The sequence below is a fragment of the Lipophrys pholis genome (assembly GCF_963383615.2).
Source record: "Lipophrys pholis genome assembly, chromosome: 10".
In the NCBI taxonomy this organism is placed as follows: Eukaryota; Metazoa; Chordata; class Actinopteri; order Blenniiformes; family Blenniidae; genus Lipophrys; species Lipophrys pholis.
In genome coordinates this window covers 14,291,512-14,435,690 of record NC_137640.1, presented here as the reverse complement: position 1 = coordinate 14,435,690, position 144,179 = coordinate 14,291,512, and the positions used below count along the sequence as shown (strand labels likewise).

The 144,179-nt window shown below is 40.8% G+C and overlaps 2 protein-coding genes across 7 annotated transcripts in view; one reads left to right on the top strand and one right to left on the bottom strand.

Moving 5' to 3' along the window:
* Window positions 1–45,357: 45,357 nt before the first annotated feature.
* elavl4 (ELAV like neuron-specific RNA binding protein 4) lies at window positions 45,358–127,843 on the bottom strand (the record flags this gene model as incomplete). 5 transcript variants are annotated; one of them, XM_080473527.1, is made up of 9 exons in its annotated part: window positions 45,358–45,685; window positions 48,503–48,541; window positions 55,868–56,093; window positions 71,711–71,864; window positions 75,447–75,550; window positions 91,649–91,895; window positions 96,172–96,258; window positions 126,984–127,124; window positions 127,796–127,843. In XM_080473527.1, 9 exons carry the CDS (start codon window positions 127,841–127,843, stop codon window positions 45,358–45,360), a joined length of 1,374 nt encoding a protein of 457 aa, XP_080329653.1. The 5 variants fall into 5 exon arrangements, with proteins under 5 accessions (XP_080329653.1, XP_080329654.1, XP_080329657.1 ...); XM_080473528.1 differs by lacking the exon at window positions 126,984–127,124; XM_080473531.1 differs by lacking the exons at window positions 126,984–127,124; window positions 127,796–127,843 and adding an exon at window positions 111,592–111,636.
* Window positions 127,844–135,334: 7,491 nt separating this feature from the next.
* agbl4 (AGBL carboxypeptidase 4) overlaps window positions 135,335–144,179 on the top strand; it is a 303,990-nt gene continuing 295,145 nt past the window's right edge. For both annotated transcript variants that reach the window (XR_013935717.1, XM_080473410.1), the window contains exons 1-2: window positions 135,335–135,403; window positions 136,627–136,749. Coding sequence is in view for 1 of the 2 variants with exons in the window: in XM_080473410.1 (XP_080329536.1) it covers window positions 135,358–135,403; window positions 136,627–136,749 (169 nt within the window). In the remaining variant the exon portion in view is untranslated. The remainder of the gene's footprint in view (window positions 135,404–136,626; window positions 136,750–144,179) is intronic.

The following is a 144,179-nucleotide window of genomic DNA, read 5'->3' as shown; positions in this document are numbered from 1 at the left end:
CAGAGATAAATGAATTCATTGATAGATGGATAGGGGAGAAAAGGATAGAAAAGCACTGAAAAAGTACAGGCGTGTTCATGTGAATGTGAGAGGATGTATGGCACAAGACAGATATAGTACTCACAGTACTCTATTGTATGAAGAGAAACACAAAGCGACAGAAAAAGTAAATTAAAATGACAATACAACTTTGTAAATGAGGTTTGTACAGTAAGTAGGTCGACTAAAAAATGACAGCATGAAGCAACAAACTAAATAAACCAAATTAGTTTATGTAAGTGTATCGATATAACATAAATTAGTTTTCGGCTCAGTTCAGCATACAGAACAGATTAACTCCATGAGGCTTTGAGGAACATCTGAGTCAAGACCTTTCAATGAAACTAAAGGGAACTCAATCATTCAACAATTTCTTTTGAAGCCACAGGAGAGAGGCACAACTCCCTTTTTAACAGGAAAAAAATTCCGACCGAGCCACACTGTGAGGTGAGCGGCCATCTGCCTCGCAGGCTTTCCATTCAACGTTTTGCCTGTCTTAATATGTTGGTGCGAAAAGACTTATTGAAGTCCAGTTTGAGTTGTTAAAGATTAAAAAAACTGAATTAAAAATACACATCCATACTTTTTTCGCATTTTCACCTTTCCTTGCTCTTAACATAACATCCTGCTGTCCAACACATTCACATTCACGACACCCAAAAAACACAAAGGATCCATCATGTCGAAGTAAGGTAGTTAAGGAAATTAACAGAAAGTACTTCCTTCTCACCATTACGAGTGAGAACAGTTTAACAGCAGTTTAGCTTTTGCCACAGGCTGTATTTGTGATAAAAGCAGGATTTTGTGTTCAATGAGATAAAGTGAAAGAAAAGAGGAAGATAGATTGAGCTTCATTTTTTTAAAACCCTATGTCTGAAACCCCACAGTGAACCAGTGATTATCCCGCATTCAGCAAAAACCAAATAAGTCCTGTAATTCCTCCAAAGGGCCGATGTGCTAAAAGCGCTAATTTGACAGAATAAGTATGAGAGAGAAAAAGTATTTTCTGTAATAATCTGTGGATTTAGTGAGAGAAAGGGAGGATACCTGGGATAAAGCAAGACTTTGGCTGAATCCATTACACCAGTGCGATGGGATTATTAACAAAGCCAGGAGTCACTGAGGCTGATAAATACCTATATGAAGACATTGCAGGGGCAGTGAAATGTGTCATTTCCACTCCCGGCCGCATGTAAAGGAAGAAAAACCATTAAAATTGCATGCAGTTTTTTGTCAGCTTCGAGGAAGCAAGAAGGAAAAAAAGTCTGTATCTCGTAAAAGTCTTTTTTTTTTGTTTTTTTCAAAGCAGGGAGACCATTTTCCCCTTGAGCTGCTCAGAAAAGGAATACGCCTTATTAGCCTCTGTGACACACATAACGTTATTTGGTTATGCAGTGAAGCCTAAAACAGAGTCTGCGTTTAAAACCGCTCTGTCCCTCTATCTCACTGAGTGATTACTTCTGTCAGGCCGTCAACAGACCACACAGGGCCCGACACAAATGCATGCAAAGAGGCAGACGGGCATTAGCACCCTCCAACACCGAGTCCAACTTGTGCGCATGCACGTGTGCACACAGCACATAAAGCACCTGTCCCCTGAAATGCCGGAGAACTCTCACCCTGCTCCTCTGCCACACCTCAATGTGCAGTAATTCTGGAAAAGGGGTCTCTTTAAGATTCATGACCATAAAAGCCAGACACCACCTGAGCTGTTAAATGGCTTGTGTGGGTGCTGGGATGCAGCTGTAGCTCAGAGCAGGAAAACACCTCTAGACCATTAGTGTAAGGCTCAGGTCTATAGAGAACGGGAAAAGGATACGCCTATGAAAATGTGCTTCATGCTTTGTGATGCAAACACAGTAAATGAAAGGGTGTGGGTGAGAGAGACTCGACAAATATTATTCTCAGGAATGAATAGGAGGGAAACAATAAATGGCAAAACTGAAGTAACTAACACAGCATCATTATTGACCGTTGTTTAAAGGTAGGTAGCAGTTGGCTCACAGTGCCTCTCCATCCAATCTCCTCCTTCCTCTCTCCCTGAACATGACAAAACTCGGGAGGAGGATATGCAAGCCAGCACTGCAAACACTCATGTTCTGTTTAACCCAGTCTTAATTAAAAACATGAAAAGACGAGGGGGAACACAATGAAGGAAATTTGTGTGTGTGTTACTCTACTGTTCTTCCCGGAGCCCTTTCCAAGGACTCCCAGTAAATGTTTTAAATTAGCTCGAGACAGTGACATTTATCAGTGGGTTCCCAGTGGTAAAGCTCATAAAACACATGCTCCCTGGACAGAGGCATCCTGGCCTGAGGGGGGAGACGGACAGAAACAGAGATGAAGAGAGACGGAGCATCATGAATATCTGATTGAAAGAGACAGAAACAAAAAGACAGACAAGGAAAGAGGTGATTTAGTTAAACAGGATTTTCAATTTGGTGCAGATTATCGTCTCCCCATCAATCTATTCTCTGTTTACTGAGTTTAATGAGCAAGGGAGGCAGCAAGAGTCCACAACAGAGGGAGGGAAGGAGAGCTGTTACAGCCAGGTAGAGGCACTATGGACCACTCCAACGTGCCTGCTCCAAAATAACTGAAACTTTCAGGTCAAACGCTACACTGCAATTGCTGTATGCTCTGTGATAAAGAACATTAAATGAAATTCAGACTTGGCACTTGACAACTTGTTGCCAGCGAGATCCTTGTGCTTATTCCTTGCACTTTAAGCACGAGTCCCAGGAAGGGAGGTAAGATATATTGGCTCCAGCTGACAGGCTGCAAAGTTACAGATGATAAAATGATGATAATACAAAGCTGCAGCTGTATGCGAATAGGAGGAACAACCATATTATGATTCCACAATTGCTGGGATTTTCACTTATAATCCTCATTGCCTGCCTAAGATATATTTTCTCCTTTCATCACAAAACATATATTCTATCCAAAAAACATTACAATGTGGACTTTCAGAGCTCAAGTTGTTGAAATCTCTCCTGCTCTAAAAAGCAAACACACAATTAATCAATCAAAGCATCTCCATATCATTTGAAATGGCCTAAAAAAAGACTTTGACCTATGGACATGCTGTGCCCCGATATACATTTTCAATTGTCATGCCACAAGTTTGAAAAACATGTAATATTGTGCACATGTGAAACCTACGCTTGACTGTATTGTCCATCCATCCATCCATCTTCTTTCCCGCTTAGTCTGTTTGGGGTCACGGTGGCAGTATAGAGAGCAACTTCCTCCAGCTCTTCTGGGGGGATCCCGAGACGCTCCCAGGCCAAGCGAGAGATATAATCTCTCCAGCGAGTCCTGGGCCGACCTCGGGGCCTCCTCCCAGTTGCACGTGCCTGATAAACCTCTAAAGGGAGGCGACCTGGGCGCATTCTAATCAGATGGCCCGAACCACGTCAGATGTCTCCTCTCAATGTGGAGGAGTAGCGCCTCGACTTTGAGTCTCTCCTGTATAGCTGAGCTCCTCACTCCATCACGAAGAGTGACACCCACCACCCTGCGGAGAAAACTCATTTCGGCCACTTGAAACCGCAATCTCATTCTTTCGGTCATGACCCAAAGTTCATGACCATAGGTGAGGGTGGGGATGTAGACCGATGGGTTAACAGAGAGCTTTACTTTATAGCTCAGCTCCTCTTCACCACAACGGTCCGGTACAGTGGCTGTAAACCCCCCCCCCCCCCCCCCCACACACACACACACCTGGAGAGGGCTTGCCATCCTTTTCCGTGAGAGGACCATGGACTCAGATTCGGAGGTACTGATCCGCATCCCAACCACTTCACACTCAGCTGCAAACCATTCCATTGAACGCTAGAGGCCCTCATGTGAAGCCGCCAGAAGGACAACGTCTTTCGCAAAGAGCAGAGACGACCAGGTAGCCCACGTGTCCCGGTCGGGCACAACCCAAACAAGAAACGTAGGAAGGCTACGTGGGATTACCACCCGCGAAGTCCAACATGGGAGAGAGATGCATTGCTTACGCAGCGCAAGAGAGCAGGGAGCCACGTGGTGTCGTGGGCCCCTGCAACAGAAACTGACTCCTGGAATGTGACTGTTTGGTACTTTTTTCATTGGTCTAACCCGAGGTGAAGATTAAAAAAAACCATCTCCGGGAACATCAACTTTTTTCGAACTGAAGTTACCATGATTACTGAGTAATGCGGCTGAGCATAAAAGGCTATTTGACTAAAAACTTCATGAATAATTAGTTTTTAATCAGCTGCTTGTAATGATCACTATTTTCAGAGCATGCCCTGACAGCTCTTTGACATAAACAAAGGCTATTCAATAAAAAAAAATGCTGCTGCTGGTGGCATAAACTTAAGAACTAAAGAAATCTAGAAAGCTTGAGTAAATATTCTTCAACTCTGCTGTGACCTTGCTGTTTCTATAGTTTTCTATATCTAAACTATAGGCCCAGATCTGATGTGTCATCATAGAGCTTCGCTTGTTATGCTATTCTTTCAAGCTCATATTTCCTTCATTAAACATGTCCATGTAATACATCTAATCTGCAGCGTCTTGAACTGTTCTTCACTTCAGCCGGTTGTTTTGCCCTCTGAGTTTTGTTGGCATGATAACTCAACATACTATCGGTCCCATCACTATTGGATTTGTTTGAAGTGGAAAGTGGTGGTGTCCCAGATGAAAAGATTATTTACTTGTAAGGTGGGTGAGATTCTTTCTTTAAACATTACTCCTTAAGACTTATTCTTACTTGCACCTCAATGTCTCCTCAGTTTAGTTCCTCAAGGCAGGCATTTTGGTTTCTCTCTTCACATGTTGGTTCCTGCAACCATCTGCAACCTGCAGATTTAATCAGGAATGCAGAACGAAACCCTCTGGCATTGCTGAGTCGTATTAAACGCCTTGATAAAGAACGAGGCAAATGGCTTCCAGTGAAGAGATGCCAAGCCAAAGTCTGTTTACACACACTTTAGCTTCCCTTCTTCAGTTTTAACAGCAGTAGACCCATTAAAACAGCATTAGTCCCTTTATGTCTCTTACATTCCTCCTATTATGGATCACAATCACCCTCTGCACTTTTTCTCTCAGCAAACTTGGAGCAAGTTGAAGATTCGATGAACATTGAGACACTAAGATGAAATCCTGCAATTTTCTCTCATCATGAGGGACTTTACGTCAGGCTGAGTGTCCTTCAGAGTAGTCCCTCTGTAGTACTAGAGCCAAATTATGATCAAAGGCACAGTTGTCAGTTGAGCAGTGTGTGAGCAGCAGGATCTCTTTCCCTTGTTATTTACTATCATACCTTCATGGTTATTTATGAGTATTTATAATCGAAATAGCTATTAGTGCCAGTGTTTATGCTGTATGACTGACATCCTGTTAGACTCACCCCTTGGTGCATTTCTGAAACAGCTGACTGTGACTTTAAGCAGAGGTGTGTTAGTGAGACTGATGAATCAGCGTTGCATTCAGCAGCCAAACAGATGTTGTTCCCCTCCTGTTAGCAGAGAAATGCCTAGGGTGTCCTGCACGGGACATTTGGCACCGTGATGTCTGTCATTATTCATCATGAGAAGGTTTCCAATAACAAGGGCAGGCAGGGGGCATTTTTTGAGCACATTATCCAACCAGAAATGCGTGCAAAATTCATAGTACTGCCATAGGGCTGGCGAGGCACAAAGTGGCCCCTTCTTAGTGGTATCTCACCTGGGTAGCTGAACGAAGGCAAGAAAGAGTGAGGGGACGATGTGAGCTTGGATGCTAAGTTTGACAAAGACCTGTGGGTTGTAGGTGTCACATTGATATATGGAGTTCTCAGAGTTCAGAGACACTATATCAGGACTCTGTGAGGTCTTAAAGATGCATGCACAATAAACTGTATTGTGGGATAAAAACAAAACAAAACAAAGACAAAAGTGTTTCATACTGGTTACTAACAAAGTCCAAAATGTGTGTGGCTGTGAAGTCTCTACAGCTGTATTCTGCAGCAGAAGCAGCAAGCGTTCCCCACAAAGTCTGCATGAGTTATTAACTCAGTTCTTTTTCATGCGTTATCCAGGGGAGTCGTATCAATGTGGGGAAAAATGGAGCAATGGACAAAAAGAGAGATGGAGAGACTGTCTGAAAGTACTATCTCCTTAGCAGAGTTCCCCCTGGGAATATGTAAATAGTTTCACATAAGTGCTTTAACTTAAAGAGGCGGGAGCGAGTGAAGTGCTATTAGGAAGGAAAATCTACACGCTAGTAAAAATTGCACAGAAGAAAAAAAAAGAACCATTTCCAAACCATTTCCATCAACTTCACCCATTTTTTCAATGGATGAAAATTTAGCTGTTGCTAAAGTACCAAAACTACTTCCACCGAAAGAGTACAAGTACATGTTTGGGTACTTTTTTTCTTCCAAAATCCTTTAAAATATATTTTATTTGAATTGGATGCTATGCATTTTCTGACTTTAACAAATATTGATGACTGATTCTTGAACATTCAGTGTCGTTTTCAAACATGACATTCATATCGAGGCCACTAAAATAAAACAAATTTGTCAAACAAAAAGGGACAGCACTTGTTATCAGTGGTGTAAAATTGTACTTTAATTTGCTGCTGAGTTCAGCTGAAGAGGGATTAAGCGTTATGCAGTGAAAAAATTACTCAAAATGTTGCCTTACCTCTCACTTTCTGCTGTTTGTAACACATGCATCAGCTCTCTTCATATTGGGGCAAAGCAAACAACGTGAGTGCACTGAATGTTGGAATAACTTTATGTACAGAGCAACAAGAAGAGATGAGTCATCTCACTGCCTTCTCCTGTAGAAGCAACTATCCATTGGTTTTTTGACAAAAGCCACTTTCTCCCTTGTATATTTCACAGCCACAAAAGGCATTTGGTCATTAAATTAACCTCAAGAGATCTGAGATAGTAGTAGCTTAAAAGAATAGATTGGGACATAATAAATGCCAGAGGCATAATGTAGGTATATTCCAGAGGAAAATTTGTGTAGTTTTAAGGGGTTTGTGAAATAACTAAGGGGCTGGATTACAAATTAGATGTTTTCAGTAATAATATGTTCAGATGCTTTATTTGAAAACAAGAAACAGTTTGAATCACAGTTGGACCTAAAAACTATTATCTATCTTTGGACCTTGTCTGTATTATTATTAATTGTATTTATTGTTAATTTCCTCTTTTATTTTTTGGGCCCTCGTCTTCCCTCCTTGAGACGGTGACGAGGTTACGGTGGTTTCACATAGCATGTGAAGCCCTCCTGGTGCTGTTCATTAAAAATGTGGGAATAATTAAAACAGTTTCAGGCGATGCATTAGGAAGTGATTGAACACAAAAGTAAAACTGTGTCTCTGTGGCTTTTTAATGAGTCTTTCTCAATTCAATTCTATTCAATTCAATTAAACTTTATTTATATATTACCAACTACAACACAGTCATTTCTAGGTGCTTTTTACAGAGAGAAATCCAACAAGTCCAAATGTATCTGTCTACCAGTATTTGTACTTGGAAATGTCACATTTCCATTTGTTTGTCAAATCTGGACTTAAACTTTTGTTCTGTTGTGCCACTCTTTCTTTGTCTTCCACCTCAGTACTCACTCTGTATGCAGAGAGTTTATCTGGTCAGGTAGATAAATGAGTTCTGTGCTCACTGGCTTGGCTCAGCTTCCTGTCTCCTTGTGCCTTTTTGTTAACACAGTTGACCTGTTCAGAATCAGAATCAGAATCAGAATCACTCTATTAAACCCTGGAGAAAATGAATTAATTCTGTTCGAGGTTTGTCAGGCCACACAAGGCCTTTTGTATCAGTTATAGCCATAAGTACAGGAACGACTTCTAAAAGCTATCGCTTGACTCATCTGTATGGCTCTGGGCAACCTTGGTTCAGTTCTTATAGGCAACCAGTTCCCTCTGCTGAGCCTTTTGGGATATTTCCCTTGCACCCTATGGGACATATACAATTTTTCCAAGAGGATTGAGAGAGCTTTTATTTTTTTCATTTATTTTTTTCCCCCCAAACTTCTTCAAACATATTTTTACCTCTCTAACAGAAGAAGAGCCTTGAGAAGAAGGCTTGGAGAGGTAAACGTGTGTCCTATAATGGGTATTGTTTTACTGTAAACCTGATTAAAGTTTTTAAATGAAAAACTTAAAATCAGCTTATTTATTGTGTGCAATTAGTCCCATGAAATGTATGCTTGTACATGTGTACCTCATAGTGAACAAAGCTCTCAAATTCATTACTGGTAACAAATTATTTACTTACTCAGGTTAAAGTGTGAAAGTACAGGTTCTGAATTGCACTGAAGTACACAAATGGAACATAAAACTTCATTGATACACATTGCCACACATCAGTATAACTATTCGTTATACTACTACTACAAGTAGTACTACTACTACTCCTACGAGAGAGCACAGACTCAGAGAGAGGCAGATGTTAGAGACATGTAATAGACACATGGTGAGTGAAAAATGAAAGATACCTCGACAATCAAGCTCTGCATCAAATTACAAATGCTTCCCACCTCTAGTATACTTTTTTTTATTTGTCTCTTGGAGGAAATCATCAAGCACAAACTACCACAGCAATATCTGATACAGGCTAACAGTTTTCCAGTGGTCTGTGTTCGCCGCATCAACTCAAGCACATGTTCTCCAAAGTGTACTTTATCTATTATTGAAGTAATTATTGGGGCCCTACAAGGTCAACAATATAGCTTATTAGCTTTCACTTCAACTCCAATACTCTCTGTCCAGCTGACTGTAATGTTATGCATGCAAAGCTAAATGTAGCATTAGTGAAGCCCCGGAGAACAAGGTTTGACATTGATGACTTTGTTAAGGAGAACATATGTTTGAACAGATCGCCCCCTCTATAAATATAGGCTGTATCCAATCCCCACGGTCTGAGGGCTAGCGGCAATGTACTGTACGTCTGCTTGACATTATGCAGAAAGAGAGCAACGGAGGTGGAAAGCCTGAGTGTGCGATAGAAAAAGAAAATACAGAATGGGAATAGGAGGGCAAATATTGTCAGTGTCGCATAACCTTTCAGTGCAGGTAAAAAAACATGCACGCACGCACGCATCAGTGTCAGCTGGTGGTAAATTTCTTAGGTGAGGCTCTTCATTGTTCTTCAATTTCAGCCAGGTTGCCACCTGGTTTTAAATCCAGAGGGAGCTCATTGTCCTGATGGCTTAGAGGAAGAAGCTGCTGCAGAGTCTAAACAAACGTCCCTCATGACATACATGTCCTCTAAAGTGTCAATTAAAGCACTTTGTGATTCAACAAGTTTACACTGTATTATATTATATGAGGACAATACTGCCAGTTTGCTTGGTACCTTCTGCTTAAAGCCCTAAAAAAATGTTTTCAGTCCAGTAGGGATCATTCTACATTAGCTGCCCACCTCCAAAACATATACATGTGAAGCTGACCAGGTGATATTAACATAACTTTTACCCTCCACAGGACACTTGTGTTGATGAACCAGCTTCCAATCTATCCCCAAACCCTAACCACATGCTCCCACGAGGTTTGTGAGCATATTTGAGAGACTTTTGAGAGCTGGCGACTACATCATTGTTTCTTGTGCTTGTTGCAAGAGCAGGGTAACATTGAATGTCCTACAGGTTCCTCTGAATTTGATCAATTTCTAATTACCAACTTTGTATTGACATATGATCATTATTTGTTGTAAACACACAATTGACTATTGATTATAGCGAGAATAATGCGGGCAATTTTGCTGTTTGACTTAACCTGATAACCTTGGCTCATTCACACAGATGAGTCCTAACACTCAATGGTGATTAGTGAGTATGATTGAGAATCAATAAATTTGAGTGGACGAAAAGTTTGACAAAAACAACAATTCCTCTGCAACCTGGAACATCAAAAAGAGTTCACTCATGCCTGCTTTGGCGATCACATAAATAAGATTTGTAAAAAAATATATTTTTGATAATAAATGAAAATATATATTACTTTTAAAAAATGTGATGTTCAAAAGCTTTCCACTCCTTCCCCTGCTTTAGTTAACCTTTTTACAGGACTGCCTTTGTGACATTTTCTTTTCATTTACTAATTCATTCATTGTTTAAATCTAAAACCATGAGAACGCAGTGCCCGCCCCTTACTCTGATTCGTCCACGGAGGTGAACTTGAATCCACTAAATGTTGCCCAACAGCCACATTTTTACCCCTAAAGTCGTATGTGTGTGTGAGCACGCACGCACGCACGCACGCACGCACGCACGCACGCACGCACGCACGCACGCACGCACGCACGCACGCACGCACGCACGCACACGCACACAAATATGATGTTTATGGCCCAATATTTATCTTGAGCGTAGTGAGTATCGCCTGCCAGTTGTAACGTATTTGAATCAGCACTGCACTATCGCTCTGCTTTTCTTGTGAGTGTGTAGCTTTGGTCTGTGAGTGGTGGGTAAATGAAGACCACTTTACAGTTTGAGCAGATGGTGAGCATTGAAGTGCCTGTTGACAGGTAGCCTATAGCGTGTTGTCTGAGCTGGAGTTATCACACACACACACACACACACACACACACACACACACACACACACACACACACACACACACACACACACACACACACACACACACACACACACACACACACACACACACACACACACACACCTATCCACACTCACTGTAGCAGCTTTGAGCCCTAATTGGTACCCAGAAGGTTTTGATAGAGAGAGACAGATAGAGAGGCAGAGAAAGACTGATATGAAAGAGGAAATGCACATCAAAAGACGCAGACCAGCTGGTCAGCTATTTACCTCCAAAAATACGGAGGAAGAATTCACATTTTAATGTTGAATCTAAATCTAAATGGAAAATAGACTAAATTAATGAAGTAAGTAAACATGTGAGTTTCTGTGTGAAGTATGAGTGTGCCCCTGAGATATGAAGATGACACCAGCAACAGAAGCCTGGTTGTTAAAGACAGCTGTCATAAAATCATAGGTATCTATCTGTCTGTGGTCTTTCAAACATCTTTTCAAAAGTGTCTTCTCCAGTGTGACATCTCACAGATTCATTGTTAATTTAATTTCCGGACTACTCTAATAATAATGGCTGTGGAGTTTCTAGAACATGCTCCAGTGAAAGCACTTGTCAAACAGTGAGCACACAATTGTATTTAGGTCCGACGCCAAACAGAGCTGGGCGAGACCCTACTGGAAAACAAGGAATTATTTTTATTATTATTATTATTATTATTGTTATTATTATTGTTGTTTTACTTTGTACTACTGCGCAAACTGCTGCATTTTTTAACGGCCTAAACATGCTCAAACCTTCATGAAAATTTGCACCTATGTCAGAAGTGGTGAACCATTTTATATTTTATGGTCAGTGTGAATGTGTCTGGAAAAATGGTTTCATTGTGGCCCCCAACATTGATTTCACATTTGTAGCATCTACTACAAACAACACGTTTAACAAGTTTCACCTACGTCCAAGAAAATTGGTAGACATCAGCACATCAAGCCACACGAAAATGTCACTGACAGCCATACAGGACGTCTCCCATTTGGCGTTATGCATGAAATGTGTGAAACACAATCCCCCTAGGTATTAGGGGACCTGAAATTTGACCAGTATATACAACAGGACTTCCCGATGAAAATTATATCAAAATTCTTTGTAAAAGTCAAAAGCGTGGCTGTCAGACCAAATCTGATGGCTCATCACATTCATAGGCCAAAATATATCAGTCGCAGCGCCACCTGAAGGACATGCTTCCAATGGCAAATCAGCAAGGACCCATTTATCACTGCTTGCTGCTTAAATTATTTATTGTCTTTCAGTCCAGTTCCTTCTCTCTGTCTCGTCCCAAAGGCTTTTGCTAAGTAACCACCTCTCCTACAGCCAAAGATGACTCATAATCATTTCCTTACTAAACAACTGAGTAGTTGACTGCCCAATAACAATATGTTCAATAGTTTCAGAAGCTGCTTTGCTACCATAATGTTGTCGGAATCGTGAGCATAGTCTACCAAAGAAGAATGAGGGTTTTGTCTGGCCCAACTATGTAGACTATTATAGCAAAAAAGGTACATACAAATACAACTACATACACATACACATGCATATACACATACACTTAAATATACACATTCATATACAAATACACGTGTGTGTGTGTGTGTGTGTGTGTGTGTGTGTGTGTGTGTGTGTGTGTGTGTGTGTGTGTGTGTGTGTGTGTGTGTGTGTGTGTGTGTGTGTTTTGTGATTTCAAAGTGCATTGAATGATATTGCCGCTCTCCCTAATGAGCCATAGTTTATTTGCACATCCAGTTCTGCATGTGTAGCAGTACCGGGTATTAGGTTGAGCTCTTTCATGCAGAAGGCTGCACATGCATGACTACACAATAAAATACACTAGTTGCACTACACACAGTCATGCAACACAAAGTTTGGGGTGACTTTCATTTAGCCTGATCTGAGAAGGGTGAATATATTTCCTTAACTTTATCGCTTGTTTTTGGTTTATCAGAAGCAGCAGCATGGGGTATTAGAAGACAGGTCGACTTGCTTCTGTGTTTGCAGCTGAGAATGACTCATCTGACAAGAACCAGCATCTCCACAGCTGCCTGTGCCTGTTTTCTGCTGACCTCGCCACAGTTTTCTTTCTAGCATGCTGGTGATCTGTTTTACTGTGACCCCCAACTGTTTGACCTTTTGTCAGTGTTGGCAAATGTTTCTGTTTTTGTGCAGATATACCAAATAGGAGTACATTCACAAAACGACCAGCATGAAAATCTGAAGAACTGCTGCAAACATGCCAAATCCCAAATCCTGTGCGTGCGTGATTGCGTGCGTGTGTCCGTGCGCGCGTGCGTCCATCCGTGCATGGCGAGAACCTCTCAATCCAAGTGGTGATTGCAGGCCAAATGGCAAAGGGAAAAGCTTCATCTGTGTAAGTGGCCATTGGAGGCAGTGTTAAGTGCCCTAGACGGCCTCCAAGGTCATTTTGGGCAAACATGCATGTTCACATGCATGTACACACTTATACACCCACACACACTACGAAATGAGTGTGTGTCCTGGAGGGACTGTTACCGGTACCCTGCTAATGTGGCCATATGGTCACAAAACAAACAGAAACTGTTCCTCCTCCCTCCCTGTAATAAGGTCATGAAGATGCAGGTCTCATTCTGATGGCGAAAGCAGCTGAAGAAAATGTGCCAGAGGATGTGAACTGAACTCACATGGAGGAAAGTCAATAACCTGCCACACCAGCATGAGGATAGTGTTAATACTGCAGTCAGATGTAACCTCCAGTAATAATCAATACACCATCACTAGGTGGTTATAATGCGTGCCAAGCCATAAAGAATGCATTTTCAGGCATGTGTGCTTTATATAGTTTATTTAAATCACTGTAACCAAGTGCAGCTTAAATTGTTTTCAAACTTTTCTGATATTTATCTATGGTTTTCAGCTTAAAACCAGTAAGACATTATTATATACTTTCTTGTTAAATTCACTAATAAGATAATACATAACGTGCATGTACAATGAATTAAAATCAAAATTGTGATTTAAGCAGTATTGAATGGGTCGTCGCATACCCAAGCACGTGGGAACGTGGTGCATGCCAAGGTTTTATGTTCTGAGTGCAATGGAAATGTGGGCTAATTATTACATGTAAGTGTCAAAAATTGAAAATTCTGTGGCTCACACAGCACTCGACAGAAATCCCCCTCCCCACCCCCCAGCTAAGGTATGCAAATGACCCAGTGTGAGGTTTCTCAGCAAGTAGCCTGTCAGCCTGTCTGCTGCATACAGCACACTGTAGAACCTGTGCAATTCTCATGGTTTTCTTTATGTGGTTAGCTGCTTCAGCCTTCGGCACATTTCAAGCATAGTTGTCATAAGCAAAACAATGAGGCTGGTATCAAATTACGAGTCTCCCATGCTGCCTGTTGGCCTGCAACAGAGACTCTATGGAAACGGATCAATTATAAGAAAGCCGGTTTACTGGGAAGCAGCCGTTATAAAGAGAGATGCTAAAACAGTTCATGTCACACAGAGTAAAATAAAAGGCTCATTACCAGTCTATTTAACACAATTATATCTCTCTTCAATACCTGCTTTTTGCAGACCATGGTCACAGGTAGCTGGAGCCTATCATAGCCAACACATGGTGCAAGGTACACACACACACACACACACACACACACACACACACACACACACACACACACACACACACACACACACACACACACACACACACACACACACACACACACACACACACACACACACACACACACACACACACACACACACACAGGTATGTGCATGGAAAGCAGGCACAAGGGAAACAATGAAATATTCACAATGAAAGTCCCATCAAAGTCGAATCACTGAAAATATCTTACAGTTGAATCAAGTGTTGTGGTTAGCCAGTGAAAATGGGCAGTCGGAATGGCTGTCCTCACCTAACAGCAGCATCTCTGCAAAAGATATAGCCAGTTTTCACCACCCCATCAAACGTGCTAAACCAGACGCAATCGTAAACATTGCAAACCTTTTCATTTTGCCATCGTCAGTGTGTCCTTTTAGTAGATCAACTTCCACACATGTGAGCACAATATCACAAATATATCTGCTCTGATACATGAAAACATTTCGTAGATCCGGCCTTATATATGATATTATTCCTCCTTGAATAATATGAACATAGTAATAGTACTAGATAAAAATAATCACTTTAAAATTGTTCAAAAATTTTACAATCACTTTTTCTCACTGATGAACCAGAAAGTTTAAGAAGCCACTTTTCATCGTGTCCCAGGAGCATCTGGCACTGGTCCGATAAAGCTTTTTGGAGGGATGGTCTGATGATTCATCTTCTTCTCTTTATCAGTGGTCTTTTGCACACCTTTGTACTTTACAGTCAAAGTATATGAAGTGTGTATTGGGTTTTGCAGTATGTTGTTGTTTCTACGTTGTGTATTCAAATGGAGCTATGGGTTTATCCAACTACATGTGTCTGGTAAGACAGATACATTTTGAAGGCATAAAAGACATGTTTTAATACAAAGAGACAATAAAGAAGCTCCTGTAAGGGTGAAAGTTGTTCCAGCACTATAACTCTGTGTAGTGACATATGGTTTACTGATTGTGCGTTTGTTCATAATGGCAGTGTTTTGTTGTGTGGCCTCTTTGCACAGTAACTGATCCGCTGTTGTGGTTTTACTTCCTTGATGTGACACTCTTTCCATAAGCTGTAGTTTACATCGTCTTCACCATCATGTTGCATTTTGGCACTCAGTGGTTGGTATGATTGGTCTTTGACAGTCTGCTGTATGTGTCTGGAAGCTGAGTGGAACTGCGCTGTCCAAGGTGCTGAAGCAGGCAAGCGTTGCGGTGGAAAGGGGGAATTTATACTGTGCAGCAATTTCACTTGAGTTTGAACATTTACCTTGCTGTGGCTATTGTATCATCTGTCAAACAATATTTGTGTGGATGATAGTGGTTGAGGAAGATGACAGTGCACAGATGTGGGCTTGAATGTGAGATTTTCAGGTACACACAACATGTCGAGCATTAAAAGAGAACTGTTATGTTTTCTTTGCAAGGCAGAGTAAATGTGAGCACTATAGACAGATATATGGTACTGTTGACTGCAATAAGTGAAATGTAAATCCACTGTGTTTGCTGAGTAACAATAAAAGGACACTATGTGGTACTAAGGTAGATAATGTCTCTCAGTGTTGCTGGTTTAAAATGTTCAATGCACTTTATTAGAATTCAGTAAATGTCTCATAAATAATTTTTCAAAACACGTTAATCTTTTTAGGCAGTTAACATTCAATTAAATCAGAAAGAAATAAAAGCTCAACAATCAAATAAGCTAGCATAGGTGGTGATTGAGAAAAATAAATTCCTCTGTTACCAGAAGAAAACTCCTGCAAAGAACTCAAAAGTACCTTTGGTAGTTGATGTTAAGTAACAATATATATAGAGAAAAGAACAGGACAGTGAAAAGTAAACAGTAAAATGATAAACTTGATGGAAGGTGATATGACCACAGACCGTGGATGAGGGGCTTTTGGGTCTCTAATCTTTTGGTATAAAATTATGTAACCATATATGCTGTGTCCAGTCTGAAACCTGGCTTTAATAAGCACGGATGTGCTTTCCTCAAACAACTCCCATGTCTTGACATATGTGTGATATGACAATCGGATATGACAACAGAGGTCTGAGATGGTGTACATCAGAGAAAAAATATCGCATGATGAAGTCATTTTATTTAATGGGTTTTATTAATTTTATGGCTGGTATGTGATGCCCTCCAGGTACCTCCCCCACAGACCTTGTTGTGGCCTACAGGGGCTGCCATGAGGTGCTGGGTGGGTCACCTACCCTCATTAAACACATAAACACTGTGGTTTCCACAAGTATAGTACAGCCAGCCCTACCTCCCGTACGGGCAAACATGGGCAAACTGTCACATTTTTTTGACACGATTCACATTTAGCTTTGGCAGCAGGGCAATGAGGAATATTAAACATATGTTTGTCTGAACCGCATCTGAAACTAGTTTGAAATGATGCAGGAGTGGTTAGAGCAGGCCTACTTAGGCAAGCATGCTGCTTGAAGTTATTTATGGAAGCATGTGAGTGAGGCCGCACCGCTTCTACTGAAGCTGGGCCATTTGTAGAAATAGCCTGAGCTTGGTTAAAAGAAAAAAAGCACATTCCATTTGTGATGCAATAGTGATGGCTTTATCAAATATCAACTCTGGTTCGATTTGGATCCTCTCGCTGATGTTCAGGTTTTCCACGTCTTCAATTAGCCGGTCTCTTATCATCACATCTGTTTTCTCATCAGATCCACACTCCCTACTACTACACTGAGTAACAGTCTTATGATGTGCTTGAGCTCCATTTCTGAGTGAATGATGTTCCACCATAGCATTCAAGCTTGGTATGAAGTGTTTATATAAAGCAGTGCCTGCCTTAGGAAACCTATTACCTGTATCTGGCAGTGAATAAAAGCTTTGTAGTCCCCGTATTCGGACAGTGAAGTAAAGTTGTTCTCCTCCATGCTTTAGGCCAGGCATTTCCAGTTGCATTAATTACCAATATATAGTTCTGGCAATATCTGCATTCACATGTCAAATGACATCGGTGAGTTTCCAGGGCACAGGGGAAACACTGAGGGAGGAGGAGGCGGCACATTTGCAAGCCACGGTGAGCAAACTTCAGCCCCAAAATGTATGAAAAAATCAATCAAGTGCAGGATCCAATCCTTTTTGCCAAATGTGGCATTAGTTGAAAGGAACGGCAAGTCGTGTTAACGTCAAACTGTCGTACCAACTTCACATTTTGAAGGAGGTGTATAGCAAGATGCTGGAGGCCAATCTCCGGTTGTGTGTTGCTGTTTATTTCATGTCGAGGGTGGTTGTGGTGGTGGGTGAAGTATCAGTGCCATAAAAGACACCAGGATCAACAAAGCCATCCTGAAAGCTGGGGCTGTTTTGGGGCACGTTTGGGGATGTTTGAGTCAGTGAGTGACAGGAGGTCACTGAACAAACTGCTCTCCTTCATGGACAATCCATTAGACTCACTCCACAACAGGAGCAGCAGAGCTCGTTCTGCAGCAGACTCAAACCGCTCGGAGTCACAAAGATACCAAAGTTCATTCTAAACACCATAAAACTGCACACAAACTCACCTCATTGTGTGTTATAAATAGGATTTCACTGTCTCTACTGTCCTCCACCACACTGTATTGATATGTTCTTTTTTGGCTTTTTATTTACCGTATCTAATCATTGTAAATATATATGTCTCTATTTTTTATTATTTTTTTGCTTTACTGCTGTTTATATAGTCACTATTAATACAAAAATAAACATTATGCCATTACAGAACAATATTATCTTATTATCGAACATAGAATTAACATTTTCTATCACTTTATTTATTATGTACCAGTATAGTATTACCTTTTTCTGACAATCTGGTGATGTGAGATGGAGGAGCTGGAGTCTTCATAGTGCTGAGGATGATATCTCTCAGATTTGCAGCTCAGCCAGAGAGTTAGTCCAGCAGACCCCGCCTACAACACAGACAGGTTTAGATTTGAACCAGTAATATTCTTACTGTGAGGCAAGAACATGAATTACTACAACTTTTCAGATGTACATGCCATTATGTAGGTATTGGGGAACTTGGATAGTTCCAGATGATTTCAGCTTTGAATCTATTTTCAGTTTAATCAGGTCTGTGATTCAAATTCTGATAATGACCCGTGGCATAATTTTTACACAGTTTTTCCATATATGTGTACACATCCTGCTGAGTCTAATGTTCCTAAATATTCAGTGATGCAGGAAAACAAGTTGCTCAATGAATTAATTTTTTTGCTAAACGGATCCTTTGAATGTGTGACGGTAAATCACCTGCATGCCTTCAAAAGAGTAGTAGGCAGCGCTTCATTCTGCAGGGAGTGTGGATTCATTGCGAGACGAACCTCGAAAGTAAATGACAAAATATAAGTGAATAAGAGAATAACCACCAGAGTGAATAATTCATGAGATCACATCAGGCTCTATTATTCTTTTGTGAGAGAAGTTGTAGGAGATAAAACTGGGAATGTGATACTGGTGAAAATGTTCTTTCTCTCCCCGAGGATCAGAGATACGGTGTCTCTGTCATACATATTGTAGTTTTAATATTGTTAAGATACTTAAACTTTGTGTAAGATTGCTTATGTTTAAAGAAAGTTTAACTTTTAAGTTTAACTCAGTGTGTCATCCTAATATTTTGAGGCATAAAATGGATATGACTGTTGGAAGTTTAACAACAGCTCTGACTGTCAGTTTTAAAATCCCAAAACTTTGCATGGAGATTACAAAAAGAGGAACAAAATTTTTTTCTTAAATTTATGCACATCATGTATTGCTAATGATTAAGAGTTGCTGCTCTAATTGGTGTGTAAACAATAGATGGGGACTGTGGATGTACTCGATGATCCCAAGAACAACTAAATAGTGATGGTGTAAAACGTCACAAACATGACAGCCAAATGATCCACTCTGGTGACCCCTGAAGGTAGCTGAGAAAAGAAGAAACTTTATTTGAACAATAAATGAGGCAGGAGCAGCTGTTGCGGCACTGACAGCAGTCAGATATGACACACCTGGCCACTTGGTGGGGTTGTTCGTCCAGCTATCATGGAGCAGGTGAAAGGGCAGCGTGCACTTTGTGGACATGCCTGCCACATACCGGTACTTCAAATGTCGCCAAAAAATTTGTGTTTTTTTTTGTAGAATCCCAACTGTTATTATTAGACTCATGTACAATCTTAGTCAATTAATAAATTTGCCATTGTACAGTGGATGTGCTCCTATACGTGGAGTCTCCAGCTGCCAGCATCAGCCATGGAGAGGCGTCTTTTCTGGCTGAATTGTGTTGTCACAGCAAAATCCTGAGACACAGAAGCCACACTACAACAGCTCATGTATATTACAGCTTTTACATAAAAGAATCATCAGTGTCATCCTCTGTGGAATAATTATATAACAGCTTTTGATACCATCTGTTTCCCAAAATAAAGGTGAGAACATCCAAAAAGGACACATGAATATGTTATATATCAGTCATGGAGATTAGTACTGAATAATGTGTGCTGACAGTAGATAATCGTGTCAATATTTCTCTATTCATATTCAGATTTTGAACTCTTCCAGGCCGGGAAAAACAAAGTGACCAATCATAATAATGTCATAGTCAGACTTTAATAGATGTATTAGGATTGATACACCCCTGGGGTGAAAGGGTTATTGCTCATAAAACAGAATCATCTGCACTGGCAATTAAATCAGATAGCATTACAGGTTCATTTTAGAGACTTGTGGGATAATGCAGGCATAGAGAAAATGGTCAAATACATGGTAATTGCATCCAATTTAAGAGTTTGAGCAAGAATACGTTAAAGAGATTATAAAGCGGAGTCGCTGTCTGGAACAGAAGCAGCATAGAAGCGAGTAACTTCTTTGACATTTCATCCATTAGAATTAGATTCACGTTATTCACAGAAGAAACAGGAGGGACACATTTTTGAGGCAGTCAAAAGACAGGTTTGTATCGATACCTGTGTTTCCTAAGGACTTGGGGATGCCAGATTGGTCCTGATGGCAGTGTTCACACTTCAATGAATAGGCCATACTAATGTAGCAACTGTACCAGGGTTGTTTTCTTCAACTGGACCAAGTGTGAACACACTCTAGACACAAACTAAACTCACACATGAAATTTTCTCAAAAAACAAATTTTCAGGTTTACAGCTGCATGAACGCACAAGTAACTTTGACCTTTGACTTTACTCTTAATATACAATGTAATATGAAAATATTGGTCGTCATAAGTTTTTTACTGTGGCACTATAATGTCTTCATCATTTTGACAAATTTGAATGATTCTGTAATATATTGGATCTATACTGTATACATTCAAGCAAATACATACATGGAGAAATATGTACTATCACACACTATCAAAGATAAACTTGGTCCTTTTCCTCTAGAAACGTGATAAAACGGTATGTTATTGTCATCAGTTTGTTAGCACAGACCGGGATCCGAGCTGCCTGTGTATCTGTGTGTGTGAAGGAGAAATTGAAGCTGGTAAAAGACGACAGAACAGATGATAGTATGTATTAATATGTGTTTATCACTGGGAAGAGTAAATGAGGAAATACACTGCCGGCATGTGTGTGAGTGCGTGCTCCAGCTGCTGTTTCACAGCAGATTAAAACCTCCTGTGGTCAATTTGCTCTCCCTAATGTCAGGTCCCCTCCAAAGACTTGAATCACTCGTAGCCTAGCAACCGTAGCCACAGCTAAGGGAAGCGCAGCCATGCATGCCAAATCCCACCTGCCTGTGTGTGTGTGTGTGTGTGTGTGTGTGTGTGTGTGTGTGTGTGTGTGTGTGTGTGTGTGTGTGTGTGTGTGTGTGTGTGTGTGTGTGTGTGTGTGTGTGTGTGTGTGTGTGTGTGTGTGCGCGCATACCTATATACTCTATATGTTTTGTGTGAGCATGTGTCTGTATGACCTTATGGTTCCATTGTACGAACAAAGCAAAAATTCCTTTTTACTACCACCTGAGAGCTTCAGTTTCCCCTTTTCCAGAAAAACCTGAACCTGTATGTTTTCCCTCTTATCTCAGCTCTTCATCATTTCATCCACCAATATCCACATGTATCATGAGGATTTCACTGGGAAACCGGCCAGAACCGTTAAGAGGCTGGACTTGGTGCTGTCTGGCTGGGAAGCAGCAAATGTTCTTTGGCCTCCTCGGTTAGGATCTTTGATTTCTGGGATCTGGCCTCTCATAGATTGGACTGCTTGATAGCTTCAGGCAAAAATAGTGATACATATTCCCCACATAGCTCAGTGAATCAGGAAAGAGAGCGCAGGAGAGTGAGAGATTCAGCACCACAAACCAGCTGGTCACCCACTTAAAAATAAAACAGATGGGACATCTTATTTCAAGCAGGATTTACTCAAACACCAGAGACCTTGCTGTAAATCTTTTGTTTATAATTAAGAAACAACAAGGAAAGAAGAGAAACCCAAGCATGGAGAAAGCAACAAAAGCAGAGCATGTTAGTGTTTGTTTATGTAAATTGCATAGATCTTCTCAGTGTTGTTTCTGCTTAAGCTTGCAATGTAAACAGTTAAGACAAACATAACACAGAATCAAGGTTACACATGTCAGTGTGCTGAATGTAACATAAAAGTCAATGATGTCAACGTGACTGATGCCCTTAATTTACTGTATGTTAAGATCACCACTGAATTCAATTGGCTTTTGTGAAGTTTGGGTTTTTAATATATTTCTAAATCTTATTATTTATATTTTATAATTTATTTTCAAGCATTATATTCTTATATTATTATTATTTTGATCGGGACTGTTCTGAACTAGACCAAACAACAATTAACATTGTGTCATGTCTCCTTCTGTGTCCATATACCGTCTGCATCTCTCACCTGTTTTGTCTCTTCCTGTTTTATTTTGGTACGGTAACGAACAGACAGTTGGTTCCTCATTTAATCACTCACAGCACTTTAAATCCAACACTTTAAATGTTCACCAGCACTTTCAGCAGCACACAGCTCAAATATGACGCTATTTGCACATATAAATAAGATTTGCACACAATTGTTGTTTTTAACTTCTTTATTTTGAAACTTCTGTTGTCTGTTGATCCGGCCGTCTGTAGAGGCAACACAACAATTAACTGAGAAATTGAGCATTGTGCAGTATATGTGTATTTGATTGGCTGATTCTTTTAGATGTTGATGTGTGTGCTGTGAATGTTTTAAGATGTGGGTGAGAGTGTTGTGTGGTGGGTGAGAGGAGAGTTTTAACTTACCTTCTTCTCTTATGTTCGGGCCATTCCAGGGGGAACATAGCTTCCGTATAATTCCAATAATGCTGTGTGCTGCACTAAATGCAACGTAGTTCAAGTTGGACTGGCTCACCAAGAGTGGCAGAAATTCTTCTATTGTGCACATCAGTGATGTGTGTTTGGTGTGTTTAGTCAACATACAGCTCTTTGGTCTGTGCTCTGTTCCCATTCTCACTGTAATTCATTCAAACGGCACCAAGGTTTGCTTGCACGTATACTGAGACCTGCTATTCAGGATGATTGGTCCACTTGTTGGTTGCACACAAAGAGGTGAATGGCAGCATTCATGCTCAAACGGACAGACACAAAAATGGAGCAAATGTACCAGGATCTTGTTAACAAATGTGACAAGTGAACACACAATGGTTTGATACCCGAGACTGGATTTTTCAAATACTGATAAAATGTTTTGAACACAAATGTATTTCTTGGTATAAACACACCAAATGTTTTGGTTAAAATATCATTTTACAAATTGCACGATTTTCTGGAGTTAGCCTTGAGAGAGAGAGAGAGAGAGAGAGAGAGAGAGAGAGAGAGAGAGAGAGAGAGAGAGAGAGAGAGAATATGCATGATAAGAACAACAGGAAAAGGGGGAGACAATGCGAGTGGGTACAGCTGCGGGTGGAGAGACATGAGCCAGCAGCAGCAGTAGATTACATTAGCAAGGCATGAGGCAGCGAGAAGGTCAGTGAATCAGATACCGGTTCAATATAGCAGCACAGTTCTGAGAGCAGAAGCTGAGCTGGTCTGCCGTCCAGGCGGATTGCTGAGGAAGCCCTGTCTTGGCGAATGTGTTTAAGGAATTTGACCATGCTGAGAACAGACAGAAGAGCTGACTCCTGAAAATGGCAGCACGTCGATTTTATCTGTGAGGGAGGAGGAACTTTGTTGCTGAGTAGATATGTATTGACAATACAGAGGAAGTGGAGCTGTTCCTGTTTGCTGTTTTCACTCTGTTTTTACTTTACATAAAATAAATTGCACCTGCATACCATCTGTTTCTATACATCTACAATATGTGTGTATGTTTACAGTATTTTGCTGATCCTGTGAAATGCTTATAGACTTTGTGGAAAACCAATAAACAACTCAGATTTGATAGATTACAATATCATAGCAAAATGATAACCAAGGTAAATCCTGCACATTTTAAGCTGCACCGCATTTCATAAAAATCAATTACAACTACATCTATCCATGAGCCGTGCTGTGAACGAATCTAAATGTTGAGTGGTTATTAAGTCTCTCACAGATCATATTGACTTAGATATGGTCCCTCTAACTTTTAATGGTCGGCACTCATGGTAGATGAGGAGTTCAGCACTCTTAGCCCATTATACTGTTAGTGGCCACACAATGCAATCAGGAGGGTCAAAGATTTTAGTGTGCTCCATCAGTGAAGTGCACTACTCAGTTGGATTCTAATTGACCTGTCGTAAAAGGAGTGGACAAGCTTGACCTCGCCCTGTGAAAAGTAATAACCACTAATTTTTGGTGCTTGGTGGGAAAACTGGATTACACCTTTAAGTCATTTTTCCTCAGAGATGTCTCAATCATTCATGGGTAAATATGTTTACAGACAACAGCAAATGAATTGCATCAAAGAAAATGGAAAAACCTATAAACATGAATGTGAAATAGAGGGATTATGTTTCCAGGACACTGAGAGTCTGGAACTAATGACACTGATACTAAAACAGAATAAATTAAGCTAAAATGCGTTCCTACATGGAAACCATACTGCGTAATATTTAAAATGAGTGAATTCCGAGTTTAACTTCAACATTCTGAATTTATTTCAATATCTGAGTCTCAGAGAGGTCCGTATGCCCTCATTACCTTGATTGGTCTTCTATTGGTATTGTGGTCAGACTGTTGTCCAGGTGCATCAACAGTCATTGAAAAATGATTAAAAACATGATGACGTTCGGTCCACTTTTTTGTTGCACAAAGTTTATGTGTTCAAATGTACAAATAAATTGCATTTATAACCAATGTTAAGTTTTTTCAAACAAAACGTGCGTTCACAAAAAAGTCTTAAAGCATCCTTCAAGGCGAGATTTAAGGTCCTTATTTCTGAATCAATGTCACTTTGTGACGTAATCAAATCTAGTCTGCATATATCAAGGCTGCTTCGTGGTGGCCATTCTTTTTCTTTACACTTAAAAATCATACTGTGGGCAGTTTGTATGTTCTCCCTCTGCTTGTAGAGGTTCGTTCAGGGTCGTCCTTCCACAACTATGTGTGTTAGATTATTGTGTGACAGGGTCGACTCAGTCTGTCATACCGTTGGCTGGGCCTTTTATTTGAATGAAGTGGATGCAGGAAATGGATGAGAAAAAAACCCAGTTTCAAACAAAATGTTAAATACTCTGAATGTTTAATTCTGAATGTTTTAAATTTTGTTAAGATGGCTTTTAACAGTAAGCAAAAGAACGGACATAAAACATGTTTTATTCCAAAACATTTCACATGTTGTTATTCTCCACCCTGGACACTGTAAGTGTTACCAGCTGTACTCTGCCCAAGTTGTTGGTGTGGCTAAATTTAGATGGTGAATGGTGTTTACTCATGTAATGCTTTATCAACTGTATAAAATGGCCTTACGCCATCAGTTACAATGACAAATTCACTCACTCATATGACCAATCGCCATGAAGGTCCTATGGAGTGGGCTTGACTTCCATTGGGAACAACTTAGTCCTTTGTTTTGCGCAGAGACACTTCATCACATGAACAGACAGACAGCGGAGTCAACTGGCAACCTTTTGATAAGAGTATGACCTGCTTTCCCGGTGTTATTCACTCATCTTCAATACAGCTTCATCCAGCTTAGGCCTGTGACGCGCTGGAGCCGACACGAGCCGACTGTAGGCGAAGGCAGGGTTAATCCTAAACAGGTTGCCAGTCCTTCACAGGGCAAAGAGACGGTCACAAACACTGAAATTGACAGCTACAAGCTATTTAAACTCACCAATTAAACTTCAGTTGATGTTTTGGACCGTGGGAGGGAATCATCGTACCCTGACAAATATGTAAAACACTTATTCTGTCCAGAAAGCCCCCAATTGCCTGGATTTGAACCATAAAGACTACGAGCCACTACACCACCATGTCACTAAGCTGGAGCTAGATCATAATAATTTAGATGTTTTATATGCTACACTTCACTTGGACAGTGAGACTTTTTGGGGCTTTTTAATTAATTAAGAAACACTTGTCCCAAAAAATTTAAAATATCACACTTCCACAAAGGTTCTTTGTGAACATTTATGATGAGGTTTGAGGGTCCTGCCACAGTTCATTAGATCAGCTTCAATAGGCCTCTGTAAATTGTAAAATGTCTGGACTTTCAAATCTCTTGCGATAATAACGCCCATCAAACTGTTCAGTGAGCGCTCATGCCTTGCAGAATGAAGCACTGTGACCACAGTGACTGGTTTTGTATTTAGTCACATTTTTTGTCCTTTAAGCGGAGCAGTGAGCCCAAACCATGCAAGGAAAAGGCACCCTGATGCAATTTTCTGCCTGTTTAGAAGAGAGTGAAGGATGAGTGTAGGTCACAGCCCGCACTCTCGGACCACTTCACCTGCAAAAGAACATTGGAGTTTATGAAGGGAAGTTACTGCTTTTACAAGGTGTGTGCATTTGTAAATTGCTTCTTTCTGCTATGAAACCATTTCATCCAGGAAGTACATTCTTGTGACTAGCATCATATTAAATCGTCATTATGAAATCATGCAATCATGCTGTAAAGAAAGAATGGAGAAGATATTTTGTGGAAAACACATGAAAAAACTTGGAAATAGCTGTACATCAGAAGTACACATTACTGAGATGATCTTTTCAGTAATTTTTCTCTTATGTGAGGGGGAGTAATTTAATTAGTTGTTTTTAATTAATTAGTTATAGGGAGTGGCAAACAAAAATAAAGACTTCCATGAAGTTTAAGTTTATATTTATTTAGAAATACAAATACATCTCTGGTACTGTGGATGCATGTTACTTATGTTGACACATCTTTCAAGATTGTGAGAAGGTCAGGTATAATGAGACACTAGTCATCCACTACTTAAGCATTTTAGAAAGAGTAACCCACCAGACAGTAACTTGGGCTAATGCTAAAGTATTCAGGAGTCAGTGTTTGTGCAAAGGGTTGTACATTGAACAGTTTCCATCAACAATGACTGGGGTAGCATTGCAAATAGCAGAGCTCTTCTAATGTTTCATTTCTAAGGACGATATACAAGGACAAACCAGCCTCTGTACTGTAGGGATCACATTTGTGTTCGCTGAGAGTTGTTTGGGGTTCTGTTGTCATCTCTGCCCTGTTTTGTGACTCACGCTGAACTCCTCAGTTTCCTTTAAATGGAAATAATGACAGGAGAAACCTGCTTGCTCTCCTTTAAGAGGCACAAACACCTAGGAGAGAGTGGAGTGAACAGGAGGCTCTCCCTTTCAAAAGAAGTATTCAACAGGAAGATGATTAGTCTTGTGTGAAGAGGATTTTCTTTTCCCAAAAGTTTCTCAACTGTGGTGCAAAAGTGATTTGCTGAGGTAAACTGGGTGCTTTTCAGTTATTGGTGGATCTCTCCCCATCTGGTGTAATCAGCTGTGTCTGCTGGAGTCTTAAACATGATCCTTCTGTTCCTAGTTAACAATTTATTGACACAGATGTTGTCACCTCACTGAAGATACTCTAGCCAGCACACGTGTTTACAGTGTGACACAATTTTTTATTTATCACTAAACGAGGTAACAACAAAGGAAAGAGACAACATTTTGGGGGGATTTCATGGAAGAATTAAAAATTGATCACCAGTTGAAGTATCCAACAACACTGTATTCCTCCTTCAGTTTGACATTTATTCACTCGTGTGCATGTTTTTGTTTGTTCAACCCCTGAATGAAGATGTGTGTGAACCATTCTTTCTTTTCAGCATCAAATTATTGTATTCAGGACTTTAGAGACACTGTGTAGTATAGTCATTGCTTTGTGAGGCCATGTTTTCTAAACAATTTACCGCTCAGGAGAAAAAGATCTTTTACTCAATAGCATCCTGTGGTTGTGAAATAGGATGATGATGAAGAAACGTGAGTCAAAAATAAAATGACTGAACTTGTTGAAAGTTATGCATGGTTGGTGCAACACGACCGAAGGACGTCACTGAACATTTCATGGTATTTTAGGCCTTTGTGGCTTTAACACATTCATCCTAATTTGTGAATGAGTTCCTAATTTGAATTCTGAAAAGACTTGCGATATGTTAGATGATTGTAATAAAATTATTCTGATTATCAAGCTAATAAACTGTTAATTTATGTACTCAGTGGGTCTCTATGAGGATGTGCCTCAGAGTTGAGCTGAGTTTTATAGTATCAGATTGGTTAAATGACCAGCCCCCTGTCATCCCTGTCACACCAGCAAAGCACCAGGACCGGATGGAATACCAGGGAGGGTGCTGAAATGATGTGCCCAGCAGCTGGCTACAGTATTCACCAACATCTTTAACCATTCGCTGCAGCAAGCTGCAGTTCCCACCCACATGCCACCATAATCCCTATGCCCAAATCCTCTGCCATCACAGGGTTGAATGATTACTGGCCCGAGTCCATGAAATCAATGATCATGGAATGTTTGGAGAGACTGGTGCGACAACATGTCAAGGCCTATATCCCACTTGGCTTCGACCAACATCAGTTTGCCTACAGGTCCGACCGATCCACAGACAACGCCATCCTCATCGCCCTCCACACCACTGTCAGCCACATTGAAAGTCCCAACACCAGAGCTGTTTGTTGATTTCAGCTTAGCATTTAACTCCATCAATCTCCAACAAGCTGCAGGCACTGCAACTTGGTGCCTTCCTCGGTCTATGGATCAAGATGTTCCTGACTAACAGACCCCTTTATGTCCTCAATACCGGTGTTCCTAAGGGCTGTGATCTGAATCCAGTCTTGTACACACGGTACACCTACGACTGCATCGCCGCACTAAGTTCCAACATCTTCATCAAATTTGCGAATGATAGAACCATTGTGGGGCTGATCAACAACAATGACAAGGCACCACCCAGGAAGGAGGTCCAAGCACTGCCGCGGTCATCATTGACTTCCAGAAGTCGAGGGCCACGCTGCACTCAGGCCTGTACATCAATGGGGACGAAGTGGAATGTGTCACAAGCTTCAAAGTCATCAGACTTCACATGTCAGAGGACCGGAGCTGGACTGTGAACACCACCCATCATTAAAAAGGCCCAGCAGTGTCTTTTTCCTCTGAGAATGCTAGGGAGGAAAAAACTCTCTTCACCTCTGCTAAAAAACTTTTACCACTGCACAATAGAGAGTGTCCTGACCGATGGATGTACATTGTGCTATGTGAGCTGCACTGCATCCCAGAAAAAAACAATTGCAGTGGGACGGCTCAGTGAATCATTGACTCCCTATTCCCACGTCTAGAGGAGATCTATTCAGTCATGAGAGCCACACCACAAGAATGAAGATCAGCTTCTTTCCTATGGCTGTGAAAAGTCTGCTGCAGGAGTCATGATTCACTGGAACTGCACTTTAGTATATTTAAGCAAAAAATCACTCTTGAAGACAATTTGAGGTTAGGGCCAGTCACTTCCTTATTAAACATTTCCTAAATGAATTCAAACACAACACATAATTCTCTCCAAAAGAAGCTAAAGGTAGCATGTATCCAATGGTATTTTAATTTATGTTTGCTACCATTCAGGAAAAAAATTGTCAGCTGATGGCTCGTCTGTCACTCTGAACTAGCGAACAAGCAATTACTTGGACCAGAGATGAAAGCCAGATTTTCACCAATGAGGAAAATGTTTCTAACAGTTCTCAAGGCAAGCATCTCTGTAATTGGTGTGCGTGTGTGTGTGCGCGTGCGTGTGTGTGCGTGTGCGTGTGTGTGTGTGTGTGTGTGTGTCCGCGCGCCTGCTGATATGAGCATGTGGCAGACGTTGTCATTGTTTGTGTGTGAATGTGTATTTGGCGTGGTGGACCGTCATTGGAAAGCGGAGCGAGAATCCTAGAAGCTGTTGGAAGGAGATGATTGGCTTCAGAACATGGTGGCCCCTTTGTGACAGATGGTTGGGTGCTGGGCTTGCAGAGCCGAAATCACCCACTCACACATATGTGGACTCGCATGAGGCTGCACACGTACACTCACTCACATTCAAGACAGCATTTAAAATGCCCACATGTACAGAAATGTGCAAAAAATGGTCTCTAACTGTATACATAGTGTATCTGTGGTAATAACGGCTGTAAAGTCAACCATGAACACTGTATATTTACCAAAGCTTTTGAATGCATGAGCACAGCATAATGACACTCAAAAAGAGAGGCAAATAGAAAGACACGCAGCCTGACAGTAAGACAGATGCACAGACAAACATTCAGGCAGACGGGCCTGAATTTGGAAAATGGCATGAAAACAATATGTGCTGTAACCAGTGCCAGTGTTTTGGTTTTACTGGGGGTTTGCAGCTTTGAGTTGAACACAATAAAGCTTTGCTGTGTGTCCCTCTGAACAAACAGTAGGGGATCTGGTGCCTGCTGCTTCTGCTAGCCAATACTGCTCTCACTGTCACCACCACCATCATCACAGCCATCAGAGTCGTAGCAACAAATAACACCACTGTGCTTGCCATAGAGGCACTCACCGGTATGGATGCCAAAACCAAACATCCAAGCAGAGCCGACAACCCAGGGAGAGAATGAAAAACTATAGGTATGTTTGGTTATTAGGGGCTTATATGTTAACTGTATGCATATGATGTAAAGCAGGTCTTTCAGAAGATAAACAAAAAGCATGTCAATAAAAGCAGATGCCATGATGACGCTAAAACCAAAATCAACTGAGATCATACAAGCTTCAGCTCCTTCCAACTGAATCACCTAATCTGAACCACTAAGTTCTTCTTGAGTTGGACAGTGGCAAACAAGAGGAGAGAATAAAGTGTAGCCTCAGACCACTAACCCTCTCAAAGACCTCTATAATGACAACAAAATCGCTTCTCAATGGACCCATCTTGGATTCACCTGTTTCCCCTTACTGCCCTTCAAAAGAAGACAGTCAACAACACAGAAACACCAATTAAAAACAAAACTGCTTAATCCCTCGAGCAAGAAACCACCACCCATATCCACCCATTAAATGAAACATTTAACCATGATGATCTCAGCTTTTTGTGATAATCAATATGCTTTCAGTCTGTATAATCCCTATGTCTAGTTTTTGAAAATTACCTTTTATTTATTTTCTGTCCAAATGTGTTTGCTTTTGAACATTGGTTGTAACAGCAGTTACGTTAAAGACATACAGAGTGCAAGTACAGTGGATAGACAAACGTCTATATTCCTTGCAGTTTTCTCAGGAGAGATCAAACCATGTCAATACAATCACAATACCAATCTCCTTGAAACAGCCAGATGGCTGCATACTGGAGTTATCTGGCTTTCTTTTTAAATCGTTTCCTTAACTTTCATCTGTGAGTGTAATGACATCACTGTTTACCTTTGCAAAACAAAACTACAATAACTATATTTACATGGACTCTAATAGTTCAAGGCAATGACTTTGACAAAACAACCCAGTCTCACTCCAAATTGTGCAATACCTACGTTTGTCCACAGCTCAAAAACATAGTCATTTTGCAAAATTGCACAAAATGGCTCACAAATTGTAACATGTGCATTTCTTCTGCCTATTCTTTTCTGTGGGCAGACTTCAGGTCACATGACGCCCGAGTTACTCCCGAAATGAAGAAAAAACATGGCGGACATCACACACAGATACAGACACACACACATACATTCACGCACATGTAACAGTACAGTGAAAAATCAGTCCTTGTGAACTGAGTGTCTCTGCAAGAAATTAAAGCTGAAAGCAAAAAAACAATGACATAAAATGCTAAACAGTAGTTGAACACATTGCCACTATAAGTGAAAGAAAAGCAACATGCACATTTAGTCGGAATGTGTGGTAAATATTTCTGACCTAAATCAGTGAATCAATAAATCATGACATTAATAGTAGTCTTTAGTTTTTTCTTATTTTGCTCTCTATGATGGTCGATCTACTTTACGGCCAGAAACTCTGTGATCAAGTCTCATTTCAAGTCTCATTTCAGTCTGTCTGTTCAGCCAATCACCATCTCTGTGAAGGTCAATGTGACTCTTTTAGCTTTACAGAAGCAGCCAGAGTGTCATGATCTAATCCAAGCATCCACAGCCAGGCCCAGCATTATTATATCCTTCAAAGTAAACAACAAACAAACAAAATAAACCAATCTTGCATATGACGAAACAATCATTAAACTCCACACCAACACCACCTTTGTTTTTGCCAGTAAGTCATCACAGATTTAGATTTTCTTTCATTTTTTTTCAAATTTCTCACACCAGTTGCTCGTATCCAAGCAGAAGAAACTGCTTCTTATTGTCATTACGGAAGGTGCTGAAATGACGCTGGGATTCCCAGCTCCACAGTTCTCACACGAGCTTCTGTCAAGGCCAAAACTCACAATCAATCACAGCCCTTTTGCTGCAGCTATGGTCCGTATGAGCTGGTGGTGTCTAGTTACTGGGTATAAAGAGAGAGAGAAACGAGCAGGCAGGAGTCAAGGATGCCATTACTACTGCTGCTATCTGTCCTGGCAGTTTTCTTTATTGGGAAAGCACGCTGTGACTGGCGAATGCCCTCGTGATGACAAGAATCTACCCAGATGAAGTGCCCTTGAGAAAGACATTGAATCCTCGCCAGCTCGAGGCAGCAGAAGTGCTGTTCTGCAACTGTTAGTCTGTTCCTCAAGTTCCCCTTGGATCAGAGCAAGTGAGATAAGTGAGAGATTTTCTGTCAGGCCTTTGCATGTGGTAAAACAGTAAGTAAAACAACAAACCAATGAAAAACTCAAATATGATAAAAAAAAAAAAAACAAACCCAAACAAAACAAAAGTCCAAAGTTCAATAAAGTAAATAGAGGAATCTCTTTACTTTCTGGATGCAGACAGAATAAAATCTGAGATTAATTGTTCTGTATACTGAATGCATAATATTTAATAAATACTGCAATGTGTAAGTCGGCTTCAGTGCATCACATTTCTTTTTTTGACTTGGCTTGTTTATACTAAAACGAACATCATGCTGTAGTCTTCATCATTTCAAGGGTCACTTTGTATAGGGCAAATGGGCTGCACATCAAACCAAACTGAGACAGACTAAGTTGTTCCCTAGAGGCCACGTACATTATTTACACACCATCTGCTGGTCCAGTCATGGAGTGGATGAAGTCTTGTTTGTCACTCCTGCATAAGGTACAAAACAGCTTTGTTAATTTAACACTGCTTTTTACTCGTGCAAATAAATGCGATGGTCTGAAATACATTTGTTATATTCTAATTCAATTGTTCATTTATTCTCATTGAATCTTTAGGAAATCTGTCTATTACACTCTGGAGATGTGTGTCAATGAAATACTTATAATGCCTGACATTTTCAAAACTTTGAATAATTAATTTGTTACATTCTGTTATTACACCCAAAAGTGTTCAGATTATTAGTTTATCATAGTGCAGCTATAACCTCTGACACTCGCCTATCTTCAGAGGAAAGATCAGTGCAGCAGTAAGCGCATGCTTTGTGCTATACTATAATGCCACATCAATCATAGCATAGTCAGCATTTTCACTGTCTTATAACAGAGCTTGATTACAGAGCAACTGCAGGTTAATGATATGACTTCACAATTGAGTACATCAATGGTGAAAATCAAACTTATCTTTATACAAATCATATCTCAAGAATGCGGGGTTATATTATTACAAAGACACATTACATTTTATTAGTTAATGTGGAAAAAGTAATGATTAAGAAACACCTTTCACACAAGAAGGATTTTCATTATTATTTTAATGGCAGGTTCCTCATTTTTTGGAAAATCACAATTCACAATTATGTATACTATTGCACGTACGGAAATAATCTTTAATCAAACATGTGTTAAGAGGCTCTACTGAGACCCAGTTGCAGAGCAGTGAAACACAGCAAACAGATGGGTGAAAATACAAAATCAGGATGTATTTACAAAACGTAGACTCTTCCAAAAACGCAGGACTCTCAGGTAAAAGGGAACAGAAAGCAGTACTGATAAGGAATATCGACAAAGAATCAATACTACAAACTAGTGGGCAGGAGGTAAACGACAAACAGAAAAGTGACCATAACGAAACGAAAATTACTCCCAAAACGGAGATGCCAACCAGGATTCTCAGGATTACCAAAAATACGAAAACACAAGATGTCACTAAACTCAGGAATCTAGAAAATGAAAGAACATCAAGTTAAAGTCAAAGCATCAAGTCAACAGAGTATAACACAAAAATCGACCCACACTAAAAAAACAAATAAGCAAATATGCTGAAACAGTGAGAAGACGACTTAGATACTAACCTGGGAAGTGTAGAGCCAGAGAGCACCAAGGTGATAGTAGATCACGATCCAGCATCAGGTTGTGGCTCTGGCATGGCTGGCAGGATGAGTCTCTCCCTGTAGGTGAGTCCAATCCGCTGATTATCGAGAGCTTCACACACACTACTGCCAGGCTTACGCCCAACTGCAGCCATGCAGGGCTGGGCGTGCAGATCGTGACGAAACGTTTCCCAAGGTTTCCGGTCGAACGTACAATGGTGGAGACACTCAGACGCTCAGATTCCCAAATACAATAACTGCTGTCAGACCAATGAATAACTCTTTAATATCCCAATGTCAACGTTGTTAGAGGTGGTATTACGTTTTGGGTCTGCATTCTGAAAATAAATGTAGTGTGAAAGTCAGAATGTTAACAGGTAACACGGACTGATCCACCAGTAAAACCATGCAAGCAGAACTTCTCTCTCCCTCTGAGCTGAAGAGGGAAATAATGAGTTTTCAATATTAATCTTTTAAAGAAAGGGACACAAAGTGAAACCGCATCACCTTTTATTGGAAACTATGACAGCTGAAACTAACAGTGTTATGACTCAAGACAAGTTGCATACCAATTAAATGTTTGCTGCAGCAGGTAGAAAAAAAAAAAAAAAGGGGTCTCAATAGATTCAACATCATAGTTGATACATAAACAGTCATTTAAATATTATGAATCGTCTATTCTAGGGATGTTTTAAGTATGATGTTTTACAAGCTACTTTTATTTTCTTAAAGTGTCTTGTTTGTAGGTACTGCTCGTCAGTAAGTAATCAAGTGACAGGTTCTAAAAATAAAAGTAAAAAGTAATCTGGAAAAGTAACCAGTTCAGTAATGTTAGAATTTGCTGATAGTTAGGTTTTGTATGTACCACTGTGCTTTTGCTGGGTCACATTGGTTGAGCTGTCAGTGCTGTGTGGGTCAGTCCATTGAGTGATTAATCATGACGTTTGTCTGAAGTTACACCAGTTAGTTGTGAGACAGACAGAAGTGTGCACATTACTTTGGTCTGTTATTATTGAACCAGTGATTATTTAACTGCATGCGCTGCCGTCAAAAGGATGCACTTCTGGCAGGCGTGCAGAACTTGGCTGAAACTGCTTCTTGAAAGAAAAGTGTCATTTCACAAATGAGGAAGAAAAACAACTGATAAAAACTGCACATACCTCAGTAACTGCTGTAACCGCATTATTACTCTAGTTACTGTAACACATTGCTGTCTAAGACATTATCCCCCAATTGCTCGCAGGCTTTCTAGTCCCTCTTTGCTCCACTGATAAGACATCATTCTTGTACCTTTCATATCATTAGAAACGGAGCATTGTTTGGAAACTTTGATTCAAAACCTCAAATATGCTGTTGAATACATTGACATACATTGATGAAACGTGTGCCGCTATAATGCCTTGACATACGTCACAACTTGACGGCAGATTGTGTGTACCCAAAAAAATGCTGCCTCTAAACAAGAACACTGGGATCCCATGGTGCTGGAAATATAACAGTGAAATTAAGAGACTTCACAGGAGAGCAGATTGCAAGTAGAGCCCTCGGGGACCGTAAACTTCCCAAATGAAAACCGGTGCTTTATTAGACCCTGATGAGTGTCACTTGCTCTCCAAGGAAGTACCAGTGCTGACAGTGCTATCTCCGTTCACACGTTTTCAACTAACAATGAAAAAAAACAAAAAAAAAACTTGTTAAACTGAAAAAAAACAAAAAAAAAAGCTGCCTGTGTTTTCATTTAGGATCCAAACTCCAAGCATCAAGTGATCTGCTGAACAGAAACAGCTTAAGTGGCCAACAAAATATTTCATAGTTTGGAAGCAGAAAATTTATAATGGACTTCTAATTGAAATCAGTTATGTGGTGATTGTAACAATGAAGGTCGGATTTATTTGGAGGATTTGTTTCCCTAGGAGTTCGCTCACCTTGAGTTAAACAGCACCCTCTTGCCTGCTGTTATAACTTTTCTTTAAATATGTTTTTTTAATGGGCTGTGTGTGTTTTAATTAGTCTGATGTGTATTTTTATAACAAGACCGTCAGTCAGAAATGAGCTGAAAGGGAGGTAGCGAAGAGATGTCAAAGCTCATTCCAGATTGTGAGAATAGCTCATTTACACCAGTATATGAGATTTCTTTTTTTTTTTTCTTTTTTTTTTTTTGAAAAGGCATTCAGGGACATTATTGCTAAAGGTGGTATTGATCCAATTAATTTGACATGCTAGCTTATTGAGATGTTGACATTCAGATTCCCACCATGGGAGACCTTCCTGTGAAAGTCTGAATTAATTAAAGGGGGAAAAAAATCACATGTAGATTCCCAAAACTGCTGGTTTTTCAGAAAGTAGTTGCTGACTGCAAGAGGGCATTGCAACACTATCATAGCTACAAAAAGATTAATTGTGAGAAGAATAAGGCTTCTGATATCTTGTTGAACCCTCGTTTACATTCATATTCCATTGAATCCAGATATATATACATATATATATATATATATGTATATATATCTTTTTTATCTGTCGTTTTAGCTTATGCATCATCTAAGTATCTTAAAATGTCTTTCACTTTTATTTATTTAAGTATATTGTCACAATTTAAAATTCCTTCATGTGGTGACACAGTGGTGCAGTGGTTAGGACTCTTGCCTGACAGCAAAAATATCAATGGTTTGACTATGGGCTTGGGCTCTTTCTATGCAGGTTTTCACCTATTACTTTGTTTTCAGATGTGAACGTGAGTGTGTGCGACTGCCAGTCTCTCTGAGTTTGACTGATGACCTTTTAGCTTCTACTGGACTCAAGTTGGATAAATTGGTACAGAAAACAGATGGATGATATTTCACTTTCTTTATCTGCAAAGCATGATTACTACAAAAGATTTTATTCACTATTATGACTGTTTCTTATCACTAACTATGCATTCCTGAGAAAGTTTCGTTTATTTATTGTCAATAATTAGACATTTTAGAAACCTTCAGTTGCTTCCTTGACATTTTAACATTTTAACTTTTGACATTTTAGCGACAGTGATTGGTTTTTGTCAGAGTTCTGTGAGCGAACTGGAAGCTACCAAGCCTCCTATGGAATAAATAAAGTTGTCGGAACTGCACTGAAAATGTAAATTACATTTCCCCCCATACTCTCCAAATACACATGCACGCACACACGCACTCATCTCTAAAGTGCTAAAATCAGGAGAAAATGCACCAAATCGCCAATCAATTGTTAAATAAGGATTACATTTTAGTATTTGAATGTAAGCAGGTAACGCATTGAGAGCAAAATATGCAATATATGCAATTAAGTTTATAATTACAGAAAGTCTGACCAGTGTGATCAGTGTGGTAATGCTAAAACGTAGAATAAAATGAACAACGTGCAGAGGGTGTCTTGGTGAAACTGTGTGAAGGACAAAAAGGTGAGGAGAGTTATCCCATCAGTGTCAGAGTGTGTTTCAAGGAGAGCTAGAGGGCAAAAACAACTCCCCCACCGCACACATTTGACTACGGAAGATTTGTCAAAGACAAGTAGCTCCTCATGAAATAATATGCTTCCGACTGCGCGGCTCATGCTTGTCATTTGGCAGAACTGCCGTCGACATCACAGCGCGGCAGGATGCTGACATTCACACCATGGAGTGAGTGTGATCAGCTCTCACCCAGGCAGATGAAAAGTGGTTTATATAGAAACTGAGAGGCAGTATCATATGGTTGCACCTGGTGACAGAATATGGTGAGAACTGAGCCATATTAAACCTAACAACTCTCAGTAACGAGAGCTCTTTCGCTCCTTTTGCAATTTAAGCATCTTGTTTGCATCAGATATTTTCAGTCATGCTGAATTTTGTTTTATTCACGTCTGAGTAACAGAAAAGTGAAAACTGTTCACTCCATGTAGAAATCATTCACTGTTGTCGAGTGCAGTCGCAATACTTTTGAACCACCAAGATGGTCAGTTCAAAGGGACGTTAAGAGCACATTCAGACTGTCCTCCTCTACTTTGGCCTTGATGAGAGCAGAGGATCATTAATTTGCTAACAACAGGAGAGGGAAGTCAAGAGTGGCTCAACATATCACAGTCTTTCAACCATTCTAACTGCTGCGGCTGCTGTAATGCTCTTTAATGGGAAGTTGATTATAAACGTATCAAGCCCAGCTTGTGTTGCTGGACATCACTTTGACAACTGTGTTACTCATACTGCAGGAATACACATCCACTCATGGTTTGTGGTTATTACATCAGATGTGCGTTTCCCTGCTGGTCTCTATTTTTCTGAACATTTTTAATGGAAACTGATATTTTTCAATCTTGTTTCGAACAGCTGATGAGTCAAATCTGTGCTTTACTATTTATTTTGTCTTCTTCCTCTAAAGCCTGAATTCGAAGTGTTTGGAAATAACACATTACTGTAGATGTACTATGTCCAATACTTTTGGCTGGAAGTCACAAGGAACTGATCACTATAATACAAGTATTAACACAGCGGGTGGGTTTGTCTCTTCTTACTTTTGTTGTACATCAAAATAGCTGTGGAGCTGCTGTCTTTCTGTCCTGGTCCTCTCTATTAGAGTTACCATTCACCAGCATTGTCCTGCACCTAGGCCCCCGGATAGCTCAGTTGGTAGAGCATGAGACTCACAATCTCAAGGTAGTGCGTTCATGTCCCACGCCACCTTCCTGTGGGCTCACCACCCGCAGGAAAGGTTCTTAATCAGTGCAATGTCATCTGGGTGACAGCTCAGACTGCCACCCCTGCAACCCGGAAACGGATGGGCGGGAGAAAATGGATGGATGGATGGATGGATGGATGGATGTCCTGCATCTACCGTGCCTCGGGTGTGTTGGACATGAGACTTTGACTTAACGTTTGACTCACACCGTCACAACACACATGCCTGTAGTCACACCAAGCTGTGATCATTACTTGAATGCTGAAATTCCATTTTTACCTAAAAGGTGAGATTTCAACTATTTTGGGTAATCCTGAGGAAACAAGTTGACAGTTTAATATAAGGAAGACAGTCATCTGAAAATGATGTTTATTGAATACATAGTTCAATCAGCTGTTCGACCTCTCTTACCTGTGCATTATGTTTTGCCTTAGTTTGACACATTCACTTACAAAAACTATAATTATATTGGTACTGTATCAGTATCACTGATACTAGCTTTAGTTTTATTTTGTGTAATAATGAGGATGAGGGGTGTCAAACATCACACACCTGATGCCTGTTATGCACATTTGAGTTTTTTCTAACCACAAAGCCATGATTTCAAAATCTTCCTGTCAAGTTGTTCCATCCTTTATGTATATATATATATATATATATATATATATATATATATATATATATATATATATATATATATATACACGGTCTGAGAGGACTCTTGACCAACACCACAAATGCTTTTGGTTCGAGATGCTTGTTTTAGGACCCCCTCGCAAATGAGATGTTACATCTCAAGGGCTTATCCTGTTAATAAATTAATCAAATCTATCGATAAAATAATGTCACTCACCACAATAGTGATGTGGAGGAAGAGCAGCTCTAAAACTAAAAATGTTCCTTTTGAACACCCCACATTAAGCGTGCTTATTCCTCATCACTAGCCTCACCCCACCTCAGGTCAGGTCATCACCCGCTCTACAATTGTCAACAACAACGATGGTGTTAAACCAGACGTCATCTGAACAGTGATGGCTATATCAGACATCCGCCAGACTTTTTTCATCACCCAAAGAACAACGCTGGACTATTGGCACAATGTGATAAAGCTCTTGTTGCTACATAAACTCCTATTTAAAATGTATGTTAGTATAATAATAATAATAATAATAATAACAACAACAGTGTATCTGTGAAGTTTCACTTTACCTGCCTGCTTCCCTGTTGTTCAGATATCTTAAATCATATCAACTTCAATATTAGTTTACTGTTTGATGACCATTATGTCTTGTTTATTGTTGTTTTTCCTATCAAATTTAGTTACAGTACTAATTGAATTCATGTCTCCTCGCACTAAAGAAATTGTCATTTTGAGAAGCGCACGATCACTATGGATGCCATATTTTGTACCTGTAAGAAGGCGGTAGCTGGCATTGAAGTTAGCAGTGAAGATGCAGGGGGCAGTATTATCTCAGTGATGTGGCTCCACCTGATTCCTCCCTCTTGTCCTTTAGCTGCACCTCGGAGGGCTGCCTGAGACCAGTGCTCCGTTTTATGTCTGCGGCGTTACACCCTCACAGCTGCGACTGCCCCTCAGTAGCTGAAAGGTCACTGTGAACGCAGATTAAATCTGTGATTTATGACTTCAGTTCTGCTGTCTGGAAAAAACTAATTTTAGATTTTGCGTCGTGTCGAAAGACAAAGGATGAACAACGTATCACCCTGTGACGAATTAGTATTTCCTTTACTGTGTGAATGAATGTTTTTTTTTAATCATCTCAAAAAACTAAACATTGAAAAAGTATTCACATTTACTTTGAGACCCGAGGTGACTGTGAAACTCACATTTTACAGGCTTTTGGCTTTACAGACATTAATCTGATAAGAAATGGCAAGTAGGATTTCACATCGCATTTTTATTTTTTTCAATTCTCCCACATATCAGTTTGTAAAAAAGGACTGTAAATGTTATTTTTGCCATTCCATTAACTCCCCGAGTTCTGCACTCTACTCCCCCCCCCCCCCCCCCCCCCCCCCCCCATCTTTTGACATGTCCAGCACAACTGAAATCAAACTGAGCTGTGGTCTGGCCCCTGAACCAAAAAGAGTTTGACATTCCTATTTGTAAACAAAATATGTATGAAATGTATCATTGCTTCATTCTTCAGGACAAGAAACACCAGAGCTCTTAACACCTCATTTTATTGTCCCAACATTCAAAAGTACAAATAATTCAAACACAACAGTTTTATGAAAAAGAAAAAACAAACATTTACAGCAAGATTTTTATTTTGTTTCCAGTTTCAGAAATGACCTAAACTAGCAAGGATAACATGAAGTCATTCATCGCAGTAATTGGATTAATAATAAGAATAAGAATACTAAGAATAATAGCAATAATAATCATAATAATCATCATTGATAATTGTTAAGTAATAACATAAGCAAGAGAGAGTAGAGAGAGCCGCGGTCATGGGGCCCTGTGAACATTTTTTCGTATTTTTTGTCTTTAAAGATTTCATTTATAGATTTTTCAGATAGTAAACAAACACGTCTCAGGAGGAAAATGAAAACTGACAAGAAGAGCCTAGTTCCTCTGTTCACCTTCCCTCCTCCACTACTGGCTGCATTGTTCCTACTGGCAGGCTGCCACTATAAGGCGCTACTGGGGATGGTGTGAGCCATAGGGGTTGGGCATAGAGCAAGGTGACGCAGCCCCATGTTTCAAACGCCCTGACATGCACACACACACACACACACACACACACACACACACACACACACACACACACACACACACACACACACACACACACACACACACACACACACACACACACACACACACACACACACACACACACACACACACACAAACCTCAGCATTCGCACTTTGCCGTCTTGATCACACATGCGCGCACATGCATTCAGGGTGACACATATAATTGTGTATATATGCGAACTTAAAAAATACCCAATTGCACAAAGACATACAGACATGGATGTACTCAGCGCTGACATGGATTGATGTGTGGACAAATGCACAACAGACATACAGTTACAGAAAGGACCATGCCTACCAACATGCACACATGCGCGCACACACACAGGCACAGACAGACACACACAAACATACACACAACCAGACATACACATACACACAACCACACAAACATGTACACACAGGGTCTAGGCGGAACACAGGCACGCATCGTAAGAGTTCAAAAGTCGTACAGTGTAGGAAATTTGTTCACACATCAGAACATTCTACTGGGGTCGTTGCATAATTCAAGCCCCTGACGGCAGCAGGGAGCATGAGGGGGTCTGGTTAGTTGGTTGGTTGGTCGGTGAGGTAATGGGTTGGTTTGTTGCCGTTATGATGTAAAAACACTATGCATGTGGGTGAATGACGACTTGATAATGGTTGATGAGATTTGATGACCCGGCTTGTCAGACGAGTGAGGTGTGAGAGAGGAGAATGTATAATGCGAGCATGCGTCTGAGTGTTTCGAATGCTCTCCACACACCTCCTTCATGTTTTCAAGTCCTAACAACAAACAAAAAAAATCCAATTCCTTATATTTATACTTCTGGAACCAGTCCCTTACCTTTCACCTTTCAAAATATATAATATATATCATATTAGAGTATATAAAATATAGAATTGGTACAATCCCGTTTTTTTTTTTCTTTTTTTTTTTTTATACCTCCAGAGTATTTCTTAAGTATAGCAACAACTGCTGCAAATAACAGTTGGTGTGCAACAGTAACAATTTCTCATTTTTAAATATTTGTTGGTATGTCATTTGAAAACATGATGAATAATCTTAAAAATAGGTTCTGACTCTTCAGTGACCGATTTAGTCCAGTGCAATGAATGACCCTCAAACAGCAAATTTGTTTTCAAATTTATCTGCCCAAGCCTCTGAAAGCTGAATGTTGTATAAAATGTTCACTGAAAACTGAAAACTATGCCTTCAGACCCACATTTTTGCATAAGGTTTCATCACAAAGCGGTAGTAAGTGGAGGGAGGGTGTGGACGGAGTGGCTTTTTAGAACTACACAAACTTATCACAGGTTATATTGAACCAGAACAACTGTTTATAACATTCTATTAAGACTAAACTTTATTGAAAAAGATCTAAAGATTTCATCTTAACAAGACAAGAAAAAAGCAATAGCAAATTTAACTATTAACTAGGTTATGCATAGCGAGTAACTGTTTCTAGTAATAAGGGAAGAGCGTCCCCTAACCCTCCAGACATTTTTTTCAGTTTTCTTGACTTTTAGATTTTTTTTTGTATTGTAATTTTGATATATTGGTACAAAGCACAAACGTACTAAAAGTTCTCTCAGTGCAGTGGACTACTGGAAGAGCCTCTCCACTAGTCGCTTTGTTCCCTTTTGCTCAGAAACGCCCCCCTCCCTGTACCAGAATCACATAAATACACAGACAATGAAACAAATAAATACATAAATACACAGATAAATTATTCAATTCATAAATATATAATAAATACAAATAAATAGAAAAAATAAATAGATTAAAAAATTGATAAGTAAATAAACTGTTAAACAAATACAGCTATAGTCTAAGCTTTTGTTCGGTATCTTTTGCCGCGGTTTCAACTGAAAGTTAATCCAATTTTTTTTTTCTCCACAAGCAACATGACAACAATTGAACAGTTTCCTCACAAGTTTTTCTAAGTAACTGAACCACCACTTCATAATAAATTGTCATATGAAAAAGACAAGCTCAAACAAAAAAACAGTGACAACTCAGATAATACAGTAGATATTGTAAAACAAATGTAGACTATATATATATATTTATATATATCATCTATTTGTACACAGCAAATAAAGACACAGTTGTCATAGATCCTTTTTAAGGAAACAAATATCTAGACTAACGGAACTAGCTAATCATCATTAAGTTTTGACAAACGTTTCACGCTCAGCAAGTAACCTAAAAGTCAGCAAGCCAAACAAAGTTTAAAAAAAATTAAATAAATAAAAAATTAAAAAATCACAAAATAAGGGTTTGTTCAGTGATTCTTACAAGGCCCCAAAATCATTTAATCTGGTTGTTCAGGAAAGAAATGGACTCACCAGATATTTGGGCCGACATTAAACAAATATTAAACAAAGAACAGCAGCTCAATTCAATGCCAACATCGAAGTATTTTTTTTTCCTTTAAACAACACATAGAACAACAAAGTTGAATATTTAAGATATGTGAATAATGTAGTATAGCACCTACTGTTGATAGCTAAAAGGAAGTTCTTCTCAAATGTAAGTTCACAAACGCAGAGCGAAGAAAATGATATAATGTATATTATGCTCTCTAAATGGATATATGTGTATATAATTATTTACTGATATCTCATCTCGACTGATGACCAAAAAAACCAAGAAAAAAGGTGGACAAAAAGGGTCTTCTTGCTTTGGGCTCTGGACTATAAGGATGGTTAGGCCTTGGAAAGACCCCTTTCCCTTCCCTTTTGGGTATCGCTGTTGAATAATTACGCACTAGTACACATGTGAAAAATTACCAAAATCACCTGCCTCAGTTTGCATCCCTTTTCACAAATCCTTCCATCTACAAAATCCTTGCCAACTTGGATTCCCCATAAAACAAACAATCTGTGATCTTATAAAGTACCACGGCAGAACGACAAGACAAGGTGGCGCCCCCTCCCACCCACCCTAGCCCCCCCAGTTAGCCAGTCAAAATATTTTTCTTTTCAAATCCAGATTCTTGTAAAAATTCTTCAATAATTATTATTTTAATTATCATTTATAAAAATAGATCTTCTTTCTATTTATTTTTTATCTTTTTCTAAATGCATTTTTTCAAGCAAAGAGATCTTCTCTTTGGCAACAGTGTCATTTTTTTAAATTTTTTTTAAATTACTGAACGTGTCATCAGGAAAGCTAACCCATCCCCTCCCTCGCCCCATCTCCCTGAACCCCAGTGAGGAAAGACAATATGTTTTGTTTGCGATACAAAACAAAAACAATGTTAGAAACTTTTTTTGTTTTTCTACATCAGGGACGGTGAAATCCCATTGATAATCAATACGGGGAAATTTTTAATACACACTAAAAATGAATGAATGATTCACCAATTTAAAAAAGAGCCCCCTCCCTTTCACTGACAGGGAGGTATATAATACTAACGACAGTGGATCCGGATTTACAAAAGAAAAACAAATCCTGAATCAAGACAGAGAAAAGGTTCCAATCTAAAAAAGGATGTTCTCTTCTCTGAAATAAGGGGATACAGAGATTTGCTACTGTTTACACAGAAGAGAACAAATCATTTTAACAACCACAACAAACAAAAAGAATATACAACAAAGAGAAGCCTGCATTATCACAGGAGCTTCCAAAAACGTTTCATCATTTCATTTTTGTAATACTTAGGCAACATTGGCTTATAGGTCCAAAGTTATAATATAAGCCATTTCTAGTTCAATTTGTTTGATGTTTGTTCGGTTGCTTTGTGTTCCTGTTGGAGTTTGCTGTGTTAGATGGCTGCTGTAAGGTGGAAGTAGTGGTAGTGACTGAAGGGCCTAAAGGATGGGTGGAGGTGGGGGGTAGGAGGGGATTGGGGGCAACTTTGGAGCAGACAAAGTCGCGGGGCAACTGCTTCTACCTGCTAAAGTTCAGGACTTGTGTGTCTTGTTAGTCTTGAAGGAGACTTGCAAGACACGGTCGCCCAACCTGTAGCCGTTGAGACTGGCAATGGCCATGGCTGCCTCGTCGTAATTTGTCATGGTGACGAAACCAAAGCCTTTGCACTTATTAGTGTTGAAGTCACGGATCACCTTGACATTGTTGACTGCACCGAATGGCCCGAACAGTTGCCAGAGCACACTCTCGTCTGAATCTGGGGACAGGTTGTACACAAAGATGCACCAACCAGTGCCTGTGTGCCCGGGGATGTTCATACCAACCAGGCTGGTCATGCTATCAATGGTGATTGGAGAAAACCTGAGAGAAGAAGCAGGGTAGGAGGGAAAGAGAGAGAGAACAGAGAAAAAACACAGCAAGCGTTAACTTCGTGGGTTAAGGCATATAGTCAAAGTGTCTGCATCTACTGCATTTGAAATGGCCACACACCTGTGAAAAACTCTGTCTTAATCTTGTTTGCCAGCCAATTCAAAACAGAACCCTCCTTTCAACTCAAATAGTTCATCTGAAAGATATGCTCCTGTCTACAGCCAGTCTAAGCACAAACACAATGATCTGCAAGCCAAACGACTTCAGTTCAGATAAATTTGGATGCACTGTATATCATATATATATATATGTGTGTGGGTGTGTGTGTGTGTGTTCATTGAAGTGTAAATGCACAAGTCTGTGTGTCTGCATTGCTGATATCAGATCATACGAGAGCTCTTTGGTTCTAATAGGTATCCTGTCAGAAATGACGGCAGTGCCGGGCCTGGTGGGCTTTTATTTTTACTGAAGGGGATGCAGACGAAATCCTTGAGTGGCTCCTTTAGGTGCTAAATTGCAGGAAGTTGTTGAATTAAACCATTGCTAGAAATTCATCAAAGATCGTGCACCAGCCTGCTAAATCTGTTCTCATTTGCCTCATAATCTTCTCCTTTTTCTTGTGATGCAAGAGATTTGAATCCTCAGTTGACTTCACTTAATTGCCTTTCCGCTCAAAAGAAAGGGAACGGAGGGGGAAAAAACACTTAAATAAAAGGTAAATGAGATAAAAAGGTTCATTTCTTATACCACCTTGCTCTAAAAAAATGACTATAGGCATTATTCTTAATGCTTTAAATGAGATTTCCGCTTTGCTGCAGCTGTCTCAGACAAACCTGCTATTTTCTTGTTTTAGTAAAAGGAAGGAGCAAACTGAATGGAATATGAAAACACTACAGCCCAGTGGCGTTAAGGTACAAAGTGTATATCCCTCACTCTGCTCCCCCTCCTGCAGGGTGCTCTGGTTTGTTCTATTGCAGAACTCGTGGCACTGATCGATAGCGCTGCTTGCTGCTCAGGGCCCTCAGCCTTCTCTTTCCAGTGACTGGTCGACAATCACCACGACCTTCCTGCATGACTTTGGTCGTGCAGTCTGCTGCCTGCCTTTGTGGTTGTTGAGAATGCTAATACGATGCCTGGGGTGGTTCATTCATTGACTGCGCAGTCTTTGAGAATTGATTAGACTTTGATGCTTAAATGTACCACAAATATATCGCAATCTAATGTAGATGAAACACAATATATTACTCGGAAGTCTATAATACAAAATTTTTTTCTTTCTTGCTGTGAGCATTAACTTTCTGTGACGGCAAAACCCAAAGCTCCCAGGTCTTGTGAAGGTGGAACAGGGACAGTCTGACTTTCTGTGTCACGTCCATGTATGTCCTGCTGAGTTTGAATAGACTTGGTACAAAGAGTGGCGAATAAGGTGTGGTCATTGACGCTGTTGCTGCAGGATTGGAGGCTGCATATATATGTTTGTGCATAGGTGTAAACGTGTACACAAAAGTGCCCATCAGAGTGGGACCAAACACTAACCAGTGTTACAGTTGAGACCAGGGGTTGCATAGCAACAGTGTAGCTGACCAGATATCTATTTGGTCCTTTCTAAAGCTAAACCATTTTCAGCTCTTCATAATTTTTTCTCTTCCATTTCATATAAGAGGGAAAAAAACACTTGATGACATGCTACGCCATTACGGCATCTAATTCAGACACTATTTTGACTATATGTGTAGATAAAAATACACAGAATGGGACCAAAGCGCTAACTGGAGTGGGGAAGTACTCAAGGTTGATCTTGAAAATGCAACAGTGCATCAGTATTCCAAATCCTGATCTCTCCATTTGACAAAGTTTAGGTATGCCACAATCTTGGAGAAACAAATTTATCTTCAGGGAAACTTTGGTTCTTTTTGAGTTGCTGAGATGGGGCCTTCTGTGCTTGCAAACATGCAATGTGCCACCATTGGCACACAAAACATCTATCAGCACAGTGGCTGCTGCTCGGGTTTATAGAACACCTATGGTAGAGAGAAAGCAAAATGAAACATGGAGGCAAAAGGAAGGAATTCGAGCAGAGCCGAGCAAAGCTAGTACTGTCTGCAGTGAAACAGCACGTCTGTTTCCAGCAGGGATCCAGGTTCATCCAGCCTTATCTCAAGTCCTGACTAAACACTTCCTGATCTGTGTTAGTACTGCCAAGAAGGTGATGCTTTATGTAGTTAATATTGTCATGATTTGCACTGCATGGATACATCTAACACAGTAATCAATCTACAAGGACGATTGCCAATGAACAGACTTATTTTTAATGATAATGATAACACATTTTTTAATTTTTTTTACAAAAGAGAAACCACTTTCAAGCTATAGTTGTGGAGCAACAAGGCCGGAGAACCTGAATCCGATAGAAAAAAACAACACACATCTAGAAATTAGGAGATTTACACCAGAGAAAAAAATCCTTTCAGTGCACAGAAATAACCCAAAACAATCCAAACAACACCAGCACTTGTCATAATCAAAACAAAGCAAATTCATCACCACTAAAAACAAATCGTTTTATTTTTTTTGAACACCTTATTTGCTTGGGAGGGTTTCAAAGCCAACTCAAGCGGACGAGAAAAACCAAACAAATCAAAGAACCAAAGATGCAGTTGACCTTGAACGAATTATCAAACGCAAAGTGACTGTGAAAATACAAGGAAACATAACTAAAAAAAAAACAACCAGGAACTTAAAAAAAAGGATATTGAAAAATCATTGAGTCAACATGGACATCTGGCATTGGGTGAAGTTTTTAATTACCTCTTTACGCCATAGGCCATATTAAGCAAATTGTCCAGCCTGTAAAGAGAAGGAGGGTTCTGGGGTTAATGGTGGGCAGATGGTCGACTCATTCAATGGAACTAATGTTAAGTCCCTGTAGGAACTACATGGTCCTCACTCAAGAGCAAACAAACCCATCTATAGTTGGTCCATTACACTGAGGAGCCCCACCAGAAAATGCTTTCATCCGTTAATGAATCTACAGTATGATCACTAAGGTCTGCATTCACTCGATCCACAGTGGAGCTACTTCATCAGCTGTAGCGTCGCCGTGCGTTTGCTCATGCCAGAGCAGAGTGTTACAGGCATGTTGACATTACTGGAGGTGCAACCGTTCACTCGTTATGCAAGACTACAGTAGTGGACCGGTCACAGTTAAGTATTACAGGTATAAAAGAAAACTAAATGGCAGACAAGGCATGACCATAGCATTGCAGTACAACCTAAACCAGAATGATTGTCTAGCCAAATCCTATAAATTATTGGCTTATTTCAAGTCTAGAAATTGCATGTGAGCATCCATACAATTTTTTGAAGTACATGATTTCCTTCAAGCAATCTTTGATTTTTAGTTTGTATTAACTCAATTGAGGGTAGAGCTGAGACGACAAGGAGTGATAAAGAGTTCTGTCAGTGTAATGGTTTGGCTTTTGAATGATGGTGAGTGAGAGAGGTGATGATGGTTCATAGGTTTTCTATGCAATGGAACACCAAAAACAAAACCGAATGTTAAACTAGCCATGAAATTGTGAACGTCCTTTGTAGTCGGAGTCAACCTGTTAAGTGCTAACAGGTCAGGTGGAATGGCTGCTTGTTAGGCAGAGGGTGTCCTCTGTTCAGACGGGTTAGTTTTTGGGAGGACGTCTGGTTTCATTATGTTTCCAGCCTATAAGCTGCAGCCATCACAGTCGGTGGCCATAAACGGCTCTTTGTGACTGTGTGTGTGGCTGAAAACCAAAGCAGCCTGCATATCTGTTGTATTTGTCTGTAGGCTGTACGAAATGTTGGCCCACTTGGATGGATGCAGTCTGCTTGGTGACTCAATGACCTTCATTCCTCACTTGGGTCTGGCCTGTCTCATGTCTTATTAACTCCTCTGGCCTAATGGACAGGGGCCACGTCTTATTGAGCAACAGCTGGCTAGTGACGCCTCGTTCCTTTTGAAAACACAGCAAACTCTCTGACTTTGGCTCAAATATCAGAGAGTTTTCTCCTTGTGTCATTCAGCTTAGTACAATGTTGGTATTTTGCCCAGACACATACACACACATGCATCCACGAATTTACCAAAACCCTTAAAATGCACTGAACACAAATATTTGCAGCTTTATATTATCTTGTAGAACTTTACAAGTAATTTGAATTTTCTGACTCTACAAAGACACCTTGTTCTACTGATTACAGTAAAGGAAGTAGTGTTTGCAAGCTTGCCATAAATGACTTCTATAATAGCAATAATTGTAATGTTATTTCTATTAATGCTTTTAAATTATATTTAGATTGTTAGAGATAACAGATCAGTCCTCTTCTAATCTGGAGCAATTCAACACCAGGATGCCTGAAAATTGTTGATAAGGACTTTATAAATTGAAATAAATCATGGACTAATGTGAAGCAGGGTTGTACAAAGGGATCTGTTAAGACCTGTCATAATGTCAAATTCTTAAGGATTTTAATTGGTATCTGTTAGGTTAATATCATACGCTACACAGAAAAGTGTGCGGCAAATCTCCAGCATTGTTAACAAGGGAAGCCTAAACAACTCAGGTACCATCACAGACATCAATGGCCCGCATTCACACTGAAAGGAGTGGGATTGGCCCTTTCTATTACTACCATTTACTCGGGGTAACTAATTCACTTCTTGAGAGCTTCTAAGGTCATTTATCTTTTCTCACTTGGGTTCCTGATTCATTTATCTTTCATGGAGTCATGGATTTTTTGTTTCATTTCTGATATTGTTTGGATTTAGTTTTTGTTTAATCTTTTTGAGGGGCCTTTTCGTTCAAAATGTTTCATTCATTGTTTAAGATTGCGTTGGATCATTGTCTCCTTCTATATCGCAACTAAATGAACTGACAAGCATTGACTTTGCAGATTCACCTGACCAAGTGAGGCGCTCCATGAGGTGAAGTTAGCATTCTCTTGTGTTCAGCGAGAGCTAAAACTTCATGAGAGGATCCTGGAGGACAAACTACGAAATGATCAGTGAACTTAGTGGCCACGCCTTCTTTCTCGTAAGCCTCCTGTGAAGCTCTGCCTTTGTTACCATTGGCCTTCTGCTGCTCCAATGCCATTGGCCCGTGGTACTGCCCCCAGACAGATGTTGTTGCCGTTTACATTTTGCTCAGCCTACGGAGGGACTCGGGTCACCTTCGGCCCCCTGCATGTTCCCCAAAGGGACTTGGACATTATCAGCTGGAGGAGCTTTGTCCACTTCAACACCTTGCTCAGACCCCAGAGAGGCTTTGTCACTCTCAGTTACGTACTTGGCCTCCGGAGAGGCTTTGCTGCTCTTGGCCCCCTGATGAGACCCCAGATAGGCTTTGTTACTTTTGGTCGCCTGCTCAGCCCCTGGAGAAGCTTTGTTGCCTCTGGCCCCTTGTTTGGCTACTTCTCTGCCCCTGGAGAGGCTTTCTTGCCCATGGCCCCTTGTTTATCGCCTTCTCCGCCCCCTGAGAGGCTTTGTCGCCTTTGACCTCTTGTTTGGTTTCCTTCTTGTCCCCTGGAGAGGCTTTTTTGCCACTGGCCCCTTGTTTGGCTCTCTTTTTGGCCCCTGGGAAGGTGTTGTTGCTTTTGGCCCCCTGTTTGGCATCTCTGCTCAGCCCCCGAAAAAGCTTTTTCGCCTTTGGCCCCTTGGACAGCCCCCGGAGAGACTTTGTCGCCTTTGACTGCCTGCTTGGCCCCTGAAGAGACTTCATAGCCCTTGAGCCCATGTTTGGCCCTCAAGAAAGCTTGGTCCTCTTTGGGCCCCTGTTCAGTCCCCAGAAAGACTTTGCTGCCTTCGGCCCCATTTGGATCCATGTTTGGCCCCCAGAGAGGGTTTGTCATTTCCGGCCTCCTGCCCTTCAGGGGATTTGTCACTTCTGATTGTATATATGGCCCCTGTGTGGTTTTTTTTTGCCTTCTGCCCCTTTGCATGGCCCTTTGAGGGGCTTTGTTGCCTTCAGCCTCTTAATTGTCTCCTGAAAGGTCTTTTCCACTGTTGGCCTCCTGTTTGACATTATTGTCCACTTGCCCCCTTTGTGGGCTGTAAGCTGGTGCCTATTTACTAGTTGCCCTCTCGAGCTGTCATGTCGGCTCAACTCATGTTATTTTTTTTTGAACATTGATTGTTATGGACTTTTTCGACCCTAAACCTCTCTCCCCTCACCTTTGCATGTTTTGGACTGTTGTTAGGAACTTTTGTTTTGGGGGGGTTGGCTTTTATGTTGTTCTGGTTTAAATTTCTAGTTAATCTGGTTCATGTTTGTACTCTCTTCCCTCATCTGTATCGTACTATTGCTCTGTTCTTGTCTGTGTTCCCACACCTCCCCTGATTACCCTATATTATTATCAGCTGCACCTTACTGTGGGCCATCCTGGGCTTGTCATTGTATCTGTTTTTACCCTTTCACATTGGGTCCTTTTCAAACCCAGAGCATTACATACAGATAAAACCGTAACCCTAACCCTAATCCTAACCCTTCTGCCAATATATTTTAATACATGTTTAGAGATTTAGATGTGTTTGGTTGCGCCTGTTTACTGATGACATTAGAAACCATATTTCTATTGGCTTGTAACAGTGAAAAAAATATTTTGGGTGAATTGAAATATTTATTTTAATGCCTTTATCTGGATATAATGTGCTGATAATAAAATGTTATTCCTCTTTAGAGAGATTTTTCTCTATTTAAACTAAATTCAAAAGCAGCACATTACAATTGCACATTCCACTTTACAGTTTATTAAAACATCATGAGTGAATTATAGATCTAGGGTGCACAATGTGTCCTCGCTGCAGTTTTTTTCACACTTAAATTAACAAAAAGTCCAAAAGCTGCTCTCAAGCCGCCCTCGAACAAAAGCGGAGAAAAGGATATACAGAATCATTAAAACAGTAATTAGCCTATTACGTGGGAAGGGAACAAGCAGTCTGCTTTGTGGGTAAATGAGTCAATTGGAGAGGATGCTCAGAGGAGAGACGCTCTAGCCCTGGGAGCATGAAGACATCTGCTGGCCGCTGGGCCGTTGGGCCACAACAAAACAACCTGCTGCTAACTCTCTCTCTCGCTGTCTTTCTCACACACACATGTACGAATGCACACGGATGCAAGGCAAGCACACCACTGCCAGCTTTTCACACTGCCTCGCCAAGCTCGATATAAACAATGGGGCCTTTGTGCTTTCTGTCAATGCATGTTAATGGAGGAATGGGCGTTTTGTCTTTTCTTTTTTGAAACAAAATCTGTTCAATTAAAATTGGCTCCTGCCCTGGATATAATGAGGCTAATTTGCTAATTAGTACCATTAGTTAACAGCAGAGGATCGGAAACATGGAGGTTTCTAGAGCTTGGTGCATTGTGCTTGAGTCGATTATGCTTGCTGTCTTGGAGAAGCACCATACAGGCACATTATACATTAACTTCTGTTACAGCAGGCCTACATGGTTTAGCCACACCGGACTGATTATAGACAGACAATTGGAAATGCCCAGCACAAATCTATTATGTAGAACAAGCAGGAGTTTTAATTTTATATTCACTAATAGATTGTATTGTCTGTGCCAACTTCCTTTTGTTTCAGATGCACGAAAGAGGGATTACATGTCTTACGTTGACATTTCAATTTCACTCCCAACAAAGATGAACGGAGCAAGCACTACATAAATACAAATAAGTCATCTTGCGCTGTTGTCCTTAAAAGATTTGGTTTAAGAGAAAGAGGAAAAACACATGCGGCCCATTTATAAGTTCTAAAATGTTGAGGTTTTAGTGAAGGGCTTGGGAGCACAGAGCAGGAGCACGGGGACACAGTGAGGAAGTGTCCTGTGGTTGTGAGTTGTGATGAGAAGCGACAGCTCTCCCGCGGAGCCTGTAAATTGGCTTGGCGTATCACAGACACACAGCCACGCTACATCGCTCAGGTGTCACACCAGGGAAGCCGCTCCAGAAGAAAAATACCTTCCAAGCTCTGACTTTGATGGAGAGTAAACAGCACGACCGGCTTAGTGTTATTGAAAGAGTGAGGAAACTGTATAAGCACATATTCTGTCTGCAGATTCTGAAATGTTCTGGTTAGATCTGATGATGGAAGGAAATACACAATCGACTGTTTCTGTCTTGGTTTCAAGTCGAAGGTAACAGGATCTCAACAAGAGAGAAAGTACAAGATCAGGTCTTTGAGTCATTAAAATAAAAAAATAAAATGACTCTATGTCTTCAGTGAGTGATTGATGGTAAAATGACTAGTGTGACGCACACACACACACACACACACACACACACACACACACACACACACACACACACACACACACACACACACACACACACACACACACACACACACACACACACACACACACACACACACACACACACACACACACACGGAGTTAAATAATGGTATAGATAAGGCCTTGGCAAAAACAAAAACTGCAATATTGACTGTTTTTCATATTAGAAAAATCCTTTTAGTTTTTAGAAACATTTGTGGTTTGATGCCCATTTTTTCTGAAATTTATTTTCATACAAATTACTCTTGCAATGCAGGGATTTTTCTGGGAGTTTCGAGAGATTGAGTCTTGTTGAGAAAGCATTTCAAACTAAAAACACACATATCGTGCAGTCTTTTGGCAACAAAGTGAAAATACACAAATTCAAGTCTATCTCTAATTGATGTAAAATGTACAATTTGCCATTCTCAATGCATGCCTTTGCTGTGGCCTCAAAAAGAATATTCTGGGAAGTACTGTCATGAAGGGCGCATGATGAAATGAAGGGAAATACGTAGTTGTGAACGACAGAACCCCACAGTCTCTTATGCACAGTTTCTCTCTGATCTGCGTGGACCCGCACAGAGCACTCATCAATTCACCCACACCTGCACCAGGTGCAGAGCTCACACCTGTTGTTCAAACAGAGGGCGTGTTTGCCCCAGTGATAGCTCCCACAAGAAAAGGACTATCATTGTTTTTATATCGACTCTGTGTGTGTGCGTGTGTGTGCGTGTGTGTGTGCAGGTGTGTGTTGCATCTGAAGAGCGTATGTTTTCAAATCACAGGTTTCTTCATTTAAATGCATTTATTGACAAAAGACAAACTGCTTAGAACTTTCAGACTGATAACATACCACCACTTTTACCTTTCAACTTTCATTTTCACAAACATCACAGTTTCAGTATGTATCATGACTACAGTACCAGTGTGTTCCATTGAAGTCAAAGTATTTATAAAGAAGTCACACTGGCCTGGATGTTCATAACCTTTTGCAGACAACAAAGGTCAAATTAAACTTGCAGTTTAACCGAAATCATTAAAATACTTTGGGAGTTGTAACAGAGGAAGAGCCACTGGTTCAAGAAAGTAGAAACCTATTTAGAATCTTTTATGTTGTCCTCAGTTTATACTGAAACACTGCAGAATTCAATATCATGTGGTGCAGGTCTATGTATTTATGTTGATTTTTGTTTAACTTCCTGAAAAATCTCATTATCTGTCATTTTATGACGGGACTACTGCACGCAGCTACAGTATTTCCTGCATTTGTCAACAAAACATGTCAAGATCGTTGCCAAAAGCTTCCATTTGTCACAAAATTCACCAAAACCACATTGTTAATATGTTTTTTTTTTTTATTTGTTTCACGACACACATAACATTTTAGGCACAACGAGTACTTGTTATCTTGGTCTGTCACTTTGGATCGAAATATTTTGTAAGGACTAACTTTCTTTTTGCCCTCATGTACAAAGTGTACCTTGTCTCTTTCCCTAAAAGTGCCCAGTGGCCTTTTTAACATGATTATAGCAACGACAGTTACTTTCAGAACCAGGGGCACCTGATAGTAGCGCCTTCCTTTAAAACTCTAAGCCAAAGTTTACCTGCTAATATTGGCAGTATAATCACAACTGCATGTCAGTAGAATACTCGTTCCACTAAATTTCAGTTTGCTTGTATTTTAAAGTGAGCTCCAAGTGCTCAAGGTTTAACATTACACAGAGCTTTTCAGTCACACATACTTTGTGACGCTCTGTGCTGTCACCAAACTACCGGCCAACTGTCCCATCTCTGTCCCACCTGAGTTTCCCGTGTCCCGCCTCCTCCCTCTCTTCCTACTCGTGTCATGTTCCAGTACTCACCTGAACCTCTGGGCCTGGTGGTGAAGAGGGCCGGGGTATCGGCGATTGGGTGACTGGTAAAGTTGTGACAGAAGAGCTTGGCTGGTCTTCTGGCTGGGGTTGTTGGCAAACTTGACTGTTATGGGCTCGGCAGCACCTGATGGCTTCTGGCCATTCAGGCCCTTGATGGCCTCTTCAGCCTCTATCCTCTTATCAAAGCGAATGAAGCCCACACCTCGGGAGCCACCTGCGGGGCCAGCAAATCACAAACAAACAGGGGCCTCTTTTACTTTACACGTTTTCAGAGATGTGACTGGCTGGACATTTCAATATTTGTTTGTATACCAGGGTTTCCTCAGCACAGCGTTTTACAGAAAGTTTCTGTGTGACAACCACAAAAATCCTCATTTAACTAAAAATGTATATTTACACAAAGACAAGTTCATGCTAGACCTCAAAGTAAAAATGAGGGGGGAAAGGTAATGCAGACAATTTAAACCGATAAACAGTGGATTTAACAGTTGGCCCAGGTGTCACTTAAAAGTACTGCCGGTTGAGTTCCTGAACAGAAAATCACAAATGTAATTGCTTTATTACCCCATACAGCTATAATTCAATTCAAACTCATAGCTTGATAATTGGCAAGTGCAGGCTGGACAGTCCATCACAGGGAAAAATTACTTTATTAATTTTACTACGAAATAATTATATTTAAAATAATACATTCACATCAACGCATAATTAATATGGACATTAAATAGTGGAAGAAAATAGGATGTGATTTTTCTTTTCAGTGTTTATTTCTTGTGGTAAAGCCTCTTATTTAATGATTCAGACACTGATGCCGCCACACTTTGTTGTATAGATGTATGTAAATATACATGTTAATATGAACAAGGGTTAGGTATAGAAAATGTTTCCAAACCTCCGACATAAAACATTTTACTGCATAATCTTTTTGCTTAACAGAAACATAAAATGTGTTTAATGTAATTATAACACTTCACTGTAAATTCAAAGAGAAACAGAAGACTGAAAAGACAGTAACACAGCACCACACATGGATACACACCGCAGATGAGTGAGGATGTACTGTAAGTTTGCATTGTGGCCTGTGATGCTCTCGCATCACGCTTTTTGCAGTCACACTCACCCATACATACACTCCTCAGATATTGTTCTCATTGACATTTGAGTGGTTTCCTTGGAGATATCTTTTGACTGTCACCTGAAAGTAGCATTTAGAGATGAGCTTCCTTGGAGGTCCTTCATTGGTGTCTGCAAATGCTTTGTGTGCATTACTGGCTGCATATGTACATCTATACGTCTGTGTGTGCATGTATGTGTGCACATGTGCTGGTATCTATTAATGGATGCTGTGCCTTGTTTTAATGAGGCTGCCTGGATGGCCCAGAGGATACTCGCTCAGTGACAGCAGTACTCTGCCGGAGAGACTATTTACATAATACTGTGTGCACACAGGCATGTCTGTGTGACTGAGGCTGAATAAAAGGGAGGCAGTAAGAGAGAGGGGAACACTGTGTTTGAGTGCCATTGTGTGCAGTCTCTTTCTCACTCTTAAAAAGCCTTCCTTATTGTTATTCCACATTTTTGTACATGCCATACCTATCCCCCATCTGTTTTTCCTACACTTCCTGTTGGCTTGTCTCAATGTACACACTTATTCACAGAGAAACACCTTGACCATCTCGCCTCCCCTTTTGTTCTCTTACAATACAAGGTTATTTACCAGCGAAGCAGCTACACACACACACACACACACACACACACAAAACCCCTCTTTGAGAGCAAATAGTTCATCTAAAATTAATCATCAAGGTCTAGTGTTGGAACAAGTAATCAGAGGACTATAACCATAACTAAAATCTGGAAGTGCATTTTTAATATAGTCATCCCATGTTTTTACCAGTTGCAACGATAATGGAGTCAAAAACAGAAAAACACACAATACATAATAGTACACAAAACAATAAAAAAATGTTTTCCACTTAAATTTGTTTTTAACTTAAAGCTGGGTTATCAAGAATGAATCAATGTAGCTTTACTTTACTTTTTACATCATTTATCGAAAAAGTAGCTCGTTTGCACTTTCTTGCCTTTTTCACATTCTTTACCAAAAGGCTTTTTTTGTTTGTTTTGTTTTCCTGTCAATACTGAAAAAAACATCCCATTGACTGTAGGTTGGGCTAATTTGTGTCCTATTGCAACATAATGTGTTTGTTTCTCTCCTTGAATTTCCAAACGCTGAGCCTTTATTTAAAGGTCACAGCCACACGGCTTCCAGTCATAGCTAAAGAGGTTTGGTGTCTTGAGTCTTGACTCAACATTCACGCACGCACGCTCCTGTTAACTACAGCTTTTTGGCATTTTCGGTATGTCTGTTAGATGATCTTATAAACTCTAACTTAGTATAAATTATTCTGTGTTATACTCTCTTTTCTTTTTACCCCTTTAACTTCTACTCCCCTGACATGCTTTCACTATTTCCCCTCCCTTATTTTTATATTTTTTTTTTGTGCCAATTCTGTACCTGTACATTTTAATTAGCTTGTCTGAAGTAGAAAAATAGAAACCTAATGGGATCTACACACTGAAAACAACATCCACCGCTGTTCCTAAGGTTTGCTTCATTTATTACAGTAGTTGTCATGCATGTGCAGCTTTTGAGGTAAACTGGGGGTCACTCCTGTGTCTCTCGGGAGGCCTGTTTTTGAGCTACAGCCAGTCACTTTTATCAGCAATGAACATTATTGAACATTAAAAACTTCCTCAACCAACACCATCATTCGCCTTGGAAACAGCCAAATTTTCCAACAGGCTTCTGCTGTAAGGCACTTGGCAACTCCAAGAGTCTTGCTCAAGGGCACCTCAGCAGTAGTTAAGAAATGAGAGAGGACTACTCATTCACTTCTTAAGAGAGGATTCTATTCGTCCTTTAATCCTCACACTTGTTTGGCCTTGAGCTCCTCCTAAGCTGGTTCTTGCTGGAGGGCCTCCAGACAAACGCTTGGCATACAGATGAGGGGCCAGCACAAACACTCTCATACACACATGCATACATGCACGCATAAGTGCCGATTCATGCACACGCAAATGCACGCGCACACACAATGAGTTGAAGAGCAGCTATTAAGAATGAAGTGTTAAAAAAAAAAGGACTTGAGATGTCCGTGACCATTTGTAATAGTGCATGACCAATCGCAGTCAGTGTGAGTGAGAGAGATTGAACGTTTTTGTTTGTATACTGAAAGCGTGAACCTCAACTTGAAGTTATAGAATGGCATTGTTAGGCAATCTGAGAGATGAGATTCTTGTAGAATCATAAAATACAATACAGGCCAACAAAAACTATGTTGATGCATAGATGAATGCATTTTGTATGTCAAAAACGTGACTGTAGTTTAATTTCCAAAGAATACAATGTTTATTATATCATGCTATATCATGTTATCCATCCTTCCGAAGAGAAGGCACTCCAGGCAGGTCATTAGATATGAAATGATATTAGAAAGGTAGCCACTCTGCATGTTAAATTGGGTTTGAAGTAATCTAAAGGTACTTCTACACCTTCTGTTTTCGGTAAACTCACTTCATTTTATGACCAAATATGGTATTGCAGAGTTAGTGTTAATACCACACTTTACCTCTGGTGTGAAATATTAACAGCCGCACCAAGACTGGGATTAAGAGGTGGTCTTGGTGCGGCTCCCGTCTCCCTCTGGTACGCAAGTGTGGTGTGAAAACATCTGTACCAGGGTGTGCACTAACTGATTCGCTTACTCACAATTTTGAGATCATTGATATTTTGTCTGGTAACTTCATAAGTATACAGAAAATGTAGTGGTAAATGCCTCAAAAATGGGTCTTTAGTTGCTTGGTGCAACAGCACCTCATAATAGTTCCATAAAATTAGAAATTGGAAAATGTGAACTTCAATATAATAACACAAAAAATACATGGTGAAAAGAGTTGCATAAAGAACTGCTTTCATAGACACAAAAAATAAGCTTCCAGTTGGAGCAGCAGAGCACAGAAACTAGGTGTGAACTGCCAAACTTCAATGTATCAATGTGAAACATCATAAATCAAAGATATCAATCGTGTTCCGTAATGAAAGTAAATAATTAATCCATATGCTTGTAGTCTATTGATGTAGTTTTAACCATTGCACAAAGTTTTTATATCTATGGAGTGCTTCCCTGGTGCAGACTTAAGTAAAAAGAGAATAATAAACATTTGCACGCAGGTTTAGACTTAAATTCAAGTTCAATCAAATACACCAGATTATATTTGGAAACCTAGAAAAGCCTGTCAAAGGGACGCAGTCCTTCTCCTTGTTGCACACCATGGTACAGAAACAGGCGTTAGCACGTCCACAACTGGACCACCCTAACACAGCAATTCTCCCAGGACTCACTTTTAACCAGACCAAATGTGACAGGTATGACCACAGCTTTAAAAATGGAACAACCTGATCTGGCAATTTGATTAAAAACACAAGATGTCGTGAATGACAGAGTTGAGAATAGGTTTTTGGCACTGTATGTTGGATGGTGGCAAGTCATCCTGTCACCAACATGCTGTCAACATCTGAATGTGCAGAACACCCCAAATACTTCAGGAGGAGTGGCACAATGTTTTACAACATCAGCTCAATAGGTGAATTGACTCTTTACAAAGAAAGTGTGTGTCTGACTTTAAGGAGATATTGTCAGTAGAAAAGCGATTGTAAATCTTTGTCTCCAATAGTTACATAATACTCGACTCGTTACATCATTCAATAGTTAAAATGTTTATTTCTCTGGGAAAATGGAACATGTGCATTTGTATGCCTATTATGTATTTGAGAAAGAATTACAGCAATGCATACATCATTTACAGTTTTATTCATTGTATTATACAATGCAATGATTCTTGTGTATTTGTTGTGACTACTTTTTGGCCATAAATTAAAAGACATCGAAAAGTTGTTGAGCTCATATTGCAGCTGTATACAGTGTTCGTTATTTGCTCAAAACAAACTGGTATCTGCATTGCTGTGGCTCGGTTGGTAGAGCGGTCGTCTCCAAATCGGAATGTTGCGGGTTCAATTCCAATCTCTGTCACTGTCCACATGTCAAAGTGTCCTTGAGCAAGACACTAAATCCCAAAGTCTGTTCCAATGGATGGATTAGGTGCCTTGCATGGCGACTGCCTCTATTGGTGTGTGAATGAGTGTGTGAATGGATAAACGTGACTAACGATGTAAAGGGCTTAGGGACTGCTCAAGCAGTTGAAAAGCGCTATATAAGTGAAATCCATTCATCATTTTACCATTGTTAGAATTAGCTCAGAGTAAGAAAAATGAATGTCACGGAGTTCAACCAACATTTGGAAATGATAAAAACAGTGACTGTAGATAATCTTGGCGGTCAGCAGCCGAGAGGTGCAAGATTCAGTATTGGGTTTTGACAACACAAATTTCCCTTTAAAGCACAAATTCTTTTAGAGCTTTGATTTTGATAGGATTAGTTCAAATTGTGTAAAACATACCACATTAAGACTTAAGGATGAAATGTTTGCAGGTATCAGGGACCAAAATTGAATGCAGATAGAGTTAATGAACCATCTTTAAACTAAATGGCAGCTTTGTGAATGCACATCACACTCTCTGCTCTGTTTTTGATTGCTGCTCTGTCATGCCATATTAATGTGATAAACCTCATGAAGGGGTTTATTTTTCTCCCGTTCAACATTATGACAAAAGCAAACTTGCAATCTATGAAGCAAGTTGCCAGCCAAACGAAGTCCAACCTAATGACTGTCCTTTCAACCAGCTCCAGAAGCTGAGGCCTACTTATCAAGCACCAACCAGCCATAGAGGCAACATTAGAGCACAATCTACTTACAAAGGTACAGCAATCTGTCTTTCTCAGTCTCTCTCTCTCTCTCTCTCTCTCTCTCTCTCTCTCTCTCTCCTTACTCTCTTTTTCCGGCTCTTTCTCCTTCTTACTCTCTTTTTCATGGTCTCCCTCTCCTCCACAGTAATCAACAGAGGCTTATGTAACTCTCTCTACCTGTGCTTATCTCTCTCTAACACACACCGACAGGCACATTGGCTGCCTTACTAATAACACGCCGCCTCAGACTGGGGAGGGGGGAACCACAGGGAGAGAGGATGGGGAGGAGGAGAAGCAAGTGCTTGAGGGGGTCGAGGGGTGTGGGGGTGGTGTGGGGGTGGAGGACGACCTGCTCAGCCAGGATGAAAAAGAGAATAGAGAAGACTGGGGATGAGGAGTACAGAAAGAAAGGACAAAAGGAGAGAAGGTGATAGAGTAGAATGTAAGGAGGTGACAGTAAAAGGATGATGATGATGAAAGGAAACAGTGCTATTCTTGCTTGCTCCTTCCCAAACAAAGCCGCTCTTTCTCTAAAACCCACTATCATTTCCCCAAACACTGACTGACTGGCAGAGAGGAATGACTGCTCCTCTGAGAGACCAGGAAAAGGAGAGGTGAGAAACCTGGCTGCTGGGTAATGACACACACACACACACGCACACACACACACACACACACACACACACACACACACACACACACACACACACACACACACACACACACACACACACACACACACACACACACACACACACACACGGTCCCCATAAAATGCATGCATCTATTTATCTAGTTTACAGTGTTCCTGTATATATGCTTGTTTCCAGGTATCTGCTGCTCCATCTCCCAACCTTTTATCTTTTACTTGAGAAACTAATTAGTGCCAACTGTATCAAATGATTAGACTTGCCTTTCCAAATCATTTGCAACATGGCAGGGGCAGAAATAAACCCTCTTCCGAATTGCTTCTAATTAGAGGCAGAAAAAAAGCAATGTCCTTGTTTTAAGCAACATTTGTGTGCCTGGGTACAGATGGCATTTGAAAAAGCAGAGAGAGGAGAGACGAAGCGACTTTGAAGAGTGGAGGTGCCCTGTGCTTTAGCCTCTGTCAGAGCAGAGCTCCAACCATCTGTCTGGTGTGTGTGTGTACGCCTGTATTGATGTGGTGTCTCTATGTAGTTTTTGTGTGCATGTGCGTCAGCTATCACAGGAAGAATGCACTCCAATATTAGAGAGAGAAAAAGGTAAAGGCTGAGAGGAGAGATGATAGTATGAGTCAAGGCTGCAGTCATCCCATCTCAAGACTCCACTTGTATTACCTCGACTCTTCACTCCAGGACAGGCAGAGATGAGAGATTCACACTGTGGTGTCAGTCTGGCGAGGAACGTTCATTATTGAAGTAAAGTTGGGAGAGAACATACTATGGAGAAGAGGTGTGGTCCCTTTGAGGGAAATGTTTAGTTGAAATGGACAAGTAAACAGTGTAAATGTGACGAGTTTGAGAGCGAGGGCAAACCAAACTGAAATAGAAAGAAATCCACTTTTTTTCTTGCCTATCTTTCCCACATTTTAAAAACATACATTTTACTCACCACACATCACATGCAAGTGACAGCTAAATGTGCCACGTAATACTTTCACAAAATGGTGAACTAAAACAGCATTTTTTTTTCTCACCATAAGCTCAGGCATAGAACTTGGTAATAAATTACACTTAAGTGTAAGCTTTCAAATATGGTTGTTTGCGAAATGTCAGTGTAACTACGGCTTAATTTATTTCTACTCTGATCAGGAACAACTCCGCCTATTGAATTACAGTAACCAAACAAAACTAATTAGTAACACTGGCAACAACTATCATGAGCTGTAGGATGGGTTCAATCCTTTAAACTTGCTACCATGGGGATCTTTCCCATTGCCACCTACCATCCCACATAGAAGCAACATGGCAGCAGTCTTTTCACAGTCAGTCCTCACACACACTCAACACCAATTTAATTTCACACTGGAGGCACGACTGTGGATCAATTGTATTTGCAGTCACTGATCAGGTAAGCATTGACCTCTGTGAGCACACGAGTCTGTCATGAAGAACTAGAAATGGCCAGCTATTGATCCTACGCTGTCTCTAATATTATATCTGTTTCATAGCAAGGTGAAGCTCTTAGAACACAAACGCGTGGTCGACTTGGATTCCCTGAAGGTTAGAAAGAAGGGCAGGGGAGGCAGTCTGGCACTATTTGCACTGATAAAGAGACAAAATATGCTTATCCATTCAGAAGGAATCGATAGACGGAGGGAAGAGACAGAGGCGGGTGAGGAATAGATGGAGCGATACCCTTGTCAAGTCGATGTTGTGTTCGCTCCCCGAGTCTCTGGGGCAATTTGGCAGTTTTAGTGGATTTTGTTTGAGCTGCTTCTGAGTGTGAATGATGCTAACAGTGGCATTTTCAAAGTCCCATCATGTCTTTACAGAGAGGAGAGCGACTGCAGGGTGCATCCTGTTGATGAGGAGGTCATTTATGGAACAGACTTCATGTTCCCAATTTAGCAGAGCAGGAGTGGGGATCATCGGTCAATTTGCTAGTGGTCACTGGAGAACGTCCATTATTTAAACAACTTTCTGTGGCATTGCTGTTATGTATTTCTGTCAGTGCATCACTACTTTCTTACAACTGCTTCTTGGGATGGTGTGTCTGACGACGGTATTTAAAAACTGAATTGACCTGAATGACTTTCATTTCTAATATCTGTTACCATACGATACAAGTACCGTACACCATCAATGCTGACCTATCTAAGCCAGACCAGAGGTTGCTGTAACTGAATAGTTTTGGTCGCTAGCTGATTTTCTTTTCTTTTTTTCTTAGAATAAATGAATAAAATCAACAATAAAACAACATGAAAGTCGTACGCAATCTTTTACCTGGGGGCAACTGGTGGGGAGGCACAGGGGGGGATCTACCTTTAACGTGAATGAAGGCGTTAATACAGCAGCAGAAATTCCTCCCATGTGAACATGCATTACAATAAGCTGCAAGGTTACAAAGCTCCTATGGCGCGTCATGTCCTGTGTTTTGCGCACTTCCAGCGCTTTATTCGGTGGTACATTCATGCTTCTATCAATCTACAATCGAGCTGCTCCAAAGTTTGTATGGAAGCAGACCAGGGTGGGGGTTTACAATTCAACCAATTAACGGCAATTGTAACAGGGTATATTTTAATGACACGATACCTGACATGTGCGAACACACCCTTAAACACTTTCTAAACAATGTACTAAAAAAATATGGAGGCTATAAACAACAAGGCAGCAACATATGAGGTAATCATATAAAAAAAACTTACAAGCATCATACCCTAAAGATATTATTCAAGTCACATGTTTCCCACAGTTAATGTTGGTGCTGCTAAAAACCCCACTAATGAAACACCTGCTCATTGCCCTTCAAGGGTCATGACCGTACCTGTAATTGTTTATGAAAGCAAGATACCATGAACATAATTCAGCCAGGCACAGCTTCCTACTATTAATTCAGTGAGTGAAACTTTTAATTTGGACAAGCGCATCAGTATTTCATTGACTGGCAATGCCATCAAATAGAGTAACGTCAGAGCAGGTCTTAAAGGGGAATTGAGTCGCAACGTAGATGTCCACTGGGGCATTTATTCTTGCAATGAAATAACCTGCATCTGACGGTGGCGGAGTCCCGATAAAAAGAGGCTTTCTTTCAACTGCAACACTTTTGTACAGGACAGGGTAGTGCATAGCGTCTATCTACGTGCTGTTGTGTGCCGCGCACAAACTTCAGCTCGCTGGTAGTGAGTGTATCAGTCCTACTTAAATAATGTGGAGCATGTAGCATTGCTGGTGTGTGCCCAAAATCTTTAGCATGTAACATGTAGCATGGCTCAGAGTTACATGCTGCACTTGATTGGCCAACCCAAACGCATCACTCAGTTCTGTCTGCTGCTGGAGATTCAAAATAGCGGCTCGGTCACAAACTTAGGCTTTTATTACTGAAACATATAAGTATCCCTTAAAACACTTGAGGCGAGAAATAAGCTGTGCGGTTACTGAATCTGTCCGTGTTTTGGTTCCACTACAGCAAGGTTAACTTTATGCAAATGAGCTGTGTTCAGCTCCGGGGCGACGCAACACACTGCAGCTCAAAACGCACCGCAACACACCCAACACACCCAGCATGCACGTGGTGCATTTCAAATAGACAGTGAACTGAATGTGGGAAATTGACGGACCAAGTGGACACACACCATCATGCAGGATCTGCTTTTGTATGCCACTTAATGCGGAGCAATAAATTAAAAAACACATTCCACCTCAACACATCCATAACTGTACTGACCTGAACACATTCAAATCACTCATCAAAACTCACCTGTTCAGAACTGCTTTTAATGCTTAGCATAAATCTGTTTTTATTGTGGGGTTTTAGGATGTTTCTCTATTTTGTGCTTGATGATTTCATAACGTGAAGATGTAAAGGGTCTTTGAGTGTCTTGAGCACTATACAAATACAATTCTTATTCTTACTCTTACTTTTCTTCTTGTTATTATTGTTATTAAAAGACATACTTGTTCACAGCGTCATAGATAAGTAGCAGTATTTTCTCACATGCAGTGGGTAGAAGTTTTTACTTTACTACATATATAGGCTGCAGTTGTCTTGGTACACTCAAGGTACCCTATAGCTTATCGTATAGTTTCAATTTGTGTGACCTTTTAAAACTAAATTCTAAAAAAGAAAGTTTGAAGAAAAAATAGGAAACAGAGTTGGTCTTATTGATGTTGACCAGTGTTTTAAATGTTTATGTCTGCCTCCACCCTCCTTATCTGTTGGTCAACCATCGAGAGCCTCTCGTCCTGCTTACTGTGTTACTCTCCGACTGTACAGTGATGAACAGGAGAAACATGCAGTTTGTGGTGAGGATGACAGAGCACTACCACCCCTTGTTTACAACTTCAGCAATGGCAGAACAAAGACCCTATTTTAAAATACTTGATTTGGATAGCACCTGGTCTTCTTCATAAACTGTAATAATACATATTCTGGTTCTGATTCTTAGACAAGAGGATTTTTGCTTCACTGTGACAATATTGATGCGTAGAAAAGGCTGTGGCTGATAACCTGTACACTGTATCACTAACTTAACCAGAACGCAGCCTGACAGCAAGCATAAATCCTCCTGCGTCTCCTTCTTTCTCTGTCTTTGTGCCTCTCCTTTCTTTTTTTTTTTCTAGTTCTGTACTTACATTTTTGCCAGCCACAGGAGAGTTTTAATTTGCAGCCCATTTCTCTCTTAATGGTTGTGTGTGTGTGTGTGTGTGTGTGTGTGTGTGTGTGTGTGTGTGTGTGTGTGTGTGTGTGTGTGTGTGTGTGTGTGTGTGTGTGTGTGTGTGTGTGTGTGTGTGTGTGTGTGTGTGTGTGTGTGTGTGTGTTACAGTGAAGAGACAAAGATGAGTAGAAGATGCTGGCATACTACTCTCAATACCTTTCTAAAGTCCTCCATGTTTTTAATCACACATAACTCTCACATCTAATTAATCATTAACATTTCTCTTGCTGATCCTTTACCCTCTGGGGGCACCCACCAGAACATTTCTGTCTCACATTATCCTTGTGTCTTTGTGCATGTGCACACACTGCATGTGTGTTTCAGCTGTATATTCATGTGGTAGGACATTAGATGGCAACTAGTGCGACGTTGTGAGATAGTCGAAAAAAATACTGAGTGCTCCTTGTATGTAACAGTGCCCTGAATAATATGCAATTTCATGTACATGTACGTACATGCACCCGATTTCAGAAGAAGGTGAATGTAAGATGGCTGTAGTGTCATAAAACCCTCAAAACCCTTTTGCGATCTTAAGTATTCACTCACAGCCATTCGATGTTAATGTCCCCTTCAGTGTAATACAAGAACAGATTTTTCTGTATTACCCACATTAGGATCTTTATTTTAACGAACTGAGGGCCCTTTATAAACTGCATTTAGGTCTTGATGAATCCCCTTCTGCTCGTTTTACTCGATGATGGGAGTGCAAAGTAAAATGTATAACTCAACAGGGTCGCACTTAGCCCCTTTATTAATCATAGGTGTATTTTGTGGAAAATTGCTGTCATAATGGTGGATTTAATAAATTGCATGAATGTGTGTTTCTCCATCTCTGTGTAGATTTTGTGTGTTGAACAAAGATATTCAATATTTGCATTGCTGACCAAATGTTCGTCTTAACTGTGTTGAAGGAATCTGAAAAGCTGCATGTCACGGTCATAGTGTAGATGACTCAGAGCAGATCTTTTTAGAGTCACTTATATCTCAGTGGAAAGACTCGAAGAAACACTGACGTTTTAATTGATCCAAGTGTTTGGATTGACATCACAATAACAAAAACAATTTCAGTACCATTATTTTGAGATGAATGTTCACGTTGTAGAATTCTACATATTATTATATAATAAGGAATAACTTCTCGGAATAATGTGATGAAACTAAACATTGAAATGAAAAAAATCTAAACATTTTTTGTTATATTGTGATGAGGTAACTCCACATATTGTGAACATTTCATATTATAGCACGATTAATATTTATGGCTGTGTGATAATATTTCACAACATAATATGATGTTATATTACTACAATCAAAGTTAATACTAATGTACCTGATTTGAAGGTTTCTATGTCTAAAAAAAAAAGAAGGAAAAACTCTCCAGTATATGCCAAATCCTCAATGAATAAAAACTGAGTTGAAAAGTTTTTAAGTGAACATACAACTAATTATCATTTCTTCTGCATTTTTGTAGCCACGTAGTTTATTGTTTGTATGGTAACTGTAATTTTCTCTGTTAAAAGCACCTAGAAATGACTGTGTTGTAGTTGGTGCTATATAAATAAAATTGAAGTTGAAGACTCTAGATTGCCTGTAGCTTTGCATGGCTCTCTGTCCCTGTCTGTCTTTGCACTGTGATGGACTGGTAATCTGTCCAGGGTGTACCCCGCCATCACTCATACTCAGCAGTGATCTCCAGCGCCTGGCAAGCCTATGTTGGACAAGGGTGTATAGGCGAAGGATGGAACAGTAGTTGTACTTCAGTCCAAATATTGTACAATCTTACCATCAGATTGTGACACATCTTCTGAAAAGTATCAGAAACTGCTTGGTTCTATAACAGAAACGGTTTTCAATATAATAGTTTTTTTCTTGACTTATTTCTTCTTGTGAACAAAAAGCAGGTACCATAAATCAAAGCACTGCAAAGTGCACTCTACTGTGAGCGTGTCGTGAGTTAATCAATTGTTTTTGGTAGACAGTCACTGAATTTCATAATTCAATTTTAGTAGAGATTGTGACTTTGGTGAAAAAGACCTGTATGAATATTAAGCTTGAAATCCTCCAAGTTCAATTTTATGAAGCCCCATTTATTTTCTCACTTGACCATTTCTCTTTGATCTGGATGCTCATACATTTCCCTGTGGTGGACAAGCGCTGTTGCATCATTTTATCTCGACATGCTAAGAGCGAAATGACCCGCTGCCAGGTGTGTCCTCCGTGTGCTACGTACGTGCTTGTGTTGTTTTAGTGAGAGTCCTTTGGGTCCCAGTTGCACAGGGTTATGACTGATCCAGTAGTTAAAACAGACTGGCAGTAGACGTGCTTGAGTTATCCAAATGCATGTGGACGAGGTATATTTTCCACTTTTAGCTTGTGCTTCAATACTCCTCAGCTATCTCTCTGCTCGGTTCCTCATCTCATTTCCTCTCCTTCCCGGTTCTTTGCTGATCTACGCCCTCGTCCTCTTTCTTTTCCTGCTTCGTCCTTCCTGTTCGGCACTCTCCCCTCTCCGTTTCTCCTTTCCATTGTTTTCTTTTCCCCTCTCGACTCCATCCTCTCGCTTCTTCTGCTCAGAGTGCACAGACAGGCGTGAGCTTCACTGCCAGTAGTGATTTATTCTGCTTAGGCAAATGAGTGTGGCTTACAGCATGCTGCTTCCTTTCTGCTTCATCAGTGCACATTGCATATAACATTGGAGCAGGTTGGAGCCTGTAGGCACTCACACATCCCCTGAAATGGATCTAAGAGACATGCTGGAGGGGTTTCTTCTGCAATACAATGGGCTGATGTGATTCATTCTTGTATTTTGGGTGTAGTGAAATGTGTAATTGAGCATGTTTAGCAAGCTGCTTGTTTCCACATGTAATCACCATTTCCACCATGACATCCTAAGCTGGAGCCACGGTTGGATAAACTGCTCAATATAATCACTCACTTACCGAGCTAGTGATGTTTGGACAACACTAAATATGAAAATGCATGCATGGAAGATCATATATAAACAACAGCACTTCAGTATGCTTTAGAATTCAGACTTTAGTGGTTCTCAAACTTTTCCCAGTATTTAACACATGAAGAAATATTGAGCTCCTCAAGTACCAAGATTATGGCTGACCTGAACATACAGTAGTAGAGGCTCACCTTAGTAGCTTTAGACTTGTTACTTAATGTTTTATCATTTTTCATTTTTCAGTTTTGTCCTAGACAGTTTGAGTCTCACGGGTCACCAAACTGAATGCATCCAATAAGGTTTCACTCAAACATACACATCATTTCAAAGACTGTTATGGCCATCATTGATTTTACGGTGGCCCAGGAAGGTCACCAAAATGCAAATGCAACAACACAAATACTAAAGAAGAAAGACAAGCGCATTAGTCCATAACAATAACGGTAAAGGAGAAAGATGCATCTTTTGCAGAGGTTAAAGCAATTAAACACCACGACTTGCTGGGAAAGTGTTTTTGGTGATATCAGACTTCTTGTCAAATTTTTCCATTAAAATATGACTTCCCTGCCCCAGTACACGCAATCATTTGCCAATCTTGTCTACTAAAACAGTCCACTTCTGTCTCACTTTAGTTAATGCTTTTGTTTTCTGACTGCAGGTTTTTATATTTTTGTCAATGCATTTATTGTGAAACACTACCTTGGATGTAGCAGGTGTAAAAGATGCATGAATGATACTTTTGGATGTTTGGCATATTGACTGCGGAGACTCTTCTGGGTCACCGTGTGGATTAGAAAGTAAAAAGCAATTTCATTTAAATTTAAACTTTAAAATTTTAATTCTAATTAAATTTTTTTACATGTCATAATCAAATAGTAAAATTATTTGGTTATCACACTTGAGTGACACATGGATATACAGTACAGTACAGTAGTCTGTACACAGATTTGATGTATTAGCCCACACACTGGAGGGTCTTGATGCTCACTTCGTCTTGCAGCATTTATTCCATGTAAAAGATAAGATTCGTACACACAAGTAATCCATCAAGACATTAACACACAAGTGTAAAATAAAGAACACGGAGGTACATTGAAATGCACGGGCTGTGACAGCGTCTCCAATCACATCTGCTCTTATTGTATTATGTAGATGCAGCAGCACAAAGTTCAAACCAATGAATTATCCCATAGTCAGTCACATCACTGATCTCATGGCTCTGAAACAGCTGTGCCACTGACAGTAAAGCATGACAAACCACAGCTCAGTAAATGGAAAGAGTTTCCTCTTGCAAATTATATTACCGTCTGAATAGTCCAGACTGACTGGCTCATCTAACCTACTGCTAAATTAAACCAGGGAGCTGTGATTTGATAAAAAAAAATAAAACCCACTGCAATAACTTGTAATGCAACCACATTAATTCGATAATATTACTATTTCTTTTTTTTAAATAAAAAAAAAATTGTATTGACATGTGACACACATGTATACAAAGGAAAACAAAACCAGCTTAAATAATGCAACTTTGTCATAGAATATTGATGACAAACTGAAGCCTCCCACATAAACAGAAGAAAGTCACGACACAGACTGATCAGGTGTTTCTGTGTTAAAGTGTGAAAAAAGACGAGGTGCTGCCCCATGGATACCTGTGACCTGGTCGACGAGGATTCGGGAAGTGATGATGCGTCCGTACTGGGAGAAAAGCTGCTCCAGCTCTTTCTGAGTCATGGTCTTGGGCAGGCCGCTCACATACAGGTTAGCATCACGGATGGAGGCTGAGCTGGGACGTGCATATGACACCTGTGAGGTTAAGAAAAAGAATAAAAGAAACAGGGTTCAGGATTCGTGAAAGTAAATTTGGGCTCTGGTGATTTAGCACTGATTAAAAACATGGTTGAATACAATCTAAACAAGATTATAGACGCAGCGGTAGTTTAATGTGTGCTGTAAAATATTCAAAGGTGTGGATCACTGGACCCACAGGGATGAGAATATGACTGCATTTTCTTAGAACATGTCGCCTTGGGGATTATCACTGTTAGAAAAAGATTTAGCCGCTAAGAACTCGGTGGCGCTCACACTTGGTGGGTTCTCCAGTCATTTGCTGGAAGAGGCAAAGTGAACTTTGTTCCCTGGGTAGAAGGTACATTTATTTGAACTAATGCTTCAGGTAAATGGGGGATGGGAGCACTTAAATTATTGCTAAACGTATAAAACAGGGGGAACGTTTAGGGTTTAACATGTTTCCTTGCAGATGTCAGTTTCCCTTTTGGGAAAATAAAGTGTATCAGCATAGTGCATTGAGAATAGAACATGCTATGTACGAAAGACATCTTTCATGAGGCACCCATCAGAGTGTCCTATCACCCGTGAGCACTGGTGAGCCGCCACAACATCTTCATTTGTAGGCCTGATTGTGCTGCAGTGAATGTTGAGCAAATCTTATTACAGCTCCTGCTGACTGGAGCAGCTCTCGAGCAGAGCTTTCATTACTTCTGACATGTGGGGTACATAACTCATCAAATAAGGTTGAAGTCAAGCAAATATGGCGGCTGTGCAGTCACATCCCTTAGCAACAGCACGGGAATCCTGGTGAACTTTTACCAGCGAGAGAATAAGATGGAGAACAGCTGGGCCGTTGGGGTGTATCTGATTTTCTTTCACACTTCTCTCTCCTCGGCTTCACGGTCTCCCTCGTCCTCGCGCATTACTTCTCCTCTTTGCTGCCTGGATGTTTACTGTCTGCTTCCTTCCTGCACGCTGCCTCGCTGAACCTTTCTCTCTCTTCCAGAGTCTGACTCCTTTTTGCTTCTCTTTCTTCTCTGTACAGCTCTCCCTCATTTTCTCTCCTTGTCAGCCAACTCCAGATGTCTAATCCATCAACACCTCCTCAAGCTGTGAGCGGTATTGTGTACTAGTGTGGTGCGGTGCATGTGTGAAACATCAGTGAGTGTGTGTGTGTGTGTGTGTGTGCACGCACGTGAGGAAGTTAGAAAAAACTAAGTGTGAAGATTAAAGTGATCACAAGCACACGCTATATAAATGTGCCTCAGATTATGTTGCATGTGTGTGACTGTGAGCTCCTCTCACCTTTGGCATGCTGCTTCCCCTCACACTTCAGTAGGAGAGCCGCATCGCAACCGTGGCTGACAAAATCTGGAGTGTCATGGTGTAGGAAACCGCAGCAGCGAAACCAAACTCAAAGACACTTCAGAGAGACACATCGCCTGAGAGCATGTGAATCTCTGGGCCAAGTGTTTCCTCACTAGTGTGGTGGCAGAGAGTGGGTAGGGTGTGACATGAAAGAGCGACAAACTTAATTTTAGAATTACTGCGCTGCCTTTTAATTTACCTTGTTACCTTCAGGGTTTTTTAAAGTCTGTTGTGGAGACTGAAAGCAAGGAAAGACGGCAGTGGGAGGGAGGAAATGAAGTGTGAAAGAGTGATAGCACCAGGCAGAGATGCAGAGTTGTCTTCTGTCATTACGAACACTGCCTTTATCTCAGCAACGACTTGAGGCAACCTCTTGTGTCGTGAGAGTGTCAATCTGTGACGACGAGACTCAATAAGGCCCTCATAAAGTTTGCACAACGAAAACAAACTTTAACTTCTGCAATGTTTTTAAAAGCACAAAACTCCCTGTTTAAAAGTTGAATATCTAACTGTTTATTAGCTTGAATCCTTTTCAAAATTAACCAAATATAATCCACAAAATGTGAATCAACAGGGTCATCTAAGATGTCTTTTTCATGAGATTTGAGTATTTTTATCGTACCTGACGATTGTGTAGCAAGTCACTATGGCGTCTATTGCAGGCTGATGAAGCAATAATATGTATGATGAAGGATGAAGCTTTTTGACCAAAACAAGAGCTTGACCGAGGACTGACTGGATCCTACAGTGAATTACACTCCTACTCGTCACCAGCCTCACATACAAAAGTTCTACTATAAATGTTACATATTGCACGTTTATAGATCCCATAAAATAAAAATACATTTCCCCAGTTTTTAACAAACTGTTCAGTTACCAATTGATGAACGCTAAATAATATTACTACTAATAATATTTTCAGAAAATGTCATCATTGAATTATTTTCAAAAATGTTTAATTTGGTCTTTTTCTAACTGTGAAATGGTGTCATATGTTTGAGGACTCCATTAACTCTGTATTAAATACAAATAGATATGCTGCTCTAACTGTTAAGTACACATTCAGGCTGACTGGAAGACTTAAAATGTCAAATCTGGAACAAACATGGTACATTTTTTTTATTTTATACCAAAATGTATGAATATACAGAAATCAAATGTGACATTATTAGGGGATTTTAATCCAGAAATTCCCTTTTTCCATATTATGATTTGCCTGTTTTAGAAATCGCATGAAAATAACATACAAAGGATATTGATGAATCATAATAGAAATATAGTTTTTCTATTTTGAAATCAAGAACTAACTTAAAATACCAAACTGTTCCAAAGCCGATGAGAGACACTGTCTGGCATTGGTCGCTACTCCTCTGTCAAAGACAAGCAGTGCTTGTACATAGTGTGTGCTCTCAGGATGATCTCTGTGGCATTTCCTATTTGTAAACAGGCTAATCCCATCCTATTAGATTAGATTATACTAGATTAGATCAGATGACAGAAAGCGAGAAGCCAGGGATTACTACAAAGCAACAGATTACTGCCCAGCTTAGAAACAACAACATATCAGCAGGCAGTGAGCAGAGGCGGTGGCAAGGGAAGATACCGAAACCGGAACGTTCGATGTAAATGTTGTAAAACATCAGATTTCTTTTTTTTTTTTTTTAATCCAATTGAGTAGGAAGTTTTGTAGAAAGATATGTACAGCATTTGCGCTGAATTATTTATCTTACCTTTTGACAACCACAGCCAAGTGTGCATATTAGTCACGCCACTTAAAGCTTAAGAATGGAGCCCTCAATTATTTTGGGAGACGTGATGATTGACGTGCTTCTTCCCTTTCGCTCACGGAAATCTATATAATTTCACCTTTACATTTTGACATTTAGAAAGTAATTAGCATATCATCTATAGTCACAAGCTTTTTGATATGTCTCTTTGATTTAAATGGTCTTTTTTTATTTCAGAGGCTCATGCATGTTAATCCCATCTCACCCTCCAGCACATTCACCAGCAGCATTACTATCTAAAAGGGCTTGCCGGGGAAAAAAAAGAAAGCAGGTTTTTAATTTAAATTTGACATGACCCCGACAACTTTTTAAACTTCAGTTATAAACTGACTGCGTTTCACATTTTAATGTGTTTCTATCTCGCATTTCAGCCGTATTACTTTTAAGTAGCTTGTTATGTAATTTTATCTGAACACATTTAGCTGTGTATTGCATTATTTACCTTGATTGTTTTGGTCTGAAGTCTGAGTCCATTTAATGTGTTGATGGCTTTCTCTGCATCCTTTGGATCGATGTAGTTGACAAAGCCGTAGCCCAGACTCTGTCCTGCAACACCAGAAAGAAAGAAAAAAAGGAAAACCTTTAATATTTATTTATCCTAGGGTCGTGGTGTGGCGGTTCGCATCTTCAGTTTGATTTTGGGCTTGCGGTCCTTTCTGTGTGCATGAATGTGTTTTTCTCAAAGTATTTGGTTTCCTACCACAGTCCAAAACATGCATTCGTCTTTAGTTAGTCTTAATTACCCATAAGCACAAGTGCTCGTAGGTGTGTGACTGCAATTTCTAGTTGTTTGCCTCTAATGAACCAGCAATATATATGAAGAGTGTGCGGTGCTATTTCACAGCTTTCCTCGACCCTGACACAAAAACCCTTCCCTCCATTACACTTGTGTTGAGACAGTTAAACCCTTTAATATATTAACCTACACTCTATCTGCCAACCAGGTTTTGAAAGCCTTATCAGGTAGGCAGTCCAATAATATAGACCATCTTTGACTATGTGCCACCACTTCAGACAACATGTATTCCTTACCCAGAACATCCTTTACAACACATCTTCATCGCTGCTGACTGTGATCAGTGTGACTCTCTGCCCAGAGCACAGAAAGTCCTGGTGTGACTTCAGTCAACAATGTGTCATGTGAAGCCTGCTTTGTTGTGACTGTCCATATTTGTGCAATGAAACATGATGAATAAGACAGCCTCTCTCCGGGTCTCTGTTATTTCACCTCTCTGTTGATTCAACACTTAATGATGAAAACGATCAAAATCCAGGAATAAAGGCATTCAACTTAAAAAGAAAACAGTTCTATCGGATATTCTATGTGAAAATAATTTGATAAATTGATGAGATTTAATTTGATTTTAACTGTTATATAAACATCAGGTCTGGTCACATTATAGAGAGAGTGGGTCTTAATTTTATATCAATACTCTGTCTACTAGTGTTGATTTGTGCTTTAGCTTCTATACCATTGTTGGTATATCATTTATTTCCATTGCTGGCATATTTTATTTATGTTATTGCCATGTGATTTATTTAATATTGTTGTATAGATGATTGCCAAATCAGTTTTGAGTCCAGAGTTTGCAGAAAAATGGAAGATGTAACAGTGAAGCTCATTGTGTCGAATATAAATTGAAAATGGGGGTGAGATTAAATAAGTTTTCTTCTTCCCACACTCTTTCAGGCAAAATTGGAGCTTGCTTTCTTTATGTTAAATGCATGTTGACATGACATGTCCTGAACCATGTAATGACTTTGTCTCCCTTGAGCTCCACTATGGAATGCTTTTGCCTGAAATAAATAAATAAATTAATTAATTAAAAATTGTATGGCCATAAAATTGTCATTAAATAAACAACAAGTGAGTGCTGATGCCTCTTTTTTCAAGATAACTGTCTGGCAGTCTTTCAATGTTACTGTTTGTTTTCAATGGTTCTAAGAAGCTCATGCTACAAATGTGTGAAACACTTGAATCCGATCTGTGATTATCGGGTCAGACTGCAGAAGTCCTGGGGTCCACTGTAATGACTATCATATTGGCACATAACTCAAGTTCTCTGTTTTCTGGTAGTTTTATGAAATTATTGGATATCATAAGTCATGCAAGAGTTATGGCTATAAGAAGTACTGATGCTATAGTACTGTCGTCAGTGACATGTTATTCACTGTCTGATGGTTATACGGTGTTGGTTTGTCCTCGCTGTGTTTGCATTGGTTTTCAAAGAATTCCTGGTTCATCCCTCACCCCAAAAGGCATAGCTGTTACATTCATTTAGGATTTTAAATTTCCAGTAGTTCTGAGTTTATGTGGTTGTGCGTGTCTCTGTGTTAATCTGTAGACTGGTGAACTGTTCAGGCTGTACCCTAACAGAAGATAAATAGATGAAAACAAGAGGGTGACATAAAGAATGACTAAGTAAAGGTTAACCTCAGCAAAGCTATCACAATGGTAACAAACACATTTGTTTTTGTCCTTGCAATTGTGTAAAATATGCAGAGCAACCTCTCCCCACCCCCAACCCACTCCTCAAAAACTCAATTGTCTTAGATAGCAAACTCCCTTTGAGAGTAAAGCAGGCCTGACATCTCCCAGTGTTTCCCCCAATGCATCAAGCCTTTCAACAGGCTTAGGACTTTAAGCGGACGCCTGCAGCCATCAGGGCCTTCAGTCTGCTAGTTTTCAACAAACAGCCCCCGTCCACTGGCACCCGACAGCAGCCCAAAGACTCGCAGTCAGTTTAAGAGGAGTGGCATATTCACACTAATAGGAACAGACAGCGGTTAGTCAGAGACAAAGTGAATCACAAAATATGGAGCATGGCTGTTTCACAAAATAAATACTTTTGGGCTATGGATATCACGACGCAGAAGAACAGCTCAGAAGAAAGCAGTGAAAGGGCCAGGAGGGACTTGTAGTCCTAACATCAAACAGCTGATGATTTTCTCTTCTTCGCTTCTCTCCTCCCTCTTTTCCTCTGGATTAACTGTGGATTATCAGACACTCCATTGTTAATTAAAAACCTGCCATCCTGGAGAGACTCCTGCTATTTATAACTAACCTCTCTCTCTCTCTCTCTCTCTGTCTCTCTCTCTGTCTCTCTCACTGTCTCTGTGGTGTTATGTTTAAATATAACTTTCTCGATTATTTTTGTAACCTTTCTTTTTTTGGTTGGAGTTTAAACACACAAAGGAGGCCATTATTAATGTGGAGGAGGGGGACACGTGTCAAAACAAATAACTGAATGAGAGAAAATTAACATGTCAATCTTTTGCTCGTAGCTAGACCAACACTGCCGTTAAACACTGGGCCTCATGGAAAAAGCACTGGTCTGCTGTTATTGGCGCCATTTTTTTCCATTCTAAGAATAGCATAGTTAATTATTTTAAAATGAATTCGAACTTAAAAATTCTACATATATTACAGATCATTACTATATCTCCCGTTTAACTACAAATCATATTATGTAATAACAAGTAATAGTAAGTAACTTACTTATTAATAGTAAATTCCAGATTTTGTGTGCCTGCCTCTCCTTTGATCTCAGCATCTCCCTGGCAATAGAAGCTGCTCTCCTCTGATCTCCTCCATTATGTACCTCTCCCTTCCACTTTGTGTGGGTCATTTTTTAAAAGAATAACTTTTTTTCTTCTTGGGGGTGGGGGTGTTTGAAGATTGTTTTTGGGAATCTGTTAGCCAAATCGTTGACAAAACTCGGAGCAAATGGTCCCGAATGTTCCGCATGTTTTGATGTGCTTTTTGTGTCTGTGCTCCCAACAGTGCGTGAAAAGTTACGCGGCAAAATAAACTGCGGAAAAATAAACTGCGGAAAAATAATCTTAACATTAAAGGGCCGTCTTGGATAGTAATCTTTGAGTCTTGCCATTAAAGCAGGCACAAGAATTGTTTCTGTTGATAATATTGTGTAGTCTTTATTTATTTATTAAACGCCCACGCTTAGATGCCCCCTCCCCCAACACCCACACCTAACACCATCAGATGTAAGACCAGACCAGGAAACATCACCTTTTGATGGTCCAGATTCTGTTCCCCACAACTGTGGTTCAGATATCCTTCTGGGTGACATGATTTTCAGACTTTACTATTTCTTGCTCAGTTCTATAACAGCACGAGTGAGAGACGATACAGCATTCACAGCAATTGTTACTTTTCCTACAGTATAGATTTTACGAGGCCATTTATTCCACAGCTGACTCTGCTGAAAATTATTAGTATTTTTTTTTTTAATCTTCGTTAGAAGGAATTCTTGTTCTGAACTGATAAATAATCTTCTCTTATTTGTCTTTTGCGTTGTTCTGTCGATGTGGTCGATGTGATTCAGCATTCGGCTTACAGTCTTAAAACAAACGTAATACTGTATTTACTCTGATTACAGCTCAAATGAGGTGGTATTCAGGAGCTGCTGTATAGAAATGATATTTGTGTGTGTACACTTTAATTGGGTGTGCATGTGGTAAACATGGGGAGCTTTCGCTGGCACTGGCATAACTTCACACTCCCACTCCCGTCTTCACTCCCTCTCTGGCAAGGCTGAAGTCCTCCAGGGCCGGAAGGAAGAGTTTGGAAGCAAGGCTCGCTGGCTGGCATCGTTCCCCAGGTGAGCGGGGAGATGAGGGTAGACAGAGGGAGACATCTGCCTGCAGCATCATAGGAGCTCCAGAAGGGGATTCCACCCACTATATCCAGCTTGCTACAGAGCAGCAAACAGCAGGGGGCCACCGGCAGATTGCCTGGCATGCCTAGTATCTGCACTGATGGGTGGGAGAAGTGACGCCAACACATCTCACTGGCAGATGTATACACATGTGCATGCATATACACGTAATCATGTAATCACTCCATCACAGAGGCTCACATAAACAAACACAAACAGTAGAGTATGTCCTCGCAGCAGGACGGTGAGGTGAGAAAGCGTTTGTGACTTGCCAGTGAGTGCATTGCTGGGGTTTTTTTTTTGCTTGAAGAGGAGATTTTCTATTTCCCGAACCTTAAAAATGTCTTCAATGATTGATGAGCCTTTTAATGCTCGGCCCCAGCCTGTTTTTGTCACAATTTTAGAATTTAAAATGACATACGTCAAGTTTCATGTTTGCCTCATTTTTAGAAGTGCAGAACTCCCAACGTCATATAAAAGTTCTCTCCTCAGTTAACAAGTCTAAGCTGCAATTAGAAAATTTACTGTACTTGACAGAAAACTGCAAAAATGGAGCTCGACGAAACAGCATACTGTCCTGACTATAGACTCTGTTAACCTTGTCTCTAAAATCTAGAAAATGTTATTGTGCTATCAAAGTTGTCATTCATAGAAAACACTACAAAAGGCTTCAGAAATTAAATCATTTTAAATAGAAATGCTTCTGAGCAGAGTAAAATCCAGACATTAAACAGCAGGGAAAATACAGTAAGTCTCATCCATCAATTTAATATCACCATTAGACTTTCTTTAAAAAAATCCTCTGTTAACTGGGAAGTCTTAAAAACCTCAGATATTTTTAAGACACACTCAGTCTACTGGAGTTGCATAATTACAGAAAAATAACCTACGCACTACAACTGAGGCAACACAGAGAAGCTATTAAAAAGTCATGATGAATAGCATCTAATGGAGTTATAGCTAACAGAGAAATCTGCCATGTGCTGATCAATTACCTTAATGGATACGTTAAGTTATATTTTTTAATTGTCAATTAAAACAAGAACCCAAATGATGCATTGCTCTGCATAATAGCCTTTTAATGAGGTAAGATATTCACTTGTCTTTGATTTTTTTTTTCCAGCTCCTTACAGTCCTGCACATAAAAATCCTCCACCAACTCTTAACAACTAGAATAAGGAGAAAAAAAATGTTTCTAATGAAACACATGGATTTATAAAAACGGCAGAGGATATCATTTAAACATCTAGGTTTGCTAGAAGGAGCCATTATATTTTGTTATGGCTAAAATGTGACTGTAGCACTGTAGCATGGGGTCAGATCTGTCTCAGGGGTTTGTTTGCCAACTTCTTGATTGCACATGACTCCAAACAACTTCTATAATCTTTGCATCAGTTTTGTTTCTGTTCATTCCACTCGGGCACCATTAAGATGTAATGCTGCAGCATAACTGGCGAGCTGGAAGATTTGAGATCCATTAGCAGATTTATGACATCACACGGTCAAATGTACTTGATTTATTTGAAAGGGTGAAGGCGATGATCTATAGCCATGTTCACAAAATAAATCTTTAAAAAGAGGCACCGACATTTTGTAAATTTGTGAATAGTTAAATGCAAGTTAAACAGCTGATTTGAATCTGTAGGGAAATTTCGTTATGTTTATATGTTTATGAAGTATAAACTCCACATATAGTGAAGTAAAGCAGAGATATCCAGCATTGAGAATGAAACTTAATTCAACATCTATTTCTAATCTCACGACACATCTTGCTTGTATCACGCAGAGCAGTAAACTGTGGTTGGATGTGGGACTTCCTGTATTGTCACAACGAATGATGTTGTTTAATTACACATATACTTATACTCACTCAGACTATCACACCGTCTCCTGATTGTGACACATCAGCTTTGTGGACCAAACATTAATTTGGTCTCATCTACTAATAGGTACCATAAAATACCTAATCAGGGTGCTTCAGCTCGTCTCTCAGTGATTATTATGTTATGGGTGATTGGGGTATATTAAAAAAATAAAAACACACACGACAAAATAGCCAAGTGTGTCAGATTCCCGTGATTCATGTGTGAATTTTCAGTTTTACATTAATACAGAATGACAATTATTGTGTGTACAGAAAGATTCTATTTTTGTGCCATGAATGGTATGATGAGCATGATTCAAACTTTCTGTGGACATTCATTGATTTTAAGACTGAAATCACAGTGTACGGCAGTGCTTGGTCATATTATGCCACATGTCCACTTTGACTAACAGACTAAGCTCACGAGGTGACGGAGAAAAGTGGCGAGGGCTAATTTGAACCGTCCTGCACTCCTTTGGCGGTCCTTTTGTACATGCAGACATGAATTGTACAGGGAGGTGGGCATGGTTTTCACTGGGAAAATCACTGCTATTTCTAGTGAGTAGTGCTTTGGTGTGTTGGCGAGTTATGACTAAGCCATTATTTGTTTCCTGAGCAGCAGCAGGTTGCCCAATGTGTGAGATGGGAAAATGAGAGTACTTTGAGCGGGTGTCCTGCCTGCTGCCACCACTATGTCGTTTCACCTTTCCTTTCTCCCCTCTGCGCACTCGCTCGCTCGCACGCACGCACACACACACACACACACACACGCACAAAAGGATACATATGTAATTTGACATACTAGTGGATGCAAAAGTGCATATAACGACAGAGAAGTGTGAAACAGCAGCGAGAAAAGCAAAATATACTATGATCAAGTTAAAAATGTTCATGTGTGACTGAAAGATATAGTATGACACACAATCGTGTACACATAAGAGACTTCAGTCCATATTGCCTGTCATAATTTGGTGTCTTTGGTGGTATTATGTGACTAAGAGCCCTGTACCGCAGACATGAAAGCATCTTGTCTGATGATAGCAGGAGATGAACGCACTCACACAACACACTATAGGCTCTTTGATCTAAAGTAGGAGCTCTCAAATAAAAAACATAGCTGCGAGAAAATAAAATTGCACTGTGTTACTCACTGAGGTCTATTGTTCATAATAATATTAGTAAAATGATGTCGCTATTAACTGGAAAAGTTCATTCGAACGTCTGACATACTGTTGTCAAAACAGATATTATAATGTTGTATTTTGAGCAAAGTGAAATTGTACTGAGCAATTGTTGATATTATTTTTGAAATTAGTCACTGTTTTGTCTTCTGTTCATATGTAGTTAACATATTTACATAAAAATAAGAAAACAAAAAAGTGCACAAATGTGTACAAATCTGTGGGAAGGGACCTTTGAATAATATCTATGAAACACTTCACTTGTCCTTGCAGTCCCACACACTGTCAGCAGCTGTCATTCAGAAGTGATTGGGGGACAGAAACATCAAAAAGAGTGAGTGGGAGTTTCAGCGGGCAGGAATCCTAACAGCTACGAACTTTAGATGACAACACCTTGAGAGGCCTGACTGTCCCTCTACTTCGAATCAGGCAAATCAGTTCAGTCTTAAATCAGTCTTATATTTGTCAACATTTTACCATGAGGGAAACATGTGAATTTGTCAAAATAAATGTGTCACATTTATTGCTTCCATCCTCATCCATCCCCTGGCGTTTCACCACTTGCTGCTGCAGCAACTTGAGGTTATATTATTTTTGATGTGCCAGCACTCCCCGGCATTCGAAAAGGTGCCCTGTCAACAGCTTCCTGTCAAAATACACTTCACTTACCTTTAAGACTCAATAGTAAAGGTGTAGAGGGAGTGTGTAAAGTATACAAAAAAAAACCCCGCAAAGAAGACAAAAGGGTGCAGTGCTTTGAACACCAGCATAGGGTAAGTGCAAATCATGTTGCATGTATTAAGTCCATTTAAATAACTAAATTCATAAACAGAGCCACGTCCCCCGCACACACATATCTACTGTAGATCCCTCTCCCACTCACTCATTCAACACAACTCTCCCTCCTGGGTTGTCAAGGTAGCAGCCACAGTTGCAGTCAGGAGGCTCCCACTCTCAGCTCCCAAGGCCCCGCTTCCACCAGACACACAGAGAGCCACTCACTTGCCCACATAGAAGCTCAGACACACACACACACACACACACACACACACACACACACACACACACACACACACACACACACACACACACACACACACACACACACACACACACACACACACACACACACACACATACGTAAACCTCCCCCTCATGGTGGCTCCCTGAGCCTTGGGGCCAGTGGACTGCAGCATGCAGTGTGTGTGGGCTGGTTGGCTAGCTGCGCAACTGAAAAATAGAAGGGAAGCTGTCAAACAGAGAAGCCCCTTTAAGTCTTGGATAACCCTGTTACGTCAGCATTGCAGAGCTGAACCTGCTGCACCTGCTTGAACTCCGACTGAGAGTGAACAAAGTGAACAGCCCTGCCCCTTTAAATGACTTGCAGTACACTCAAAAGTGGATGATTTCGGGTGGGGCTCTGGAGCCAACCCTGAGGCGCTTTCAGCCCCTGGATCTGGGGACGGCACAGGGGACAGGTACAACCTCTGTGTTCCCTGTAAAGGGCACTAGGAGTGAAATGAGAGAGGACAGAGGCTGTCTGATGTGAGGGTCACAGGAGGAGCAATGCAGCCAGGCAAACTGAGGACATCCAATTCTGGGTCCAATGCTGGGGAGTGGTGAGGGACTGAAGAGGGAGTGAGGAGGGGAGAGGGACAGGACATTCTCGGGACCTGGGACTCCTGAAACTTTAATGTGTGTCTGCCTGCTTGTGTATGCAGTTCTGAGTCTGGCAGCTCTCTTAATACCTGGCTTTGGAGATGTCAAATCCTTTTCTCATCTCTTTCCCTGTCAGCTTTGTTCATGCTATCTTCATCCTTCAGACCTTTTCAGGTTCAGATAAATGCAGCCTATATGTGGGATATAAACACTACACAGATCTCCCATGGCAGAATTTCAGTAAGAAATTGAAAAGTATGAATTGGTTTGACACAATGCAGGTCAGGACTTTACTTTTGCTTTTTAGGAACAGTGGTGGAAAAAAAGTTTTCGGACGCACTTAAGATATTTTTCACAAATACTTAATAATATTTGAGATTGTGTAAAATGTTTAGTGTTTCAAAAAGTGTGCCTGCATTCAACAGACACAAGCGAATATGAGTAGCGACGTCGCTTTTTGATCTTTCGATGTCGGCTCTTCCTATCATTGTGAAGCTGAATTAACCGAGTGTTGGATTGTTCACCCACTAAGAGGGAATGTGAGCTGGGATTAGACCGTCGTGACACAAATTAGTTTTACCCTACTGATGATATGTTGTTGCAATAATATTTTTGGGTTTATTGTTTACAGGGAAAAACTAACTAAACTAAATTCTTCAAAGTTTCAATATGTCAGTTCTCAACATTGTCAGTATCAAAGTCAAGAAATAACAGAGAATGTGTTTAAAACTGAAAGAAAAAACCAACAATCACATCCTCAAATTAATATTTGGTTGTCCTTCCATTAAAATGCAGTAGAGCTCTAATCCTGGCGGCATGTTCAGATTATTGAGGGGTAATCTCTTCCCAATCTTCTTGAATTACCGCTTTAAATTTGTCAAAATTATTTGCCATAAATTCTTCAGAATTATTTGGGTTACACTATGAAACAGTCCTTTAGTCCACCACAGATTTTAAATGGGGCTCATGTCCGGGGATTGAACTGGCCACCAAGACCTGGATACTGAGCTCCCGCAGCCAAGTTCTACGGGCCCTGGAGGTGTGGCAAGCAGTATTACCACAGTTACCTTGAAAAAATGTTTATACATATTTCAACCTTTGACCTTCATTCTTTGTTGTATTTATATCTGATTCATGGTTGTATTGTCAGATTTTTACTATTACTGGCATTTATTTAGCCGGTGATATAGTTGTAGTCTGTTGTTGCATTATTTATCTATTTATTTATTTATTTGTATTGCCTGCTCAAAGCTACCATTTAAGGTACGGGGTCAAATCAGTCAATCAATGAAAGACGTGATACACTGATTGATTGTCTGATTGAAAAAAAAAGGGGGGGGGGGGGGGTCTTCCTGTCAATTCATCTTTTTACTCAGGGAAATTACAAAAATAGTGTAACATCTCAGGAGTTGTGTTCTTGATGCAATGATAAGGTTCATTGATAATGTTTGTTAGTTTCGATTCTTTTGTGTCACCTGAACGCACTGTTAGAGCGAGTAGGCCTGTGATTGGCTAAGAGTGGAGAAGGTCAGGAGAGCTTGCAGAGCACGGGGTGGAAACTGCCTGTGAGTGTGCGTGTCCGTTTGAAGGAGAACAAAACAGCGGCCCGGTTCTGTTTCATAATGAAGCGGCTTTACAGAGAAGAAACTCGTCCTGCTGGACCCTGCAATAGTAACGCACAGTGCCTTGGAGAAGTAACTATAAGTTTGACTTGACCAACACTGGCAGCACTCATGCACCCCCAAACCATGATAATATCTTGGTTTATTGGTGTGCAGTGTTGATTCTGATATTTCGGTTTGTGTGGGTTTGAAATAAAGAATTTAATAAAATGAATATATATATATAGTGACACGAAACACGGCAACAATTAGGGTTAGGATAAGTGTTAAAATTGTGTTTTTAAATTAAATGCACGACCTTCGTTAGTAGATCACTGGCACCAAAATGACCCAATAATAAAAATGTCTTGTGTATTTAGATTTTTTTTAATGGAACCATTAAATTGTATGATTTTATATCCGGGATCATAAGCTGACCAAAGAAGGAGATAAAAGCCAGAGACATCAAAACAAGAAAGCTCCTCACCATACATGGAGGGTTTCATCCCAAGTCCAGCATCCTGAGACTATAAACCAAGTGAAAAGAGGGAGGCTGAGAACTAGTGAGTGTTAGAGAGTGAATGCCTGACAGCAGGAACCTCATGGGAATGAGGAGGAGCAGGTAACATGGAGAGACAAGCCTCTACATGGTATGTACCATCACCAGATAGAGGAACTGGCTGGTATCAAGAAGGCCTACAAAGGTCCAGAAAATGCTGGAGTGACAGACAACATGGAGCCATTAATCACAACGGCAAACGAACAGGCAGTGAACACAAGGGCCAAAGAGGCAATGATCTACCATAGTAAATCAGACCCAATGTGCAGGCTGTGCAAAGATGCCCCAGAGATGGTACACTATATAGTAGCAGGGTGCAAGATACAAGCAAGTAAATGCAGAGACACAATCAAGTGGCTGGGATAGTGTGAAAAAAACATCTGTGCCCAGTATGGACTGGAGGTACCCAAATCTCCCCGAAGGTGAGCTGAGAACAACAAGGCTAAGATTGTGATACATATACATATACATATACATACTGTATGTGTGTGTGTGTGTGTGTGTGTATATATATATATATATATATATATATATATATATATAAAGAATAAAGATGTACCTGTCTTTACGTGACAGTCAGGTTATCCCATAGTACTGAATCTACTGTCTGTCAGAGGTGCTCCAGCTTGAACTACTCTTCATCTGACATCACAGTCCATTTATTTTTCATGGCCAACATCTGCTTGGCTTGCTACATTGTCACTATGATTTGCATCAGCTCCCCAGATTCCATGTATAAAAACCAACACATGGAATGTGACTAGAGTAGTATGCACCAATAGCTTCGCTCAGTGTGCTTCGAGATGATGTGTTTACAGAGTTTTATACACAGTTGTTTTTTGTTTTTTTAAATTCTCTATAACCAGAGAAAAATACAGTTTGCATTATTAAAAGTGGAGTCAAGTTGGCTGAGGAAACCAGGCAGACTGTGAGTACCACCAACTACCACAGGAAACCAGAAGAAACTCTACCTATGGGTACCAATAAAGTCACCTTTGACCTTTGAAGATTATCAGCTATTTCCTCAAAGAGCAAATTACATTTCTTGACACGTTCCCGAATGTAAGGAGTTTTAGCCACATTAGGAAACTGATTTTGAAAAGGAAAAACAGACGATGCAATAAACACTAAATGTCTCTAATTTTGTGGTGAGTTCTAATTTAATTTATAGAATGTTGCAGCATTTGGTTGGCAGATGTTAAACTTCAGACGTTATCCACATGGCTGAACAAAGTGAGAAAGACTTAGTAGAGAAGTTTTAACTTCTCTGATGTCTTAGTCCAGCCAAAAATATTTGCCCTGGTAATATATTACTCAACCAGCCTCGCATCTTACCGATGCAATCAATTCTTGAGCAGCATGAAAAGCCGTTTTCTTCTTCCTTCATGTCATTATGAAAACAATGCATTCATTGTTTCAGCAGAAATGCAACTGATGCAGAAAAAATGATCCGGAAGAATGACTTTCTGACAATAATCAGTCAATTCCATTTCTCTGTGTGTGTGTGTGTGTGTGTGTGCGTGTGTGCAGTGTTGTGTAGTGTTTTTCTGTTTCTCTCAGTCAGCGAATATTTCTTAGCTTTTCACATTGAAGTTTCATGCTTTTAAAGAAAGATATATAAAAAGAAAAAATCCCAGAGACAAAGTGCTGCGAGTGGAAATATTTATAGTGGTTTCCCATATATAGCACCTCTGCTTCTTATGCAGCCAGAAAAGTGCAAAAGCTACGACGGTATACACACCTAATTGAGACAACAAAACAACACTTAAGATATTTTCTCTTTAAGTGTACAGAGGCAGACAGGAAATTCACAGGTGGAGGCCTGGGGCTTACGCGCAAGTATGTGTGGGCTGCATCTTGGTGCGTGTAAGCTAGCCTTAAATAAAAGATTAACCTGCGTGTCCCAGGCGTGTTATGAGAGCGCCAGGCAGAGGTAGCTGTGCAAGCAGGCGGGCATCCGGGAAGGGAGGCAGGCAGGCAAGGGGAGCAAGGAAGACAATCAGAGGTGGCTTTTCTACCAGCTGAAATCAGCCAGGGTGACATACGGAGCTGAAATGTCTACGCCTGCCCGCGCTCGCCTCAGCCTCACACCGTGCTAGCGTCATTGGAGCCGACAGGAGCAAATCCACAGGAAGCTGAGGGGACGCTGAGGACCTGTCTGTCTCTCGTACCTCTGAGAGGTTCAAGTGCTCACACCTTGTCAGGAAACTCTCACAGTTTGGTCAAGATGCCAACAGTGGTGGGACACAGAGGCGCAAGAAAACAAAGCTGTTGTATGTTTGCTTGTGTGCATTTATCAGTGTCTGATGATGACAGAGTTTGGACTAGTGAGGTGAAATGTAACAGCCAGACAAATTGAATCCGTCGGAGGAATATCGCAGTCTTGAACTTTTCAATAATAAAACTATTATCCAAACGCATTTTACAATAAGTCAGTGCAAATTTCACTCTATAGTCTGTCTGCTCTTCACACTGAATAATAATTTTCACGACTGCAACTACAGAACTTTCTAACTTTCCTCGAGACATCTTTTTGAATTCCACTATGAAAATTCCTACATTTCAAAATATTGTTTTTTTTCTCCCACAATCTTTGCTTGTGTAGAAAAATATGTCCGTGTCAGAAACAGAACTTTTCTACACTCCAATACAGATATTTACATACAACAATACACACAGGTGTGTGTGTGCGTGCGTGCGTGCGTATTGATCGACCTAATAAAGTGGACCCTTTACTCATCCCAGCCTCCCCCTCTCAAACCTGGCTTACTCTTTTAATGATTTGGATGAGTGTTAGTGAGCATCAGTCCTCTTGGCATTCCCTCCGAGAAGGAATGTGTGCTTTGTTAGCCTAAAAGTTTGCACAGGAAAATTGCACCCATGGGAGAGCAAAACAGGCATACACCACAGGGGGAGATGGAGGGAGAGCAGGATTTATTTATAACTTCTTGCGTTGATGCTAAGTCATCAGACAGACCTTGTAGTGCAGAGCAGAGAAGTACCCCAAATGGCTTAGAAGTAAACGAACAAACATTTCTACCTTTCTCACTGTTCCCATTTAGGGCCTGACCGGGTTTATAGCAATTTTGCTCATTTTAAACTCTGTCCAAATGTCTGTTGTAAGCATGGTACCTGACTGCTGCTTGGTAAATCACACTTGAAGGGAAAATCAGGTGGAGAGGGAACATGGTGGTGGTGGCGATTATAATACGTGGTACCCGCGTGTTATTTTTGTACACACCATCCTCCATTATCGCAGTGTATCTGACTCTCAGGCACCATTTTGTGACCCATTACAGTGGAGTAGGAAGATGGTCCTTAAGACAAATCATGATGCAGTTGTTACACACTTCAAAGAACAGGAAAGGAAGAAGGATGGAGAGTGGCCATCTCTGGTGTAAAGTCAAAAATGTGATCTCTATCAGCCATCCAAGCAGACTTAATGTATTGCAGGTAATCTAATTGTGTGATTAAGTTCGTATTTGTCTATGTGTGTGTGTGTGTGTGTGTGTTTACGCTGCCTATTGCCTGCCTGCCTGCTTGCTATCCGGGAATGGCTCAGTGATCTTGACTGCCTGCCTGCTTGCCTGCCTGGTGCTCTTTAATGAGATTATCAGGAGAAGAGTGTCAGTAAGTAGGATCTAAAATGAAAGCCATTACAGAGCATTATCACAGAGCCCCCCCCCACAATCCATCCGCCTCCCTGATCCATCTGCTGTATGACCACCCACACAGCCACTACGCCCAGATTACAGCCATGATTAGCACCGCAAAGTGCTGCTTAATTTAAACACCTCTGGAGAACATGTGGCACTTTGCTACATTGCTGAGTTGTTGCGCTTGAACACACACAGAGGACAAAGATCTGTTTCTCCTTGTAGATATTGCACACAATTCCTTTCAACACTTGAACTGAGTGGACTGATGTTAGTGTGTGGACTTGTTTGTAACTTTGTTCATATGTGTCTGTACCTGCAACACAGCAGAAGTCCTGACAGCTGCTTCTTCTTCTAACTCGGACCGTACAATGTATTAACAGTGATGTCTTTGCTTATATTTCTAATATCCCAATCTGCACATTTGGAATTAAAATAAGCAAAGAAGAAAGCCACCTGTCAGATGCCAAATCTAGTGTTAAGCCTGGGTTTGAATCCTGTTTGCATCAGGAATAGCGTCTGGCGGAAGAAAACTAGTGGAAGTCTGCAAGTGCAAGCTGTATGACCTGCGACCCCTGACTTCAACAAAGCTTTGGATGGTCACTAATCTTACAGTTTAAAAGAAAATGAAAATTATACAAATATTTTTTTTTAGGATTTACTATACAGTATTAAGTTGATTCCACTATATTGAGTTGCGCTTCATTCTGGTAAAGTGGTGAAAACTATCGTCTCTCAATGAGATTACACCAGTTAACGTTCAGGCTCTGGATCTTTCATTTCCTTCACACAGTCCAAATACATGTTTCTTTGGTTAATTGGCAAATCTAAATGACCCGTTGTGTATGTTTCTCTGTGATTGTCTGTTTCTGTATACAAGCTGTTTGACTGAAAACTCCACCTAGTAAATTGTATGAGCAGGTATGGAAGACGGACGGAGTTTACTATTGTTTTTCTTTTGCCTTTAACTGTGAACGGCATTAAGCTGCCTTTTTGCAGAAAAGAGTGCTTTTGCATTAAGGTGAAGTTAAAGTTAAAGAACAGGCAAGTTAAGATTTGCCGCAGCTCAGCATCAGGTCTCACGTTGTGTATTTTGTCATTCGGTAAGAAACACCCCATCACATATTGAATATGTTTGTATGGTTATGGGTCCTCCTTGTTTGGATAAAATGCAGAATGTGGCATTCACATGGGACACGGGACATGATACCTATAATTACAAGCACAATCCAGAAACTTTGGTATCTCTGCCTATGAACCTGACTTTTTGTGAACTGGTAACTTAAGACTTATACTTATGTCACTTCCTTACTGAATCCATTATACCTATAGCAGACCAACTGTGTACAACCGAAGTTACACAGGGGCTTAGCTGCCGAAACCTTATTTTTGAAGCAAAACCAGCAACACCTCAGTTTGATGCAAAAACACACCGTGTTGTGTACCTGTGATCTTATCACGAACCAGCTTGCAGGACTCAATCTCGCCGATGCTGCCGAACAGGCTGCGGAACTCTTCCTGGGTCATGTTCTGGGGCAGGTAGTTGACAATGAGGTTTGTCTTGCTGTCGTCGTTTGTAGGGCCAGTTTGCATGGGCGAGGGGCAGCCACGGTTGTTGGAGGTAGGGCCGTTGGCAGTGTTGCCTCCCCCACTGGGCCCGTTTGTCACTGGAGCCTCCATATTACTGATGATCTGGAGAAGGATGAATAGCAGGAGGAGAGGAGAGGAGCCATGGATATTACATACAAGTAAGGCATACAAGACTGAAAAAAATGTTTGTTGCTCAAATAGCAATTCCTCAATCCATTTTTGGAATGTCAATTTAGCTCAGCAGTCTGACTTCTCAGACTCATCAGACATAAGGTTTTGCATAAAGCGCTGTCATGTGAAATATTAAGTACACAATGGGAAAGGTACTGTCTGTTGACTTTTCCTCCAGATAAAGTAAAAACTATATTGGATTCTTAAAATTAACAAAAAGTACAGTTAGATTTTTCAGAGTGTTTACTGTCTGTCTAGAAGAGGTATTTCTCTCCGATACTTTGAACAGCACCGGGTTCTTCCTCGCCCCTTGCTGTAGGTCTATTTTGGCGACGACGTTAGTAGATTGGACACTTTGACATCCCTTAATGCAAATGTTGCAAAGAATTCTGAGTATATTTACTTTTATCGTGTAAATGATTAGATATTAATCATTTGATTGGTGAAAATATATCAAAAGTAGAGGTGGATAAAGCACCTACAAAATTATACTCTCGCACAATTACAGTTACTTGGCTCAAAATGCACTTAGTTACAGGTAAAAGTACGGTTGATTAAAAAATAAATCACAAAATATACTAACATTAACTGAAATTGCTGTTTAGTTTTCATTTGAAAGAAGTGAAGTAGATAACATGATGTGAATTGTAATTAAGTATTGTGAAATTAAATGCCAGAAAAAAATGGTGAAACCTACCAAAAGTACCCCAAAAATATTAATTAAAAATCGTAACCTTCCTATTTATTATCTGTTACATTCACACATACAAGACTTGTAACACCGGTCAGTTTTCTACTTCTTTTTTTTTTTTTGATAATCACTCTTAATGCTTAGATCAAATGTTTGCTTTCGTCACAGCTTAAAAGACTATTTGGCATTGGTTGTACTCACTTTTATGAATAGTTGCATATCATAATGTTTGGCTCAGGACACATTGACATGAAACCACAGAAAGGTCATTCACTGTTGACATTTCAATTGATAGTGAAGTAGTTTTTTAGAAGTATGTCAGTGTAATGAAGTGCACTGATTTAGCAGGTACTCAATTCATAAATAGACACTACATGGCTGCTTCTGATCAGATGTGCAGTCATTAAATAGGTGGACAAAAACCCAACAAAAATACATTAAAATATAATGTCATGCAATATCAACATTTAATTAGAACATTACTGAGCCTCATACAGAGTCACAAACTCAACTTAAGAGTGAATACATTGTGCACATCACAGTCAACATCTCTAAACAATGAGCAGTACACGGAATGTGAGACAGAGGATAAACTGCTACATATTCCTAATGATGCAAAATAGTTTTCTGATGGCTGCTGAGGTTTGTGGGAGGGGGCAACAACAGGGGCAGCCCTTCATCTGACAGTCTGGCTGCTGATGCTGCTGCTGTGACAGAGAGGTTTGCATTTTCATATGGATTTGCAAAGCACCTCAGGATCAAAGCATTCAAAGAGCAACAGTAAGCTCGGTTCAAATGTGAGGAAAACAGGAGGAAAAAAAGATGAGAACGAGTGAAAGTCTAAGGAAGAGGTAGGTTGCACTTTATTTAGTGCAAATGTCTCATCTAAGTAAACCTAATTTTCCAACAAAGGGACCGTAGTGCTGTCAGTGGCTTTTAGATGCAGCAACCGGCAGCTAATGTGCATTACTACTTTTAAGGAGCAAAACTCAAGTTGATTCCTCATGAAGAGACACTGAAATAGACCAGAAGACCTTTGAAAAAAGGTCCCCGCTAATATGTACTTTATTTTTCAGCAAAAGCACAGCGATGACCTAACACGATGAAACTCAAATTAGGATGCAAATATTCTTTAATCTGCCTCAATCAAATTTTTAAAGCCATCACTCAGATCTTTCCTTTTCCCTGTTCAGCCATTCAGCTTTTAGTCTATTTTTAACTATTCTAAAGTACACACAGACAGACTGCACTTGGAAGCAGGGCAGATTTCAGCAAAGAAGAAATGACAAAAGTGCCCTTTTTTCACAGTTTTTCTGGATTATCAAAAGACCAGACCGGTGTTCTAATAATATAGCTCCAAACAGAATAAAAAAAATTCTCAGTTTGTCCAGAAATAGTTTGCAAAACAGTTTTAGACGTTTACAATACTCGTACTGCTTGCTTTTAATTGTTTCACGTTTATCTTCATAGGTGTGGTGAGAAATCAAACAGCAGCCAAATCAATAACTCTACCAAACAACCCCAATAATGTATTTTTACTACACCATTCATTTCAGTATTTTTATTCAGTGTAGGTGTCATGATTTGTGATTATTACCTCTACATGACTGTGAGAAAATGTACATGAATTACTAAGTGGGTTTAGAATATTTTCTGGTTTGAAAGCAATAAAGAAGTTTCTGCAACTATAATGATGGATTCCTGTTGGTTTATCCAACATACGTATATAAAACTGCGTTTTTATGTGATTAGTACACAACATTTGGTATATAGTTGTATCTATATTTTTTATACAGTATTTATTTTTGTATTTTATTTTCATGCATTCACAGTCTACGGCAGGCATCTGCAGCGAGCAGAGGAACAACATATTCAAAGGCACGCACAATCGCACATACAGAGAAAGAACAATGGCTCAAGCCCACAGCAGAAAACAAACAGACAAGGAGATGTCTAAAAGCTCTCAAGATGAGAGCTGAATGCAAATTGTTCTTTTGACAGTATCCTTCCCTGCTCACTCACCACTCCACCACAACAAAGATACCGAGACAGATCAGAAAAGACGGGGTGGGGGGGGGACTGAGAGTATGGAGGAAGGAGAGAATAGTATCTTGCCATAACACAGTTGATCGGAGAGGGCCAAATTAAATCTGTTTGCATTCCCCGCTGGGCTCCATTCTGTCAGAGAGACTTTCAACTCCATGGGACATTTTCTGAGGAGTTTTTACACCAAAATGGCTGCCTCTAATTAACAGGGACCTGCCGAGTCCCAGTGGCCAATTATCTCCCTCTCCTTGTCCCTGCCCACCAGCATTTGTGCTGCTCAGCGGTCCACTTCATGTTGGTGGTGAGCACTCTGCCTGTCCCTTCTCTCCCGCTGTGGAGCCCGGCACTAAAGACTGAGCTCACTGCGTGTCCTGCTGACTAGGTACAACACACAGCGCTCTCGCAGGCTCTCAGCCTCGAGATGCAACTCCTCTCACTCAGTCAGTCAAAATGTTGTTTGTGTGTAGGCGGCAGGAGACAGCGCAGGGCTTTGAGCTATAAAGTATTACATGAGCACGGTTGTTGGAAACATATGAGAGACAAATAACAGCTGTGGTTTGGATAAAATATGATAGAGGGGGGAAAAACAAATACTCATACCTGATGGTCATTCTTGAAATTGGCTTTTTAAGAATGGTAAACTGAATTTATTCCAAAAAAAAAAAGAAAAAAGAATGCAGTTAAAGTGAAGTTACAGCTACTGAGCAAAGTGTATGTGTGAAACCTGTTGCTGGGATTCTTTTTGTGTAAAATTCCATTTACACACACACACACACACACACACACACACACACACACACACACACACACACACACACACACACACACACACACACACACACACACACACACACACACACACACACACACACACACACACAGAGTGTCCTTGTGTCTTGTACATACAGTATGTAGATTTGCTTTTCCAAAATTCACGATTGAGAGTGGCACTCACGGCTCTTTCACTGTATGACAACTTTTCTGATTCAAATTCCTTTTTATAGGGTATATGAAATCTATATCTATAGGAAAGCAAAACCGAGACAGAAGTAAATATTTTGGGAAATTCCTCAGAAAATGTCTGAAATTTAGCATTAATGAAGTTTACGACGAATAAATATTTTTCACTACCTTCAAATATGAAAAAAAAAAACATTTCGATATAGAGAAAATTCCTCACAAAAAGAAGCAACATTATTGATGAATTCAAATACATACAAAATGTGAACATGTCAGCAGCTTAAAATGCTTTTCCCTGATCTCAGCACAGCTTCTTCTCATCTCCCCCACTCCTTTCTGCTACTCTCTGTCTATTTCCCCATCCCTCGATCTCTGTTCTGGCTCCGACTGTCTCAGCAGCATCAGCCAACCAGTGCGTGTTTATGTGAACACAGTACAATATCAGATCATATTACTTCATGGGTGTGTAAAATGGCTGGGCCATCCATTTGGCAGCAGTCGTCTCCTTACCATCTTTGGCTGTGTCAGCAATCCCTTCTCTGCCCAGCCCTGGAGCTGTGGGAGCTCTGCCTGACGCCACTGTGTCTCTGTCGACCCCTATGGAGCGGAGCACAGGGAGGGAGGGATGCAGAGCCCACCGTCAACATCATACACTCACTTTTACAAGGTTAGGTTTGTGGTGGTATTTGGGAGGGAGGGGGGGGGGGGGTGAAAAGGGGTTGAGGGTGTTACGGGGCAATGGCAGCTCACTAGAAAAACACAGTTACACCTTTGCAGTCACCACCTGTCAGACTAAAACAATAACAGGTGGCTCAGTCAGGAGTTTGTTTTTGTTGGCAGGTACAGCTGGTTAAAATGACCAATTTGCTACTGTGTTATAACAATGGTTATATATTTATTTTTGTTCAAGCTGAAACTGGGACAACTAAAATAGAAATAGAGAAAAATGGGACTAAAATATTATGTGATGAGTTGTTTTAATCATCTGAGCACCTTCACAGTCAACAGAACAGAAGTGCCTGTGTGTTGAAGCTGGCAGATTGGTGTGGTGACTGCAATGACCTTGGCAGAGTTTATAATGAGGGTTTCCCTCTTGCTCTCTGTGGGTAAACAAGCCTGTGGTTGAAGAGACAGAACTGCCACAAATGAGCAGGAAGTCTGTTCACTGGCTCTCCAGAGCAGGGGGCTTAAATGCCTGGAGCTATGTGCGGCTGCTACAACAGCCAATTTAGCAGGAGAGGAGGAAGAGAGGAGGTATGACCTCTGCCTTCATTTACTCCTTCAGAGAGATGAAGAGCAGGAGTGAGGGATCAGATGGGAGAAGGAAGAAAAGGCAAGGGCTGAGTAATGGGGAAGACACTTCCAATACTTCAAAGAAAGGGAGAAAGATAGAGGTTCGGAGGGGTCTGCACATGTTCTGTTGTCAATGTGTCTTGTAAACTTAGGCAGGAATGCATAATGGAGGTCTAAATGAGAGTGAACTGTCATCTTGAAAGGGAAAAAGAAGATACACAGGGCAGAGAGGTCAGGGTAAAAAAGAGGACATTGAATGTGGTCTCTCTTCGCTGACAGGTAGTGGTAAATATTGAGATTTTTTTTTTTGGGGGGGGTGATGAAGTTGTAAAATCAGTTGAGCCACCTTTTGTTTTAGTAAATGATGACCAAAGTGTTAATACTGCACAGTGGCTATGCATAATGAACAGAAAAAAACAAATATCTCATTTTGTGTTAGTTTGTTAAAGTCATATCTATAATTGGCATTCGAGTTTTTATGTGTTCAAAACCTTAAAGCATATGCAAATGTGCAAAATTCAAGGTCATGTCATCATAATCATTTGATTGAGTCTATAGTAGGCAATTCCAGGGATAGCTACAACCCTAGGGACTGAGGTGCCCAAACAAGTCAGATTTAAAGCCACTGTATACAGTATGGTGGACCAACATTCATGTTCTTTTAACATACTGAACAGATAGCATATTGAAACAACTTGACTCATGCAAAAAGTTTAAAAGCTACCCTGAAAAAGGAATTGTTAGGCAGAGGTGATACATCAAAATAATTTTTGACTGGTCTGGCACGGTCGTCATTTTGCAGACTGTGCAAGTGCCGGGGTGGATGGTGCGCCGCAGCAAGCAAACAGTGCAGTATTATCAGAGCATGTACAAATGTGGTGATAGAAATGTAAGAAGCAGCAAGCAGATGTATATGAGTCTCAATTTTGGTAAACTAACATATAGCGCATAGGACCATAATGTTGTCACGGCGAGCATTACATTTCTAAGACATACCCTGAGGTCTTGTTTTTCAAAACTCCATCCCGAGCTTAATATTTAGTGCTCAACCATCCGATTAAACAAACACAGGTCCAGGCAATCCCACGCAATGCTCACACACACGCACACGCACACACTTTCACATGTTCAGTGTCCTTGTGTTTATCACACAAGCACACGCGTGTATTCTCTGATAAAATCTCAAATAACACTAGGGTAGGGGCGCAATGCAATTACATTCACCAACCATTGAGATGAAAAACCGCTCATGGATACATTTTCAATTATTCAGGGAATACATTTCAGTCTCCGCTCAGATGCTGGGAAAAGTTATTATATAATCAATACACTCTATAATGTCATTAATATTTGATGCCACGAAAGTGCTTCCTGTCTCCTTGGGCTCCAGGCCAGTGGTATCTGGGCACTGCAGTCAAATAGTACAAGCCTCATGCACCGAAAGTGAGGAGAGAGACTATACTTTTGCTTCACTTGAAGATTGGAAAATACAGAAGGTAGGATAGCTTAGCTCTAGGTTGTTTTTTTTTTTTTTTGATTAAATGCATCGTATGCTCTTGATTGTTCTTCCATACTATACACAAACCTCCTTGCACTTTTCCGATTTCCCAAGCCCTACATGATGCCAATTTTCAGTCTAAATTTAAATGGTATGGATGTTTTTGTTTGCCATTACATTATATCTCTCCTTTGTCACTACTATCCTTCTTTCAACCTATAAAACAAGCATTTTATATAGCTGGCCTGGCCCAGGCTTCCCTCCCCCTTTTCTTACAGAGCTTAGACAATCAATTTACCCTGACTTGGAATAGATGGAAACTGTAGAGACTGCGGAGTAGACAATATGCTGCAGGATCTCACCACTGATAGACACATTGCCTGGCAGCTACACAATGGAGCCAGTATGCAACCATCTGACGCGTTAGACTGCACGTCACCATCTTGCCTCAGACTTTATTTGTCAATTCCATCTGCCTTTGGCATACTTGTCTGTACTTTCATTAACATTAACAATCAACTGTAAAATCTACCTTTTGCTACTCCAGACACTCACTCTCTCTCACTAACTCCCTAAAGTGAAACTGCATAGGAGCTCCTATCAAACTGACTGAGACACAAAGAGATTAATACGACTTTACTATCTCAGCTTCTTGGCCAGTCAAGTTCTGCGTAATGCTCTCTTGCGCTATTGATTTTTGTTTTTCTCTCCTCTCCCTTTCTTTCTGGCTGTCTCACTCTCTCTAACCATCTCTCCACCTCCACCAGCCGTTTCCGAGCTCTGAAACGTCCTACAGGTCAGACAGATGCTGGCCTGGATCAATCAGGGGAAAGTAATCTGGGACGTCTCATACGCGCAAGTACACACACAAACACATCCCCGCACCCCCACCCCCTACCCCCCCCCACCCCCTACCTCCCCCCCCGTTGCACTCTGGCCTGCCTGCCTCCAGCCTCATCGATCGGCATCTACTTTACCAAATGGATTCTTCGCTTTTTCTATCCTCCTCCACCTCCTTTCTCTCTCTGTGTGACTTGGAATAATAAATGTTCCAGACCGTACGGGACGTGTACGTAAGCAGTTTTTCATTTAACTTTAGCTTGACTTTTCCCCTCTACTCCTTCTCTTCTTTCTCTTTTGTGATGTATCAGTCTTTCTCTGAGATCGATTTGAGATTTCCCACACACTCCCTCACAGCCTGTGGGTAATTGGCACATACTTGTGTAAGGTCAAAGGTCAGGAGATGACAAGATAAGGCCAAATGCCAAGGGGTACATCAGAGAAGATCTATATTACTAAGATTTATATTTCTATTATATAATGTCACAAATAATTTGTCACATTCACCAGTTTCTGACAGCTCCAGAAAACTTGCAATTTATATTTAACTGGGCTAAAGTTGATTGTTCGAGAGTACTCTTTTCACATTTGTTCATCCCAATTATTTTTTATCTAAAAACCTTTCTCAATAACTATTTCATGCTGCTTTGTGGGCAGTCAAAAGACAGAACACCCTTGAAGCAAAGTGTCCCTGAGGACCTGCAGTACTCTATACATACAGTACACAGTCACAGTCACATTCTCTCTCTCTCTCTCTCTCTCTCTCTCTCTCTCTCTCTCACACATACACATACACATACACATACACATACACATACACACACACACACACACACACACACACACACACACACACACACACCCACACACACACACACACACACACACACACACACACACACACACACACACACACACACACACACACACACACACACCATAGTCTCCTTCGCTCAGCCAAACTGTAGGCGGAACTGGAGCCATTTGTCCACTGGCTGAATCCCAACTCTGCACCAACGCATGCAGAAAATTGGTGAGCATCTTGACTCTGGAGATGACACTTCAATTTGTGCAGCTCCAGTGACTGGTGCTCTGCAGTTCCTCCCTTGTGGGGGTGTGAGATCAGCTGGACACCTGCCTAGCTCTTTGGCTGAAGCTCGAAGCACCGGGGACCAGGCCTTGGAATTGAAAGCCTGGCCTCGCCTGTCAGCCTGACTCCCTTGTCCCTTTGCCCCAGCCCTTGCCTGGCCTTGCTGGTCCTCATCACGGATCCTCTAGTTTCACTCCTGTGCCAGGAGCAGTCCCTTGCTTGGTGACCCAGACCCCTATTTTTCCATCCAACCCTCGGCTGCAAGTCGATGCAGTGCCATCATCCCAATAGAGGTCTTCCCTTGAACAGCATCAAATTTCCATCAACACCCTGCCAACTTTTGTTCCAGTTCTGGCTGCAGCAGCTCACGCCTCTGCCTCCAGTCAAATCATTGGGATGTCTGTACTGTGTGTATCTGTCTTTCCTTTGGTGACTTCTGAGTGTGATCAATGGCAAATATTATTGTTTAGGCCCATAGTATGTTTTGGTAAACTAATATGGCTAAACTGTTGTCTCATTATCAGTTCCAATCAAATATGAATGTGTTAAAAGATTTAAATCTTCTCAACATTTCTAGTTTATTCTGTCACTAATAACATTGTTTCTGTTGAGCAAGGCAACAAAATCCCGTTGTCCTACATCACACTTGTCATTTAGCATGACAGAAAAGGTCCCTTTCTCTCTCTGTTTTCACAACACAAAATCCATGTTTTACTCACTATGACCTTTAATAAAGGAATATAAGTACCACCGCATCAGTGCAATAATAAAAACCTGCTCCACTCTGAGTTGCCTTTATGGGAAAAGCTCGTGTTTCCGTGAGGTGCCCATTTCCGTATTGAGCTGAAGTTGCTTTTAGCTGGGCTGGGACAGAGTATAGAGGACGCAAAAACAGACAGCAAGGCAGGCAGGCAGAGCAGGCAGGCTTTCCGACTGAGTCAGCACCATGTGTCACGGACGAGGACACCACCTCCACAAGTAGCTGGCAGGTGAATGCAACCGTGCACCTGTGCAGGCAACCAGCCATTTCAGAGAAGCTACCAGCTATCTTTAGTAACATACACTAAGACACAACTGTGCACACATAAACAAACATATGAAAACATGCACAAAGATTCGCTCAACTCAACTACCCAACTGTATACCTGTTACTGTGCCCACCTGCATGTGTCAGGTCAGAGATGAGCAATTCAGCAATGTCACCCTACAGCAAGCAGCTATAAACAACTGCACATCTCTGGCTTCTTTGCGTCTACATTCATTCTCTCTTTGGCAATAATTTACTGATGAAACCTGATTAAAAAAAACAAAAAAAAAAACAAGGTCAGTCCAAGATCAAATTGCTATTCTCATCTGACTGAACTCTATATACATTTTTTGTAGCAATCACATCACTAGTTCTAATTAAAATGGGTCTCACGCTGGAAGTGGCAATATTGGCTTTGTTTAACAGGTATTTAAAAAGCTATGAACAGCCGAGAGGTATACGATAACAACGAAACTTACAGCACAGCACTTATGTAGAAAACAAGATAGAGATGGGAAGACTTGCCTGGCTGCTAAGCAGAGGCAGAGCTCCTCCTAATCTAATCCCTGTTTCCCCCATCAGTTGCATCTCAGACACAGCCTGCTTGTGTGTGTGTGTGTGTGTGTGTGTGTGTGTGTGTGTGTGTGTGTGTGTGTGTGTGTGTGTGTGTGTGTGTGTGTGTGTGTGTGTGTGTGTGTGTGTGTGTGTGTGTGTGTGTGTGTGTGTGTGTGTGTGTGTGTGTGTGCATGCATGAATTTGTGTGTGCCTTGCAGCAAATGCATAGAGCTAAATCACACAGACACCAACTGACCATAGTACTTGACAATTAATTTCCCAGCCTTTGGGGTGTGTGTGTGTGTGTGCGTGCGTGCGTGCGTGCGTGCGTGCGTGTGTGTGTCTACACAGTGTAGTGTTCTTCTTTCTTCATTTGACATTATTTTCTTCTTTTCTTCTCTAACTCTATTCGGGTCGGTGGTTGGACGCAGTGCTTTGGACAGAAAAGCACTCTGGCTCTCAACACATGGAAAAACCAGCATGCTACTAAACAATGTCATCCCAATGACATATCTGAAACTCACAACTCCATGTGGTATTTACACGCAACATCAGTTGAACACACACTGTCTTGCTTGTGTGTGTGAAAGCATGTATATATATATATGTACCTCACGTCATGTTTGCGCTTGATATAAGCACATGTGGTGTGTCAGTTACAAAAAACACAGAGAGAGGTACTGCGAGGGTGGCTTTGAGGGTTTAGATGTGTTGGACTGTTTGTGTGTGTGTGTGTGTGTGTGCGTGTGTGTGTGCGTGTAGGCGTGCCTTGCTAATATGGGTATTAATTCATCTCTGAACAGCTCCTAGTATAATCAAAATCAAATATCTGCAAGGGAAAAGGACAGCCGTCCGTCATCCGTCTTAATGAGCAATGATGGAGGCAACAAATAACTGGAAGCTACATGTGGATGCCGAAAAAGATACTACGTCATTGATAGAGCCACAACCTGAAACTTTACCCCCATCCTCAGGTGCTTGATTATCTTTTTCATGTGCTGAGTGACATGATTGCTATTGAGTTGCATATTCTGTACCAAATATTGGATATTCAGTCACATCAATCACTGTGCAGAGTAGATTTAAATTCTTTGTTATTCCCATGTATATTTTTCTTGTGGATATACTTATACTAATTTAGTTACTTTTCAAATCCCATAAATTTGCCTTGTACTCGTCATTGAACATTCTACTTGGGGTTTGACTGGCCCATCGTCTGTGAAGATAAAATTTAAGTGTGACTTGATGTGAAAGTGATGCTGTCAGAAATTGCTTCGACGGCAACCGAGAGAGAGAGCGACAGACAGAAGTCTACATGTATAGCAGCACAGCTAACAGATGAGGCCCGCGGCACACCAGCTAAACCATTAAGTGTGGCGTGCATTCAAACGAGCCGATTAATCCCCCCTACCGCCGTACAGTGTGGAGTAATTGAAAATGCCCACAGGAGACTATCTCTGTTCATACACTGTGGTGTACACACCAAGACCACATATAGAAGGGGGTGGTGTATTGCCATAGAAAATTCTGCAACAGTGCTTCAGTCAGCATACACCTGATAACCATGCATCTGCAAGATAACACAAATCTAATTCACAACTGTTCTTATTTTCTCTCCCTCTGATTCTCCCTTTACCTCCTATATGTCGCTGTCAGGTGGTGATTATGCCTGCTGCTGACGTTTATCAGTCCTTATAAGCAGTGAATATCACATTGCTTCCATTTTCATCCGGTGTCGCTGTGCAGGACGGACTGTGTTCTATTTGATTTCAAGATAATAAGCGTTGACTGTGATAATCCATTTTCCTTTTGCGACCAACACCCCCCTTATCACAACTACTGTCCAATACCTCTGTGGTCTGATAACTACCAGTGGGAATCTATCTCTGTTGTCACACTTGCAAAAATCAAAGGTGCAAACCACACATCTCAGTGGCAACAGCTAATATTCAGGTTTTACTCACTTGTACTGACTAATATCTGTACGTAAAAATAAATTGGTTTGACTTTTAAATGAAAGATGTTAGCTTCATGATCTTTATGTACAGTAGCTTTATCCTCATAGCCATGGGTCAGTTGGTAGAGTGGGCTGACTCTCAATCGGAAGGTTGTAGGTTCAATCCCCCATCAGTCCGTATGTTCAAGTGTCCTTGAGCAAGACACTGAACTCCAAACTGCTCCCAGTGGGTGGACTAAGCACCTTCCATTGGGTGTGTGAATGACTGAATAGAACGAACATTATAAAGTGATTTGGGGGCTGTTAAATCAGTGGAAAAAGTGATATATAAGTGGAGTGATAGTACATCTAGGGATACTTTGGATTTCTCCAAGAAGTACAGTAACATGAAAACTGAAGTCACAAGTTAGATTAAACCATATATTTTTATTTCATCTTAATAAGAGTACAATATTACTACACGGTCATGTTAGAGGTATTGTATTTGCCAAATTATAAATGAATTACAACATTTTGTGAGTTATTTGTAGTTACTCTTCTGGTCTTACAAATCAGAAACTGTTGTCACTATAGTTTTTGTTGTGTGCCGATTCACAGGTGACTTTTCTTTGGGGAAAAAATGAGTAATGTTTGAGAAAGATTGAACTAGAAGATTTTTCTGCAGTATTGGTTTACCACACAAAGTAAAGATCATGCTTTCTGATGTAATCTTCACCAGTACAGGTGTGGCAAAGCACTTCACTCCATGGTTGCATAAAATGTACTTTTACTTAATAAAAAGAGCACGCTACTTATTATGTCTTCATTTCAAGCTTAAGTTTAATAAATGAGAATGCATATATTTGGTGTTTTCTTCTTTAAATGCTTTCATTAGTACAACGATTACAAAGTAATGACATATAATATTTTGTTCATATGTTGTTAAAGTGGCCTTTCTCTTCCAATTACCTGTAAAACCAAGTTGCTTCTTTCTTCCAAAGTTGTTGGAATCAGACTGAGAAATGTGCTACAAATTATTATTTTATTCCCCCCCCCCCCAACTCATCCAGGAGTGCTTATTTAAGTGGTCCACTTTTGAAAAGGAACACAATTTCTGAAGAAGTAAACTAGAGAACAACACATTTGTATCGTCTCTTCTTTCACTGTTGGATTTTTCTGTGGACTTGCTTTACCACAAAATGCAACGATCATGCTTTTTGTTGTTGCTCTGGCTGAGATAAAGCAGGCTATATGATGCCATGTGGGATGCTGTGTTTGCAGACCCTAATGTGTCTATTACCAAGCACAATTGAGCCATTTTGTAGCATGTTCAGTTGCATGTTCAATCTATAATTCATTCGGCTACAGAAATATATAAATGTTTAATATGTCAGAGGCGGTGAGGCCTGTCGAAAGCGTGACCTTGAAACGTCCTTTAAACATCACACAGCAACAGCACTGGGGCCGGTTAGCTGCCAAAGCCAAACAACAGGCACAACGTGCACACACACACACGCACACACACGCTTTCTCACTCATTCGCAGACACACATAGCCTGTCTGCCTGCTGACGCTTTCTGCCGCGTTCTGTTCTCTTTTTTTTGTTCCTGGGATGCAAAATGCAGATGAGACGAGTCAGCCGCTTGTGCACAGTCTCAGGAGAAACTGCCAGTCAAATCCAAACATCTGTATGAATACCAAAACACACAGGGTACAGTGGAGGATGAGAGAAAAGAGAAGGAGGAAGGAGGGGTGAGAGACCGAGAGAAGATGAGGGAGAGAGCCGATCGAGAAGAATGAGCAGTAAAGTAGCTCGGAAAGCCAGTGTTCCTCTCGCCGTCTGTATTTTTGACTGAACAAAGAACTATATACACATGAATACCTCTTTCCTCCCACTGTATTTTCCATCGGGATATTTATTCTGAAAAGCAGCGATGCACAACAAGGGCTCGGTCCTGTGTTTGCTAGTGGGCTGAGGCGCTAACACTCCCCAGCTGATTATGTGTCTGTCTGTAGCAGTTTGAGCTGCTGCCAAAGGAATTAGGTCTAGTATTTGTGAATGCTGCTCCCCTCACAGCAGAATGCCTCACCATGCCTCTCAGAATTCGAGCTTTTTAAAGCACGAGGTGGGGGGGGAGAAAAAAAAAAAATCATTTTAAATAAATGAAGGAAATCACTGTGGAAGCCTATTAAATTTTCATCGTGACCGTTTTGTGAGTCTTCATGTGTGTTTAGGCTTCACACAAAAGGAATATTTAAAAACCAAAGCGTGCTAATTGGGACAGAGATTGTTACAGCAGCTTCTTATTCAAACAGGCTTTTGGCTCATTAACTGCTTCCATCCAGCTTTTGTTTAAAGGAAAGTGGAAAAGACATTTAAAAGACAACAAAATATTCTGCAATGTTTAAATTGACGCTGTATCGCCAAAATACTGATGGACTGCAAAATGTGTGAGTAAGATAAAGTTTCAGTTTCTTTATTTTCTTGACTATTTACATTGTGGATTTTCACTGAAGGCATCAAAGCTATGAATGGACACATATAGAAGTATGCAGTATACAAGACTGTGAAATAACTCAAAACATGATCTATAATTTTATATTCTTCAAAAATAGCCACCCTTTTGATTTGATTACTGCTTTACACACTCTTGGCATTCTCTGGATGAGCTTCATGAGGTCGTCACCTGAAATGGTTTTCCAACAGCCTTGAAGGAGTTCCAGATATGCCCGGCACTTGTTGGCCCTTTTGCCTTCACTCTGCGGTCCATCTCATCCAAAACCATCTGGATTGGGTTTAGGTCAGGTGACTGTGGAGGCCAGGTCATCTGTTGCAGCACCCCATCACTCTCCTTCTTAGTCAAATAGCCCTCACACAGCCTGGAGGTGTGTTTGGGGTCATTGTCCTGTTGAAAAATAAATGATGGTCCAACTAAACACTAGAGAAGTGGGAATTTAATCGTTACTATGATGCATCGCGATGCAGACAATTCTGCATCAATGCAGCAACAAAACATAATCGATTATAACGCAGTGATGTTGTTTCTTGATTGTCCAACAGTAGAAAAAGATGGCAAGGGCGACATGACGTCATGCATCAGTAACTCGTCCACAGGGACGCGAGACAGCACGAGAGTCTGCGGTTTGTACGTTTTTTAATATTAATGACAATGACAAAGATTAGACAGACTGTAAATCATGTTCTGCCAAAATATTAAGAGGTGAAAGATAGTTCGTACAACACCAGCTACTTAATCGCGAGTGACATTTAGACTAACAGAGTTAGCCGGATGTCACTCATTAATTTAACTGCTCAGTGGATCCAGGAGATATTTACCGAGACGTGCTACACGTTACAAGCGGAAGAGTTTTAGGGCTCACAGTCCAGCGATGCTGCGTGCTAAATATGATTAAAGTATGACTGATACACTCATTAACAGTGAGCTGGAGCGTCTGTGCGGCACACAGCAAGCTCGGTCCCTCGGTCTACAGTACACAGAGGGCAGTGCGTGGCGAGACGCCACGCGGTAGATGCAGCAGTATACTAGAGCCTCAAGGCTATAGGAGGTGTAGCGCCGCCACAGACGCTGTTCAGAGGTTGTTCAAGGCAATGCTTAGTTGTCGTACATTGTTTGCTTATAGAATCTGAATTAGGTTTTCAGGAATTTAAGAAGTACTCGTATTGGTACTTGGTATCCGCACGTAGTTAAATGTTAGTACTCTTCAAAAACAAGGTATCGGGGCATCCCTAGTTCACAGTTTAATTAAATGTTTATACATTTATGTTAACATTGAAATATTTACCCTAATGCAGTACACTGCACTGTATTGATGTCATTTTAGTATTTACTGTTATAAATACACTTGGGAGTCAGCATTGTTCAGACTAAAGTCATATTTATGTTTGTCATTTTTTTAAATTAGAAATTGAGTTTGTATTCATCTGGCTGCTTGTATCAATGAAAGAAAAAAGTTAGCCATGAGCCGTTATAAAGAAAATTGAGGATGCATCAGAGTCATGCATCTTAATGTATCGTGACGCATTGTGGAATCAAATCGAAAACAAGATCAACGTAATTGAATTGTGAGACCAGTTAAGATGCACTTCCCTGTTCGATACTGTGCCAGGCTGGTTCAGCGTGCCCTCAATTTTGAATATATCCCGAACAGTGTCCCCAGTCTTGGCCCAAACAAATCTCTTCTGTGAGTTGCTTTTCCTCCATAGTGGTTTCCTAGCAGTTATTTCATCATAAAGGCCTTTATGGATTTGTTGACCCACGGCGGTGGGCGTGGCCGGCCCGACAGACCGCCGTCGAAACACGTCAGCGAGGTAAAAACATCCTGCACTACCTTGTTGGTAAAAAAGAAACTATAACATAAAGTCAAGGACGACGAAATGAATCTAATTCAACTAAAACATGTTTTAACAACATAAATCCATATGTGTTCAGTCTTAGTTTTCAGGAAAATGTCATGAAAGTAAAGAAAAAAACATAGAATAAGAAGATGTGTCTAAACTTTTCCCTGGTAGTGGATGTAGATGTGTAGATATGCAGAAAGTGGTTGACACGTGTTAAGTTTTCGGTTGCACCGTTGCATTTGATACGCTTTTTTTTGGGATATTACTGTTTATCAGCTTGTTCTTTTATTACTCAGATCTGAGAACCAATAGCCCCCTAAACATTTGTGAAGATCTCGTTTTCAAATGGTGCCACAAACTCTATACCAGGAAAGGGGGAAAAGAAATTTGAAGCAACCTTGAACGAACAGAATCAATATGTATATTGTATATTGTCACAGACACACATAGGAATACTTCAGCAACCCTTAAATATCTCACCCCGTACTTCTTTAAAACCTGTGCTTAAAGTTTTACAGTGAACATAAGACTGTGACTAAGCTGCGATCAGTCTTGTACTGTCTGCACTCTCTCCCAACATGCACACTAACACCTACAGACTGTATATAAACACAATAGACATAAAACATTTCGGCTAATTATTGTGAAAGCGAATAGAAATAGTGTAACCGGTGTTTATTTTTTCTTGAATAACTGTTTTGGTATTTTCAAAAACAACACAGCTCTGACGCTACACTCTCAACACATAATGTAAATGTGCTCGAGGCGCGATCCTTCGCTGGTGTTAACGTGTCCCCGTCCAAACAGTTTCTAATGAAAGATATTCACTGCATGCTACAACTGACGAAAAGGGTGTGTTTCTGGCTGCTCTGTACAATCGCAAATTCCCAAATTATAGAACACGCCAACTTACTCTTTTCTAAAAGCAGATCAGCATACCAGGCCCAGGAGAAAAGCTTTAAGAAAGCATAAGCAGGCTGCAAAGATTTTGGAGTTCTGTTCTGAATATCTGAGCAGAGCATTGGTCTGGGTTTTTTCGAACTTAATTTGTTAGCTCGTTAGTTTTATTATATGAAGCCTCAAATGGCAGAGGGATTATCATGTTTTAGACTATTTATTTCATAACAGTAAAAGGTTTGGAAAAAAGTTGATAAAAAATAAATAAATCAGGGTGATAGTGTAATTACCCTAGATTTGTGTAACTCTCCAGCTATTGCTATTTATGTTAATACTGTTTAAACCTCTATGTGTGGTGGTCAGAAATATATTTGCGCATTTGGCGATTATTAAAGCGCTATTATTGAAGCACCGAGAATAATCTGATTATCAAAAGGATCATACAGAAGAAATTAAGCCTGGTTATCCTTGAAAGTCATGGAGGTGTATTGTTTTTGCATAAGAACATGGCAAAGAAAATTATGATGCAGCTGTTCATCTGCCCGCTCCTCACCTCTCTTTGTCTCTTTATTTCTCACTCTGTGCACTTGCTTGGCATTTAATCAGGTTCATAACCATGTTAATCTGCAGCTGGACACACGTCACTCAGCCCCTTGATGTATACATTGGAAATAATGCAGTTACACAAAACACAGGATCCTCCGATTATACTTATTTTAGTTTTTACCACCTCCAGTGTCCGTCAGGCCCATAATCCTGCTATACCTACGTGCCCCAGCATCTATCCCCATCTTAAGTTTCTCTGATCTTCAGTTATGTTTAAACCACGGAGCACATGGTCGGTGCACTCTAGCTAATAAATTCCTCACACACCCACCCTATTAGCATTGATGTGTAACCTTGGAGCTCACGGTGTTCTGCCTGAGGGTGATAGAGCCACGGTGTGTGTGTGTGTGTGTTTGTGTGTGTGTCTGAAAAAGCAATGGCTCCTCGATCAGCCCCACCCCCCCCGGTTCCCATCAGGAGGTTTGCACACGCCCGTCTAATACCTCCAATACTGATGAGCATTCTACTCTGCCCCTACTCTTCTTCTCCTTCTCTTTCTCTCCCATTCCTTCAACCTCCTTTCATTAATACTGGTCTCTGACGATACAGAAAATATACACTCTTTAACTTCTTGCTTCATCAGCTTTCGATAAATGACACCCAAAAGACCATCACAAGCTACATCACCAAACAAGGGAGCCATTTTTATTTCAATTAGCATTTTGATTACGTCTAATGAAAACTACACAGCACCCAAACATTCAAACATTTACTCACTGACAGGTAATGCGTTGGTTGGTCCACTAAAACAAAAGTGAGTCAACTCACTGTAGGGAAAGCAGATGGATGCTTTGTAGATGCAAAATGAAAGTATTGATTCTATAATCAAAGTGGTGACATATTGGCAATGAATTACTACTCCGTCTTACAGTGTTTGACGAGTAAGAACGACAGCCAGATGAAATGGTTTCGACCTGTGTGAGCCAGTGTCTCAATCTGGCACGTGGATGTGATTGGCCATTGAATAAATGGATGCATTGTTAAGACTCGAGAAGGTGAGCAAAATCAGAACGCTTGCATATCTCACAGTTATTGCTCTCGTGCACAAATAAACAGATTTACAAAGATCAGTAAGTGGCACAAAACTTGAGAATGACTCAATGTATGCCATTACAATCTATTCTAATCCAGGCATGCACGCAACTCTGTCACACCTACTCCATCTTTCTTCAGCTCTGGCATAACACATGGGGAACACACCCTCGGACTGTGCGCACAAGCAGCGTGGCAGATTACACGTCTACTAAAATAACTTCTACAGAGTACTTTGCATGCATGAATAGCAGAAGTCTGGTTCCCACAATGCGCAACATGCTCCAAAATCAATGCAACGCATTCCATCTCTACTGCAGTACTATGGACAGGTAAATATATCAGAGTGGTGCAAAGGAAAGAAAATGGGGGGAAACCTGAAGTCCTTGCTTTTACATGAATATAAATAGGTGCTATTCCCCAGAATAACCCATTCCTCCCCCTTCTCCTTTCCCAGCCTTGCCTTACCTCCAGCCCTGCCTCTACACATCTCCCATTAGCATGATCTTTGGCTCTGTCCCTCCATCTGTCCTCCTCCATTTCTCATTCTACCTCCCAGGCCAGATAGCCGAGTCCCCCTGCTGTATATTCTTCCCACCACGGTAAGGAAGAACTTAACATTTTGCACAAGAAATAGTTTAACAGTACCGCTGCATTGCCTGTGCAGGAGAAGTCAGGTTACATGTGGCCGATAGTACAACTGAATCATGCTCAATTCACACTCGGCAGCTCTAAATGAACCGATTGTTAGCTATACAGTGGAGTGTGGTGGCAGGCTGCTGGCAGCCCTCCTTACCATCTTAAACCCATTCCACTCCATTTGGGAGATGCTGGCCGTTGTCTCACGTTCTCTCACTCCTCACACACCAGCTACAGCAACGCCTCCGAAAACAATATCTCCCACTCTTTTTTTTTTTTAACTATCTTCCTATATTTAGCCTCCCCAGCCAGTGGATCGGTGTTGTCTCTTCTCTCTCCGTGTCACTCTGCCACTCTGTTCCTATCCTCAGTCTTGGTGGCTGGCACAGAGCGGAGCAGCGGATGTGCGCGGAGCAAGCATCGCCTTCTTCCACAGATGCTGAGAGGAGAATGGTGAGCCTGGATGAGAGTGCTGGGCTGCAGCAAGACCCCCCCCCCACACACACCTCCTCCTCCTCCTCCTCCTTCCTACAACCACCCGCCCAGTCGCCTGCTCAGCTGGAAGGTCAGAGCCCGCCCACACGCACCCCCCCTACCCCCTCCCACACCAACTCCCCCACTCCCTTTCACATTCTGTGATTGGCTTCTTGGCTCGCCCATCAGCCCTCTGCCTCACCTCCCCTCCCTCAGTGTTAACACCTTCGCTCTCCGGCTGGCTCCGAGCCCTCGTCGGCACACGCCAGCCTCAGCCTGGTTTGGCAGAGAAAAGGCTCTCTAAATCCCAGCAAAGCAATCAATCGTTGCTGAAGTCTGTGCTTGAGTGAGTCGGCGGAGCGGAGCTCCGAGAGAGTGATTGCAGCCTCGGGGGCTCTGGATGCCTGCGCAACACTGTGTATATAAATGAGCTATTACTGGGTGCATGTTCAAATATCCTGTGCGTTTTACAAAACTGTGCACACAGCAGCCTTCACTTCACGCCACTCCTGCTTTTTCGCAGTCACACACCAATGAGCACAAAAAGACTAATTTTGATCTAAAACATTGAAGCATTATAGACAGCCAATTTTTCTCACCCCCCCCCCCCCCTTTTTTTTTTCTAACTCGGAATCACACAAAATAACAGACTCGTTACCAGATTTCTTTATGAAACGCTATCAAAACCAAAGCGCGCAAGTAAACTGGCCCGTACCTGGCACACACCTGTCTATACAAGTGCAGCCACAAAAAAAAACAAAAAAAAACCGCCACACTGGATTATTTAAAAAAAAGAAGAAGAAATAAATCCAATAAGAAACGTGTAAGAAGGCGGTTGTCGGAAAGAGAAATCTACCTCATCCAACTGTTTCAACGGCACTACCTGTATGTTTGCTGCAGAGAACGGAATTGTTCAAAGATAAAGATCAGCTGGTTGCGGACAGTCTGGTCCGACAGAAACTGTGCGCGCTCCGGCTTCTACTCACCATGACCATTCTCGTGTCAGGCAGTCGGTAATGAGTGACGGTGATCTCCGTGCACAAACTATAAAAACCGGTGGAGTCAGCAAGGACAACTGGATCGAGCAGCGGCGGCAGCGAGAGGATGAATGAGTCGACGTGTCGGTGTTAGAGGAGTCTGCAGGAACCAAAAACTAAACACAGCGAAACGGTGGTCGTGGGAGACCTGCAGACCTGTCCGGAGCGCGTGGAAAAAATGAGAAAGAAAGAAAGAAAGAAAAAAGGCGTGTGTCGTCACTAAAAACATAAACTAAAATAAACAACGCGGCATGAACAGGTATCCCACTCAATGAAAGAGATTCAGAGCGTACGCCGTCTCTACCTTTCCTTAAAAAGCCATTTATGGAGTGTCCAGTCACCTTAACGTGATCGCTCATTGGCTGCGGAGGCGCGGACGGGGCGGTGCGCTCGCGGAAGAGAGTGGATGAGGCAAGCCTCGTGTGGTCCACAACGTGGGTTGCAGGAGGGGAGAGCATCACGCAGGGAGGTGGCGGATGCCAGAAAGCAGCTGAGGTGATTTTGTGTTTGTGTATGCACATAATTATGTGTCAGCCGACTGTTAATAATTATGCATGAGATCAGCGTGCTCTGTAACTCGTGCAAGTCGTGCATGGCGGAGGCTTTTAGTTTTTAGTAGCAAGTCCCTCCTTTGCCATTAAGCTGGAAATGAGGTTATCTGCATTATTGCTGCAGCATATGAGTGTAGGCTCCCTGTTGTGAAGCCATGTGTAGAGCTTTCTTCCTCAGCTGAAAAAATCGGTAGCAGCACCTCCCTATTTTACTTCCGCCTCAACAAAAACACCATCAAATCATTCGAAATCCACACCAATACAAATTAGATTTTTGAGGCTTATTCCTTAATTATGCAGCATGCACTGTGAGTGACATTGTACTCTAATGTTTGGTATCAGCAGTATTGGAAGACTTAAGTATGTATAATTAAGGGTCACTATCAGATTAGTATTTGCATTGCGATTCACTCTGACAAGTATTCTAATCTTTACTGCATTTTACTGCAATAATAATAGTTAAATCTAAATGAAGCCAACAGCTATCCGGTTCAGATCTATCCATTACACCCAGCCCCTCCTCTGTCAGACAAGGCGATGAAAAACTTTGTTTAGAGTTCGCGGACAATCAGCAGCCACATCTTTCGATGCATCTCACATATATATACACACTGAAAGACTCTTTGCTTCAGTCTGGTCATACCTTCATATTTTCATGCAAGCATATTCAGTGTCTCACACTCCGACACATTCAAACACCCAATTATACAAACACGGAGCCCTTTTTTCATATTTCACTGGATACACATTTTCGTGTTGCCACAAGTTCAAAACATCAGCCGTTTCCCAACACGTTATCAAACTGTTTCCTCTTGCATTTTACAGCACAACAGTAAGAGGCTGCCTGCCTGTCAATTTTTCCCATGCCTCTTTTGTCATAGAGCTAGGCCTTCAGCTGCGTGAAGCCTGAGACAGATCTAATGCAACTAATGGACATCCATTAGGCGAAGAGACATTTTTTTCTGTCTGTCGAGCTCAAGTTATGTACTGAGCTAAGATCGAAATATTATATTCTTAATGTAAAACGTGTGAATGCCAACACATTAAAGTACTGCTTTAAATTACATTTATTGATGCCAGTAAAAAAATAAAAAATAGAGTCATGGTTCATACATGATTATCATTATCATGATCTCAGATGCACAAATCTAATAAATAGAGGTGAATCATACAATATACAAGGAGGTTGTCTACAGGTAATCATTCAGGGTTATTTATGTTTTTCTCTGTAAGTTTATTCTTTAGTTAGCTAATGGGATATACAGTTTTAGCTGCAGCATTCCGTTAAACTTGAAAAGACGTTTCAACTTTGGTGAGCATCACAGTAAACTGATACTCAGAGCAAGGTGTCCATTGCAGATTTTATTCAGTACATGTTATAAGGGATGAATTCACTGCAGACACTTTTTTGTACTGCACATAATTTATAATTTTACATAATCAACAGTGGACACACACTACACTTCTTATACCACACTAGTATGCTAGATTCAAGTCTACGCTATATATATTTACCCAGTGGTGACTTGTGAATTTCAACCAGTACACTCCAAATTAGCTCCCAAATGAAAACACTCGGAAAAAAGCACTCGGAAGGAGGGAAAACCGAAAAGTATGAATGATGAGGCCAGTTCCAGCAGACAAAAAAAGGGGGGCACTGAAGTACAGCGCCCCGGTCTCATTGCTTCTTCACTGACCTCTCCACCTGTCTGGTTAGCTGCAGCTAGCTGGCTAGCCTGGCGGAACCATGTGCCTGACATACTAATGAGAACACACACACTCACACTCACACACACACACACACACACACACACACACACACACACACACACACACACACACACACACACACACACACACACACACACACACACACACACACACACACACACACACACACACTGAGAGAGAGGAGAAGATGGGGTGAACAAGCTCTCTATTGTTTCAGATAGAATAAAATATGCTGGCCCTTGCAGTCTGAAAATATGTACTGATCATACCGTATGTAACAAAACAGTGCAAAAGTATTATAGAGTAAAACACAATGAAAATAGATTCACATAGAAGTCCATCTCTCTTCCTTTGTTGCATGGTTCTTTATCTTTCCTGCCATAGAGTGGACAGAAGTAAAAATTTGCAGCTGAATAATGCAGGCAACAAACCCTCGACCTTCTTTCCACCTTATTTCTTCCTGCCCTGACCTTTTCAGCTTAATAAAGGTTTTGGGTCGGACTCAGGAAAAGACATTTTGTTCCCCATGGTCAATGATATTCCCGGACAAACCTTGTTTTCATTGTTGCTTTTTAATTCCCTGCAGTGAAGAATAGCAAATCAGATCCACTCTAAAAGTCAGTCTCACTTTTGTATTCTGTTAACTTTCAACTGCTGGTGTGGCAAGGCAGTGAAATAACGTGGGTGATTTTCTCATTTCGTAATGAAGAGAGTCTGTGATTGTTTTTTCTTTCCTCGTTATGTGATGCAAATATTCTCTCTCGAAATGAGAGTACGATTTAGATGGCTTCTCACAGTTGTAGTGCACTGCGTGTCATTGTACTAGATTGCTCTACAGGACCATGATTTCATGAGCAATGAAAGTGACTAGCCTACTGCTACTCAGTAAATTAGCTATAAACACAATCTGTTTTTTTCTCTGTGTGTGTTGTCTTATGAAAAGTGTGTAGTTATAATGTGCTGACTCATACATAGAATTTAACCATATTGCTGCCATGTACTAGTTAGATACAAACTGTGCATCATAATACATAGTATAGACAGATGGAGGGAGTGGTTGAGCTCATTTGTCAAGGGCATCCATGATGAGAAACCTTATATTCTGGATGTTTCGGGTATTGCAGTGCAGCCTATTATTATGTGGATTCCTTGTACATAAAGTTTATCTTTATGTACTCGTAACTTTTGATATAGCCTTGAATAAATGCATAAATGCCAGATAAGTAATTAATGTTAATGATAAAATGGACTGCTCGTTTTTTAATGGCATTTCCATTTTGTTGGGCTTTGCACAAAAAGTGCATTGCGTTGATTGGATGCATTATTTGGCTTTTCAAATGATGACTGATACTAAATAGTTTTTGAGGGAGGTAAATTATATTTCTTTCCTCCTGTAACATTTTCAAAGTTAAAAAGCTTTCATGGCTGTAACCCAGCAGGGCCAGCAGTGCTGTCAGCAGTGTGAAATTCCATCTCACTTATTGGCTCTGGCTCATATCCACAAACACACAACCAAAGCACAATTCAATACAAACATACACAAATATGTGAATATTCACATACCATACACTGCACAGGCAAAAACACAATATATTCTGCACACAATGAGCACTATTCATTTCTGGACCCCAGAAGTCTGTTGTTCCCAACCTGCTATTTCTGAAAGCAGAGAGCTGGATAATTGTCATGAACTCCTTCTGCCCTCCATTCTGCCCAGCTTCTCCTCCCTAAACCCCTCCCAGTCACAGACGCTAATGGATTAACTGCAGCCTGTGTTGGTCCTCTTATTCACTCTGGCTCAGTTGCACACTCTCAAGAAACTGCCACACCCTAAAATAAAGCTGTCTATGTTACACTGTAGGGTTTGAACTACAGGATAGGGTACAGTGCTGCAGGCACACACAACAAAACCTTGGAGCAGCCAACACACTGTGTTCACCTCACAATTGTGAAGAATAGTGTACACGGTATACCAGGTTTGGTTTGAATATGCAGCGTGTAGACAGTGATAATTGTGGATGCTCTCGGTTTGAGGCTTGTTAACTGTCAGACGCAGTGTCTCAACACCTGTCTTATGTTTCACTCTGCATAATGAACCTTCTATTTAAAGGGGGAGACGTGAAGATGCCAGCTGAGGTGTTACCTCAAAGTGCTAGAAGAAAATACCCCGAAGGAAAACTTTTGTTTGGCGGAAAAAAAACAAAACACAACAAAAGCATTAGTGCAAACAAGGACACAATTTTAAACAAAATTATCACCACTACTACACATTGTGTAGCAGCAAAACTGTAATTGAAGACACAGCAGCATCTTAATACAGCCAGGATTCCTTTGGCCTTGTTAATTTCAATAACAAATATCACATAACTCAAGTTGATGTAGAAAAAATGGTATAATAACTTTAATAGCACTGCACAGGCATCACAGTATGCTGCGGTTTGCTTAGGCTCTTTTTGATTTGCCCTTGAAGGATAGATGTAGTAGCTCTATTGAAGTTCTGGAAGTAGGAGCATCTTGCTGTGCTACTCAGGCTGATGACTGCATTTTTGCTGGCAGGTGTCCACTGGCTGCCGGTAACAATCAACAAATGAGAATCACAGCCTTCAACTCACTCGTCTCCCTGAACTCAGTCTCGCTGTATCTGAGAATCCATACAGCTATTAACACAATCACATGTGTGCCACGATAGACGGGTTGGATCCAAATGACTTTCAGCGTTCGGTACAAGGGGTTTAAATGATGTGTATTTTCTTTTCTTTTTCCTATGTTTTTTTTCAGTGTGTTGGGGGATGGGGTGGGGGTCATGGTGCGAGATACACAATAGACATGCATTGCTTTTGTACGTTCACCCAAATTGCCAGCCGTATCCATCCTCACAAGCAGAGCTCTGCACTTTTGCAGTTTAGTCCTGAAGGAAAGGGCAGTTGGTTGTAGTTTGATTAACTAAAGGTACGCCAAAGAAAAGCACGGAAGACACAGCCAATACAACAGCAATTTAATCAAACCACAGAAAAATGATCAAGTAATTTCAGAATGTGCTCACAGCCAGTCAAATGAAGGGAGTTCAGTTGAGAAAAAAAAGAAAATCATGTGGTTGAGAAAATACATTAGTTTGGACCCCTAAATGAAAGCTGCTGGACTTTCTAAGTGAAGTTAGCACGTCTTCCTTGTGCCTTACTAGTACTCTTCTGTGCTTCTTACTTACTCGCACAAACCAAAAATCGTTCTTGTTAGGTTAATTGATGACAATAAGGGGCCGTCCACATTAGAATGCTGGCTCACGTAAAAGAGCCGTTTCTGGCCGATCGTCCACGCGAGGCGGTGTTTTAGAAGCCCGAAAACAGTTTTTTTTTAACCAAGGTCCCAGAATGGGGAAATTCTAAAACCCCGGCTCGGCTGTGAAGTGTGCACGGCAAAGACAATCATCTGTGGAAAAACAATGATGTCATCACCCCCGTCATCCCCCACGGTGGTCCGCGATGTCACCTAATAACCACAACAATCGTGGACTACAAGCTGTAGTGGAGCTGCAGAAGCTACTGACACTGGCAGCAGGAGGAGCAGGGCCATGGACGTATAGATGTGGCCTAAGTTGCCTGTCAGTGTAGGTTTACGAATGCGAAAATTATGATCTGTCTGTACTTTCCCTGTGATAGATTAGCAACATGCCCCGGAAGTACCCTGACCTTTACTCAGTGCTGGCCGTGATGTAGTCGCCTGCGACCCTAACGTGAATAAAGCTGCTGATTGATGATCTTTGAAACGTATTTTGAGAGCATGATTGAGATGCCGTGTGTCTTTTGAACTCATAACGACATCCTTGTCTCAGCCCTTACTTCATACCATAATCGAACAGCTTGCTCAAAATATTAAACACAGGAATACACATTTGTAGTTCATAGAGTTGCAGGCGTCCTGCTGACATACTGACTATAAAGATGAAAACATGTCATGATAATTATTGACAGGGTTATCTACTAAGGAAAGAAATTGACAGTTTGAATAATCTTACCAACAACTAACCCTTACGATACAAAAAGCTGTGTTCACAGTACCCATACATACATCCCTTTACTCAAAGAAGTTTATTCGATATATCCTACATTGTTATTTTTTGTGAGGAAAAATGTAACTAATTTAGTCGGCGCTTCGCTGTAAGGTCTTCTTCTTCCCTCTGTGTCAGTGGGCATAATACAGAGTCAGCTTAACCCCTGCCAGCATCACTCTCCTTGATAGAAACTCCTTAGATCAGAAATGAATTCTTCATGCTTATCCCAGAAAAAGGCTGCATTTGTCACAGCCAATTTCTTCAACTTTAACTCAAAGCTGTTTGGTATGACTGGAGCTTTGCAACTGCAGAAATGTGACAAAGGGGCTGTTTGAGAGCTCAGGCTCAATCCTGTGTCTCTATCTGTACAATTGCGAGTGAGTGCTTGTTCAGTCGCTATGTAAACTCTGCAGTAACACACTCTTTTTTTTGTAGGTTTTACTGTAGATGAGTACTCTTTCTGTGCTCTGAATAATTAACTTTTGTATGAGGGGACTATCCATCCATCCATTTTCTCCCGCTTATCCGTTTCCGGGTCACGGGGGTGGCAGTCGGAGCACTGTCACCCAGATCACATTGCACCGATTAAGAACCTTTCCTGCCAGGTGTTGAGCCCACGGGAAGGAGCATGGGACACGAACCCACTACCTTGAGATTGGGAGTCTCATGCTCTTCCAACTGAGCTATCCGGGGGCTATGAGGGGACTAACAGCAAGAAAACTGTTCAAAACATATGAAAAATAAGGGTTCGTATCAAACGCACTGATCAAACACAGTGATAATGGTGATAATGGTCCTCAAGGTCTTTTGGGCTGTAGCATAACACTGATGAAGGAAGGTTTGTGTAGGTGCCCAGAAAGGCTTAGCTATGCATTCACTGTTGAGTCTGGCATGTGTTCTGGCACTGAGAGAGTATTCTCAACAGGACTCTGGTGGATTAGTGTCCATTTGGACAACAGAGTGGCCCGCAGCTTGGGGTGACATTCAACTTCAGCAGGCCAGCAGCTCTCACACTGATTATAAAGTTTAGTCTTGCTGGTAACTGTCATTGACTAATAGTGATAAATAAAAAGTATATTATGTTGAATTGAAACAGCCAAACAGTTTTTGTATTTTCTGTGGATGTCGTGTCTTTTCGCCTAAAGCAGGGGAGTGACATGAGTTGATGAAACTCCTGCAGTGGCGTGGGTCAATGGATCTTGGGGTTTAGTGGAGGGTTTTGGGGCTCTGAGGACAGCAGCACGTTTTGTGTTTGATCCCAGTCGGGGTACATCCATGCTCACAGGGCAACTGCTGTGGTCCATCTGGTGGAGGCTTTCATCACAGCACACACACACACACACACACACACACACACACACACACACACACACACACACACACACACACACACACACACACACACACACACACACACACACACACACACACACACACACACACACACACACACACACACGTACACACGCACGCACACGCACACACTCGTATCCCAAAACGGTGAAAATGTCATGACGTCTGAAGCCTTATAAAGAGTCTCAAACTATCAGGTCTGCATAAATGACTGCACTGTGGGTTTTAATCAGGAATAACCTTTCAGAAATTGGACACATCCAGAGTCCTTCATGAGACTGGCCATCGGCACTGTGGACCAAAACATGCCCACGCCGCACAAATCTAGCTTTCCAAATGTCACTTCATGCTTAAATGCTCTCATGCTTGAAGAAAAACAAGTGTGCTCTACAGAAGAACCCCCCCCCCCCCCCCCCCCCGACTGGGCTTCATTTTAAGGCCTTCATGTGGAGACATCTTTCAGTCATTTTGTGTTGGTAAAACATTTAGCTGATCAAACTGAGAATATTTGTATTGAGAGGAAATCAAGAAAGCATCAGTAACTTTTAAATAAATGTGATGTGGATTAGGTAAAAACACCGTAATACAATTCTGTAAAAACAAGTCAACAATAACTTTCAAAGAAAAAATAAGCTGAAATATGTGTGTAGTTAAGTGAAAGATGAACAGGTAATGATTGTAAACTACCTTTGCAAAATAATTTACAATCAATCAATCAATCTTTATAAAGCACTATAAACATAATCCAGCCCAAAATGTTTTACGTGTTCAAAACAGAGCCCTTCTCATATTCTCATGTATTCCCCCAATCCCTCTATCCTTACATGGAAGAGCAACACGACAAATGAGAGCAATAAGGCCGAACAATCCAACTGAGCACAGGGGTTTTATCGATAATATTAATTCAGTTTTCTTTTTCACAAGCAAATCAACTCCCCCAAAAAATGAACAAACAAAATATGAAAATACAATACTGAAATTTCAATGGGCACTTTTCCTCTGTGCTAATGTACGAGTCAGCTTGACATTTGTTCATGGTGACAGCGGATACTTTTGCCTCATCCCCGGCAATTAGCAAATCAATAAAAACACATTGGCTTTGGAAGTATCAATTCTGAGAGGAGGTTAAAAAAAAAAAGGTGTTGTTTATCAAGAAGCCAGGATCCCAGACGCAGACAATCACTCAAGTATCGGCAGCGTTTGTCAGCTCAGCATCAACAGGCACTGAGCTGTCAGCAATACGACGCCATCTCCTCACATCACTGCTCTTAAAATGACTGCCGCGTATTAATCAGTCAGGAGTTCTCACCTTCTATTTTGGAAGAAAAAAAACAAACAAAAAATGGTGATTTAATGTAATTTTTTGTGTCCAAAGAATTTCTTTGCATTATCGGTTAATGTGTGTTGTTCCGGGCTGAGCTGCGGCTATCTGGCTGAGATTATCGCAGGTGGAGGCCGGTCAGTGAGACGGTCGCACCCTGTTTCAATGCTTTATAATTGAAACAGTAAACCTGAGTGCTTCAGTACACACGGGCCTGTGCAAAACCCCTGATGGGACACGTCGAGGAGGCCTATCTAGAGACGGGACACACACGCACGCACGCACGCACGCACGCACGCACGCAAACTACTTTCTTTCATGGCCATAATTTACATTTGATTTACTCATAAAAACATTTCACTGACAAATGTTAGTCGGAAAATTTATCTACTTTTCCATTTTAATTGCTGTAAAATCATGAAATATGAGGAACACACCAGATCTCAAAACACTAAAAGTACTTTCTAGTTTTGTCCATTTCATTATTCTCCTGGTATTTATCCTCTTAAGTCAGATCAAATAATTGAAACTGGATGTTAAACATTGTCAAGGAGAGAAAACAAATTTGTCTCTGAAATTAAATGTTTTTATCGTAACAAGCAAAAGAGCAGCCCTGGGAAGGTCTGGGGAATTAAAGAAGAAAAAACGAGCAGCCAAAAGTGAGATTATTGTCTTCCACCTATTGACCTGCATAAATGTAACTACAGACCTGAGGTAAATCTCCCAGCAAAAATCCCCAGCCCACTACAGATATCAAATCCACCAATCTGTGATCATTACGATGATGTTGTGATTTAGTTATGTTAATCCATGTATTAAAAGATTTGTCAGCCAGCGTGGGAATAATAACAGGTTGACATCTTCGGCTGTGGTTCTTGCTAGTGGGTGTGACCCCTTTGTTGGAACTTGGATTGCAGGGTTGAAGTTTTTCCTTGACTTTGGAGTAATTGCTCAGTGTTTTATCTATTACTGTGCACCGACAACTTCTGACTATTAGAAAATCTGAACCAAAAATGTGTTTACATATAAGTCAAAATGCGGGTGATATTTGACCCTGTGTGACGAGTCTTGGTGAAGCGAGTGGTTTTGTTTCGCGAGTGCGGCCATATTTCCCTTCATTATGTAATAACTACAAAGTTGATGAGCATTAAAAGCAAATAATAACCACTTACTTAATGAAGCTAATGTGTGAATAAACAAACAATGAAAAACATCCTGAGCATACAGCTAAAGTTTCAGTTTACAGAGAGCCACAAAAAAAAAAAGAAACACAGAAATTGACGAAAAGAGAAACAGCGCTTGTGTTCATGTGTATGTGAGTCAGAGAGAGAGAAAGAGAGAGAGAGAGAGGGAGAGAGAGAGAGAGAGAGAGTGTTTGTGAGCCTGCAGACACCTGCTCCATTCTGCAGTGATGGCTCCCAGCGGGACACAGGCTCAGCTGCTGATCACTAGGCCCTCCCTGCAGCACTAGTGGCCAGCACACACTAGTAAAACACACACACACACACACACACACACACACACACACACACACACACACACACACACACACACACACACACACACACACACACACACAAAGTCCAACACATCTAAACCCTCAAAGCCACCCTCGCAGTACCTCTCTCTGTGTTTTTTGTAACTGACACACCACATGTGCTCATATCAAGCGCAAAACATGACGTGAGGTACATATATATATATATACATGCTTTCACACACACAAGCAAAACAGTGTGTGTTCAACTGATGTTGCGTGTAAATACCACATGGAGTTGTGAGTTTCAGATATGCTATTGGGATGACATTGTTTAGTAGCATGCTGGTTTTTCCATGTGTTGAGAGCCAGAGTGCTTTTCTGTCCAAAGCACTGCGTCCAACCACCGACCCGAATAGAGTTAGAGAAGAAAAGAAGAAAATAATGTCAAATGAAGGCTTTCTTCTGTTTGTTCTTATTTGTTAATGCTTCGAATTCTAACAATGGTATTTTAGGCGTCGGGAAATCGCTTATCACTGAAATAATACACGATAACGTTTTTGCCAATCATTTTCTTAATCAACTTCTATTGTATTTGTGGCATGATTGTTATTGTTGATGCTGTATTTTGCACTTATCTCCATCTCTATTTCTTTTCTGTGAGCGTCTTTCTCCCTCTGTGGCATCGTTCAGTCTACTGCACCTGTTTGTGCCTCAATGACAGCAGGGTTGTGGAGCATAGATGAACTAATTTCCTGGATATAGAGAACACTGCAATCAAGGAAAGGGGAAATGCAGTGAGCAGCAGATGGAAGGAGCTAATCATTGTTATGAAATAGAGATGACCTCTAACTATATCCTAGCTGGTAATATACCATGGCTGCACACATTTGCCAGCTCCTGTTTGTCTGCCACCCCTTTCTTTTCTGCCCTCTTTGTTTTTTTGTTGTTGTGGAGATGATGAATGACTTCAGGCAGGTTTGAAAAGGCAACCTTTTTTTTTTTTTTTTTTTTTTTAAATGTTGAAACAGAAAAGATTAGAGTTGTCAAACAAAGCCTAGTGTCACATAGAGAACAGCAGCTGCCTGCAGTGGGTAATCAGCCGAGCTTTCTACAAATTAACAGCATTCAGCTCTGAAGCACGGTGTACTACAGGCTTTTAGATGTGGGTTTCTGAAAATTAGATCTCACTGACTGAACAACCGAGCAATTTGTTATTCAGTTTTTGTTCACGTTACCACAATTTTACCCAATCTTCCTGGGATCGTCTTTCTGGTCACCCTAATGTTGTAAACTGATACTGCGGATGCTCTTTCTCCACAGTGCAAGTTTCAGTAACTGCGACTCCGTGTGTTTGGTTTCTATCAGATTCAGATTTTCATTCTTTCATTGCCCGTTTTTTAATGTACTGCTGTGCAGCTTGAACCACGAGATGCATCACTGAAAATGCTTGCACACCCAGATACACATTTAGCAAAAAAACAAACAAAAAACCCTCCAAAGGAACGACAAGTGATGACAAACTTTTCTGTGGTGTGTTGAATTGTTTAGGTTGTCTTATTTATTAATTTATGGAAACACAAATTAAATCTAATAATGTATGAAATATAATACATTATCTATATATTTATTAAAATACATTTACTAGATTTAAATTAAAATTGTGTTTCATTCAATTATGAATGGATCTTCTTTAAAAAAAATAAATATATGCAACAGTGTTCTCATTAATGCGAAATAATTATTTTCTTTTCCCAAAACCCAATTTTTTAAAAAATATGTAAAAATGCACTTAAAAATAATAAATACAATGCAGGTATTGAGGCTTTACACACCAAAGCCACTAGAATCTTCCAGCACATTTATCTAATGTATGCAAATGATCTTGCTGTGCCTAATGAAGGCACCATTAATCATTATAACGATGGTCTTTTTTAACCAGGGTAATCAAGCGTAGACACACACACACACACACACACACACACACACACACACACACACACACACACACACACACGTGCGCACGCATGCACACACACACGCACACAAACACACCCTTTTTTGCTGCTCAGCTGAAACTATCCTTTCAAAAAAATACACAAGCAGGAGCCCTTCCAAACGTGCTCACACCACACAAAGCAATATGCCTCATCACAATAACACACGGCTGATTAAAATAGTGTGGTGAAGATCCCATCGTCACAAAGATTTATTCTAATCTTATTAAGTTGTTTTTTTTTATTATATAAATAGTGGTAATATTTGCTCTCCATGTTCCACCCAGGAATTTAGTTTTTCAGTAATTGTCAAATGTTAAAAGACTGATTGAATTCCGACCATAATATTTTCGGGATATTAATCCTAATTATAAAATAGATTTAGCTAATTTGTTCGACAAGATCAAACAAATAATCATGGTCCAGCAACTTTATGCAAACAGCTGATAACACTGTTGTGAGTGTAAAAGGGCAGTGGGAAACACTGGGCTTTGTGCTGTGCAGAATATAACAACAAAACAGACAGATGTCTTTGAACTTGCACAAGAATTCAAAGAGTAAACGGCAAAAATATTTTTGAAGCCCAGCTCCGCGTGGACGTTTTTTCCCTGCTTATCCTTGCTGTGCATTTGCATACACTTGATGGAAACCCCTGGGTAAAGTCAGCAGCATGACAGTGGGTTATGAAGGCTTCCGGGAGGCTCTGGGGTGTGGATCTGAGCCAGTTTGAAGGGGAGCCGAACCAATGAAGAGCCCACAGCAGATTAGACACCCACAGCTTCATGTCGCTTTAATGCGACGAGTCAGGGATTTTCTTACAAGGCTTTTGCCTAAACGTTCAGGGTTTTCTCATGCCCCTTTTTCTATCATTTCCTTTTCCTTGAAGTAATCTTTTCTACGGAAATTGCATAGTAATGTTGATTTCAGTGCGAAATGGCCTGTCTATCTACAGGGTTCCTGCTGCCTTCACTATGGTGATATGTGAGATTGACTTCAAACAAGTCTTCTTTAAAATAAATGAAAGAAAGAAAAAAATCTTTAGTGCTTTAAAAAGTTTAGTCATTGTATAACTGCAAAGACTTTCTAGTAACTATTAATTCTCCCCCCCCCCCCCCCCCCCAAAAAAAAAGTTATTTCAAAAGGTCAAAAACAAATCAAACACTACAGAATCTGTTAGAATTGACAAAAATCATGAAAGTTAAAAAATATTTAAAAAATGACCAGTACAAACACACTCACACGCTCGCACACACAAAAACACCTCAAATTCCCTTGATAGCAGTCTGACTGGCAGAGGCTATAGACAGAGTAGGCGTTCGTAATTGAACAAACATAACAATGTAAATATTTACTAATACCATCCATTGGGGATACATGCAGGTTTCCACAACTCATGTGCTCTCTTTCTGCCCTTTCGCTCTTTTCTTCTGACACACTCACAGTCTTTTCTTCACACTTCCTACTACGATCTTCTTTTTCCCCTTACTGCTTTGCCTGGTATTAGCTTTTCCTGTGTTCACTTAAGAAATGGACATAATATTGGTCTTTCTATCCTCTTACCAAGGGTGACCTGTAGCCCATCTGGGCTGGCGGTGACAGGAGATCCCTGGGAAATAGCGGCGAGTGCGTCTCGGGGACGGAGCCCACGCCACTGGCTGCTAGTCCCGAGAGCTGCCCGTACCTCACCATCATCTTGAGATGCTGCTCACAGAACATACACACTCATACACAGGACATGGGGAGGAGAAGGGAGGAGAAAGAGACAGAGCGGAGGGGAAAAAGAGAGGGGGAAAGAAAGGGTGTGAGAGAAGGGAAGGAGAGCGAATAACAGCAGGCAGGAAGGACGGCGAGAATGGTAGAGGACAGAGGAGGGAGTCGGGGATAAACATGAAGAAAGAGGGAGGTAGAGGGGAATTACAGAACACTTTGCTCCTGCACGAATCCATATGTGAACATACACACGTTCGGGCAAACACACTTGCACTTACAGACATACTGTACAAGCACATGAAGGTGCACATAAAATTGTAGGACCAGGTGTGCCATTTCACAAGCAAGCTCGTGTGTGATGGTGTTGACGGCTACCTTGGTTTAATTACAATACGGAGAAAAAGAATTAAGGCATTGGCTCTCTGTTTATTATTACAAGGCAGGATGAGTGTGAGAAGCGTAGCAGTCCCTTTTTCCTGTACCAACGTTCGTGCTGGGAAATATAATGAACAGCCACTGTTATCAATCATCCCCTCTGTCTTTTGGCTACGAGCGTACAGAAGTGTACAAACACGCACGGACATACCAGAAACACACATGACAGAATGGTTGGCAGCAGACATACACAGGTGAGGTGTAGAGAAGGAAGCAAATCTCTTTACCTCATTGCTCAACAAAGCGGCGTTGAGTGTTCGGCTTATTTCGAACATGTTCAGATTTGGTGCTTTTTTTTTTTTTGTTGCTCTGTCCTTATATTTTCAGGTTCTCTTCAGTTTCTTTTTGGCTTTTCCCCTTTTTCTCTGTATTTTCGGTGGTTGGTTGTCAGTCCTGGGTGCGGCAAAAAAAGAAAGGAAGAAAGAAAAAAAAAATCTGTTGAAAAAAGATGGGGATAAAAAAAAAAAAGAAGAAAATCCTCTTTAATTTTCTGACTGTGGAGTTGTGAAATTTTAGTCCTCTATTTTCTCTCTCACTCTCTTCCTTCTGTCTGCTGATGCACTTCTGCTGGCTGTGGTTGGAGTGGCGGCGTTTGTGCCCAGGGTCTCCGCACCGGTCTGAGGAGTCAATATGCTGTCTTTTAAAATCTCCCCAGAGTCAGCACATTAAAACAGGCAGTCAGGCAATCGGTGGGTCGGGCTGGCAGGGCGGCTGTCTTCCTTATCTGCACCATGCACACTGGCTCACACAATATGCTCCGATCCTCACACTGCTCGCTAGCAGATTAGCCTGTCCCAAAACATAGCACTTACTTTAAACTCCCCTCCCTCCCTCTCTCTCTCTCGCTCTCTCTCTCTCTTTCTCTCTCTCTCCCCTCGCTCTCTCACTCTCTGTGTTGCTCCCCCTGGCTCTCCCTTTTGCTCTCCCTCCCACTGTCGCTCTGTCTCTCTCACTCCATCTCTCTCTTTGCATCACTCTCTCTCCCCCAATAGCTTACGCATTAAGGCAGCCTCAGTTCACTCTGCTACCACAAGGTGGGAAAACTGTTCTAGTGGCAGTGACACCATCATCGCCACATCCTTTTCTCTCTCCGTGCCACTCCTTTTAGATTTCTCTCTCTTCTCTTCTTGTTGAATATATGCTTTCAGCACACAGATACAGACTTTGAGGGGACATGCACCCCAACAGGGGTTCCCACATTCTGCTACGATTCAATTTGGAACTAGGGTGGATTAATAGTTAGGGTTAGTGAGTTGCGAGGATAGCAATTGCTGGATTTTAATAATGCTTACATTTTTTTTCTTAAAACAAGTGACATACGTGGCTTCAATTTTGGTGGGAAGGATATCAAAGGGCATTTGCAAAGAAAACCTTTAGCACTTACTTTGAGGTGTTGGTGATTTATAGTAATGCAATAAAACGCGCACCCTCTCGAGAGACCTCGGCACAGTGGGAATTGAGGGTACATCTCAGTAATATCAAACGCGGGGAAGATGCGTGGGTTGGGCTGACGCGAGCATCAAGGTCAGGTGGTTGTCCTTTTCCTCAGCAGGGTGTGGCACAAAGATGACGAAGCAGCCAGTCACAAGCACGGCAGGAAATCCCAACTATAAAACAAACAAGCACAACAAAAAAATGAGGGAAATACACAGCATGTATGAATCACCATCTTTTTTGAATTTGGTAACACCTGAGAGATTTCAACGTGTTTACTCACAGTGTCTGCATCTGAAAAAAAATAAAAAGAATCGAGTAAACCCTCTTGTATTGAGTGCCTGTCTTTGGGAAAATAATGAGGTATGTTATTAGGGTGATGCTGCTTAAGTGATTGGTATCTTCATCCTCCTCACTAATCACATATCGGTGGTGTCTTACTCATGGCTCCATCATCGTGGCACAGGATTTATTCCGAGTGCTTTAAATGTGCTTTTTGCTGTCTTGAATCAGAGCGGGGAGAGCGGCCAGTTAATAGCAGCCTATTGACACTAGACCATCTGTTTAGGTGGAGGCTGTCCAGCCCAGTGGAGGGAGGTAGCGGAGGAGGGAGGAAAAAAGAGGGATGTAGAGACAGAGGAAGTGACAAATAAAGGGAGAGGGATGGATGAGTGTATGAAAGAGGTGATGAGGTACAACGGAGAATGATAGCAAATTGCTACTTTAACCAGTGTTTTTGTCAGCAGAGAGGGGATACATATGTACCAAGACTCACACTTATTAAAGATGTGGCATGCGATATTGTTTACATGTTTTAAATTAGCACATTTCCTTTTTTTTTTTCCCTTAAGATTTTATCAGGAGCAAGATATGTGAAGATATCGTTAACAACGTTGCTCTGTTATATGGCACTGTTGTACTGTCTGGGCTCCAATACCATTTATTTATTTTCTCCCAACGGTTAGACGACTGCGAGCCACATCCCTGTTCTGTAAAGCGTGTAGTCTCTGGGGATGGCTGGTCCGGCACAGCCCTGGGGGGAGCTGTCAGTTGAATCATCCAGAGTGAGGGCTGATTCCTCAGTCAGCTGCCTCTCAAGCCTTCCTCTCTGACCCAGCCTCACTCCCCTGAGCCCCCCGATTGCTGTCACCATAGTGATTCTCTGTGTACTGCTGACTTGTGTTTGCACCCCCACCCACCCAACGTCCCTCACACGGCCGCCCCGATGCCTACACTGTGCCACTAATGCCCCGTGTTTTGATTTTTGCGTGACTTGTTCCTTCATTGAAGATGGACTTGGTGTGTGGAAGCTCTCAGCTGGCCTGAGTAAAAAGGGTTTCCCTGTACTTCCTGCAATAAAAAGAAAAACAAAAAAAAAGCAGAAAAAAAAAAGCAGATGAAGATGCCTACACACACACACACACACACACACACACACACACACACACACACACACACACACACACACACACACACACACACACACACCACTGTGTGTGTCAGGCTGAAAACATCAACAAGCAATTCTTAGTGTCACTATTTTTTCTCGTAGTTCTGCTACTAAGCTACAAGAACTGACTTGTTTGATAATTTTTTGAGTTCAGAAGAAAGAGTATCTTTCTGAAAGAAATGAAAAGTGAAGCTTGAAAACACCTTTGCTGTGCCAAAGCTGTCGTTTCCCAAAGGGGTTCCTGATACGTTCGGCACGAGATTGTGATGATGATGTGGTGTGTCCGCCAGTCAAGGAGCCCACACTTAAAAATAGCCACCATATATAAAGATGATTGTAGATTCTCTATTTAGCCTTGACAGGGATGTCTACATCTGAAGCGCATTATATGTTCACAAATCTTTGAGGGTCAAATATGTTTTTATAAGCATGTGAAAATACACTCTCCTGAGAGTTAATTAAAGTTTGAGAGACTGCGATGTGAAGGGTACTTCTCTTTCATGTTATAGTATTTCTAAGTAATGGAAATCTCCGATGGCCACCGTAGGTACGACAGCAAGAAGCATGGTACAAACAAAGAATGTAGAGCAAGAGATCGGAGGGGTAGCTTCAGCTTTTTTTTTTTTTTTGCTTTTGAGGAGGTACACGTGTAGATGATGAGGCTTCACGACAACATGAGCCATGAAAAACTTTACATGCAAGCTATTTCTTCTGTTAGATATTGGATGGATTAGAAACATGATAAAATTAGCATTAGTCTTGGTTCCCAACTGTTTGCGCAGCCATATTACAGCTACAGTATATACAACATGCGTCACGAGGAAATAAGAAACTTGGGATAAACACATTTGAAAGCTGCCAAACTTTGAACGAAACAAACTTTGAAGGTGGGGAAACTGAGAGGTTAGACAAGTGAGTTTAACTCCACTGAACAGGGCAGCATTTGGGGATTTGCAGGAGAAATTGGATTTCCTAATGATTCATGCTGTAATAAAGTATACATATTTGTAACGTCATTTCCATTCATGTGTTTGTTCACAGGAAGTTGAAAGAGTATCGAGCATTTGTAGCCAACTGCAATCGCTGCTTAATTGACCTAAACTGTACTCAATTTCAAGTAAATATACTGTTGTTGAAAAATACTTCAGTCAAGATGCAATGCACACTTCTCAAATAGTACTACAAATATTAAATGGTGGTAAATTGATTTGACACATATTGCGCTTTCCTACTGATTTATCAGCCCCAGAGAGCTTTACAATGCTCGTCACATTTACAGATTCACATTCACACATTAATGGAGGTGGATGCCATGCAAGGCATGCGGTCACTGCAACCAGGTTTGGGTTCAGTGACTTGCTCAAGGACACCTTCTCATAAGGACAGACATGGGGGAAGAACCTGAACCTGCAACCTTCTGATTGAAAGATGACCCATTATACCAGCTGAGCAATCACCTTGGTCAGAGGTATTAGGTATTATCAATTTACAGTTCTTGATGAACAGTTTTATCATATGACGTATCTAGGAATTGAAAATCAAGAACTGCATAACAATAATGATAATCATAATCATATTTGTATTTGATGTATATTATATTTTGAAAAAATCTGATAAATTATTAATATAAGATATACAAAATGTGTTATTATCATTGTATAATTTTTAATATTCAGTATTCAGAGTTAAGGTGCAGGGCTCGTCACAATTAAACTGCCTCCTACTTGTTTTTAACTACGCGGAAACATGTCATCATTGCCTTTATTTATGTCTCTTATTTTTTTTTGTTCATGTTCAAAATTAATAAGTACAAGAAAAAAAACTAAAACCTCCCTTCATCATCCTACTGCTATGTGGATGCTCCCTGTACAACAGAAAGGGTTATTTTGGACTATCAGGGGGATCAGGAGTGAGTGTTACAGTTGTGTTTTTGTGCTTAACTGTGCATTTTCTACCTCTAACCCACTGAAAATATACCTACCTGGTATCCTGCACCTTCATCACAGAGTAAAGAATGGCAGATACAAGTTGTACTTGCTCTACAGGAGTGCCTGCCACAGTTCTGGTTGGTTGTGTGATGTTTTGGCCTTTTCTATTTTTGGTTTATTTTCTGTTTTGTGATTGATTTTTTTAAAAATTCCTTTTGAAAGAGACGTCGATGTGGGTTACAGTGGTAAAACATTTTGACTAAATATGTCTCTCAATCTCAATATGTCTCTCACGAACAAATGTGAGCTTCGTCATGGGCTCAACATACACTCAGTATCACAAGTGTCTCAACTCCAAAGGACACAAGCATGGATCACATGGCAAATTCAGCTACTTCCATGCCGCCTCTGTGTTTGATAAGAACGGAGAAACAAAGGAACATGTAGCATAACTAATTCATTCTTCTCATGCTCCATAATTCAATTTCAATCTGCCTCTTGAAAATGAATGATTGTACCACCATAGAGCTGTTTAATTGGCGTAGTGTTAAAGGAATGATATGGCACAGAGGACAGCTATTCAATTTTCAATTTTAACAAAATATTACACAGCTGCTCTGTATTCTCTTCCTGTCTTCTCAGAAATAATCAGGCCGACCTATCTACTCACTGGCCTGTTGATGCGCGCCATCAAATACAGATCACACACAGAAAAATCATTGCCCTCTCCCTGGTCTTATTCATTTGGTCCAGTTACACACAGCTTATAACCTGAAAATTAGCAGCAGCCTGTACGCCTCTTGCTCTAGGAGCTATGCGGCTGCTCATTTGATGAACTTAATCAGGTGCAACCTTTGTAATGGGAAAGGAATCGGGCTAGGCTTGATTGGCCTTGATGACATCTCTGCTTCAATTGTCTAGAAAATCTCCAGCTTTAATCAATCTGCAGGATGATTCTGAATCTCTGACTGCTGCTCTGACAATGATTGGCTTTTTTCTCCAAAACCATCATCAAACAGTTTTTTGTTTTCCTGTAATAAGACTGAGATATGTGCAGTTTAAAGATTACAGCTTGAAGGCATTACACTGGATGTCTCATCTCGCATATTGTTGCTTTGCAGAATGTAAATGTTGTCATTATACAGCGACGTATAAATTTGTTTTCCATGATTGGAATGACTTGATTTGGTACATTCGTAGGATGTTTGTGTGGAATAATCAGCACTACTTTCGCAAGTTTTCTTTGGCCACATTGTGTTACAGACTTGGGATTAGCAGTGACAAAAATGCAATTAATCTCTTCATCTGAGTTATATTTTATTTTTGTTCTAAACACAAATCTTTCATATTTGCCGTTTGTGTTTGTTAGCGACTGCTACCCAAAAACATTTCCACTGGCCTAAAGAAGGCCAGCTATGCTTTAAACATTTCTTTTCTATTGACAGCAGCCAAACCCACCACCCCTTCAACCATCACGCCCGCTTCTGACTACTAAGACTTGAGGTGCAATAACCCCAATCTCTAAATTCAGTTTTGAATTGTTTACTTATTCTTTACATATTCTATGGTGTTTTACACAGAGCTAAAGCCGATCAGCTTACCATGTTGTCAGCAGCCTTTATCAGTGATACTCTTTCAATTAATTTCATGGGGTTAAAAAAGAGACCCTCTTTCTGTGAAATATCTCATTTCTGCTAGTGTTGTGACTTCAGGAAAAAACACTTCATAGTCATCCATCCATCTTCTATACTGCTTCATCCTGTTCTGGGACGCAGCTATTTTACATTAATGAAGTGCTATCCAAATTACTTAAGTACCGGAAAATAATCATCATAACTTAATTCGCACCCCAAAGCGATGAACTGAGTAAGGCTTTACAGTCACAAAAAAACTGTTACCTGCTCACCGTCTGTACGACACACACACCTAAATGCATGACTCTTTCCACCATTTGAGATTGCACAGTGGTGCAGTCATTAGCAGTCTCATCTAAAGGTTCGAGTTTGTGACGGGTTTGTGACGGGTCTTTCTGTAAGGTATTTGCATGCTTGCCCGGTGTGTCCTGTTTCCCCCCACAGTCCAAAATGACAAATTTGAGATTAATTGGTATCTCCGAATCACACATAATGTGGAGCTGTCTATCACTTTGTGTCCTGTGATGCACTGGCACACTGTCCAATATGTGCGATGGACGCCTTCACCTACATTAAGTTGGGATTGGCTTCATGCGACCCTGATTTGGATAACGTGATGCCGAAGAGTAACAGTAGGTGACTGTGTTTTACTGACTTTATTTCAAGGTCAAAAAATAATCAGTATTCTTACTAAATAATTAAAGTGAGCCATTATCAATGAATTTGCAGCTGCAACACTCATACATTTTTATGTAGAAGAGCTTCATCAGAATATGACCCTGACAATGATCAAAACGGCCTATCTTTGAGCTAGATAATAACATCATTTCCCTCACAGTAACAACTTGATGAAACAGAGAGATGTTTGTTGGAAAGGAGATTGCGCACAGAAATGAAAATAAATAAATTGCTAATTAATTTACATTTTAAAATATAAGGTTGTTTGAACCCTAATGTTTAACTTAGTGCATTGTAAATGAAAATATCGCTTTTTAGTTTTAGATTTTTATTTATTTATTCTTGAACTCTTATGTTTTGTTTTACCTCCGAATTAATTTTTTTTCTTCAGTGGCCCTAATACTCTTCTGCAGGACCGTGTTTAAATCGGGGAAGCCTTTTTTTTTTTTTTTTTTGGGTGAATGGCGATAATTGTGCTGTTTTATCGAGTAACTCAGTGCGTGACCTTGACTCAGGTTGCCTCCTGGCCACCTCCGTGTATCCTGCGGGTTTTCGGTGACGCTGTAGTCGGACTGATGCTGTGATACCCCCACCCTCACCTCACCCCGCCCCCCCTCGCGGTTTCCCGGGCAACGCACATCGAGCGTCGTGCGGCTTTCAAACAGATGCAGAGGAAGATGGAGGAGAACACAGTGAGAGACGTCGATCCCGGTGTGTAAATACGAGCCTTTTCCCGGCTCCCACTTCATGGCTATGCAAGCAGAGGGAAGCGCGTGGTACCTCGATGGCCGACAAAACGATACGCGCGTGCTTTCGGCTCGCAGCGCGTCTCAAGTTTGACGCGAGCGTCCAGCGTGCTAAACTCCTAAGCTAGCAGGTCGAGATGTAAACACGAGCCCTCTCCGTAGCGTTTCGACACGCTAAAGCCGCGCTGCTACCGACGTGTGTCGACCACACGTGTAAGCAACGTCGCTAATTCCCGGAGATAATTCCGATAAACGGCAGCAACGCGCATCCGCGAGGGGAGCCCCGGTGCAGGTGCGCTGGCTCTGGGTGCTTGCTATAGCTAGCCCTGCGTCCAATCAGCTGCTGCACCTGCAGGAGAGGCTGGGGAGCTAATCATCTTCCGTCACGTTGCTGAATGGCTCCGCACAACACCATCTCCATAATTCAAGTCACTGTTTGTGATTGACTGCAATCAAATGCACCACAGTGTAGGAAACATAATATGCATTTAATGCAAAGGCGCGCTATTGTTGTGATGGGGATTGTGCTTTGTTGGTTATGGTGGTAGGCGCAGGAGGGAAGGGTTAAGTTGACCTTAAACCTGTGTTCGATCATAAATGAAGCTCTGCCTTTACAGCTGCGGTGTTACCCCTCCTTTTAGCTCTGTGAGGCCACTTACAGCCCAATGTAATCTCTGTAACATGACAACGTTTGAATATGAATTCCTGGTTAACTCCAAATCTTTACCTCTGTTGTAATATACGAATAAAAATAAATAAATGGGTTAATGGGTTGTCAATTTGTGGCATTTTGGAGCCTTTATGCATACATGTGCTTTTACATATACACTCTCACGCTGTTGCTTTGATGCTGATGATGCTTCACAACCAATAAGTTAGCTCGTGAAATGACAGATAATTTTGTTGTGAGATTCCAGTTAATATCTTATTGTCTGTACACTTCACAAAGTCATCGTGTGGGTCGGGGAGGTCACTCTGGAGGGCATGTTTGAAACCCCCTCATCGACCATTTGTGGGCCAAACAAAGAAATTGGAATACATGGCTTCAACACTATCGAGGCAGAAAGTTATTACATACATTTGAATGTTTGAATGAATAATTAATTAAAAATATTCTCGGACCATCTTTGTGAAGATTATTTCGTAACGTTAGTCAGATTTTAATTGCATGTTTCACACTCACTTCAGGCAGTGAAGCTGGAGGAGAGGATGCTTTGGTTGGGAATGTGAACAAACTGACGGTGACTCCACCAGGATACTCAGGATCGCCACGAAAAGGACATCTGGTGTTCGACGCTTGCTTCGAGAGTGGTGAGTCGTAAGACTACTAAATGCATTAATGGTCAAGTAAAACAGCAGCTTGAATGTTTCTCCATAATACCAATACAATTGGTTTGTTTCTTTTTATATTTGGAGAAAGTAATATTTCAGGTATAACTAGTCAGAATGACATTTCTGTTGTTTTCAGAACCTGGGCCAAATAACCATTGATAGAATGTCATGTTTGATAATCTGTATGACTTTTATTCAACATTTCTGGGCAATTTTATGAAATCACTGATCAGTGTGTTAAGATAGCAGGTGTCTTCCAGTTTACCCTAATGCAACTTGACCCACATATATTTAGCTGTCTAGAATAATCACACACACACACACACACACACACACACACACACACACACACACACACACACACACACACACACACACACACACACACACACACACACACACACACACACACACACACACACACACACACACACACACACACACAAAAAGGCAACTACTTATTTTGAGCCATGTGTCCCTTGTACTGTCCATATTCTGTTTTGTATCTTGTATAACTTAATTACAGTAGCTGATGCAACAGCTCTGTCTCTTATTTCTTTCCCATCTGGATTATCTGAATACTACTTACTCTCTTTCCCTGAGGTTTTTAATTGAACTCCTCCAGCTTGGTCAAACATGGAAAAAAAAAAGTCATTACAAGGAGATCAAATATATTTTACCAAAACAGACATGGTCTACCATCGCTGCATTTGAAACATTTCTAGTTATTGCTGACATTCTGGTTCTTTTGAATTTTTAATTCTTTGCTTATTTATCCAACTTTGGATTTTGTGTGTGGTCCAGTCCACAATCTCTTTCCATAAAACATAAACCCCAGTTTATACAAGAGACAAAACTACTTCACTGCTTTATTTATAAGTCACAATATTTTTAATAGAGAAATAACTGAGCAGTGTTATGCATTGATTTCAAAGATTTACAGCTTTCCCCCAAAAAACACAGGCGACTATGAATTTTGTCAAAGTTTTCAAGGGAGGATATTCTTGTTTGCAAAATGCTTTAAGTTTGTGGACCTGAGGGCTCTGTCAGGGGAGTTTGACTTATCTTGACAGCAGTTTGGGAATGAATGAATTTGCCATTTTCATGGTACCTCTGTGTCCACATACAGTGTTAAATGGCAACAGGCAAAAGGCAGGATACATCCCGAACAGGTCTCTAGTCCATCACAGAGAAATTGTCATTCATACCTTCAGCTGATTTAGTGTCACCAGTTAACCTAACAAACATGACTTGGCACTGTGGGATGAAGCTGTAATAGATTGGATAAAGCTACGCAGGTAGACTATACAAACTCCACACAGAAAAGCCCTGAGCCTGGGTTTAAAAACAGTTTTTTTTTTTTTTTTGTGAGACGAGGGTGCCACTACAATGTCATTGTGAAGCCTATCATTAAAAAAGTTTGTTTGTCATCTGTTCTATTTTTCTTTACATGTTTGCTTTGGGGCAGAACAACTTTTTAAAACAGAAATGCTCACTCAGTGACACAGAGGAGCAGCTTCGTATGAAAAGATATGTTAACTGTATTTAGTGGTCGGATTGATCAGATCCATTGTTCATCTGTTGAAGCTGGAGGTAGTGATATTGAGTCAGGATACTACACAGTTATTTGTTAATGTTCCTTCCTGGTTGCCGGATGATTGGCATGACAATGAATATAAAATATGTGTCCAATAGTGACAAGGTCAGCTGGTTTCGACCCACACACAAGCAAACACTTCAGTTCAAGAGTAGGCTGAATAAATCAGCAGGGTATTCAGCAGGTCTCGCTCAGACGGACTATCTGTGCAGAGATTAGGTTTCGATGGCAGCCACATTTCATATTTCCACAGATAGTATAGGATCACATATAGATAGGCTCAAAGGGTCCGGAGCTGTAAAAATACCTCAACAATAAATAAATAATGACAACTAATTGTTTTTAACCTTTGTGCAAGCATGTATCAATACATTCTAAAAATATATTTTTCATTAAATCAAATATAAATAACCTGCAATTTCTAAAGAAAACTGTTACCCTAACCCTTCAGTTGGGTTTTCAGTTCTGGGTCACAGCGTTGTGTTATGTCTCTCCGCCAAGTGCACTAATTATAAATAGCAGGTACTTTTTACATTTTTTGGGGGGGAATTAATCCATCTTCAATGACCATTCCCAGCATATTGTGATTGGTCGGACTAAACTAAAGTAAATGAGACATCTTGTGCACTGACAGAAAAAAATAAATAAAAAATACACACAGAAATGCCCAACATGTACTTGAAGCAGTGATATTTTCACAGTGAGATGAGAGTGCTCGCCACTGAATTAATCTTGGGCCCAATTTCTGTCTTCTTTTACCTTTGTTATGCTATGCAATGGGACATTGTGCTGAAATGAGAGAGCTAGACTTGGTCTGCATAGCCATGTGTTTGAGACCCTTGCAAGAAACATTACAGTTGGTAGGCTTATTACTCCTTAATTCACTCTGGTAAAGTCAATCGTGTATGGGCATAAAACATTGCTACTAAGGAAAAGTGGAGCCTAATCTTCGTCAATGTACACACATTTGAGAATAGTGAGGGTGAGTGCACACTATGTAATGATATAAACATGTTCCATGAGGAGGACTGTGCTAAGAGATCACTGTGGTGAATGCCCTTTTTATAAATTTACCTTTTTCCAGATGACATGGCCAGAAGAACTCAGGCATTGATTAATGGATGCTGAGCTCCCACACTCAGATCAGCTAACATATAAGTGTCTCTGGCTCCGGATGTATCTCCTGAATGATTTATGAAATTGATATTAATCTCTTTCCAGTAAATGCATTACTAAAGTTAGAATAGGGTATGGGTTTGATATTTGCCGACGAATGTCAAATTGATGCTGTTTTGCATTTTTGTAAAGTTATAATATGGCTTGCGAAACTTACTATACCTGACTATAAGATACTTTCAGTTAATATTTTCTTTCGGCAATTCAGATGAAAGCTTCACTTTTTTCATCAATTCACACAGTAGCGTTAGAACATTTATAGGATGTGTGTAAAAACGACTGGATTGACTCCATTTCTATGTTCACCAGCCATCACCATTTTGCTATATAAGATGTGTACCGTTACCTAACAAGGTGCCTATTGGTAATACACACGATTTAGTGTCAGTGTTTACTCTTGAAATGACAGTGTGCATAGTATAAGTATGGCATGTAAAATGAGCTGCATATATGCAGTTTGATATGACTGGTACCAGTGACAGGGAGGTTATTAGTGACAGGACTATCGGCCTGTACCCTCCATGTGCATTTCTCAAAGCTATTGAAATGGTCTCTCATGACAGTCCATGTCTATTTTACTTCTTTCAAAGCAGATTGAAAGTCTCAAACATAGTATGTCAAACAGACGTTTTCATTAGAAATTTATGTAGACCAAGAGCTTGGCGAGGTTCTGAGCTTGAATCCTGATGCTGTCTGCAACACTTTTACATTTTTAGAAAGCATAGATTTGATTTGATTGTGCTAGTATAGCACAAAATAAAATCTAATTGGTTTATTAAAATAGACACTGGTTATGTAAGCTGTTTGCTGAACGTATAAAACCTAATTTACATTTAGATGAGGCTTAATTCACTTTGTTGTCAGCCCTGTGCTGATCAACTCAGTGATGGCCCACAGATTTACATACAGTAGATGCCTCAGCCAACAGGCCCATTGGCATGGCGTCATTGTTAACCATTAAACACTTTTTTAAACACTTATATTTGACAATAATGCACAGTGTGATGATGACCTTGACCTTGAGGGGTTTGCACAGGAGCACATCCACATTAAAGCTATTTTCTTACTGTTTGATTTTGTGAAAATCAACCTAAATTTTTACTCAACTTTTTATACCATGCAGGACAGTAAAAAGAATAAAAAAAGTCAATTAATAGATATTTAGATCTGACATGTTGTTGTATATTGAGTCAAGAGGCAGAGATGAATGAAAGTGATAAAAAGCCTAATTGTCTTTTTTAAAAAGTAAAGTCCTAATGGCATTCTTATCTCATCTCATCACATTTGTTTTTGCCTCATGCTTCAACTGTTGACATTTTCAGCTAAGTACTAGTTTCTTTTGTGAAAGCATCCACACAATGCTGCTCACTGAAGTCCTGCCTTTCTCTGCAAAGAATGACACTGACAGTGCAGACATATTGTTTTACTGCACCTCTGGACAGTGTACCAGATGTAATTAAGCACTCATTGATTAGGCAGACTGCTCTGTGCTGAGAATGACTTGTATAGTCAAAGAAATCCCTCAGGGGTGACACGTGTTTAATGGGGTCTATTGATAAGCACAACTCATAAACTCATTGGGTTTTACAGTCAATTCACTCAATATAATCCAACTTCTCGTTCAAGCTGAAGAACAGATATGTACCAGCCGCTATCTCTTATAGTCACAACAGAAAGTCAGGGCCATTGTGGGCAGAGGTATCCTAGCTATCAATTTTAATTACCCTCCAGCAATTATCAGCCATGAGTTACTTACATTTGACTGATAATGCTAATTTCAATACATTACAGTAGATGTAAAGTGATGTATTCCACCTCCAGACATTGGCCCTGCCAATTAACTGTATATTTGATCAAAAGTGGGTCTCAATGAAAAAAAAATATTGGACACCCCTAATGTGGACTTTCAAATTTGATTCCTTTGTGTCTTGTTGAGTGTGGAAAAATACAGCTTGATACGTGCAAATCACACATGACAATTTCATCTGGAATTATCACCATTTAACAGTTTCATGTCTCATAATATATAGTATCATTGCAGTCGTGCAACATATAAGAATTAATTACGACCAACTTCATCAAGTGAAGCTTTTTCTGTCATTTGTTTTAGATTTGTATCCCTGAAAGTCTGGTGACTGGGTAGCCCACTTGTCCCTGTCGGGCACAGCCCGACCAAGCAATGTGGGAAGGCTACGTTTACCTACCCCCCGTGGAGTCCAACATTGGAAAGTGGTGCATTGCTCACGCAGTGCAGGAGAGCAAGGAACCACGTGGTGTCGTGAGCCCCTGCAACAGAAACTGATATATCCTCCGCACCGGAAATATCTGAGGTTTGCTTTTCAGGGTGTTTGTTACGAGTACAGAGTCCGCTGCTTCGAGATATTTGTGAGCTCTAGGGAGTTTGTGTGCTGTACCGATGCAGCCATTGTGCTGCTACGGCGGCAGGGCCATCCGACTAGAGTGAACGCGCTCGCACATGTCTGGCCGTTGGTCCTCCTGTACACTTTTCCCCCATTGGCTCTGATACCTCCACCTCTGAACAGAGTCAAGGAGCATCGCCACACATTAATTCTGATAGCTCTGCACTGACCGGTCATGCACTGGCTGTTGGTGATATTTCAGCTCCTGTCTGGGCAGCCGTGGCCACTCCCCTGATGCAGGGACATGCTTTCCCTGAAGGGGGGGGGGGAGCAGTATTGCACCCACACCCAGTGTGTCTGTCCCTATGGGCCTGGCCTGTGTGCTCTGTATTTTAAATACTACAGGGTTCCCTCAGAGTGTGATTAACACTATTCAGAGCACTAGAGCCTCCTCCACCAGGTCTCTTTATGACTGTAAGTGGAGGGTGTTTGAAGAGTGGTGTCAGCAGGGAGGACACATCTCCCTTCAGTGCACTGTTGGTGTAATTTTGTCATTCCTGCAGAGCTTGATTGACTAACGAAAATCCTTCTCCACAGTTGAGGCGTACCTGGCTGCTGTTGCGGCATGCCATGTGGAATTTGAAGGAATAATGGCCAGCATCCTTCGTTTGATGAAAGGGGCACAAAGGCTGCTGCCCCCCATATGGGACTTGCCAGTGCTTTTCGTTAGCTTGAAGAACCTGTCTCTGAAGACAGGGTTCCTGCTGGCTTTGGCCTCTGCGAAGCGTGCTCGTCACATTCATGCACTCTCTGTGTACTCCTTGTGTACTCATTTTGCTCTTGAGTATGCCAGGGTGTTACTGAAGCTCCACCTTGCTTTCGTGCACAAAGTGGTTGGCTCATTCTCTCCCATTGTTCTTTCTGCATTTTCTCCACCGCCATTTTCTTCTTCTGAAGAATAGCAGTTGCACATGCCGTGCCCAATCCAGGCCTTACAGATTTATATGGACAGAGCAAAGGGGTTTCGGTATAGTGACCAGCTCTTTGTGTCCTGGACTAACCCCTGCTGGGGCAGGCATCACAAAGCAGCAGCTCTCCCACTAGATTGTGGGAGCAATTGCTTTATCCTACACGTCTCATTCTCTTTCTCCTTTATTTCTCCGTTATTTGCTTATCTTCACGAGGTTACCGTAATTGTACCGGATTTTGCACAAGGCTAATTTCCATCCGTTGTCCCACATAAAAGCACCCAAGGTTACAATCATATAAAAATATGTAAAAACGCGTGGTCTGGCTGCATCCTGGGCCCTGTGTAAAGGGGTCTCAATTCAGTAGATTTGTGCAGTAGCAAGCTGGTCTTCACCTCTCATGTTTGTCTGTCCTTCATAAGCTGGATGTCTCTGGTCTGAGCCTGGTTCATGCACTACCGACTGCTGGGCCCACTTAAGACAGAAGGCCATTCCTGGGGTGTTGGTGGTTGACTTGAGATAAACATGTCTGGTAATACGGGAGCTTCTGGGGTTACATTAAGTAACCTATAGTTTTACAAATTGGTCAGAAAGGATAATGATTTGGAATATCAGCTGGCAAGATAAGACTGTACCGGATATCTCTCTTCTCTTTGTTAACATTCTCTATGAGCATCAGACTCTCACCAATCTCTTTAAGTCACTGTTTGTGTGTGTAATAGTACAGCAACAGTTCAGCTTGTTATACTTTCTTTTTTTTTTTTTTTTTACTCTGAGTCATTGACATTTCAGATGCTACTGGGTTGCAGGATTACTTGTGGCCACACCCCTACCATTTCTTTGTGGAGGAAAAATTAAATTTTACACACTGGCAAATTTTTTCTAAGAATTGAAAATTGATTGAGAGGTTAATCACAAAATTAGGTGTTGTGTGATAAGCTCAGAACTCTAGTTTATTACTGCTTTAGACAGGGATTTCCACCAGTGACATTACAGACTCAATAAAGTCTCTCAAGCACTTCGTGGATATGCTCTACAGATTTTAAATCACATCAGAGTAAGGATAATTTATTGCATGTTTTTGAGATGAAAAATTACACTAAACACAAAATGAATATCAGAAGATCAGTAATGAGTATACCTACAAAATAAAAAGGGCTGCTCACAGAAAAAAAGGTGTCATTGTTTCCCCCAAGAAATTAATTTTCTATTTTTTCAAGCACTGAACAGTGTTTTTAAATTTGTCCAAGAAACTGTCTTGTTGCAGTTGTACAGACCCTCTGAAATTGACTGATTGAAGCCCTTGTG